Source organism: Narcine bancroftii, chromosome 3, assembly GCF_036971445.1.
Source record: "Narcine bancroftii isolate sNarBan1 chromosome 3, sNarBan1.hap1, whole genome shotgun sequence".
NCBI lineage: Eukaryota > Metazoa > Chordata > Chondrichthyes > Torpediniformes > Narcinidae > Narcine > Narcine bancroftii.
In genome coordinates, this window is record NC_091471.1 from 180390883 (window position 1) to 180535061 (window position 144179).

The following is a 144179-nucleotide window of genomic DNA, read 5'->3' on the forward strand; positions in this document are numbered from 1 at the left end:
ATGTTTGCGATGTGGCAGGAGTAGTGGGGGAAAAAGCAGCGAAAATCCACACTGCCCACTGCGTCACCCACCGCACTCCCCAGGGCTCTCCCCACTAAGCACCCATCTGTTCCCCCTTCAGCTGATGTGGCCCCTGCTGCCCTCAAAGCAGAGATTATCTTACTGGTGTGACAGGAAATCACTAACAAAGGTATATAATTGCACCAGACACCCTTTGCTGCATGGAACCATTCCATTCCTGCCCCATAGGATGGAGGCCAGGGACCCTGGTGGGTGAGCCAAGACCATTTATCCCAGTGGCCGTCCACTGCAAAAAGGGAAACACCCAACACTGGATGGTGCTGGTCGATACTGCGCAATTATCCCCGGGAATCCCAAGGGGTGGAGGGGGCCTGAAGTTAGCACAGACAGGCTGGGGGTTCCATCCTCTCTCTCAGTGTGATCACTCTCCACCTCTCCATACTACCAAACTCTCCAAGAGGGAGTGAAGAAATTGCAACCACCCACCCTGCAGGGCAAAGGCAACTCAACGTTATGAAAGAACACCCTGCAGGACAACGTCCACTTCAACACAACAGACTGCTGCAATTCCCCTCACTGATTTTTATAGTCTTCCGGTTATCACCATCAGCTCCTTTTAGCTGTAGGAGCTGTTGCATTGAATTATGCAGATAATGTTCAGTAAACAGACAAGAGCAGTTGCCATGAACAATTTATCACAGGATATTCCAGCTGAACAACAGCCACATCCTTTGTCATGCACCTCTCAATTACAGCCTTTGCAATGGACCTTTTTAATTCAACCCTGAGCTATGGTATTCACTTTTCACTAATGTCTCTCAGCACATCGTTTTTGTAATTTGTAGGAAATTGCAGTTTCATCTTTTAATTACAATGTTCCAGATCATCCACTAGTAGGAAATATTGTAACCATTGGCAATGACAGTGTTCCACCAGTCCTCCTATTAACAGAAAACTAATTCCTCATGGAGTGGGTGCTTCAGATTCCTTTATTTAAAAGCTACTAATTTGGGCAACTTTCAGTCCAGACTCCACCTGGCTATCATTACAAAGATCTAACGCAGGCATATGTGGTACCCGTTTAAAGGGAACACAAGCAGGAATGGTATCCTGGTATTAAATAACACTGCAAAAATGGGGTACTCCCACGAGAATATGGGTAGACCCTGAATGTATGCCTGCTGGCCTGTCCCCTGCCTCTCCATGGAAGAGCACAGTGCCAAAGGAGTGGCCAAATCTGAAGCCAAGGCTTTGGCACCTTATTAATGATGATGGTGGTAAAGGGGCACACATCTGCCAGCTAAGCCGGAGAAACCAGGAATGCGAATCAGTGAAAAGACAATTTTCTTTCCCTTCCCACCCCTCTCACAGCAGGGAGCAGTTATCACAGCACCCTGCTCCTTCAGCAAAACAATAGCCCTATTTAGACAGGGGTGGGGGAGATAGTTGACAAAGTGTTGTCGTTAAGTTTGATAATGTGCCACATTCATCATTCGGAAGGCACTTGTGCATCTATTGATCCACTTCATTTGCATAGTCTCCCATTGCTTTGCAGTCACTGAAATGCTTTCACACTTTAGGAACTTTGGCAGCCACTGTGCACATACTCAAATCTCAGAAATGACAGTGTGATAGCAATGAGGAATCAGGTTTCTAAATTACATTGATTAAGGAGAAAAGATTGCCCAGGACCTAGAAATAATTGTTTTCTTCTTATTTGATGTTGAGTAAATTCATATCAACTATGAGATAGCAATATGGTATATTTACTGATATCTAGAGCAAGAGTTGAACTCACAGGATTCTGAATGGGAGCAGAATTGCAACAACTTGGCTTTGTTGCAGAGACAAAAGATCAACATTTTAGACTTTGCTGATCATCCTTCAGAAAGTTTGGCCTTTTAAGTGCAAAATAGATTATTCTGTTACTGCGAGGTTCTGACAGCAATTGCCATATGCAGTTGGAAAATAGAAAATAATGGAAAATACAAATTTTCTACAATGGAAAATAATACTTCAGCAATGTAAATGAGCTTGAGTGGCGACATGGTTGAGACAACTTGTCTAACCTCCCCATAACCTACCTAAACAAGTGTAAGCTAAGCCTATAACTTGGCTTGTATTCATCCCAGTCCACAAAAAAATTATGACAACTTCTACTTTCATTCAATGCTGGAAACCCACAATAAGATCAGAACTTGCTGAGAAAATTCAGACAAAATAAAATGGTGAAATAAAAGTTTTACAGTTGTTTCTTTTTGCTAGAATAGACAATGCCTCAAATTAAGTGAGGGCCTTGGCTGCAAGGTTTCCATCATCCTTTACTCTTCTCCCAAACTCTTCCCACTTCTCATCCTCTTCACCTCCACCTCATGACCTTGCCTGACGGCTGCCCACCTGCCTCCATTCACCAATGCCCTTTTGATTACTTGTTTCAAGTGAGCTTCACAATATCAAAGCTCAAGCAAGATCCATTCATTTCAATTAACTGTGACAACTCGATGACAGTTTGCCCATTTGATCCATCAGAGCAGCAAGAAGTTAAAATTCCCTCACAATTTATCACCCTGACTGAACACACTCCATTTCTGCCTGGGTCACAGGAGGCAAGAACAACAAAATACTTACTGTACAACTATCCTTCCATCATTATGAAATGCCATTAATTTGATGTTTACCCTTAACTGAAGCTAATTAATATCACTCCAATTACCTTTTGGGTAATCTGCTTCATATTTCTCATACATAATAGGGAAGAATTGTCTTGATCACTAGTTGTAATTAAATTTTGCTAACTTGTTAACCTTTAGTTCTGTGGTCAAGGCCTTAACCATCAATTACACTGTACATATCTCTCAGCATCCTAAACTGATGCAAACAAATTTGATTCTCCAACTTTGACTCCATATCTAAAAGGTCCACATCCAACAATCATTCATGTTGCTGTCACTTTCCTGAACAAATCATTCTGCTAAAATGTGTCAAAAATGCCAAATTCATATTTAAGTATTTAGATTTATTCATTTCTTTTAAATCTCCTCGCAGAATTTCCGTATCCACTGCAATCTATTACAAGCCCCTTAACATAATAGCAAAATCTATATGAATAACAAAGTACAAAAATGAATCTGTGAGAACAGAAAGATTAAAATTGCTTTTTGGATTATATAAATATGTGCATCAGATTGGAATCAGGCAGCAATAAATCAAGTCATATGTTATACACTCAGTGGCTAATTGTAAAAGCAAGGAAATATACAGTGTGGAATAACTCAGATCAGTTCCATAAGGTATTGTAATGGAAGGGTTTCTTTGTTCATCAGTTCACTGACACACAGTCATTGATCTACAGTGCCAATTATATTCATAATAAACAATACTAAGAGCCATTGCCAATTTGTATTTAAAAATGTTTAAATCTTCATATGGAAGGACCAGGCCATAAATCAATACAGCTACTTACAGATAATGAAAGATGCTATAAAACCCGATGAGAAAAAAAGGGCCCATTATAATGTGAAAATTCAAATAGTTCAAACACAAATTATGTTTGATATTCTTTGTAGTCTTTTCTAAAAGTAATGCAGTACAAACATTCTCGTAGTTCTCTGCTAATTTTGCTTTCTTTTATCATTTAGAAAGAAATATAAGTATGCGTCTAATAAATTAATCTCATCAGCATATTTTGATGTCTTTGGCATTGGTGTTCCATGGACAAACAATTATAATTAAACTAAAAGTAATTTGGGAGCTCTGATTCAATGGCAATAATCAGACTAATTTTGATTTTAAAATACATAGCATCTATTTCAGAAAATAGACTATTAAAGTCACTGCAAATTTGAATTCAGCAATCATTTTAAACACTTAAGCAATATTTTTCAAGAATATTATGAACAAAATAAATTACTTATCTTTGATCTGTACTTCAGAGGTATAAATTTTCTGTAAATTTCTTTTAAGAGCGCAATCAAAGAAAATTGGCCGTAAAAGCAACCAAAAAAAAATCTTTCAACTTTTGAACCATTTATTTGAAAGAAATTTGAATTATGGGTGATGAGATCATATGTTCAAATTAGTTATTGCGTATACTTCGAAAGAACAAAATGTGGAAACTGCAATAGTTAGCACATATTTTTCATACTCAAATTGGGCTTAAAACTTGCTTTACTAATGTTATATCAAACTATGCTTATTAAGACCTCACCATTTGAGTAATAGGCCTGAGCACTTTAGTTGTGAAATTCTTGTCTTCAGATGTTGAGATTTTAGTAAAAACACAAGGATGCTGGAGGAAGGAATTCATCTGGTCTCACAGCGTCCACAGGAGATAAAGATGTAAAGTCAATATTTCAAGCCTGAGCCCTTATTCAAGGTACATGTCAGTTGTGGACCCAGATTTTACATGATTTCCCTCAACATAAATTGGTACATTTCAATGCAATACTCACAAAACAAATTAGGAGCACATTACATTGAGGTTAGCAAAGGGAATTGATAAAAGACATTGATGTCTTCTCTACCATGATGTCTATGGCCTCAATTCTAAATACCGAGGTCACTGGAAGCACAGTTGCTGGTTTCGCTATCAGTGATTGCAATGTTTTTTAGACAGTCCCATGGCATTGTCTTTCCTAATGCCCAGCAGGGAAAAGGCATGGCATTTGGGTGTATTCCACACATCTCAAAATGGAAATGTACAGGTGCTGTTTGACCAGCTACTTCTGGGTGCTAACCACCAAAACAATTTAGCTCTTTTGTTTTCCAGATTGGGCTTTATTGTTACATGTAACAGACATTGAGCACACCATAAAAAAGGGTGAAATCTTGTTTCTAAGTAAAAGTAGGTTGTAATTGAATCATTTGAATGCACTTGATCCAAATGGGTTATGCCAGTGGTACTCAACCTCTTTTCTTTCCACTCATTTACTACTTTAAGTAATCCCTATGCCATTGGTGCTCTGTGATTAGTAAGGGATTGTTTAAAGTGGTATGTGAGTTGGAAGGGAAGGTTGAGAATCACTGCTCTAGACCAAATTGTTACTGAAATATTTTGCTTGAGAAAAATTGTCATTGGCCCATTTCCTTAGGAGTTATGAAACTGTGCACATAATGAGTCAATTCAGTATGATTAAAACAGTGGTTTTCAAACTTCTTCTTTCCACCCACATAACCACCTTAAGCAATCCCTTACTAATCACAGAGCACCTATGGCATAGGGAATACTTAAAGTGATGTGTGAATGGTAAGAAAAAGGTTGAGAACCACTAGGCTATCCAAATACAAATAATATTACCGCAGACATTTATTTTTGGATATTCAAGTTGTCTGGCAGAAATGGACATTGGGTTTCATAAATATGAAAATTGGAATCTATGATTTACAGTATGACACAAATGCAAAATTCAATGTACAATTACAATATAGTTTATGAAAATAACAGTGCAAAATACCTACTGTTTATATGTCAAATTATTTAACCTCAGCATTATTTTCAACTTCCAGGAATAATTCTTTGAAGGAACACTATACTGACATGAATTGATTATAATAATCTGTCCCAAGAATATGTGATAAGTTACCTGCTTCTCCACAAATGTCATTACCCCATAAACCTAGTGCCACTGTAAAGGAAATATCACTGAACTGGTTTGGCACAGATCAGAGGGACCGAAGTGGCCTGTTTCTGTCCTGTAATTGTTCTATGGTTCTATGGTTCTTTTTGGATGGTGTGAAATTTATGGTGCAATCTGTTTCCAAAGAAAATCAGACTGCCTTTAGTTTTATTCTGAAGTTAGGAACAGTTTGTGACAATAAATTTTCTGATAGTCTGAGAGTTAAGCATGATTTAGAGATCATCTGAGGTGACATTTTTCAAAATTGGCAAAATATGTTCACAAATTCCAACTGACAGCTTTTAGCAGACATTTAGTAATTACACTGATTTCCTCACATTTCCTTTACATTTGTATGGTCTAATTTAGACAGTGATGCACTATAAGTAACTGAAAAGTCTGGAGTTACAGAACTATAGGCTTATGGCGTGTTTCAAGGTGTTAACTCGGGAAATAAGACGCACTCAACAAGGCGTGCAGTTGACACTAATTTAATGAACTGGCTGCTCTCTTTTATATCATCAGGTTGACACTGGCTGCCATGTCACTGATGGGCATGACCAGTGTTCCTTCGGGCTCTGATTGGTGAATTCAAGACCTGTCATCGGAGATTGGTTGGTTCAGCCCATTTTGTTAGAGCGTTGTCGATGTGTGCGGTTTGTGCTGCCCTGGCTGCTGATTGGCCCTTTCATGATCCATCGCCAGCAATTGGCTGGCTGAGCCCATTTTGCAGTGCCCTATGGGAACAGGCCTCTGACACCTCATGCTGCCCGCTCGATTGCCATATTTGAACAACATCTCTGTGTTGGCCTGTAGAAACAGTTGCAGGCCACAACATGAGCCCCCACCAGAACTTGCGATCGGAAAGGTATTAGTACCTTTGGAAGGCCTGCACCTGCGGCGAGGGATTGAGAGTGTAATTGGTTGACTGCTGTCCAAATGTGCCAGTTTGAGCCAGTCAATTGTGAAAGTCTCCTCCCTGCCGCCGATATCTAGAATGCAGGTGGACCCATTGGACCCAGAGGACATGATATGGCCCCTCGTATGGTCTTTGGAGTGGTGGCTGGAGAGCGTCGCGCCTCACAAAAACATATTTACAGTTCGTGGTCTTTGGGGCCATGTGCTTTGGGAAGTGTTGGGGCACACGTTCCCAAGCATTAGTGCAGTCTGGCTAGGGCAGCGTCTGGTGGATCTTCCAGGGTACTAGCCAAGAATTCACCCTGGCAGTGGCCTGGCCCTATCTTTATTAATCCAGTGCCCCAAGAAGTCGATAGTCTCTTGCATTTTGCTGGGTTAATGGTCAACCCATACACACTCAGGCAAGTGCACAAAAGTCTTAGGTGAATAGTGAGCTCAGCGTGATCATGCCTAGCTATCAGAATATCATCAAGATGGATGAAAACAAATTTGAGATCCTGGCCCATTGCATGAATTAACCTCTGGAAGGTGTGAGCTATACTTTTTAATCTAAAAGACTTCTGGAGGAACTCAAAAAGTCCAAAAGGGGTGATATTGGCTGTCTTGAGAATATCATCTGAGTGGACTGAGATTTGATGATATCCCCAGATTTTGTCAACTTTTTAGCGTATACGGGTCCCCTGAAGGTTAGCAGTGATATCTTGTATGTGGGGGACTGGATACCTGTCAGATTGGTGACATCATTGAGGTGTCGGTAGTCTCCACGTGGCTTCCACCCTCCTGATGCTTTGGGTACGATGTGGAGTGGTGAAGCCCACAGACCGTCAGACTGTTGTACAGTGCCAAGCTCTTCCATTTTATGGAATTCCTCCCTTGCCAGGTTTTCTCTGGTGGCTGGCAACACACTCTGGCGAGGAAGAGAGGTCCATGAGTGAGGATCTGGTGCCTCACCACCTGTTTGGGTGTTGTAGAGGTGAAGTGCAGCATTGTAATGGAAGGAAACTCAGCAATAATTCATGCAAACACATGGTCAGCAGCAGTCACAGATTGTAGGTGCAGGGCTGTGAGTCTAGTGGCACTGAGTGAAAGGGACTGGAATGTCTTCGAGTGTACCACCCTTCACCCATAAATGTCCACCAGTAGAGAGTTGGCTCAGAGGAAGTCAGCCACCAGGAGTGGCTGTCGAACAGATGCCAAAGTGAACCTCCAGGTAAAATGGCAGCTGCCAAAATGAAGGAGAATGGTGCGGGTGCTGAAGGTGTGTATGTTTGAGTTACTGGCAGCCCTTAGTTCTTGACCCTTCCTTCAGTGGTGGGGGTCGGAGGCGCTGGGGGGGCAGGGAAGGACATTGACCTCAGCTCCAGTGTCAACCAGAAACTGGTGGCCCGATAAGGAGTCTCGTACATGAAGCAGGCTTTAAACTAGGCCGGCCATGGCAGCCATCAATGATGGCCAGCTCTGGCATTTCCAGGGAATGTGCAGGGGGAGCGGCATCAATGGGCCTCTGAACACCAGCATTGGTGATAAAAACAGTACGGCTCACTGGTGGGGTCCGTCGCTTGAGTGGTTGGTCGGTCAGTCGGCTGTCAGTAGGCTTCCTGACTGGTCGCTGTTGTTGAGGCATTATCACCTGTTCCAGCATAGCGGAGTTCTCTCTCTTCACCGTCCATAGTAAGATCGCTCAAGCAGTTAACTTTCTGGGATCAGCAAAATCTTTTTTCTGCAATGAGCAGTCAGATGTCTTCAGGCAGCCACTCCAGAATGATCTGCTGAAACAGCAGGCAAGTGATGTGGCCATTGTTGAGAGCGAGCATGTCACTCATGAGGGTGGAAGGGGCTCTGTCCTCCAAACCATCCATATACAACAGTGAGGCCACGTACTTGTGCTTCGAGAGCCTGTAATTGTGGGTTAGTAGCTCCTTGATGGCCACATACTTCCCTTGTTCTGGGGGCCGTTGAAGGAAGTCAATGATCCGGGCTGTGGTGACCTGGTCGAGGGCGCTTACTTCGTAGTAGTAGTAGTGCATGTCGTCGGCGGAGATCTGGTGAATAGCAACTGTGCCTCGGCTTGCTGGAACCACACCAGTGTCTGCAATGTCCAGAAGCTCGGCAGCTTCAGGGAAACCGCGTTGATTGAAGGTTGGTCTTCCATTTCGATATCCAGTATTGGGTCCAAAAACACCGCTTGGACCTGTCGGGATCACCACTGTGGCATGTCTCGAGGTTCTATCTCGGAAATAAGACACACACAACAAGGAGTGCAGTTGACACTGATTTAATGAACTGGCTGCTCTCTTTTATATGGTCAGGCTGACCCTGGCTGCCACATTGCCCATGATCATGGCCAGTGTTCCTTCAGGGTCAGATTGGGGTCTTCATGACCCACTGTCGGTGATTGGCTGAAATGGTCCATTTTGTTGCAGAGTTGTCGATGGGTGTGATTTGTGCTATGCTGGGCGCTGATTGGCCCTTTCATGATCCGTCGCTGGCAATTGGCTGGCTAAGCCTGTTTTGCAGCAACCTATGGGAACAGGCCACTGATGCCCGCTCAATTGCCGTGTTTGAACAATGTCTTCTGGGTTGGCCTGCCGTGATGGCTGCAGGCTGCTACAGGCTTTTATTTACAATATATTTGAAGGTGATCCTGTTCTGTGACCCAGGCTTTCTGGGAGGGATTATGGTGTTGGAGCATTTATACAGGGTGAGGAGGGAGGAGTCATGGGTACAGTCACAGAGCAGGGCGGAGCCAGATTAATGAGTGTACAACAGTTCACCACAGATCATTATTGCAAAACATTTGTTTTTTCTGTTCTTTCTATAAAGGTTATACAACAGAATCCCAAATGAGAAATTATTGGTTGAAAGAATATTACTCAAAGAAATATTGAATAATTTACAAACAGTGTAAATAATTGCAATCTTTTACAGGTCAACAAGAAAAGTGAACAATAGTGGTGCATCTGGTAGAGCCTGCTGCCTCACAGTGCCAGAGAACCAGGTTCAATCCTGACCTTGGGTGTTGTCCGTATGGAGATTGCAGGTCTTTCCAATGGTCATGTTAATATCCTCCAGGTGCTTCAATTTGCTTCCACATCATAAACATTGCTGGTTGGGAGGTTATTTGGCCACTGTAAAAATTCCCTGAAGGGTAGAATCGAGAGAGAGTTGGAGAGAATGTAATGAGAGAAAAAAAAGATGAACAGATGGGTGATAGTCCATGCAGACTTGATGTGTCAAAATGTGTGTTTCTGCACAATGTCTTTCCATGACTTTATGACTATAAAAGAAAGAAAGAAAATGCACAAGTGAAGGAAACAAGGAGAGTACCATTATGTAACATATAAACATAACATAACATAACAATTACAGCACGGAAACAGGCCATTAGGCCCTTCTAGTCCGCACCGAACCAAACACCCCTTTCTAATCCCACCTCCCTGCACAATGCCCATAACCCTCCATCTTCCTCTCATCCATATACCTGTCCAACCTTTTCTTAAATAATACAATTGACTCCGCCGCCACTATTTCTCCCGGAAGATCATTCCACACAGCTACCACTCTCTGAGTAAAGAAGTTCCCCCTCATGTTACCTCTAAACCTCTGCCCCTTAATTCTTAACTCATGTCCTCTTGTTTTAATCTTTCCTCCTCTTAACGGAAATAGTCTATCCACATCCACTCTGTCTATCCCTTTCATAATCTTAAATACTTCTATCAAATCCCCTCTCAACCTTCTACGCTCCAAAGAATAAAGACCCAATCTGTCCAATCTCTCCCCATACTCCAGATGCTTAAACCCAGGCAACATTCTGGTAAACCTTCTCTGCACTCTCTCCACTCTGTTTATATCCTTCCTATAATTAGGCGACCAGAACTGCACACAGAAATCCAAATTAGGCCGCACCAACGTCTTATACAATCTCAACATCACCTCCCAACTCCTATATTCCATGCAATGATTGATAAAGGCCAGCATACTAAAAGCCTTCTTCACCACCCTATTCACGTGAGTTTCTACCTTCAGGGAACGATGTACCGTCACTCCTAAATCTTTCTGCTCTTCTGTATTCCTCAATGCTCTCCCATTTACCACATATGTCATATTCTGATTCTTCTTACCAAAATGAAGCACCTCACACTTATCAGCATTAAATTCCATCTGCCATTTTTCAGCCCACTTTTCTAAGCAGCCCAAATCCCTCTGCAATCCTAGAAAACCTTCTTCATTATCCACTATTCCACCTATCTTAGTATCGTCTGCATATTTACTAATCCAATTCACCACCCCATCATCTAGATCATTAATGTATATAACGAACAACAATGGGCCCAATACAGATCCTTGAGGCACACCACTGGTCACCGGCCTCCAACCTGACAGACAATTATCCACTACCACTCTCTGGCCTCTCCCTTTCAGCCAATGTTCAATCCATTTGACTATCTCAAAATTTATACCTAAAGACTGCACCTTCCTAACTAACCTTCCATGTGGTACCTTATCGAAGGCCTTACTGAAGTCCATATAGACAACATCCACTGCGCTACCCTCATCTACATTCCTAGTCACCTCTTCAAAAAATTCAATCAGATTGGTCAAACATGACCTTCCTCCCACAAATCCATGTTGAGTGCTCCTGATCAGACCCTGTCTATCCAGATGTTTATAAGTACTATCTCTAAGAATTTTCTCCATTAATTTACCTACCACAGACGTCAATCTTACAGGCTGATAGTTGCCAGGCTTCCTCCTTGAACCCTTTTTAAATAACGGAACCACATGCGCAATGCGCCAATCTTCCAGCACTATCCCCATATCTAATGACATTCGAAAAATTACCGCCAGAGCCTCTGCTATTTCCTCCTTCACTTCTCTCAATGTCCTGGGGAAGATCCCGTCTGGTCCCGGAGACTTATCCACCTTTATATTCTTCAAAAGCCTTAAAACTACACCTTTTGTAATCTCTATATTCCCCATATTTACCCAATTTGCTTTTTTTATCCCACATCTCCCAATATCCTTCTCCTTAGTGAATACCGAAGAAAAGAAACTGTTCAATATCTCCCCCATTTCTCTAGGTTCCACACACAGTTTTCCACTCTGATTTTCTAAGGGACCAATTTTGTCTCTAGCTTTCCTCTTACCATTAACATATTTGTAGAACTCTTTTGGATTAGTTTTCACCCTGCTTGCCATAGTTTTCTCGTACCTTCTTTTAGCTTTCCTAATTCCTCTCTTAAGATTCCTCTTACATTCAATGTATCTTTCAAACATCTCCTTAACTCCATGCTTCTTATACCTAATGTACGCCTCCCTTTTTCTTCGAACCAAGTTTCCAATATTCCTTGAAAACCACGGCTCTCTCAAACCTTTTGCCCCTCCTTTTAACCTAACAGGAACATAAAGCTTTTGCACTCTCAAAATCTGATCTTTAAAAGACTTCCATCTCTCTACTATATCCTGCCCATAAAACAAATTGTCCCAATGCACACCCTGCAAGTCCTTTCGCATCTCCTCAAATCTAGCCTTTCCCCAATCAAAAACCTCAATCCTTGGCCCTGATTTCTCTCTTTCCATAATGACATTGAAGCTGATGGCATTATGATCACTGGACCCGAAGTGCTCGCCAACACTAACCTCCGTCACTTGACCCATCCTATTTGCCAACAGTAGATCTAACACTGTTCCTTCTCTGGTCGGCACCTCTACATATTGTTGTAAAAAACTATCTTGCACACATTTCACAAACTCTAACCCATCCATTCCTTTCACAGAATGTGTTTCCCAATCTATATGTGGAAAATTAAAATCTCCCATAATTACAACCCTGTGCTTATCACAAATATCTACTATCTCCCTACAGATTTGCTCCTCTAGGTCTCGGTCCCCTCCGGGTGGTCTATAATACACCCCTACAAGTGTAACCTCTCCTTTCCTACTCCTCAGTTCCACCCAAATAGCCTCCGTGGATGTGCCCTCTAATCTATCCTTCCTAGGCACCACTGTAATATTTTCCCTGACAAGCAATGCAACCCCACCTCCTCTTGCCCCTCCGACTCTATCACACCTAAAACAACGAAACCCAGGGATATTCAGTTGCCAATCACATCCCTCCTGCAACCATGTCTCACTAATCGCTACCACATCATACTTCCAAGTATCAATCCACACCTTCAGCTCATCCACCTTTTTTACAATACTCCTGGCATTAAAATATATGAATTTCAGGGATTTCCCATTTTTTAATCCCTGTTTTCCCTCATCTTTAAGAACAACATTATTTACTTTTCCTGACAATTGCCCTTCATCTTCTTCCAGAGCATTTCCCTTCTCTATCACCTGCCCATCCATATTCAAATACTTACTACAAACTTTCATTGTTTTCATTCTAACCTTCTCCTTACTGCTCTGTACTATTTTGTTCCCTCCCCCCAACCATTCTAGTTTAAAGGATCCTTGATCACCTCAGTTTCTCGTACTTACCGTTGCCTAGCAACCCTGGGCAAAAAATGTCAAATGAATGTGTAATCTTGCACGTCAAATCGATGCACTAAACCGTCCTCATTTTCCAAATGTTGATACAGATATCAAGAGGTGGTCAGTTCGAGGAAGATACCTCTGCCACTTCTCATCTTGCCAAATGGAAAGCTATACAGTAAAATCCCCATTCTCCTGTGCACAATCAACCAGAAACACCAGCAAAAAAAAGAGGAAATAAATAAAAAGATTGATATTTGAATGAATAAGATTGAGCAGATGGACACTGTGGGGAATGCTGAGACTTTGTTGGACATGCTCAGGTTTGCCCCACTGAACTAGCAATACCCCTCAATGCACATGCATTCTTTTCACTGTCACCACTTGCATGGAGGTGAGTTGGGTCATCAGCACAGGAAAGGTGCACCGAAGGCCTGACCAGGACACTTGCGTGGAGCTGATTCGGGCTGCGCCAAAGGCTTGACTGGGTCATTTATGTGCAGATCAGTCAGGTTGTTGGTGCAGAGAAGGTGTGGCGAGAGCCTGACCAGAACACTTGCATGCAGATGAGTTGAGTTGCATGGAGAGCCTGACTGCGACACCTCTCACTGCTGGGGTGACTCACCCAAAGTGTCTCCCTATCCCTGCCCATAAGAGCCTTTATTAATATTATGTTTATTAGTAAGGCTTTATCTATAAACTTGGGGGAGGTGGTTAATTATATCTGCAGCATGGTTAGTGTAGTGGCTAGAGCAACATTATTACAGCGTCTACAATCAGGGTTCAAATGTAAATTTAAATTTTGTAAATTATGGAAATTACTTGATTAAAGTGAACTTTATATATTAAAAGACTACAATATTGATATTTTTTACAAATTATTTTACATCTTGCACTTTGGTTTTTTTAAACTTTTTATTTTTAATGGAGGTTTATTAGTTGGCATTGTAAGTGTGAGTCTCTGTCAACCAGAAAATTTGCATTTCCAGAATATGCAACCCCTTGTAGGTGTTACATAATGGGGATTTTACAATATCAGGGTAAAAATGAGGAGAGCTCTGACAAGGCAGAATTTCATTCATTATATATTTCTGACTTGCTATAAACAGGCTTCTCTGGCAAAAATGTTCCATCAGCTATTTACACATGTGCAGTTTTAGCACAGATCAGGAGAAATAATCATAAGTCCTTTACGGGATGAGATAAGATTCGTGAACTAGAAGCAATAAGGCCTATTATAGAATCCCAAAAATAAGGCAAACTGAAATTGTGTGGTTCAATACATCTAGTGGTCAAACTTGGAACATTCGCTTTTTCTGAAGTAGATGAGTCTATCCTTTCCCCGGACTTAATTAGTTTTAATATGTCCTTATTGAGATTTCCAGTTGAAAGTAGTGATCTTTCTTTTAGAGATGGTTGAAAACAAAAGTGCTTCAGCTGATTTTCCAGTGAAGTTGGGGACATGATAATCAGGTGCATCTTGGCGCCCTGCCTATTGGACAAAGAGATAAATGACCTCTTTCTGCAAACTCTTTGTGGGTTCGGCTCTGGAAAATTTCACAGAATGACAGCACTGTATTTCAAACAAGTTTTCTGGAATACCTAAGGGGTTAATAATTTCCTCCACCATGGCCCCATTTTTTGTTGAACTAATCTTGTCCAACAGATGGAAAATGATTAATTAAAGTCGAAGTCTTACACTGTTAAGTGGATAAGCTGTACATTTGTTCACAGTTTTCAGTTTTCTTCCACCAGCTTCCTTCTCCTTTGTTTTTTTTTTAGATTTATTTTCTCAGATTGCTTTCTTTCTTTAGAAAGCTTCCTCTTTTGTTGCTTTTGCAGAGTTGTTAAATTTCCTCCTATTGTGCTTCATAATGCCTTGGAGAACAACTTTAAAATGGTGTAAAAATCAAATCATTCAAAACAAAATCTGCTGAACGATCTCAATGGGTCCAGCGGCATCTGCAGAGGGAAAAAAAGAGACAGTCAACATTTCAATGAGACCCTGCATCAGGACGGCTGAATGCCTCACTGAGTTCCTCCAAAGACTTTGTCTTTGCTCCAGATTTCAGCATCGTTTATCTCCAATTCAAAACCAAGCTTAAATATCTCAATTCATTCTGAGACAGCAAAACACATGCCTCATTTACCAAAGAGAGAAATTCTCACTAGAAAAAGTGGTTTTTTTTCTGTCCAATTTCCTGGCATGTTTGTTTCTTCCTGACACCTTCTCCTCAACTGTCTTGCTTCCTTCCTCTTCTGACACAACAGTGAGAAAATACAAGGCAAATTATACAAGCACAGGAAATCACACCGATATGGCAGTATAATCATGTTAATGAGCTGCTAAGCACAGTGGCACTGATGAATTCACCAACTAGCCGACAACATGGCAGCTAATTAAAAACCAAAACACCACACTGCACTCTTCAGGTTCGATGTGTCAAGGGAAGGAGAAACAGCATTGATATTTCATTGAATTGATAATTGTCACATGAACTAAGATACAGTGAAAGTTGTGTTCTGTGTGCTACACAGGATTTACAAAACTAATGCATATGCAGAAAAACACAAAACACGTAATAAGATGAATCATTAATGGCAGCATTAAACTTAAACATAATGGGCAAATCAAATTTAAAATACAAATAACAATTAATAGCGTCTTCTTGTTAGGAATCATGGCAGTCACTGCAACTCAGAGTGCCAGTTAGAGCTTTATGCCGAGCTGCCATGACGGTCCTGGCTCCACCATCCTCTCTCCCTGTCATTGTCCCTCTCTGCTTGCACCAACCTCCATTGCCAAAGCTATGCCTCTAGTCTCTGCCTCAAAAACCTCCCGACTCACCATCCACAACACCCACGGGGTGGTTTCCCATCCCCACACTCAGTGTGCCCTCCAACCTAAACACTCTTGGGATGGTATCCCAGCTCCCCAACACTCTTGATGTGCCCCCAACCCAAACTAAGTTTGAAGGTGTGGACAGTGCAATTAACATTAGGAAGATGTGTGAGCTGTGAATGTCACCTGGCAGAAGGATTAATGAGGCCAGTTTTAGAGGGAATAAAAATAACAGTCTATGAAATAAGAAGTTAGAGAATGAGAACATAAAGTAATCTCACTTTTTGCAGTCACTCATCCTACTGGTGTACTGGCACAGCCTGACATACTAATATGTCCCACAGTCATGTATTTCAAAACATTTTCATTCCTTTTTATTTCATTTCTCGAGCGCAATTCATAACTTTCTCTTTCTCTTTTTGGTTTTTGGATTATCTCATCAGTCAGATGACTTCTGCAATTTAAACCCATGGCAATCATGGCCTCAACGTGGGTTTGTTCAGTGGTTCTCATTGGCTTCTATTTTAGAGACTTCGTTCCCCTTTGCACTCACTAAATTGAATAAACAAATGATGAATCCCATAATTAAACATTTAATACAAATATGGTGTCAATTTTGTTAATTTTTTTGATTGAACAAATTTATCTTGTCAAGTCCTATTCCATCCATTTTTTTTCCAACCATTTAAAATTAATCAAGATTTTCTTTTATGGAATATGAAGGTAATAGTATGTTTTCATGATTTATTTATGGATAACTGTCTCATCTTTTGAGCAGTTGTCTAATAAATATAATTTGCCTAGATCACATTTTTTCAGATACCCACAGATAACAAACGTTTTAAATGTCACTTTATCTACTTCTCCGATATCACATCAGACTGAAGTTATGGATAAAATTTTATGCTTAAACCTTTTTCAGAAGAGTTTAATAGCAACAATTTAAGAATTGATCCTGAAAATATGTCCAGTGATATCACATATAATTAAGAATGAATGGGAATGAGAACTTCAAATACCTTTACCTTATAGAGACGGGAAAAATTCTCCAATTAGTTAACACTTCTTCAGTATGTGCTCAACATTCTTTGATACAGTTTAAGGTTGTCCATTGGGGGACCATATGTCCAAGGATAAGCTAGCTTGTTTTTATTCTCATATAAACCCTATCTGCGACAGATGCCATTCTGAGGTGGCTTCACTGATGCATATGTTTTGGTCAAGCCCTTCCTTGAAAAAAGTATTGGAAAGATCTTTTTTGATATTATTTCAGCAGTTTTTTTTTTCCATCGACCTACAATCTCATCTAATTACTGCACTTTTTTGGATGACCAGTTTTGGAATTTGGCCACTTATCTGTTTCAGCTTGATTACATTTGTCACTTTAATAGCCAGGAAATCTATGTTACTTAAATGGAGGGACCCTAAACCACCTATTACGCTTCAATGGTTTTCCCAAACTATAGGATATTTAAACTTAGAAAAAAATCTGAAGTGGTAATATTAAATTTGAAGAAGCATGGAGACCATTTATTCAACATAATCGATGAAAGTCGATTCTTTCTGAATCCTCTTAAGTTTTATTTGAGTGTAGAAAAGTCGAGTTAATGACAAAATAATTGTTTAACCCACTCATGTCAAACTCTGGCCCGCGGGCCAAATTTGGCCCGCGATATAATTATATTTGGCCCGCAAGATCATATCAAAAATGTATTAGAGGTGGCCCGCTTGCCGCCGCGCCAGTATAGCGCACGCACTGTAACCGCTGTGTCCCAGGGTGAGAGAGAGAGAGAAAAATCCTGGTCCTTGAAAAGTAGTGGTGGGTGGTTTTATAAACACGCTGTCATGTCCCCCCGCCCACCCCCCCACCGCAGCGCGGCATGGCCGGTGTCAGGGGAAGCCAAGGCCGCTTCCCAGCACCCGGAACCCCAGTGGCACAGCGTTTTTTGGAGCTGCAGATGGAGTCAGGACGCCGGAGGGAAGATTGGGGCTCCCCGCCGGGCGATGGGGGTGCCGGCCGCCGGCCATCCTGCGCCTTCCCACCGGACCAGCGGCGGGTGCCTGGAGTACACGTGGAGAGCGAGGCTGGTCGGGCAGGTAGGGTGGAAGCCCCCGCCAATCTCGGGAGTGGCGTGGGCTGGATCGGGATTAGCCGCGCTCACCTGCTCCTCCACCGCTGACCGGGATCCCAGCGCGGTCCTGAGCATGGACACTGCCCTGGAAAGGTCCTGGGACACCGGCACGGAAAGAAAAGGGGGTCCGGGAGAAACTCAGCAGGTCAATGGGGGTCCGGGAGAAACTCAGCAGGTCAAGGGAGGTCCGGGAGAAACTCAGCAGGTCAAAGGGGGATCCAGGAGAAACTCAGCAGGTTAAAGGGGGATCCGGGAGAAACTCAGCAGGTCAAGGGGGAGGGGTCCAGCAGAAACTCAAGGGGAGGGGGTCCGGGAGAAACTCAGCAGGTCAAGGGGGGTCCTGAAGAAACTCAGCAGGTCAAGGGAGGTCCGGGAGAAACTCAGCAGGTCAAGGGGAGTCCAGGAGAAACTCAGCAGGTCAAAGGGGGATCCGGGAGAAACTCAGCAGGTCAAGGGAGGTCCGGGAGAAACTCAGCAAGTCAAGGGGGGTCCGGGAGAAACTCAGCAGGTCAAGGGGGTCCGGCAGAAACTCAGCAGGTCAAGGGGGGTCCGGGAGAAACTCAGCAGGTCAAGGGGGGTCCGGCAGAAACTCAGGAGGGGCCTGACCTCGCCAAGACTGTTGCCCACTCCCCCTCCCTGCCGCAGGCCGACCCGCGACTCACGGTGACGGGGCCACTAATCCGCCGAGATGCCGCCCTGCAGCGAGAGCCAATGCCCCCGCACTGTCGTTGTCCAACCCGATCGCCCGCAAACCCCGCCCTACCACACACAGGCCTGAGTAAGTATTATGAACTTTAATCTCAGGATAAAACGATCTTCCAATAGTTTCATGTCACAGTGATAAATATATTCCTGGTTAAAAATGGTCCTGCACCTGGATACAAGCTCATTAGGCATCAAACTTGAAAAGTGTGTAAATCAAAGGATATCTGTACCAATGGAAAAAGGGCATGGCAAATAACCCTGCTAAAGTTCATGCCCACAATCAGTCACCCATTTGATTGTTTAAGGAATCATGTTATTCTCCCACATTCTCAATAGCCCTCAGATTTTACTATTCGACAGCACACTAGCAACATTTGACAAATCCTCTATAGAGAAATATTATTTATTGAATATTTTATTTCTCATTTGTTAATGCTTCTGGAAAGAGTTTATCCAAAAGTATTATTAAACATTTATTTTAATAAGAAAAAGTTTAACATTACATATGTTGAAAGAAGAGAAAACATGCAGATGTTGTTGAAAATTTTCAATAAATATTTAGTTCGGCCCTCGACTTAGTCCAAGTTTTTAATTTTGGCCCTCTGTGAATTTGAGTTTGACACCCTTGGTTTAACCAGTAAAATATGGTAGCCCAACTTTTGTTTTCTCTTTTTGTTTTGTTTTTTAGTTAAAGGGATATTTTTGTAATAAAATTTGATTGTTTTCATGTTTGGCTTTTAAGATGTTGGGAGTACAGTTTACATATGTTAATCAGTGTCTGTGTTTGTATGCATTAAAAGTTATTAATGCAATTCTGATCTCTTCGTATTATTATGTTTATTCATCTGAATAAAAAGATTGAAAAGGAAGGACAATCATGGCCTCGGTCCATCTGATATATTCCCTTTAATCTATCCATCTCCCTCATGTTCTCTTTAAACATAAAAATGTAACACTGTGTGCTCTTGTAGTATTTTTTCACTAAATATTTTGTGGATGCAACTAAAGTGAAACTAACACTTGGTAAATACGAGGGAGAGTAACATATGTATAACTTGTCATATTTCTAGTGAAGTATGGAAATCTCATTAATGAGGAGGGCATGATAAGTGTGATGGTTAATTTATCACAGGGTCTATATAGTGAAGCCATCCATGAACTCCACAGATTCTTTGCTGTCACTAGTTTGCTGGTTCACAAATTAGGTCTCACATGTTGAAAAAAGGCTACTTCTCTTTCAATTGCTGCTGTGTCTAGTTGGTTTGAACCCTGTTCTATAGCTATTGCAAAGAGTATTCAGGTAATCCCACAGCTCATGCATTACTTACAATTCCTCAATGATTACTGTGATGAGAGGTACAGGCAAAGGACAGCTGTGGGATTTCCTCCAAGTCTCCTGCCTGTCAGCCACTCTTATAGCTGCAATAGTGACACATTGGGCAGGAATGGTTGATCATTTGTAATTATTGAATTCTCTGTTGAAATTCAGTTAATTAGCCATTCCAGTCACATACAAACATTTTACTTTTAGCATTCCTCTCTTATTCACCTGGTCTCTGCAACTTAGGGTTTACTGTATTTTGAACTGTTTTGTCATTAACCTGAAATGTTATTTTTTTCTCCACAGAGGCTGCCTGACCGACTAAATATTCCCAGCATTTTTTGTTTTTATTTCCAACATCTTTTCCTTTTAGCTATCCTCATGTGACATGGAATTCTAAACCCCCAAAGTGTTGTGCTGTCAACTTTCTTATGTCTTCTGAACTACGCCATGGTCCAATGTAGGACTGACCCCACTACTCACCCCAAAACCAGCTGAAAAGTAATGTTAAAGATTTTGCTAAAGGCAGCCCGGTTGGGGTAACGGTTAACACAATGCCTTCATAGCGCCAGCGATCTAGACCGAACCTGGGTTCGAATCCCATGCTGTCTGTAAGGATTTTGTGCATTCTTCCCGTGTCTATGTGGGTTTTTTTTCTGGGGGCTCAGGATTCCTCCCACCCTTCAAAAGTATTCAGGGGTGTAGGTTAATGGGGTGTAAATTGGGTGGCCCAGACTTGTAGGGTTGAATTGGCCTGTATGTATGTTTGTATGTATGGCCCCAGTCCGGGCACAGGGAGAGCAGCAGCGGCCCCGGCCCCGGTCCGGGCGAAGGGTAGACGGCGGCGGCCCCAATACGGGCAGGAGCAAGGGGGAGACGGCGGCCCCGGCCTCGGTCGAGTGAGGCAGGCGGAGGCCCCGATCCGGGCAGAGAGTTGGAGGCGGCGGCCCCAGTCCGGGCACAGGGAGAGCAGCAGCAGCCCCGGCCCCGGTCCGGGTGAAGGGTAGGCGGCGGCGGCGGCCCCGATCCGGGCAGGAGCAAGGGGGAGACGGCGGCCCCGGCCTCGGTCGAGTGGGGCAGGCGGAGGCCCCGATCCGGGCAGAGAGTGGGAGGCGGCGGCCCCAGTCCAGGCACAGGGTGAGCTGCGGCGGCCTCGGCCCCGGTCCGGGCAGTATGGACCGACCTAGGAGGGGAGGCAGACCCCTCCAGCCTGGGTAAGAAACCTGCATAGGAGAAGGCCACTCCGATATAAAACCTACGACCCAAGGACCTCGCTGCCACGTCCCAGCTTGCTTGGCCACGGCACACGAACCATGGGTGTAAAGGGTGGGGCCAGTACTCCGCGCACTGCACTCCACCTAAAAGCTCCTTTGCGCAGGCCCGAGGACAGGTCCACGTCTTCTCCCTCCACGTCCTCCCCCTCCACATCCTCCCCCTCCACGTCCTCCCCCTCCACGTCCTCCCCCTCCACGTCCTCCCCCTCCACGTCCTCCCCCTCCACGTCCTCCCCCTCCACGTCCTCCCCCTCAAAAGATGCTCACAAACTCAAGCTAGCATGCTGGAACATCAGAACCATGCTAGACAAGGCTGACAGCCACCGACCTGAATGTCGGTCTGCCCTCATTGCACATGAACTCCTCAGACTTGACATCGACATAGCCGCTCTCAGTGAAGTCCGCCTGGCAGATGTAGGCAGCCTCCAAGAACGCGGCGCGGGCTACACACTCTACTGGTCTGGCAAGCCTTCGGATGAACGACGCCTATCTGGTGTAGGCTTCATGGTCAAGAGCGTCATTGCCTCCAAACTCGAAAACCTTCCGACAGGCCTCTCGGACCGAATCATGTCCATGCGACTCCCCCTTCAAAACAAGCGTCACATCACCCTCATCAGTGTCTATGCTCCAACCCTCCAGGCGGAACCAGCAGAAAAGGACAAGTTCTACACCGACCTGCGCAACCTCATCCAACGCACCCCTACAGCCGACAAGGTTGTCATCCTGGGCGACTTCAACGCTCGTGTCGGCAAAGACTCAGAAACCTGGCCAGGAATCCTGGGCAAGCATGGCGTCGGCAAGTGCAACGACAATGGGCGCCTCCTGTTGGAGCTCTGCGCAGAACAGCGGCTTGTCATTACAAACACCCTTTTTCAGCAGAGGGACAGCCTTAAGACCACCTGGATGCATCCCCGATCCAAACACTGGCACCTCCTGGACTACATCCTGGTGCGAGAATGTGACAAACGAGATGTGCTCCACACCAGGGTCATGCCCAGCGCGGAATGCCACACTGACCACCGGCTGGTTCGCTGCAAGCTCAACCTTCACTTCAAGCCAAAGCCCAGGAACAATAAATCCCCCAGAAAGAGGTTCATTGTTGGAAACCTGCAGTCAGACGAAGCGAGAGGAAACTTCCAGGCAAACCTCAAAGCAAAGCTCGACGATGCAACCCGCCTCATGGACCCGTCCCCTGAAACCCTCTGGGATCAGTTGAAGACTACCATACTGCATTCCACTGAAGAGGTACTGGGCTTCTCCTCCAGGAAAAACAAGGACTGGTTTGACGAAAACAGCCAGGAAATCCAGGAGCTGCTGGCAAAGAAGCGAGCTGCCCACCAGGCTCACCTTACAAAGCCGTCCTGTCCAGAGAAGAAACAAGCCTTCCGTCGCGCATGCAGCCATCTTCAGCGCAAACTCCGGGAGATCCAAAATGAGTGGTGGACTAGCCTCGCCAAACGAACCCAGCTCAGCGCGGACATTGGCGACTTCAGGGGTTTCTACGAGGCTCTAAAGGCTGTGTACGGCCCCTCACCCCAAGTCCAAAGCCCGCTGCGCAGCTCAGACGGCAAAGTCCTCCTCAGCGACAAGATCTCCATCCTCAACCGATGGTCAGAACACTTCCAATCTCTTTTCAGTGCCAACCGCTCAGTCCAAGATTCCGCCCTGCTCCAGCTCCCTCAACAGCCCCTAAGGCTAGAGCTGGATGAGGTTCTCACCCTGGATGAGACATATAAGGCAATCGAACAACTGAAAAGTGGCAAAGCAGCAGGTATGGATGGAATCCCCCCAGAGGTCTGGAAGGCTGGCGGCAAAACTCTGCATGCCAAACTGCATGAGTTTTTCAAGCTTTGTTGGGACCAAGGAAAACTTCGTGATGCCACCATCATCACCCTGTACAAAAACAAAGGCGAGAAAAAGTATGTAAATGTTAATGAAGTATGTTTAATAAAATAATAATGTATTTCAATTTGGCATTTGGTCATTCAAAAAAACTTCCTCATCCTGGGTGTTGAAACATTTCTATTATCTTACTAGCCTTTCAGAGAAAAGTCAAGTCCATGGAAAGGCTGAAACAAAAACCTAATCTTTACATGGTTGTTCAACTATTGGTAAAGCATTTTATAATTCCTCAAAAGGGTAGATCCCTTTAGTGGGCTGGTATACCTCTGCTATTTAACCTTATGATAGTTGATGAGCAGAGGATTAACTGATGGGACCAGACAGCTATCAGGATCAGAATCAGAATTTATTGTCATTAGCAAGTCATGAAATTTGGTATTTTGCGGCAGCGTCGTAGTGAAAACATTCATATTATAACATTCTTACAACATTTACTATAAAAGAATAAAAATAACATTGCACAAAACGTAAGGCAGCGTCTTTGTTTCATTGATTATACAGGAATCTGATGGCAGCGGGGAAGAAGTTGTCCTTGTCCCGTTGAGTGCTCATTTTTAGGTTCCTGTACCTTTGCACCCAATGGTAGCAGAGTGAAGAGGGCATGGCTTGGGTGGTGGGGGGTCTTTGAGGATAGACGTATGTCCACGTCTGCTGCAGGCTCGTTGGTGACTGACAAGTCCGATGTGGGACAGGCAGGCACGGTTGCAGCGGTTGCAAGGGAAAATTGGTTGGTTGGGGTTGGGTGTTGGGTTTTCCCTCCTTTGTCTTTTGTCAGTGAGGTGGGCTCTGCGGTCTTCTTCAAAGGAGGTTGCTGCCTGCTGAACTGTGAGGTGCCAAGATGCACGGTTGGAGGCGATATCAGCCCACTGGCGGTGGTCAATGTGGCAAGCACCAAGAGATTTCTATAAGCAGTCCTTGTACTTCTTCTTTGGTGCACCTCTGTCTCGGTGGCCAGTGGAGAGCTCGCCGTATAACACGATCTTGGGAAGGCGATGGTCCTCCATTCTGGAGACGTGACCCACCCAGCACAGTTGGGTCTTCAGCAGCTTGGATTCGATGCTTACGGACTCTGCCAGCTCGAGTACTTCGAGGCTGGTGATGAAGTAATTCCAATGAATGTTGAGGATGGAGCGGAGACAGCGCTGATGGAAGCATTCTAGGAGCCATAGGTGATGCCGGTAGAGGACCCATGATTCGGAGCTGAACAGTACTGAGGGAATAATGGTATTGAAGTCTATATAATGGTAGTGCAGTCTATGAAGAGCAGCTGTATGAATGAGGTGATCCAGAGCTGAGTGGAGAGCCAGCAATATTGCATCTGCTGTGGAGTGATTGTGATGATGGGTGAATTGTAGTGGGTCAAGATCTTTGCCCAGGTACGTGTTAATTCTAGCCATGACCAGCCTCTCAAAGCATTTCATCACAGTAGATGTTTGTGCTCAACTGGGCAGTAGTCGTTGAGGTAGCTCACTCTACTCTTCTTGGGTATCAGGATGATGTCCTTTTGAAGCAGGTGGAAACTACAGCAATGAGAGGTTGAAAATGTTTGTAAACACTCTGGCTAGTAGGTTGGTGCAGATTTTCAGTACCCTGACAGGTACACCATCAAGGCCTGACACCTTCCGAGGGCTCACCCTTTTGAATGATGTTCTGGCGTCGCCCTCAGAGTCAGATATCACAGGGTCCTCAGCCTTTGAGGGGATTCCATTAGTCACTGTTTGGTTCTTCTTCTCAAAGCGGGCATAGAAAGTGTTCAGCTCATCGTGTAGGAAAGCATCACAGTGTTCATCCTCACTTTGTAATGGCCTGCACTCCCTGAAATAGCTGGTGTGTATCTGCCTCTAGCTTCATACCCAGGAGTTCTTCTGGTGTAGGGTCTAAATTCTTTATCTCAGATTACTCAGTCTCTGCTTTCAGAGATATTAAATGAAAAGATGGTAGCATTTGCACAAGTAGGATTTTCCACTCTACTGCTGTAATTACAGGAGGAATCCCAATGTCACAGACCATTTATTTTTCAGCTAGGTTACTGGAAATAGCAGAATATTCAATGAAATTACAGCACCATTTCTTTAGTATATCGGAGTGGTTCCCAACCTTTTTCTTCCAACTCACATACAACTTTAAGTATTCCCTATGCCATAGGTGCTCTGTGATTAGTAAGGGATTGCTTAAGATGGGAGGTGGGTGGAAAGAAATAAATTTGAAAACCACTGTTTTAATTGTGCCTAATTGACTCATTATGTGCATGGTTTCATAACTCCAAAGGAAATGGACAATGACAATTTTTCTCAAGCAAAATATTTTGGTAACAATTGGGTTTAGAGCAGTGGTTCACAACCTTCCCTTCCCACCCACCTCCCACCTTAAGCAATCCCCTACTAATCACAGAGCATCAATGACATAGAGAATACGTAAAGTGGCATGTGAGTGGGAAGAAAAAGGTTGGGAACCACTGGCCTATAGGGATATGATATACATCTCAAAAGGCAATTTCAGATGGCCAATTGCCCCGCATGTAAAGCAGCATGTGAGGCGAGCTACGTAACCGTCCTCCGAGATGGATAATCAGCTTCCCCCAGCCACCTGAATGCAGCTGGCTGAAAGTGGATGTAAAAGGGTCAGGCTGTTGATCACAGCTGACTCTGGGCAGGAGCCGGAGTGTGCTCAGAGCCGCATCCTGTGCAGCTGCGTCCTTCAGGTGGCCAGCATTGCGCTTTAATCGCTGCCACCTGAACGGCAATTTAAAGCGCCGCTTCTGCTTCTTCAGGCACATTCTTAGTGTAGAATGCACCTGAAAAAGCCTAAAGAAACATTACCATTACATTGCTCTGTTTACTGCTATTTAGTCAATCATTGGATTGAACTCCCATTAAAATAAAATGCAGTCAGAATAATTAAGGCAGTGGTGCATAATATTTTGGGGTGAAAGGCCAGTTTGGCAATCTAAAATGTTTCTGAAGGTAACAAAGATGAAACTTGTTTAATTTCAACTGCATGTAATAATGTGTTAATGTACTTTCATTCGGTTTCTCAAAGTACAAATTCTAAACTTTACAACCTCATTCTTGTTCAGTTTGCTGCTAAACAACAACGCCTATAATGCTTTCTTATTAAAACTGCTCAAAAGTAGGGCATGGATTTATGTATCGGCATGAAACCATTTTCAAGCGTCAACAGTAAAACAGTAAAGTCTGCAGACACTATGGTTGAATTAAAAGCACAATGCTGGAGAAAATCATCAGGTCAATCATGTATTTTATATGGCAAAGATAAAGATATCTTTTATCTTAATAATATGTTATCTTTATATATATCTATGACGAGCCCAAAACATTGATATCTTTATCCTTGGTATATACTCTGCTTGCCTTGCTGTGTTGCCACAGTGTTGTGTTTTTACTTCAACACTTCCATAGATTCAAGAGTAGCTTTGTATATTCCAAACATTTCCCAAACATTGATTCTAAAACATTCATTGCTATATAAATCAGGCTAAACTTTATTCATTCAAACAATTCCAATATTCTGGTGACCTCATTTCACTGACTCCTTGACTAACCGAGAACTCATCTTCACTTTATGTTTTGATAGCCACATTCTCTCTGACCCCCAAAATAGACACCATATTTTACAAATCAATCTTCCAACATTTTGAACATTTTATTGAAGCAAATGTCAAAATCTGCAGAAAATTTGAAGTGAATCAAAAGTACTGAGATATTCAGCAGGTTAGGCAGACATTTTATTGCAACTCAGTTATCATTTTCTCTGTTTGGAGATGTTGGCCCATCACCCCTGCATTTACTGTTTTTGAGAATTACTGGGGTTTGTTCTGAGATGCAGTATACATCTTTCACTCTTTCTCCTCCCAAAGACGTGCTGCCAACTTGATTATGTCTTCCAAACATAGCCTATCAATTCTACAGTGGATTGATGTATGAACTAGGGAACATTAAATGCACAAAAAGGAGATGCTGCTGGTGTTTAATTATCAAACACATTCTCTCTGGAATATGTCAATAAACTTGGAGCTCCAAGTTTAATCACTGCCAAGGAAATATAAAGGAGAAACACACCATAGGATGGAAACATGGAAGGCTATGGTCTGGTTGTTTGGTGCTTGGGTCCAAAGTTGATGGGGCTCATCTAGTTAACCTGCAGGTACTCAATTGTCATCAGGGTGGTCAGACATGAGGAGTGCAGCAATCTTGTCATTGTTCAATAAGATAATGTCAACCTTCATCCCAAAAGTGGAACGATTAAAGCAGGAACGGTAGGAGAGGGGTATGCAGCCCTAGATTAAGGCTGAGTGGTCAATGGTAAGGACGTTCAATGGAAAAATAACACGATTTCAGAGAAATGCCATGATAGTGGATCGAATGATGAAAGACAGCTCAGCAACACACTTACAGGCATGGCATGTCTCAGAGTTTTCAGCAATGTAAAAGCCACCTATGGCCCAACGTCTAATAAATAAATGAGAGCTCATAGTCACATCCAATGTCTGTCCAATGAACAGAAGCAATGAAAGTCTTAGTTATTGCAGCTTCCCAGTTACAAAAAAAAATACTAATAACAATTGAAGTATTTCAAACTACAGCCCCCTGTCTTTTATTATAGAACATATATTGTTGTATGAATCAAATTAAACTTTATTTATTAAAACTATAAAAATATTCCAATAACCCTGCCATCCCCTTGGGTATTGAGGCAACATCAAAAGCAGAGAGCTAGAAATGGGCTTGAACTCTTCAGGAAGCCAACCACAACTCTCTCCTTGACTCCACCTGCACAGTCACAAATCCAGCCTAGTCTTGCCATAATTCCCGAATGACAAGAAGGGTGCACCCCAAATGAAAATTTACAGAGAGGATACCAGCTGAAATCCAAAAACTCTTCAGAGAAGAGCTTCAATCCACAAGGCATTGCCCATGGTCAGGAAGAGGTTGACATTTCCTGGAGTTCACGGAATGCTACAAGGAGACATGTCTGTGTATGGTATTTGCAAAGGGAATCTGTCAAAGGGAAAGTCATCAGAAGTTTCTTCAACCACCTCAAAGTCCACCTGGGTTGTCAGCAGTCCATTGATATTGATATTGAATGTTCCAATTTCAGATACTGAGGCCCCTCTCTCTTTATCTCAGCAATTTCTGTTCTTTGCCCTCTTCACCTCATTTTTGTCCCCTTTACAGCACACCCCTACCCAGCACCCCCACTCATTCTCACCTTTCCCCCTCTGGTTCTTCTACCCACCTTTAACCAATGGATGTTAAACAAGAACATCTGCAGACACTGGGGTTGAGAGCAATACACAAACATGCTGGAGAAACTCAACAGGTCAAACATCATCCATAAGAAGTAAAGTGGATTGATGTGTCTGGAGGAGTTAGTGTCAGAAACATATAAGAAGGTAAGGATCTTTGTTGCCTGGTTATTGATTAATGCACTGGAGTTGAGGTCTGGATATTATCCACTCTTTTTTTTTCAGGCAACCAAATTCTGGGCTAGGGCACTGGAATCTAATGATGGCCATATTGAGAGTTGAAAACCACATAACAAAAATTGGTCTGCATTTTTTACATTCTAATTGTACCTCAGTTCTGTCCAGCAGGGCCAAGTTGGTAGAATACCTTTGTTAAGTGTAAGAACCATTCTCGTGTGATTCATTGAACAAGTCAATGAAGACTTCGAGCTCAAATTCTGAAAGTGTTCATTTACAAGTGTTGTCAGGATCTGATCAGAGGTGACAGATGTACATGAGTTTCACTCAGAAAGAGATAGGTGAGATATAGCATTGTGGCATCAATGAGATGGAAAATAAAAAACATTAGGCCAATGACAGTCTCTTTTAAAAAAATATATTTTACTCAATATTCCATACTAGAATTAACTACAATTACATAATAGTAAAGATATATAAAAATGATTACATATATAATTCAACCCACCCCAAAACCCTTCCATCCCACCCAACCTCCCCCCACTAAAAAAAATGCAAATTGAACAAAACTAAAAAAAATTATAAGTTCAAAAAGACAAGAAGATAAAAGAGAAAGTAAAAGAAGAATATTTCGATAGCAGAGAGAGAGAGAGAGAAATGTGCAGTTCAACTCATCAGTTCTAACATCAACATGCAGAGAAGAATTCTGCAGGGCTAGAGGGGTAAAAGGATATTACTACAAATTTAATCCCATTATTTGAGTGTACAAGTGCCTACTTTGTAAAAATATAGAGTACATATTTCCAAAATTATAAATGATTTTTTTTCAAAGGAATACAGCTTTGAATTTCAGTGTGCCACCTTGGTATAGTTAAAGATATATCTGATTTCCAAGTAATTGCAATACATTTTCTTGCTTAACCACTTAACCACAGTCTTCACAAAGATTGGATCCATATTTAAAGATAATGACATGGATGCCTCAGATTTTGGATGAAGATAGTTCCTGAGGGTCATCAATTGAAAGTGATGGTGTAGCATCTTCCTCAAGTTGAAAACTGGAGGATCTCCAGCATCTGGAATGGATTAGATTCAAGATGATTTTTTTTCCTTGAATGATAAAGAATAAACAAACAATTCTAGTGTTAATTCTGAACATGAATTAAACCTATAAGAATGTAAAAATGCAAGAAATCAGGTGCAGGAAGAGTTGGTTTGGCTCTTCAACCCTGCTCCATCATAGAGGTTCTGAATTTGGGATTAAATTAATTTGATTTCAGATTTGAATAAACTTTGGATTTCTTACATTCAAGAAAACTGCCTTTTCTGACCTTGAGTTAAACAAGAAAGTCTACAGATGCTGTGATTGTAGTGCAATACACAAAAGGGCTGGAGAAACTCAGCAGGTAATGTAGCATCTAAAAGGAGCAAAAATATATAACAAAAGTTATGTGCTTGTGACGTTCGTCAAGGTATGAGCAAAAAAGCAGACAGGCACCTGATTAAAAAGGTGGGGGGAAGGAGGAAGAACACAGGACTTGCATTTGTTCATTGATTAAGCATCCGCAGGTAGAGAGTTCTAAATATTCATGATCCTCTAAGGGAGGAAATGTATTCTCATCAACATTTTAAATGGCTGAATTCCTTCCAAATTAAATTTCCTCATTGAGGGAAACATCCTCTCAGTATCGACTCTGTCAATCCTCCTCCACATCTCAGTAGGATTGCCTCTCACTTCTTGAACTATTGACCCAATCTGTTTGATTTGTTTTCAAAGGGAAGGGAAGTGAGTGCAGTTACTATTTCATGGGGCAAGGTCCTCAGATAGATGAATGGTCTAAGGGTGAATAGGTCTATCAGATGGATTCTAAAAGAAGTAGCAATAGAGATTGTGGAGGCATTGGTAATGATTTAGCAGGAATCAATAGATTCTAGCATGGTCCTGTGGGACTGGAAAATTGCAAATGTCACCTCACTATTCAAGAAGGGAGGGTAGCAGAGAAAAGGAAATTATAGACCAGCTAGCCTGACTTCAGTGGTTGGGAAGATGTTGGAGTCAATTGTCATGGATGAAGTTACGGAGTACTTGGAGGCACCTGACAAGGTAGGTCAAGGCCAGTATGGTTTGCTGAAGGAAAGATCTGATCTGACAAACCTATTTGAACTCCTTGAAGAAGTGACAAGCAGACTAGATAAAGGAATTGCAGTGGATGTTGGTATTTGGATTTTCAGAAAGCGTTTGACTCCCCTCATTGTGAAAAATGCAACAATGGAGATGCTTCATTAACTCATATGTTCTGAACATGTCAGATCCCCTAACTGCTTCATTTGGTATTGTTGGAAAGATTGACATAACTTTAATGGCATCTGACCTGCATGTATTAGCTTTTGTTTCTCCTATGGCTAGGCAGGTGGTGTTGCTCAGATGGAGGGATGTTACCCTGCCTACACATGCTCAATGGCTGAGGGATTATTTCTTGGCTTAACGTGCATTTTAAGGATTTTTTTTGTACATTTGTATATACTTTCATTGAGTCTTTCTTTGAATATATATATATATATACTTCTCTTTAAAATTAAATAAAATGTAATTAAAAAATATGCTCATTGGCTACATGACATCATGTCATGTTTAAATTTAGAGAAGATTAGATGCTCAATTTCCAATTTGAATTCAAATTTTCAAACACTGTGGGGACCTTTTTTGAGTTAATTTTATAATCTTTGATTTGTTATGAAGGTAGACATGTTGACCAATGAGGTAATTTATCACTCTGCTAAGAATTCTGTCTTCCTTTCTTTTGGACAAACAGCTTCTTTATTGGTAGTGGATTCAGATTTATTTTTTAATATAATAAAATATCAATACAATGTTATCTGTTTGATTAAAATGTGGGGAACCTTGGTTGAAATGATAAAGTGTAATGTATCTTCTTGACTTTTAACATATGTACTCTGCATTTTTGGATGTGAAATTTCAATGTTAATAAAATTATTGAAAAAAAGGCCTTTGATAAAATTCCAAACATGAGGCGATTTTATAAGATAATAGCACATGGTATAACAGAAAACATACTAGCATGGGTAAAGCATTGGCTGATTGGCAGGAAGCAATTTCGGAATATAGGGATTATTTTCTGGTTGGTCGCCAGTTGCTTGTCAAGTCCACAGAGATCAGTGTTGGCACCACTTCTTTTTATTTTATGTATCAAATGATTTAGATTATGGAATGAATGGCTTTGTAACCATGTTTACAGATGATGCGAAGGTAGGTGGAGGAGTGGGTCGTGTGGAGGAAACAGAGAGGCTGCAGAAGAAATTTTACAGATTAGGAGAATGGACAGAGAAATTACAAATTAAATACAATGTCGGAAAGTGTACGATCATGCACCTTGGTAGAAAAATGAAATGGGCAGACTATTTTCTAAACGGGCAGTAATACCTTGATGCAAAGGGAACTGAAAGCCCTTGTGCAGGATAGCCAAAAGTTAAACTTGTATGTTGAGTCAGTAGTAAAGAAAGAAAATATAATACTGGCATTCATTTCAAAAGGAATATAAGAGCAGGGATGTGATGTTGAGGTTTTATAGGCACTGTTAAGACCTCACTTGGGATATTGTAAGTAGTTTTGGACTCCTAACTTAATAAAGGATGTGCTGACATTGGAAAGGGTTCCGAGGAGGTTCATAAGATGATTCCAGGAATGAAAGGATTGTCATATAAGAAGCATTTGACAGCTCCTGGGCTGTATTTATTGGAAATTAGAGGAATGCAGGGGTGGAGGGAAGGGGGTGGAAATTTCATTGCAACATTTCAAATGTTGAAAGGCAAAGACAGAGTAGATCTATAAAGGTTGGTGTCCATGATGGAAGAGTCTAGGACAAGAAGACACAACTTTAGGATTGAAGGGTGTCTGCTTAGAACAGAGGGGCTGAGGAATTTCTTAAGCCAGAGGGCAGTTATGGAGGCCTAGTCATTGGGTATTTAAGGAAGAGATTGATAGCTTCTTGATTAGCCAGGGCATAGGGAGAAGGCCGGGCAGTGTGGTTGTGAGAAAGTGGATCAGTTCATGATTAAACATTGGGACCGACTCAATGGGCTGAGTAGCCTATTTATGCTCCAATGACTTATGGTATTAAAGTGAAATCAATCAATTGGGAAAGTCAGGAGGAAGTAGGAAATGAAAATATAAAGAAACATTAAGGAAAATAGAACATGAAAATAAAAAAATAATGCAGATTCTGGAACCAGATAGACTCATGGATTGGAAATAGACCCTTCAGGTCAACTTCCACATTCTGACCAAAATGTCCCACCCACATCCATCTCACCTTATTTTGTTAGGTACCATATACCATATCTTATCCATCTAATCTGTCCAAATTTCTCTTGATCACTGCAACTATACTCTCGCAGCTTGTTCCACATATTCACAATCTCTGTGTTAAATGTTTCCCCTCAGGTTGCAATTAAATCTCTTCTCTTTCACCTAAACATATAACTCTGATGACTAATGCCCAACTCCAGTGAAAAGACCCTTGTTTTCAACCAATTATTTATTTTTTGGTTTTGTATACTTCCATGATATCCACTCACATGGTCCTGTAACCCAAAGAATAAAGCCCTCACCTGCCAACCTCTCCCTATAGCTCAGGCCCCTGAACCCTGGCAATATCCTCATAAAAATGCTTAGTTATTGGCATGAGACTATTACAGTATCAGTGGCCCAGGTTCGAAACCAGTGCTGTTTATATGGAGTTTGTATGTTCTCCCCATCTCTCAGTGGTTTCCTCTGACTGTTCTGGGTCCTCACACCCTTCAAAAATTCCGTGAGTTGTAGGTGAATTGGTGCATTTGGGGGCATCAGCTCATGGACAGTAGGGCCTGTTACTATGCTGTATATCTAAAAAGAAATTATCTGTACCTTCTCCAATTTGACAACTGAAACAAAAAAAACCCCAGAAAATGCAGTAAAAACTCATCAGGTCAGGTACCAACTATGGAAAGAGAAATAATGAACAATTCAGATCTATGAACCTTGAGCAAAATAGTGAGATATTTTATACACATGAATAAAGAAAGAAAAGAGAGGGGCAGGATGATAACTCAGGTAAAATTAAGATAAACGGAATAGTAAATTGCTATTTCAATTTGTTATTTAATTAGGAGTTAGAACAGGTGAACATAAAATTGAATAACAACATGCGTGAATGTAAAACAGGAGAAGAGGATAAATTAAATATGCTCATTGAATTCAAGTAGAAGAAATTCTTGGTCAAGATCATTTGTATCCATGCCTTTTAAAAAATAAAAGGAAGACAAAGCAGAGTAATTGATACATTTATTTAAAAATGAGCAAACAACATTTGATGCCAAAGGACAGGATGAATTAATACCTGTATTTAAGAAGAGGGATAGAAGTAATCGAGGGAATTATAGACCGGATAACTTAACGTAGATGGAAGGAAAGGTAACGGAGTTGCCACCAAAGGAGACAATAGAAGAACACCTGGAAATGAAATTTATTATAATGAATGGTTAACATGGATCTTTAAACATTTATTGAAGTTCTGGTGAAGATAACAGAGAGCTTAAAAAATGGTAAGGTGGGAGATGGAATTTATCAAGACTTTCAAATGGTATCCAATTATAGCACAGTGAACAAAGTCAGAGAACATGGAATAAATAGGCAAGTAGCATGATCTTCAAGTAGCAGACAAGCCTCGGAACAGAAAGCAGAGTTTGGGGAAAAGGATAGTATTTTGCAGTAAAAGAAGATGAATGGTAATTTAGCACAAGGAATATCACTGTCAATCATGAGTTTACACTGGGGATTCAGACTTGGGACTCAAAAACACATCTGAAATCTGTGGATGATATAAATTTTGGGGTTGGAGGAAATATCAATATTGAGGAAATAGAACATCGGACATTACGAACCATTACATGTTCTTTGGCCCATGATGTAAATGTATTCCACAACAATTTGATCCTTCCCTACCTCATATCCATAACCCTGTATTTAGCCTACATCCATGTGCCTATCTAAGAGTCTTTTAAATGTCCTTATTGTACCAGGCTCCAATATCATCCCCAGCAATACATTTCAGGCACCCATCACTCTCAGTGTAAAAAACATAACCTCTGTGATAAATTACATATTTGTCAAATTGCCCAGTGTTATAATTAAAGAATTGCCAAATAAGTGTCAAATTAAGTTCAAAATAGAAAATGTAAATGAGTACATTTTGAAGATTTATCATTTTGAAATTACAAATCAAGGTCAGGTAGAGGAAGTTGGGATACTGGAATACAAATATCAAAGGTTAAAAAGACAATAAAAAGCAAGCACAAGGACTAGGCTTTATTTCTCAAGGATAGAATTGAAATAAGAAAGTTCCTAAACTATATTGCACATTTGCAAGTACTGCAGAGTGTTAACTGGCCACATCCTGAGAACCTGTCCAAATCATTGGGTGTGAATATTCATGGACATCTTTCACCTTTCATTACTACAAGCTCAAATTTCCACCTGCTTTGAAGTCCATGAGCAAAGAAAAAGCAAGACAATGTGCCTCAATGACTATCACCCAGTCACAAAGACAGCCATCATCATGAAGTTCTTGAAATGGCTGTTCAAGAGTCGAGTCGTATCAGTTCCAGATTCTCAGGCAGGCTAGATCCATTACACTTCACCTAACATTGCAACAGGTCCACAGAAGATACCATCATTGTGCTGAGGTGGAGATTGTGGAGAGCTCTGAGAAGTAAATATTGCCAAAAACCTGCCCTGATGTGACAGAATAGTGTTATTATTAATCTTTAGGACAATTATAGATATACATATAATTAAAAAAGGTTTTTTTTTATAATTTAAGAGATAAATATCATATTTTTGTGAAATATGGAGCCCATATTTACAAACCATTGGTATTAAAGTTTAAATGAATCTTGAACATTCCCTTTCTCCTATTGGTCTCTATGAATATATATATATATATATATGTATATAGACATATACATATCTAAACATATATATATAAGTATTGAAAAGTGAAGTGTTCCTGTAGTGGTTTTCTTGTACATTTTTTCTTTTTCTTTTTTCCCTTTTTTTAATTTGTAGAGGGTTGGGGGGTGGGGGATATAGAGGAGCTTTTTCTTTTTTTGTTTTCCTTTTTTTATATATAAACACCACATGCTTTTGGATTAAGTCTGAAATATTTTGATATGTTTGTTGAGTGGTTTTATATTAAATAAAATTATATATTTTAAAAAAAGTCTTTGTGGGTGGAAAGGGACATAATTTTGAATGTGGAAATGCCTACTGGTTCATTGTTGGTTGAAGCTGTGTAAACAACCATAAAACCTGGAGTGATTGCCCATTGAAATGTTGAAGACAATTCCATTTACTCAGAGAAACACCTGTATATTCTGTTCAAACAAACAGGCTTCAATGACCTGTGCATACAGATTGGAGGCATTGGCTTGTAAATGTTTTTGGAAGAGAAGAACCTCAAACAAAATCAGCAGTGATGTGATGCAATATGGTTAAAGACACCTCAAGGAGACATCTTTCATCTATTGTACCAGTCTGATCAGAAGACAGAAATGCAGTAGCCTTCAGTGAGGGAGGTACTGTTGTTTTGTATCCTTCTTGTCATGGGAGATGCACAAAATCAGTGGCAGTGAAAAAGCTACTTCACTGTTTCTTTATCAAAGAGAGCAGTTCTCTCATTTTTTGGGGAGGGGGAACTAGTGGAAAATTGTTCATATGAAGAAATAATTCTCTGAAAACAACTTTACAAGAAGTTGCAAGTTTTGAGAACAATGCTAAAGACTCTGAGTCTAAAGATTTCTGATATTGGACTTTAAGATCATCTCCAGAATTATCCTTGAACTGTAATGGTTTTGGGATTTGCATGAGCACACACAGACACAGACACAACCAGACACAGACACACACACACACATTCATAGTGGAGTCAAATTAGAGTTAAGATTTTTTATTATTAATAGATATTAATAAAAGTTATTGTTTTGAAGATACCATTGTGTAGATGAATTTCTATTGCTGCTGGTCTAGCTCTTAACACCTGTTCCATCCACTTCTCTTCTGTAACTAAAAGTGCTCATAACAACTATTTTCTAGGAAACCCAAGGGAATTTGGCATATCACTGAATCTCTTAGCAATTATCTGGTCTGGATCTATCAAAGCCTGGTATGGGACCTTCTCTGCCTAAGCCCACATTTTTTAAAAAATAGTCGTTTTGACCCACAAATCTGTGCTTCCCCAATTTATACCCAATTAACCTACATCCTCGGTATGTTTCGAATACTGGAAGGAAACTACAGCCCTGGGGAAAACTCATGCAGACACAGAGAGAATGTACAAACTCCTTACAGACAGCACAAGATTCAAACCCCAGTCCTGATCTCTGGCGCTGTCAAGGCATCGTGCTAACTGCTATGAAACTGAAAAGAGTTGTGAATGCAGGGAATTGGGGAAGTGAATGGCACAGATTCATCTCAGGGAAGGCTGGGCAACACATGAAAATCACCTTCATTTCAGTCACACTGCAAAACAGGCCTGTTGGAAAACAATAATTTCTGTCAATTGTTTTCCATTGGTGTTTCCTCCATGATGAAACATGCAATGGTGCCTCAGTCATGCTGGGATTCCTTAATGTTCTAAAACAATGGTCACAGAAAAGAAGAGAAGCCTGATGTTGTTCTTAGTCCCCTCAAATAAAAGACTTTACTACCTTCCAAATAGTTACTTGGATTAGGAATAACTTTTTTTCAAACTATAAAGGAACATTTAACAAAGGACTTTCTATTAATTTATAGAAGTTAAAAGTTAAACGGCTTTATCTGACTGACCAACATCCATGACTCAGTTCCAAAATGTGCCATATCTACATTTGTAACAACAGTTTTTTAGCTTTTGTGCTGCTGTATGGCTTATATAACTCCCCCACTCCCTGCACCACTACTCCCCATCCCCCCTCCCCCAACCGACACAATTAATCATGTTCTCCTGAAAGCCATAAAAAGTTTCAACATGGAAACAGGCCCTTCATTCCATTGACCCCCAAGCACCCATTTTTATATTAAACTTACCCTAAGTTCTCCCCATATTCTGCTCAATTCCCCCTTTCTGATTCTATACTTCACCTTGGTGAAGGGGCAATTCACAGTAACGTCAACCTACTTTCATGCACATCTTTGGAAAGTGGGAGGAAAGTGGAGCACCTTGGGAAGACTCAAGCAGTCCCAGGCAGAGCATGCAAACTCCAAACCAACAGCACCACACATCAGAATTGAACTGAAGACGAAGCTCAAGTAGCTGCTCATAATGGTGGACCCATCTGACACAGCCCTTATCTCATTCAACGTCCTGTGGTACAAAAAATGCCTCTCATAAAGTCCCAATTATATATTTGTTCTTTCTTTTTTTGTATATTTTGGATCCTAGAATCTCAATCCACCAAATGTAAAAATCTCATTATTTTTAATCTACTTCAACTTTGACAAAGCTCACTGCAAATTCTCACTTTCTCCAGTAAACTATTCTTGATGCTGAGACTTTTTGTTCCACCAACTGCTTATACAACCTCACCACCTTCAACCACCGAGGCCTCGCAATTGTCTCCTCACGCCCACTTCCCTTTAAACCTCCCTGTGCCAGAATTAAATAATAAACAGAGCAAGGCAACATTTATGGCTAAGGAGAAATTGATTGAACAGGGTTTGATTTAAACTTGCATTCAGTTTAAAATGAGTTTAAAAGTGCAAGAGTGAAACATGAAAGTCTTCAGACACTGTGATTGCAGTAAAAACACAGAAATGGTACACATGTTGCAGCATCTATAGGAGGTTGTTGGAATCTAGGGGTTAAAACATTATGAAAGAAATTATTAATTAATAAGTTTATATTTACTGCATGGTTCAGGGAAAAAGAGGAATGTGATTAAGTGGCAATCACAGCATGGAGCAAAGTTGGCTGAGCAAAATTGTCTGCTCCCAAATACAGGGAGAGGAAATGCATAAAACGATTTAGGAGGAATGCTCAAACTGAAGGAGGTGGTGAGTAGCACAGGAGACACAGGCCAGACCAGAACAAAGAATGGCCTGCAAGAAACAAAGGGAATGGAAAACCAGTCTAGGAGGAAGATTAAGGCAGGAGGAGGTGTTAAAGAGAACAGCAGAAATTGGCCAGACAAGAACAGAATGGTGATTAGAAATATCTGGGGTTGAATTAATTTCTGATCAACACAAGAGGATAGTCTGGCCTGGAGGATTAAGATGGGAGTGCTACACCCCAGATATCTGCAAAACAGGAGATGACTGGTGATAACCCTTATGCAAAAAGATCTAGCAAAGGAAGCCAATTTTTGTTCTGTATGATGAGGTTGATCTACATAAACTGAGCCAACTGGACAATAGGGGTCAGTCTTGGGGAATAGCTCACTGTGCAGGTGACCTATGAACTAATGACTGACCCAGAGCTCTGTTAAGTTTTATTCTTGTGCTGTGTAATAAACTGACTGTTGAACCGAATACCTTCTCCTATCACTTCATTTAAAGAACACGCTGGACTCAGACCACACATAGACTAAATTAAGAGTAAGGTAAAGCCAGAGTCCGACAATGTGAAGATGTATAACTGGCATTTCAGGCTTGAGTCTTTCTTCAGAGTATGATTAAAAAGCAGGGGAGGGAAGATTGTGCGGGGGAAGGTGTACAGCTCAACAGACAATAGGATATGGATGGTACACAGGAGGAAAAATAGTTGAGAGTTTATTGGGGATGGGGGTTGTTTTGGGCATTTGTGGTAGCAGAGGTGGGAGAAAGGAAAGAGGGAAAAAGGAAGGGGGAGAGAGAGAGATAGAGCTGGAGGAAAGGAAACATCAGAAAAGGTAGGGAGGGGGCTGCTAACGGAACTGAAGAAGTCGATGTTAAAGCCATCCGGTTTGAGGTTGAAATGGACCATAGGGCGCACGGATGGTGTAGTGGTTAGCATTACACCTTGACAGCACCAGCGATTGGGACTGGACTGGGTTCGAATCCTGCACAGTCAGTAAGGTGTTTGTACATTCTCCACATGTCTGCGTGGATTTTCTCTGGGAGCTCCGGTTTTGTCCCACCCTTCAAAATGTACCAGGGTGTAGGTAAATGGGGTGTTAATTGGGTGGTACAGAGTCGTAAGGCCGAATTGGTCTGTTACAGGGCTGTATGTTTAAAAAATTTCTAATTAAAAATTACATTTTACGAGTCTTAATAATAGAGGAGGAGGATATTACGTGACATTTCAGGGAAAGTACTAAACCCACTAAAGTTAAGAAAAGCAAGAAATCAGTCTTATAATAATTGATTGACTGATAAATTCTTTGGCTGATTATTTTACAGGGAGTTAGGGAGGAAATTGTATGATTCCTGCATGATCCCCTAAATCCATCTTGATTCAAGAATTGTCTAGATTGAAAAAATGCTAATACACCTTCATAATTCAAAAAGATTAATGCACAAGAATCAGAAAAGTTATGAACATGTTGGTCTAAAATCTGTAGTGGAGAAATTATTGGAAACTGCCTAGAAGGAGAATGCCTAGAAAATCATCCCTGATCAATGGCACATATGGTGACATCAGCTTGTGGTCTTCTACCTTTCAAATTCATTTGTTCCATTTCAAACTGCATTTCATATCTCTGTCCGGAAATTAATTTCTCTACTGAAATAATTAAGCACAGAGAAACTGAGTTGATTAGAAAAGTCATGGATTTGTAAAAGTAGGTCATGTTTAAGAAAATAATTTTTTTCAAATAAATAGTTACAGCACTAGATACATGCTACCTACAGTCTAGCATACGGAAACTTCTATAAGATATTCAATACGATTGCATATGAGAGATTGTATGAAATTACAGCTCACTGAATTGAAAACAAATGATCGTGCTTGTATGAAAATTGAATATAGAATATGTACTTCAAATGGAAAGAATGACGTCATGTCCTAGAGAGACTATGCGCTTGTACTATACTAAAGCAGGTTTATTTCAATGCAGATATTTTTGAACTGAAAAGAAATAGACCTGAAAAATGTTTTTTTTAAACTTGGAATAGCTTGGAATAGCAGAAGTCTAATGAGATTTAATTGTCTTTATTTTTAATTGTACGTGGGATTAGATCTTTTTTATTTTAGCGGGGCCAGCATTTGTTGCCTGATCTAATAGTCTAGGAGAAGAGGATGAGCTACAGCTCTGGGTTTCATGGGGATATCAACTGTGGGATAATGCTCAATGTCACAAAGTTTTGTTTATTCCCATATTTCCAGCCAGTGATTTTTTAATTGAAATGTTTTTAATAAAATGTGCTAAAATGATTACTTGCTTTGTTTGGTTTCTTTGTTTGGGTTTAACTTGGTGAACTTACTGAGTGCTGAGCTTGGATTGAAAGTTTTCATTCCTTCTTAGTAGAAGCATCAGTTGAAAATAATCAATAGCCATGTCTGATCAGTGCAATTCTGTTTTCCTTAGTAATGAACAGTCACTGCATTATGAAGTTAAATTTGAGCCATTTAGATGTGTTTTCCCCAGGTGTGGTTACCAAAGTTGGTAAATAATTTAGAAAACTTTTTCTTTTAGGCATATCTGATTGTTCACAAAGAATTGAACAAGTGGGAAGGCAGCTGGATTTATTTACTGCCACCTTCAGTGGATGTTACAAAAATATATTCTGCAATGATTTAATGCTTCGGAGCTTTGGTGTATATAACAGGATGTCATCTCGCATTGAACAAATTAGGTAAATTACCAGTTGGAATTAAACTGCTGGAGGAACTCAAGGGGTCACATCGAATCTGAATCTGTGACGTAACCTGTGCGTCCTGATGCAGGGTCTTGATCTAAATAAAACCCCAACACTCTCTCTGCCTCCTCAGACGTTGGCTGACCTGCAGTTCAGTTTTTGTTCTATCTGTAGTCTTTTATGCCTCAAAATTACCAGGTAAAATTTATTCTGGCAGTTTTGATTGAGAGAAGGGAAACATTCTTAGTTGTATGGTGCAATATTCCAGTTGAACCCCTGATGTGCAGTACTTCAAATTCCTTTTTAGTTATGTAGCAATCTGAGATTTTTATCATTGCTTTGTGGATTAAATGCAAAGTCTCCTTTCATTATTCTAAGAAAGATCTAATCAGTGGGTGCTGATTACTCTATATTCAGAAATGAGCTTCCTTAATTTTGTTTTGTTTGTATTTGTTCCCTCTGGACCTGACCATTACACCATTTTTTTTCTGAGCAGCTTTCTTTGTATGATTTTCCATAAATTTAATGGCATCCAAGACTATTGCTGATTTCTAATAAACCACACATGTTCTCATTTACCCAATGAGTCAATGCTTGTTAACTAACACTGGCTCTGGGAAGTATGATTTCAGAATTTTAAACTTTCTTTTGAATCACAACAGACTCATCCCTCACAGACTCAACCGTCACAGTCTCATCCCACACAGACTCAACTCTCACAGTCTCATCCTTCACAGACTCATCCCTCACAGTCTCATCCCTCACTGACTCATCCCTCAGTCTGAACCCTCAGTCTCATCCCTCACAGTCTCATCCCTCAGTCTCAACCCTCACAGTATCATCCCTCACAGACTCATTCCTCACAGTCTCATCCCTCACAATCTCAACCCTCACAGACTCATTCCTCACAGTCTCATCCCTCACAGTCTCATCCCTCAGTCTCAACCCTCACAGTATCATCCCTCACAGACTCATTCCTCACAGTCTCATCCCTCACAATCTCAACCCTCACAGACTCATTCCTCACAGTCTCATCCCTCACAGTCTCATCCCTCAGTCTCAACCCTCACAGTCTCAACCCTCACAGTCTCAACCCTCAGTATCATCCCTCACAGACTCATTCCTCATAGTCTCATCCCTCACAATTACAACCCTCACTGACTCATTCCTCATAGTCTCATCCCTCACAGACTCAACCCTCAGTCTCATCCCTCACAGACTCATCCCTCAGTCTCAACCCTCACAGTATTATCCCTCACAGGCTCATTCCTCACAATCACATCCCTCACAATCTCAACCCTCACAGTCTCATCCTTCACAATCTCAACCCTCACAGTTTCAACCCTCACTGTCTCAACCCTCACAGTCTCATCCCTCACAATCTCAACCCTCACAGTCTCAACACCCTTGGCACTTCCTTCTCAACCTATGAGAAGGTTTTGACCTTCCTTGCATGATGATTTATTTCCAACTTTGAATATCTATTATTATCTTTCCCTCAAGTGTTGCTTTGAAGTCAATATTTTATGTGCCTATGAAGCTAAAGAAATTAAGACCTCCATTGTATTTATGTATGATTAATTAAACTTCATTCACTCAGTTGTTCATTTCTTCATTCATTCTCTTGTTCATTTCTTCATTCATTTTTTACTGATCCTTTCACTGATTTACTGAAATTTTAAATTTATCTTTTATTCAAAACAACAAATTCAGCTGCCTAATATTCCCTCCCAAGACCTTTATGAGTCCTTATATCTTTTCTTCCTTTAAAACAATCCTTGAAAATTGAAACTCAAACCAACCCTTTGTTCAATATCCCATTGTAAACCAAAACAAAATTTCCAATTCTTGACTCCGAAACAATCAGCAGATCAAGCAGGCAACCATGGGGAGAGAAAAGGGTTAACATTTTCAGATTTTCAGTCAAGGTTCCTGCATCAGAATTGGGTGAGGAAAGAAACAAAGAATTTAATTCACAGGGAGAAGAAAAGAAAGGAAAGTTATGTCCACAATAGGTATAATTTAACTTTAAATTCCACCATATTTTAGTGTCTACTTAGTTTTCAGTCCTGTGAATTGCTTTTTAGCAGCGATCTTTTGAGAGTAATTCTTGCTCTATAAATGGAAACTTTCACTTTGTGATTACAATCATCCTTTAAAATGTTTAAACCTAGGTATCGTGGGTGGGTGATATGCAAACTGTATGAGGTGGGGTTCTACATTTGTGAAGAATAGCAATCCAACGACAAGGTCCTGGAATGTGAAAAGGAAACAAAGACTTCCAGCTAAACATGAAAGTCAGATACATGTTTGTATCACTAGGTACGGAAATGTAACCTGCAAGGCTGCAGGTTGGATCTGATGTGGCATGAGCCCTGAGTAATCTGCGTTGACTCTCAGCTGAATGTATTCAGCAAGCCACAGGCACCAAACATGCATCTCTATCCAGCTCACTAGACAATTCCAGGTGAACATCAGACAGTTCTGATACTCATAGAGCCGTAGAGAGAGACAGCACAGAAACTGAATCTACATTGGTCAATGACTGGATACACTCGTCCAATGTTAATTCCATTTTTTATTCTCTCCACATTCTTGCTAAATCTCCCCCTGAATATACTCCGCACTAGAGCTAATTCATGATGGCATTTAACCCACTAACTTGTATGTCCTTGCAGTGTGGAAGGAAAAGGGAGCACTTGGAAGGAACCCATGTGGCAATAGGGAGAATATGCAAAATCCACACAGGGAGAATATGCAAAATCCACACCATAGTACTGGGGAAGTTCATTCACAAGGTAGTGACTTGGCCCTGGAGTGAGAAAGTGAAACAACTATCCATCCTACAAGTACATCAGAGGAAAGTGGGAAACAGGGGCTCAGAGACAAGCTCCAAAGTGGTTCAGGCTTGGCAGCTTTGTTTTTTTGAATATTCAAATGATCCAAACAAATGCTGAATCGATTCTAAAAGAAACTAGAATGTATTTTCCTAATGTGAAGCATGGGTTTTATTACTCATTTTATTTTATGTAAATCTTTACTTTGAACATTCAGATATCCAGCTTCTGAGAAATAAATTATTAACTACAAAATGCTAGGAAATATAACAAGATTGGCGCTGCCGGAGCTGCAGTAGAGGCAATGCCGCCACTGCTACAGACCCATGGAGAGCAGAGTGTGAAAACACAATGCTCCCCTGCAGGGTCCAGCTGTCATTGACTCTGTAAAGGTTTTAATTGGCCTGTTAAAGGGCCCAAAGGTAGTTTATTTTAAAATGCTGTGAGCACAGGTTCTGGGCCCAAAATGGCAGCACCTATGATCGGCAGTAGCCATGAGTGGTTGCATACTCCACGGAAGCAGAGGATTTGCGAAAGGCACCAGAAAGCAGGGAGACCATTCCCCCTCCCCTGTTTGAGAAGGACAAGTAGAGAAGATGACCCACAGGATAGTGGCCACCGCGGCAGACTGAAGGTGAGATTCCTATGCAGGTTGTGGGCTGCTGGGGCTGCAGTCAAAGGACTTACACCAGGCCGCAGTCTGTTGATAACTGGCTCGTGACTGGCTGAAGGGATACCAGGTATCAGAACTGAAATGCAAGAGGGTGCTGAGGTCTTCCTGATTATGTCCGAGATTTGGAACTGGAGCTCAGACTGCTGACAATTTGGGATGGATGCTGCAGGAGAATTGGAGGCGAATCCATGGACACTCAGTGATTCTGAGGGTCTGTCATTTGCTTCTCTGACCCTGATTGTAAGGGAGGGGGGGGGGTGGGTGCTGGGCAATTTGTGCTGACATCTGCCTTTCAGTATACTAAAGGAAATTACATGTAATATCACTTCTGAATCTTAAAGAAAGAATCTTAAATCTCAAAGATTTTGTTCCAACACATTAATCTGGTTGTTCAATCATAGTCATGGAGTTATAAAGTTTTACAGCATGGATACAGACCCTTTACCCACCTTGGCCATGTTGGCCAAGATGGTCCCATCTGCTTGTGTTTGGACCATTTCTATCCAAACCTTTCCTGTCCCCCATGTAGCTGTCCAAATGTATTTTAAATGTTGGAATTGCACCTGCTTCTATTATGTTCATTCCACATTCCCACCACCCTCTGTTTGAAAGAGGGGTCTTTTTCATCTCTCCCCTCTCACCTTAAATAAATGCCCTCTCATTTAAGGACTATGCTTTTTTTTTTTAGCTCATCTATGCCCCACATGATCTGATAATTTTCCATAGGATACCTCCCTCAGCATCCCACACCGCAAGGAAAAAAAGTCACACCCTATCCAGCCTCTCCTTGTAACTCAAGTCCACCATCCTGTAACATTCTTTGGATCATTTCTGCATCCTTTATAGCTTAATGATAATTGATGACCGGCAATACTTTTTCATTTATAAAGCCTCTTTCATGTAAAAAGCATTGAAGTATATGGCAGAACAAAAATCAATAATAAAAAGAAAGTTATATCCTGTTTTCACTGGGGCAAGTTGCTGCAAAAATATGACAAAATAGTAAAATAATATGTGTGGACAGATATTGTAAATCTTGTTCTCTTCATTTGTACAAAGGTTCTTTAACTTTGTCACTAATAATTATTGATGACGCAACAGAAAATTTTGAAACACGGAGGCACAAGAGATTATAGATGCTGGAATCTGGAGCAATAAACAAATGGCTGGAGGAACTCAATCAGTTGAGCAGCATTTGTGGGGAAATAAAGGAATTGCTGAGGATTTGGTTCAACATCTTTCATCAAGAAAACTTGTTTAGCCCATGTACATGAGAAGGAAAACCTCCAAGAAAGTCATACAGATACATCAAATATTATTCTTGAGTGACGATTGAATTCATGTTAACATATGAGTGGAAATATTTTTTTTAACCAAATGTTATCTTTGACTTTGGGGAACAGAGATATAGGAGAATTTTAATAAATGTATGGATGTGTTCAAATTAGCTGGCTGGGAAAGATACTTAAAGTGATGGCACAACCTATCGTGTGATTCCGATGATGTCTGGGAATCTCCTCCATCAGCTTATTAAAAATGTACTTGACATGCCATGACACACCTGGATGTGTGCTTCAATATGCATCATCTGTGTGTAGTTCATAGCACGAGGGACGGAGTGCCTTCAGATCAAGAGGAGGTGGAAGAGGAAGAGCACAGGCAGAGCAAGACATGCAGTGCAGATTTCAGCCCACACCACCCTTCATATGATGACATTCAATCAGCCTCTGTTATTCCATTCTATTAACCTAAACCATTCCAGCAAACAGCCTCATATGTCCAAGTCATCCACCAATACTTGGAGCCAATTCTTTCCGCAACACTTCTCAGCCACAAACCAAAAAATTCCAGTTGCAGAAAGTGGAGTGAAAAAATGTTTTGATGTTCCTTTAGGTTTTGGAGTTTGCAAGTTTATGGAATCCCTCAGCTGCAACATGCAAGATCACATACAAGCATTAAAAACATTCATATATGTGTGTATATAATATTGGGGACAAATTTGTCCTTTATTTCCCCCTGTGCTCTACAGTTTTAAAAAAGTAATCAAACAATTCACATATAATTAAAGTGCACATTTCAGATTTTATTCAAGGTTATTTGTATACATTTTGGTTTGACCATGTAGAAATTACAATTTGTCTGATACATAGACCTCTCATTTCAGGACACCATAATGTTTTGGACATTCAGCTTCACAGGTGTTTGTGACTACTCAGGTATGTTTAATTGCTTCATTGGTGCAGGTATAAGAGAACTAGGCTTGCTTCTAAGCTTTTGATCACCTTTAGAGTCTGTAATTGCTATTTTTCAACTTTTGGACCAGAGTTGTGCCAATGAAAGTCAAATAAGCCATTATGAGGCTGAAATACAAGAATAAAACAATCAAGATATTGCCCACATTTTCATATTGCCAAAATCAACAGTTTGGAACATCATTAAGAAGAAAGAGTGCACTGATTAACTTAATAATTGCAAAAGGACTGGTCTTCCAAGGAAGATTTCCATTGGTGATGACAGAAGAATTCCATCATAATGAAGAAAAATCCCAAAATATATGTCCAACAGATCAGAAACACTCTTCAAGAGCAGGTATGGATATGTCAATGACTCCTGTCTGCAGAAAAATTAATGAACAGAGGCTACCCTGCAAGATGAAAATCATGGCAAAGGTCAAATGATATGCCTTCACTCTTTGCTCTTGCCATCACTCTGATAAAGGTTAATCTTGGTCTCACCTGTCCACAAGATCTTTTTCCAGAAATCTGCAGGATCTTTTATATACTTCTTGGCAAACTGTAATCTAGCCTTTCTTTCTGTGGCTAACTAATATTTTTCATCTTGCAGTTTCATCAACCATGCAAGAAGACTTCTGCCATTGATTTTCCTGTTTTTAAGAAGGTGGTGGACCTGACACTGTATACGTCCAGAAAAATGAGACTGCTATGACTGAGGCTTCAGTCCATGTCTGAAGAAATCTCAGAATCAGAGCAGAATGACAGTAAAAACAATAGAGGAACAGCAAAGGAAGCATGAACAGGAGGTCCATAGGCATCTGCCACCTGGGCACAGGTCAAAGTTCAGTGACTATCAAAGTCCAGTGACTATCAAAGTCCAAGAAAGATGGTGGGACAATGGATTGTGGACTGTGTGGTGCTACCACTATGTATATACATGTATATTTGTGCTGTATGGGCTGGCTCACCCCCCTGAACCTGTGACTCCTCCCTCCCAGATATCCCCATAAAGGCAGTTACACCCAAACCCCTTCCTCAGCACCTGTCTTGGAACTGGGCTAGCAACATGGAAGCTGTGCTGACACTTTAAGATGGTTAAAGTCTACTAATCACAATTCTCTGTCTGATTGTGGTTGATTCGTAGTACAGGCTGCCTACTGGGGAGTCAGTGCATCTCAGTTACATTGGACACATTCCAGGCAGTGTCACATAGTAGCAAGGGTGGTCAATCACAATGTCCCTCTCTCAATTTGTGGTGTGAGAGAGAACAAAGGACTGCAGCATCACCACTGTCCCACCACACTCCAGGCTATTTATGCTATGACCTGTCCCCTCACTCCCCAGTCCTTGATGCAGAAAAATGACTGCAGTTACTGGTCTTCAAATGGAGACTCAAGCAACAATAATCATTAGTAGAAAATAATTCAAATAGTTTAATTAATTATGCAAATTAAGATGCATGTTCTCCTTGCTCCGTCCCAGAAATAAATATCCTTGCAAATGACCACTGTCAACATGAAGTCAATAATACTTGCCCATACTTTTGTCTGCCTTATCACAGTGCCTCTGCATTTGCTCATCCTGCAGTTTACGTAGGGTTTGGTCACCACAGTTCCAACAACTAAATTCATAAATTTCAACCTTGCCTGGAAGGAATGAGCATTGGTTGATCAGATCAGAACATGAAAAGAAAGATGGTCTTTGATGTGAATTATTCCTTCTGTTTCTTTTTTCACAGATGCTGCTGAGTGTTTCCAGGATTTTTTTTTCCCCCAGCTTTCCATCTGTTAGTTTTCTCCTTACTTAAGAGAATGAAAATTTCTACCTTTTATGTCTTGTAAAGTTCAAATTCTCCAGCACAGGTCTGAATGTCCAACATTCTATTTTGAAGCTGTCCTGACTGGCCAAAAAATGCAAAATATTTGCTTTAACCTTTGAATTTAATATTTTAGAACATCATGCAATTTCATTCCTAAATCATAAAAATATAATTTAATTTGTGACCAGATGATCAATTGGACTGCTTTTTTTAAAACCATTTGTCATGAACGGCTGAGAATCATAGATATTTTATGATGCCTTGGTAGAAAGTTTCTGTCTTCTCTGCTCCCCATTTTAATCACTGCATCTGAAGGAACACTGGGGATTTCTAACCACAGTACTTCTTTGCTCGGAAGAGGCAGCTTCCAAGCTTTGTGAATTTTCATTGATTTTCTAATAATTTTTCACCTGGATTAGACAGATTGTGAACCAATAGGATTTAAATAATGGCAAATTCAATAGTCCTTGTCTCACTTCTGGGCGAAGAAGGTGTTTTTTAATTCATCCAACTACGTTCTCAATGGGTCCAGGGGGCACATCAGGCATCAGGGATGTCCGAGAGTGGCACATATTGCTATGTGGATTTACGAGAATTTGTTACATGTTCCTGCCACGAATTGGCCTGACATGTTTCCAAGGCATTAAGAGGCCCATAATAATAATTTTGAGCTACAAATCTACAATGATTGCCTTAAGGCAGAAGCAGTCTGGGATCTCTGAAAGCAATTATTCAATTATATAAAGCTAAGCAGTCATGTGAAGCATTCGCAAGTATTCTCCCAGGTTGTCATAAAACATACAGGGAAGTCTGAATTATTTTAATTTCGCAAACTACATCTATCACCCTCTCCTCATAAAAAGAATCCAGCAGAGGTCAATAACTGCTCAAAGCTCAAACTAAATATTACATATGTTACTGTGAGGACCAATGTCTGTTTCATTTACCACTGAGATGTTACAACTCTTCCAATTGTTGAAGTGGTGCTTCCTGAATTACACTATGGATTCCAATTCTCTAGTTGCATTATACATGTGACCTTCATTGTGTCAACCTCAAGAGAAATACACCAACCATTCTACATAGCCTTTTTGACATCACAGTAACACAGAGAGAGAGAGAGAGAGAGAGAGAGAGAGAGAGAGAGAGAGAGAGAGAGAGAGAGAGAGAGAGAGAGGGTATATGGAGCAACAAAATTAGCTGGATGCAGAAATTCGTCACTATCCATTGTTTGTTATATAATGGCATGCAGGCCAACAGGTACCCAATGTGGTAGTACACCACGGGCCTACTGCAGGGGGAAACCTCGGTACCTGCAGAACAGCATGGGGACAAGACAACACCTGGCCGGCTGTCAATCAACCAACCTGGTCGTGTGTCAATCACCCTCTGGGATATAAGCCTGTGCTGGCCCTTTAAGGTCTCATTCTCAGAGCTCACAGCAAACAGCAGCACACTCTCACAGCTAACTCAGTGGAGTTCTACATTGAATAAAGCCTGTTGTACAGTCTTTTGGTTTTGTGTGTTTGCTTCTGACCGACAGCGCACAACACCCAATAAAACCAATCTAAATATTCAAGATTCCTTTATTGTCATACAATAAAGACAGTGCAATATTACACAGAATTTGCTTTTGTCTGCTGTAAGGTAGGCAGATCCACCATCAGCAGAAATTGCCTGAAGTGACACTTACAGATAGAGAAAGAGAAGTAAAAGAGAGTCCCCTCAAAGTCCAGATGGTCCATGGATTCATCTCCAGCACTGCTGCAGTTCCCGCGACAACACAGATTCCAGTAGAAACTTCAGATCTGAATCTCTGACACGATCAGGAAACCTTCTGCACCCACTTGCATCCCGGTTCCAGCATCTGGTACTCCTTCAGCCAGTTTCGAGCCAGTCTCCAGCAGTCTACCCCCTGGTGTGAATCCTTCAACTGCGGTCACCAGCAGCCTGCATGCAGCCTGTGCAGGTTTCTCAATTTGAGTCACCAACAGCTCACCGCCTGTGTGTTCTTCAGCTGTAGAGTCTCTCATCATATAACCATATAACCATATAACCACTTACAGCACAGAACAGGTCAGTTCGGCCCTACTAGTCCATGCCGTAACAAATTCCCACCCTCCTAGTCCCACTGACCAGCACCCGGTCCATACCCCTCCAGTCCTCTCCTCTCCATGTAACTATCCAGTCTATCCTTAAAGGTAACCAATGATCCCACCTCGACCACGTCTGCCGGAAGCTCATTCCACATCTCTACAACCCTTTGCATAAAGAAATTTCTCCTCATGTTCCCCTTATAATTTTCCTCCTTCAATCTTAAACCATGCCCTCTAGTTTGAATCTCCCCCACTTTTAATTGAAAAAGCCTATCCACATTTACTCTGTCTGTCCCTTTTAAAATCGGTTTGCCGCCTTGGTCACTGAGCCATGGTTTGTCCCCTCTGCTTCTCCTTAAATGGGGGTTGGTTTTCCCTTTTTCTGGTGCCCTGCACCAGTCCTCTACTTCTCCAGTGTCTGCAACCCCTCAGCGCTGTCATCTTAGGTGCAGACCCCTTGGTCGCAGAATCTTTGAATAAAACTACTGTTAGCTCCATTAACAGGTCATTTAATGCCTGTACAGAGTTAATGGCAGTCAAACTAGGCAGTTGCATCCTGTGGGAGTGCTTTGTCTGCGCTCCCTGTTCTTTGCAGGTCACACCAGTGGCAGCGCTGCCTTTATAGTGGCTCGGGTAGCACTGCCATTTATAATAGCTTAGTGCACACAAAGCTGTTTCACTGTCCCAATACTGCAATTTTATCTGTATTTTCACTGCCCTGTTTGACCTTTCCTCCAGCAAGCTTCTCACCAAAGAAGACTCCAATCTCAGTGTTACAACTACCACAGAATCAAGGCCACCCTGAACCATTTATTTGCATGTTCAGATGCTGAGCTCAAAGAAGACAAAGATGAAGAATAAAAAGACAAAGAAAAAAGTAGAAGGTTCCAAGGTTCCTTTTATTGTCACAAAATAATACATTTTCAATATAATATGTACAATATACTTAAACTTTGTTTGCCTTAAGGCAAACAAAGAGTTACCATGAGCATTGTCTAGTGCCCCTTACAAGAGAAAGGGAAGCAAAAGAGGGTTCCTTCACACTAGAGGCAAATCTGTGGATTTGCCTCTAGTGGTCCTGCAGTATCTGCAGCCTCACAACCTGAGCTGCAGATCCAAACTTTTGATATGATCGGGAAGTACTCAATGCCCAAGCCCATCAGGAGGCAATCATTACCTTTTCGAATCCTGGTTCCGATTCCGGTTTCCCATGAGCCAGTCTCTAGTAGCCTGCAGTCTATTTGTGTCATTCAATCGCAAATTGACAGCAGCCCGCAGTTTATGTGAGCCCGTCAAATACAAATTTCCAACCGCCCACAACCTGTGTGAGTCCTCAACTGCTGAACCCTTTGCTGGTCTGCTGCCATGGTCACAATCCTCTTGGGTCATTCCCATGGTTCATTTTCTTAATGGGGCAGGGTGTTCTCACTATTTATGGTACCCTGCTACTCCCCAGGAGTCTGCAACCTAGCACACCATCTTGTGCACAGTCCTCCGTGGTTGCAGAATTAAAACAAAATACTGTCAGCATCTCTAACAGGCCATTTAAAGCTTGTACAGAACCACTGGCATCACAACCAGGCAGAAGAACTCTGCAGACGAGCACTGTGTTTCCGATCCCCACTCTCCTGAGGAAAAAAAGAAAAAAAGTGAAAGAGCAGGTAAAAGGGAAGGAGAAGAAAGAGGAAGAAGAAGATTTTCTGATACAATTGATTTTTCAAGCTTTGGAATGATATGTGGGTGAACTAATCGGTTTAACCACAAACTTGAATACTATAAGGAAAATGGGGCAAAAAATAACATAAGGGAAATTCCTGATTTTCAGGTTGATTCAATGATTTCAAGTCTGTTTTCTCTAAATTCTAGTAAATAAAACAGCTTTTCGACATTATAGATATCCACATTCATATCAGTTGGATACAGTCTATGGACAGGTCTATGATACATCCCCTGCCTTGGAGCTCAGACGAGCTGATAAACATTGACAAAATCTGTATTTTTCCAGTTTCCAAAATCTTTGCATGTTGGTGTTAATTCGGAATACAGGGTAATGTGGAATGAGAGAATTCTCATCTACATTCATATTACTTCCAAGAAGCAATATTCTTGGGAAAAAGCACAACAGTTGTTACATTGCATTCCTCATGCCAAATATTATTAAAAAGCTCATAAATATGCTATTCCCTGTGCATTTTTACCAAAGGGTATTTCTTTTTAATTGCATCCAGAAATGCAATGAAAATTTTCTCATTTGTTGCATCCACTTACAGTAAAACAAAAATGTACCTCAAGTTGCTTTTTTTCTAAAATATGGAAGAGAACAATAAATTACATATGAGGTTCCACAGATCCACTATTTTAAGAGGGTGGCATTGATCCAGACAGAATGTGACCAATTTCCCTGACCTCAGATTCAGATATTCTTAATAAAGAAGTTAAACTGAGTGGAAAAGAACAGCTTGGCAAGAGAAAGCCTCAATTAAAACACACAAGGGGAAACAAACTGACGCAAATTATTTCTTCTTGCTGTGGTGCTTTCCTGTTGTTGCTTCAATGGGGGTGAACAGAAAATGGAGCAGGGAGCAAGATTTCTTCCCTGTCACCACTTACAGGATCCCACTGGAGTCACATTGCATCTTCTTTATATACTGTAACATTATAATTAATAAGTGATCAGATATGCAGATTTATCCATTAAGGACAAATGATTCCTATCCAGCTTCCATGGACACAGTTGGCTTACTTGAGCTTTGCAGGCATCCCAGCAATGTTCAATCCACTTTGGGGACGCCCTTCTTGAAGACATGGAGGGGGAGGGCTGCTGCAAAAACTATAAAAACAAATCTCACTGTAGGAAATGAGATGAGAAAGGGGATGTAAGAATTGGTTGCCAAGGCAACAAATGAGGTGAGAAAAATTATATTTGCTTTATGCTACACTATGGCCTTCAAGTTACATTGTAGAACAGTTTGCTCAGCAACATATACATCATTTAGACAAATGTCCCGAGCCTAGCATCAAAAAGATAGTGAAGAGAAACATTGTAAATTATTTAAAATAAAGAATCTTCTATATCCATCAGAGAATGTTTGATTCATAGGTGAGTGAATAATTAACTTTTGTCATCTAGATATTGTGAATGCCAATTAAGAAGTACCATATTTCAGGGGGTGGTATAACTGAACAATGTGATTGTCACCAAACATCCTTCGACAATGCCTGGGTTTCTGAGTGGTGCTAAGAGGAACAGGAATGTTGCTCATGGTCCCACAGAAATGGTTTGGGTTAATGCTAATTAGTGTAACTGACATCCCCAGTCACAAGACATTCTGCACTCAGATCTACATTGGACCAAAGCCAAAGAACTTGCTTGAGTTGCCCTATTTTGGATGGGTACCTGGCCAGCAAGATGTTAGTGAGACTTGGGCATTAAAAAGAGCTATGCCTCCTGTATTCGGAAGGGTTGTGGCTGTCATGTGACAGCACTGTCCCCTTTCTAGTCAGAGGACACACCAGTTGTCAATTAAGATTTGGTTCCACCCCACCCATTAGTTCACAACTTGCAGTTGGCACCATGTAGATTACCTGGGGTGGTACCTCCAGCACTATAAAGTTTGTTGTTCAGAGGTTCAGCTCAGTGTAATCATAAACACTACAGCACAGTACAGGCCCTTTGGCCCTCAATGTTGTGCTGACCCATATATACCCCCAAAGAATACTAAACCCACCCTACCCTCTAACCCTCCCTATCCTGTAACCCTCTATTTTTCTTTCATCAATGTGCTTGTCTAAGAGTCTCTTAAATACCCTTATGCTTCCACCATCCCAGGCAAGGCATTCAAAGCACCCATCTACATTAAAAAAAAACTTACCCCTGATGTCTCCCCTAAATTTTCCTCCTCTAACCTTGTGCATATGTGCTATGGTGTTTGCTATTTTTGCCCTGGGAAACACAAGCTAGCTGTCCACCTTATCTATGCCTCTCATAATCGTGTTGACCTCTGTTAAGTCTACTCTCATTCTTTTATTCTCCAAAGAGAAAAGTCCCAGCTCTGCTAAGCTTGTTTACCAATCCAGGTAAATTTCTTCTGCACCAGCTCCGTGATTTCCTCATCCTTTCTATAATGAGATGACCAGAACTGGACACAATACTACAAGGGTGGTCTAACCAGAAATTTGTAGAGTTGCCACATGACCTCTATACTCCTGAACTCAAAACCCTATTAAATAAGCCCAGCATCCCATAGACTTTTTTAACTATTCTATCAACCAGGGCAGTGGCCTTGAGGCTTGTATGGATTTGGACCCCAAGGTTCAACCGCATTCTTAAGTAACTGACCATTAACCCTGTTCTGCAGCCTTCTGGTTAGTCCTTCCAAAGTGCATCACCTCACTTCTTACTGGATTGAACTCCATCTGCCACTTTTCTGCCCAACTGTGCATCCTTTTTCCTCTTGGAACCTTCAACAACCTTCATGTAATCTGCAAATTTACTGACCCATTCTTCTGCTGCTTCATCCAAGTCATTTATAAAAAAATCACAAAGAGCAGGGGTCCCAGCAGCATTGTGGGCACCTCCTGACTGCATGAGTGCAAGATGGGGCTGAATTTATCAGGTGTGTTCAAGAAGGGCACTCCTTCGTGCTAAAGTACTTTCCTTCTACTATACTCTGTTTTCTTCCTGAAACCAATTTTTAATCCTCACAGCCAAGATCCCACTGATCCCATAATTCCTGACTTTCTAGATGAGTCTCTCATAGGGGATCTTGCTAAAATCCATGTAGACCACATCTACTGTCCTACCCTCATCAATTTCCTTTGTTACCTCCTCAAAAAAAACTCAATTAGACTTATAAGGGATGATATTCCCTTCACAAAAACATGCTGACTATCCTTGAGTAGATTGTACTTCTCCAAATGCTCATAGATTCTATCCTTAAGGATCATTTCCAATAGCTTGCACACCACAGACATTAGACTCACTGGTCTATAATTCCCAGGATTTTCCTTAATATATTTTTTAAACAAGGGGACTACACTTGCCATTCTCCAATCCTCCAGCACATCCCCTGCGGCCAAAGAGGATTCAAAGATCATCGCTGCTACTCCAGCAATCTCTTCTCTCACTTCACACTGCAAACTGTGGATATGGTTTCCGGCCCTTGAAGTTTCTAAGAAGATCCAACACTTCCTCTTCCTTAATCTCCACATTGTCCAGCCCACAGGCCTGTTCTATTCTGACCTCCCCCTCATTCTTATCATCCTTCTGTTCTTCACATATGTATAGAATGGCTTAGGGTTCTCTTTAATCCTACATGCCAAGGCCTTCTTATGCCCCCTTCGAGCTCTCTTAAGTCCTTAAGCTCCTTCCTGGTAACCATTGAGATTGGGTGAGACAAGAACTAAAGGGCAAAGTAGAAGGGTGAAATATTTTAGCGAAGCATTAAGAGGAACTTCTTCACTCAGAGGGTGGTGAAAGTATGGAATGAGTTGCCAGTGGAGATGGTGGATGAGAGTTTGATTTGGTGAAGATTGGACTGGTACTTGAATATAAGGGGTATGGAAGGCTATGGTCTGAGTGCAGGTTGATAGATCTAAGTGGAATAAATAGATGGCCACAGATTAGATGGGTTGAAGGTCCTATTTCTGTGCTGTAATGTTCCATGGATAGGACTGATCCACAAGTCCCAAATTGGGCCCATGTGCTGGCATTAGAGAAGAATTTGCAGAGATTGATTGGGAGGGTCTGTTCAGAGGTAAAGGGAGGTCTGGCAACTGGGAGGCTTTTAAAAGTGCAATAAAGTTAACGAGAAGCACCAAGGTTTCAAAACTTCTTATTGATGAGGTAGTACCAGGGGAGGAGTGGAGAGCATTGTTCATATCAAAGAGTTTGATTACATTTCCTCCTTATAACAAGGAAATTGTGGAATGTTCTTTTATAAATATCTAGTTAAGGCTTACATGAGATGATGTGACCATTCTGGACACCACATTCTAGGACAATAAGGCAAGGTGGCAGCCTTGCATTATCATTTCTTTTTATCATCGAGAACACATTTGCACATAGTTGTGAAATAAAGTTCAGGCAATGGAGCACAGGGTTGTAAGTAAATTAACTGATAAGGCTGATGCAATTATGATGAAGCAGGTGGTGTGGGGCAAAGGGGAATTCAGAGTATTAGGGTGGAGGGTGAGGTGAAGGGCAAAGTGTATTCAAACCAGACATAATGCACATGAAAGTTTGCAGATGCTGGGATTGCAGTTAAAAATGCTGGAGGAACTCAGCTGGTCTTTTCAGCATTCATAAAAAGTAAAGATATATAGCTGATGTTTGAGGTCTGAGCCCTTCTTCATGGAATAAGCAGCATGAGCCAGAAGCAGGAATTCAGCCAATGTGGGCTGGGGGAGGAATCCAGACCAACAAATGGTGTTAATTGGATATAATAAGGAACAAAGTAAAAACTTTTCATGCTTGTGCAAAAGGAGACAGGGAAGGGAGAGACCAACCTGGGGGAAGATTACAGGGTAGGAAGTGGGGGGGGGGGAATGTGTGTAACAAAAACCAGAGAAGTTGATATTAATGCCATCTAGTTGGAGAGTCCCCAGTCGGAAGATGAGGTGTTATTCCCCCAATTTACAGGTCGTCCAGTCTGGCAGTGTACGAGACCATGACATACATGTCAGATAAGGGAATGGGATGGAGAATTGTAATGGGTGGCTGCTGGGAGGTTAGAGTACCCACTCTTCTCCATGATCTGTCCACTGGAAGAAAACATGCTCAATATTACGGAGTTAGACAGAATCGTCTGCGGAAGCTGTGAAGCTTTGTCAGCTACCTTGAATTAATAGCTGCTTTGGTTATTTTCTACAGGAGATTATCTGGTATACTTTATTTTCCTGAGTGTGGTTATTAATTTCAAATAGATGGTAATGACAGAAAGTTATTTCTCTTCTTCCCCCCCCCCCCCCATCTATTCTGACCCCCCAATATCAGCAACTCAGCTGCATGGTTAGCAAATAACTTTTGTATCAATAGATCCAACATTGCAATGAGAGCCTGGCCCAGAATCTGAGAAATTATGACCTCAAAGACATATCCTTATCTTATACTGCCATGGATGCAGCTGAATATACATTGTTATTGTGGTTGTTCAAGCTGGGATTGTCCTCCTATCTCAAGGTGAGCCCTTTGGCACAGACAGACATCCTGCTGGGAGTTTCCAAATATCATTCAATAAACTGACCTTGGAAAATTTGCTTGTGATAAATTATAAACTGCAAGGTTATAACATTGACTTTGTTCCAGTTTCTTTGAAGTTGAAAAATACCAGATTGGATTTTTAAAAAGAAGTGACAAAGTTCGAAGTTCTTTAAATTAGACTCTAACCATTGTTCATTTCGCAAGAACCAAACCTGAAATTATTTCAGTACTCAACATCAACAAATTGGGTGTACTTCACAGAATAATATTCACTCAAAGGTGCCAAAAATTCCTTCTCAATATATACTGTAGCATGACTTGGAACTATAGAAGATTACAACACAAAAACAGACCTCTTTGGCCCTTCTAGTCGATGCTGAACAATTGCTTTGCCTGGTCCCACTGATCTGCACCCTGTCCATAGCCCTCCATTACCTCTCCCATCCACATACCTGTCCAAATTCCTCTTACATGTTAAAAATAAGCCCACATTCACCACTTCAGCTGGCAGTTTGTTTCACACTCCCACCATTCTCTGCGTGAAGAAGTTCCCCTTCATGATCCCCCTAAACTTACCACATTAACATTGACATAAATGACAAACAATGGTCCCAGCACTGATCTCTGAGGCAAACAGGCCTCCAATCTGAGCAATAATCCAACCATTGTTGAATCCATTTCACTACCTCACCCTGAATACCTAGCATCTGAACCTTCCTGACTAATTTCTTGATAAAATCTGTACCCCTGTTGAGTGAATGGACTGCTCAAGCTCTGGATCGAAATAATGCTTCCTAAATGAGTTGAGATTAGTTAGAAGGTAGTGGTATAGGGTATATTATAATTTGAATTCTATATAAATATGTTTTTTAAATAAGAGAAATTGTGGGCATTTAGTGTAAGTCACTTCACAAACACTTTTAATGAGAGAAATCTAATTTAAAATGCCAGAGCTTTGCTGAAAGACAGACTTCATGTCCACAGTGACTTTGCAGAAACTTTGAAGAATGCCTGTGGAGACTTCACAAATAGGTGTTAATTTGACTGATGCTGTGGAGTAAATGGACTATTGTCTTTAAAGCAATAGATGCCCCAGCAGAAACTGATTCCAGTGCCAGCAATCTGTCTGGTTGCAATTTGCTGTTCTAAATGCAAACAGAGAGAGAGAGAAGATCAAACTTGGGTGTGTGTGTGTGTGTGTGTGTGTGTATGATCTGCAGTGGCCCCCCTCTCAGTGAAAACCATATGACCCTCTTAGAAAAGCCAACAGCACTCAGACAGACTGTGGCTCTGGACCTAATCCTCCGAGTACGTTCATCTGTTGCTTTCCAAAACAATAGTCCATTACTCCACAGCATGTCCAATTAACAGATACTTCTGAAGTCCTTCTAGGCATTCTTCCAAGTTTGTGCAAAGGCACTCGGTGGCTGAACTGTCTGGCTTGAGCAGAGCTCTGGCATTTTAAATAAGATCTGTTTAGACCTACACAGAAAACCTGCCACAATTTATCTCCTTTAAAACATATTGTTATACAATATAAAATATATCATAATCTGTCACACCTGATACCAGTGAACTTGCAGGAGTGAGAAGTGAGATTGGATTGTGAATCAAAGAGCTTTCCTCAAAATAGATACAATATATACACGTGCGCTTAGAATTAGAAGGGGGTTAAGTTAGGTTAAGTTAATAGTAATAAGTTGAAGTTTGATCCTGAGTTTATGTTTAAAGAAAATTAATAGTAACTTTTATTTAAGTAACCATTTGTCTTGATGAATTTCTATTGTTGCTGAGTTTTGGGGTCCTCTGGGCTCGTCACAGTAGCTTCAATGTTATCTTGAAAATTTTGAAGATATCTATCCCCCGAGAGAATCACTTGTCCTGGAGAGACCAAGTTCAGGTGTCCTCACCCTTCAAAAAATGAATCTATCGCTGAAGCTCCACAAAATATATATCCACTGGAGAGGTTTTAAACAACCTGTTTTATTGACACAATTTTTAAACATAGAGCTACTTCAATGAACACTGTTGCTGGAAAAGGGTTGTGATTGGACCAGAGCATCCCAAACAAAATAATTCAAAATCAGCTTCACAGCTTTGTAAATATGTGCTGCTCAAAGAATCTAGGAAGGCTCTGACAACTACCCATGGGAAAACATCAATATCTTGCAAAACTGCTTTACACAGTTAATAATTTAGTAATCATTAGTCTGCTAAAACATGAGTCAAGATACACTGCATACAATGCAGACAGTGAATTCCTTCCACTTACCCAATAGACATGCAAACACTTTCTACAGCAATCATCCACCAACAAAATTAAATCACTGCTTCCCAATCATAAATCCTATGAAGAATGTTATGGTTTTAATTTGTGTGCTGGGCTCTTCACTCAAGGATTGTCATGCTTCCACTGTCTGCTAGAGAGCAACGTTCTAATGTTTTCCATCCCTCACAGCCTCTGTTTTACATTCTAACTGCTTCACAAAAAAGCTCACCATGGCACTAAATGTAATTTATACGTGGACTGAGTGCTGCACAGGTAAGATGGCCTAATTAAACTGGTGATTAGGTAATAGGATCTGTTTCCAAAGATGTGCTAAGGAGAATATCAGATTGCAATGAGAGTTGTGTATAAGTTATCATCAGCCCCTGATGAAATGAACACTGCATTTAAAGATATCAGAGCGTATTGAAGTACAATGTTGGCAAATGTGAGGTCGTTCAATTTGGAAAGAAAAATAGTAGATTGGATCATTAGGACACAGAATATTTTAGCACAGTATGGCTACTTTGGCCATTGATGTGGTGCTGACCTATGTAAACCTACTCCACATCAATCTGATCCTTCCCAACCTCACAGCCCATTATGATTTTTCAGATATCCATGTGCTTATCAGAGTATTTTGAAAGGACCTATTGTGCCAACCCCGGCAATCCATTCCAGGCACCCACCATTCTATGTTTAAAAAAAACTTGCCTCTGACGTCACCCTTAAAATTCCTCCACTCACCTTAAACAGGTGTCATCTGGTATTTGTTACGTCTACAGCGTGGTTAGAGTAAAAAACACTAGAATTCTGGAGGGACCTAGAACAAGGGCTCAGTTCGTTACAAATATGGATGCAATGAGACGAGCTGAGTTCCTCCAGCATTTTTGTTTTTGCTATCTGTTATTGTAATTATCACTTGGAGGGGAAAAAAATCCTAGTGGTCCACCCTTTCTATGCTTGATATAATTTTCATGCCTCCATTAAGTCACTTCTCATCCTCCATTGACCCAAAGAGAAAAGCCTTAGTTCAGTTAACCTTACTTATATTAATTTCAGATTTATTGTCAGAGTACAACCCTGAGATTCTTTTTCCTGCGGTCAAGGCAGAATTACCACTTATTGGTAGTGCAAAATAAACTACACAATCTACACCTGTAAACAAATAAAGAAATATTAACTGACTGTGAAATACAGAGAGGAAAAAAAAACAAAGTGCAAAAGTAAGAGTCCTTAAATAAGTGCCTAATTAAATTTATTGTTGAGGATGGGGGAGGGGTAGCAGCTGTTCCTGAACCTGGTGGCACAAGTCTTGTTACATCTATACCGCTTTCCTGATAGCAACAATGAATACAGAGTGTGTGCTTGGTGGTGTAGATCTTTGATTGCTGATGCTCTCCAACAGCAGCATTCCCTATAGATGTTCTCGAGAATGGAGAGGGTTTTGTCTGGGCAGTGTAATGTTGTAATCCCATATCCATACCAGACCATGATGCAGCCAGTCATCACACTTCGCACCATGCATCTGGTGAAATTTGCCAATGTTTCTGGTGTCATACCAAACCTTCACAAATTCCTGAGGATGTAGAGGTGCTGACATGCTTTCTTCACAATGACATGGAGTATGTTGGGTCCAGAAAAGATCCTCTGGGATAGTGACTTCCAAGAACTTAAATATGCTCATCTCTCCACTCTGATTCCCCCAATGATTACTGGATTGTACATCTCTGGTTTTTCCTTCCTGAAATCAACAATAAACTCCTTGGTTTTAGTGACATTGAGTGTAAGGTTGTTATTGGTATACCATTTGGTCAAGTGTTCAATCTCCTTCCTGAATGCTGACACATCTCCCCCTTTTTAAACAACTCACTACCATGGTATTGTCAACAAATTTGTAGATGGTATTATTGTCGTACTGAGTTATACAGTTGTAGGTGTAAAGTGAGTAGAACAGAGGCTAAGAACTCAGCCCTGTGGTTCTCCAATACTGATGGAGATTGTGGAGGAGGTGTTCTTGCCAATCCTCAGTGATTGTGGTCTGGAGGTGAGGAAATCCAGGATCCAATTACGTTTGTTGATTAGTTTTGAGGGGGGATGATCATGTTAAATGCTGAACTGTAGTCGATAAAGAGCATCTTGATGAATCTATCTTTGCTGTCCAGGCATTTCAGGACTTTGTGTAGAGCCAGTGAGATGCAACAGATTCATGTTGCCGCTCAGACAGGAGCTAATATGCTTCAACACCAGCTTTTCATAACACTTAATCTCTGTTGATGTGAGTGCCACTGGTTGATCATCATTTTGGCAGGTTATCATACTCTTCTTGGCCACCAGTACAATTGGGGCCTGTTTTAAACAAGTGGGTATCGTGCTCTGCCAGAGAGAGAGGTTGAGGATATCCGTGAATACATTGGTAAGTTGGTAAGTGTGGTGATATGTAATTACACCACTAGGTCACCATATACATTGTATATAAAGCAGTCCAGAGCTACAGTCTAGGTTCATCTTGCAGAGAGACAAAACCTCTTAGTTTACTAAAGCTGTCTTATACTCGCACTGCTGGTGTGATTATTATCAGTACAATTTAATAAACTAATATCATAGCAACTCTGATGGAAGCTGCTTCTGCTCCAATGCGCATTCCTGACCATCTGGAGACTCTTCCTGAGGAATGGAATCCAGGGACGACCAGCAAGCATTTGCATCTGAAGACAGAGATGGCAAGGGACCGCTGTACTGGAATCATGCAGGATTGCGTGAAAGACCACAGAAGTACGATAGGGCAGGTAAGAAATGGCCAAGAGCCCTGCCTGCCTGTGGGTACTGCCAACCCTAAATCTCGGTCCGATCAGAAAGGGGCCACTACAAGCGCGGGTGGAAGGATCTCCACAAGTTGTGTTCCCGATCGCTACGTATGTGCAGAATTCCCGACCACTCCAGAGCCAGGGAAAGCAGACATCATTACCATCACTCCCCCAGCAGCAGTTTCCCCAGTACCACAGAGAACTGACGCTACCACTGGGATCCCCCCTAAGCCGCTGCAAATGTCCCAAAGCCAGAGACTCAGCCAGCAGCTCCAAGCACCCAGGTTACTCCTCCAGCAGACACAAGCACCACAGAGGCTCTACCAGCAGCTCTCAGTACCCCAGGGTTCAACCTTGCTACACCTAGACCCAGAGACCACGTGGAGACTGGGAACGACCCCCGGGGTTCCCCCACATAACCTAAGGGACCAGAGACTGCAGCTTAACCATGTGCTGCGTCCAGACAGGCTGGAGTTCAACCCCAGAAAAGAGCCAGCACGCACTTCGGCCCCTGGCAGAGATACTTTCTGAATTACGTGGAGGGTGCTGAGGCATCAGATAAAGAGTTATTAATGCTGCTGTTAGCGCAGCTGGGAGACCACCCTTACTCCCTTATTCAGGATGCCGGTTCCTACCAAGAGGCAATGAGCACTTTACAGAGGCATTACAGTAAGGGGCATAGTGAACTCCACTCCCGGTACAGGCTCATGACCAGGTCACAACAAGTAGGGGAGTCTGCCAGAGACTCTATACTCTCTCTGAAAGACCTGGCAAGAGGCTGCATCTTTAAAGCAGTATCAGCTCAGGAGTATGCGGAGGACCTTATTAGGGACAGAATTGTTGCGGGCATACGGTCCACTGAGATGAGACATCGTTTGCTGGAGAAAGTAATGGTGGAGCTAAATGAGGCAGAGACTATTGCAGAAGCTTTAGAAAGCATCAGGAAAGAATTGGAGGAGTACTCACAGGACCCTGGGGCTGGGACAGATGTCACACTGCTGGACTCTCTAGCCCCACGAAAAGAAAAGAATACTGCCTCACAGGAATTCACAGCAGCAGCAGCGCACCTTGAGGGTCCCAAGTGCTTTTTCTGTGGACAAGAAAGTACCCCAGAGCCCTTTGCCCTGCCAGAGAAAATGTCTGTTCCAACTGTGGAAAACGTGGGCATTATGCAAAAGTCTGCAGAAGCCCCAAGGCCACAGCCAAGCCCATTCTCATGCTAATGAGAGGCCGGAAATCCCTTCTTTCTCCACAGACAAACAAAAGCCGTCCATCTTGGACAAATTCTACAGAGCAGAGGACACAGTCTTCAGGAGATGAATATGACGCCGAGTACAATCGGATGGAAGGACACGAAGGACACGCCACACTTGCTTCCCTAAGCATGAATCAGGCGAGTCCACACAATTTATCTGATGCCACTGTGTGCATCAAAATTAATGATGTAGTGGAAGCGATGAAAGTTTTATTGACCAGGGGTTAGTCAACCATCTTGCTCTCCCCACACACCCAAGTGAGCACCCGATCCTGTTAGCAGCCAGCAGCCTTGCGGCTAAGGTAAAACAGTTTTGCAGGGTTACTCTAGAAAACCAGGGCACAAAATACAAAGGGTTCAAGCTACTAGTACTCCCTCACCTCTGTGCCCCGGTACTATTCGGGTTAGATTTTCAGTGCCAGTTAGAAAGCATTACAATAGTGTACAAAGACAAATCCTGACACTTAAACTTAATCTGCTCCTTCTGGACTATTTCAGAAGCACTGGGTAAGTCTTTATCAACTGGACCTTCCTCTGCTCTCATCATTTTCTTAGACAAAGACCTTGTTACAGCACATACAGGATATATCTCACAATTCTCCTCAACCTCATCCTTCCTAGGCCAATTTGTTAATCTCAAAACTGACCCAACTTTATCCTCTGTCAAATCATTCCCTAATAAAAATGAGTCATCCCGCATGGGTAACTTTGAAATTACTTCTACTACAACAGGTCCTTTAACTAATTCTAAATTCAACACTATGTTGTGAAGAGATATTGACTCTACCTCACCTCCAACACCTTTAATCAAAGTTGTCTCCCCTGTGTCAGTCTTCAGATCAAGAGTTAAAACATTCTCCAACAACAGTGAATTTTAACTGGAACCTGTGATTCTCCCTCCTTGACTGAAACCAAGCCCTCTGACACAAAAGGTTGAAAACTTCCATAAAACCCTTACCAGGTTTGGAACATTTGTTCTCATTAACTTCAACTGTCTGAATTCACGCTTCTGGTAATATCTCTTTTTTTTCATCTCTTTTCAACAATAAGTAATTTGCAAGAACATGACCAGGGTTCTTACAAAAATGACATACAAATCCAAAAGTTCTGTCCTTTCCCACCTTATCTCACCTTCCCATCTTTTCTCTTAACATTCTCCCCAGACTTAACTTACAAGTCTTTTCCACATTAACCCTCTGAACAGGCTTACTATACTGACATGTGTTTTTTTGTGAATCAGGGCATATTCATCTGCTAACCTAGCTGTTGTTGCCATGTCTCCAAGTCTTTCTCATCCAGGTATAATTTGATCTCATTGGGAATGCACCTTTTAATTTCCTCAATTAATATAAATTCTCTTAATCTGTTGAAATCATTATTTATTCCTTTTGAGGAGTACTAATGGTCAAAACATAGAGATTTTCCTAGAGCAAAATCCATAAAATATTGGTTCCATGTTTTCACCAAACTCCTAAATTTTTGTCTATATGCTTCTGGAACCAACTCATAAGCTTTTAATATTGCTTGTTTAACAGTATCATAATTTGCTACTTGCTCTGCAGTCAAGCTACAGTATGCAATTTGTGCTTTTACTTCAATACACTTTGGTGCGTAAGAGGCCATTTTTATTTTGGTCATCTTGAGCTCTCAGTAACCTTTTCAAAAATCTGAAAATATGTATCTTTATCCTCTTTATTGAAAGGAGGAACTAGATTTACTTCTCTACTAGCCAAATACTTCTCTCTCCATCTTAATTTTTAACTTCTCTAATTTAAACTGTCGGTCTTGTTCAACTTGTTCCAAGTTATATTTTCTTTGACTTTCATCATCCTCCCTCCATTTTTAAGTTATCTCTAATTCATATTCCATCAGTTTTTCAGCTTCCTCTGTCTCATATATCCCGCTTTTTTTTATCCTTCTCCCTCCATTTTTCTCTTTCTTCTTCCACATTCTGTTTCTCCAATTCCAATTGCAATTCAAAAGATCTATCCTCTGGAAAATTTTCAAAGATTTTCTCAACAAATCTTCCCTCACCCATATAATATTTCATTATAATCCTCTGTATTTGTATTTTCCTCATCCAATGCTTGACTTCAGTCAGTTTTAATGTTTTAGAAATAACTATCAGTTCCTTTTTTTTTCTCTTGCTCTGTAAATCCTCAGGTGATCGTTGTGACAAAAAAATGTACTAACATCCATTGCTGCTGTTTTTCCACACACACAAGCTTTAAATTAGCCTGGTAAACCAATTAACTAATAAATCACAAATCTCCAAAAGTTTAAGATCCTCAGAACTCCAAATGTTTCAATCTGAACGGATGAGCCCCCACTTGTTGCGAGCCCAAAAGACTTCAAAACCCAGCAGCAATATAAATTCACCAAGACAAATGGTTACTTGAACAAAAGTTACTTTTAATTTTCTTTAAACATGAAAGCAGGAGCAAAATTTAATTTATTACTATTAACTTAACCTAACCTAACCCGCTTTTAATTCTAAGTGCATGTGTAAGTAAATGTATTTGTTCAGGAAAGTTGTTTGTTTCACAGTCCATTCATTCACTTCTCACTCCTCCAAGTTCACTGGTATTAGGCAATTCTTATACTGTGCACAGAATTGAACATTTATGAATTTCACCAGGCTTTGGTGCTTGAAAGGTAAATGGTTACCACTCAGAAAGATTCTCGTTGGTTTCAGAGAGATATTTTTTGCTCGTTGGACACATGCACAAAAACTCATTTCCTCCAATCAGTCAATTCAGTGTCTTACCGAAGAAACATGCCCCATCATGGATTTTCCAAACGATAACCTCTTCTTGCTGGTCACCATATAATTCCTCTTGTTTTCCCTTATTTCAGGAGAAACACTCTAGCCAGCCATTTCCTCTTGTAAGGACTACAAGGGTTTTGAACAGGCTGAACTCAGAGCTAAAAAAAATCTTCAAAATGGGCCTGCCTGCTTGCCATTTGCAGCCTCAACTGCTACTGAAGAACTGACTTCTGTCTCTCTCTCTCTCTGAGAGAAGAATCCTATTTGTTTTTTCCTCTCTCTGCTTGTAAAAATCAAATACCTCTCCCAAGGCTCCACACTCAATCTTTGAAAGATCTTAACAGCACTTCATTGCCCATTCACAATAGATCAGCATTCTTCATTGCTTCTGCAAAACTAACCAAAGCATCAACGTCCAACTTCAGCAAAGCTCTTGCATTTTAAATATGTCTTTTGTGAAATGATATTCTGTTTGAGAAGTGACCTAAACTAAACCCCCACAATCTCTCATTTAAAGAAATATTTATTCATAACCATACAAATATAATTCGTAACAATACTGTGACATATGTTTTTGGGAGATAAATTGGGGCAGAGTTTTTGTATAGGTCACATATAAGCACTTTAAAACAAACAATATTTAAAATACTGGAGCTCTGCTCATGCTAGACATGTCAGGGCCAACAGCCTTTGCAAAAGCTTTGGGAAGTGCCCAACAGACTTCACTAATGGATCGTTGTTTACAAAAAGGCAGCAGATGAAATAACTTGTCAGAGCCACAGACTGTCTCTAGGGGAATTTGCCATTCTAAGAGAGTCATATGGTTTTGCAAGCAGAGAGAGTCAAACAGGCTGTGTGTGTGTGTGTGTGTGTGTGTGTATGTGTGTGTGTGTGTGTGTGTGTGTGTGTGTGTGTGTGTGTGTGTGTGTGTGTGTGTGTGTGTGTGTGTGTGTGTGAGAGAGAGAGAGAGAGAGAGAGAGAGAGATCAGTTTTGCAATGCTACAGTCAGCAGCAGTGGCTGGGACTGGAGCAGGACAAGATGGCAAGCTTGTAGAAAACCCCATTTTGAAGATGGGTTGAGTGCTTAGTTCAGCCTGGTCAAAGCCCTTGTGGTCCATGCAAGAAGAGAGGACTGGCTGTCTAATGTTTTACTTGAAATAGGAGAAACAAAAAGGCACTCTGTGGTGACCTGAAAGAAAGAGGTTATCATCTGGAGAACCCTGAGGGGGAAACTTTCGTCAGCTAGACATTGAAGTGGCTGATTAAAAAGGTATCAGTTATGGGTGTCCTGGAACAATCTCTCTTTGAAAACTGACAAGAATCTTCCTGAGCAGTAACCATTTACCTTTCAAGCACCAAAGCCTGGTGAACATTATCAATGTTATATTCTATGCACAGTGAATTTGGAGGAATGAAAAATGAGATTAGACTGTGAACCAAAGAACTTTTCTGAACTTACACACACATTACATATACGTATGCTTAGAATCAGAAGGGGGTTAAGTTAGATTAGTTAAGTCAATAGTGATAAGTTAAAGTATGATCTGAGGCGCCTGCAAGCTCACACCAAGACACAAGAGAAACTTGTCCGTGAACTACTCTTTGCAGATGATGCCGCTTTAGTTGCCCATTCAGAGCCAGCTCTTCAGCGCTTGACGTCCTGCTTTGCGGAAACTGCCAAAATGTTTGGCCTGGAAGTCAGCCTGAAGAAAACTGAGGTCCTCCATCAGCCAGCTCCCCACCATGACTACCAGCCCCCCCACATCTCCATCGGGCACACAAAACTCAAAACGGTCAACCAGTTTACCTATCTCGGCTGCACCATTTCATCAGATGCAAGGATCGACAATGAGATAGACAACAGACTCGCCAAGGCAAATAGCGCCTTTGGAAGACTACACAAAAGAGTCTGGAAAAACAACCAACTGAAAAACCTCACAAAGATAAGCGTATACAGAGCCGTTGTCATACCCACACTCCTGTTCGGCTCCGAATCATGGGTCCTCTACCGGCACCACCTACGGCTCCTAGAACGCTTCCACCAGCGTTGTCTCCGCTCCATCCTCAACATCCATTGGAGCGCTCACACCCCTAACGTCGAGGTACTCGAGATGGCAGAGGTCGACAGCATCGAGTCCACGCTGCTGAAGATCCAGCTGCGCTGGATGGGTCACGTCTCCAGAATGGAGGACCATCGCCTTCCCAAGATCGTGTTATATGGCGAGCTCTCCACTGGCCACCGTGACAGAGGTGCACCAAAGAAAAGGTACAAGGACTGCCTAAAGAAATCTCTTGGTGCCTGCCACATTGACCACCGCCAGTGGGCTGATAACGCCTCAAACCGTGCATCTTGGCGCCTCACAGTTTGGCGGGCAGCAGCCTCCTTTGAAGAAGACCGCAGAGCCCACCTCACTGACAAAAGGCAAAGGAGGAAAAACCCAACACCCAACCCCAACCAACCAATTTTCCCTTGCAACCGCTGCAATCGTGTCTGCCTGTCCCGCATCGGACTGGTCAGCCACAAACGAGCCTGCAGCTGACGTGGACTTTTTACCCCCTCCATAAATCTTCGTCCGCGAAGCCAAGCCAAAGAAAGAAAGATTCTGTTTTCATGTTTAAAGATAATTAAAAGCAACTTTTTTTTAAGTAATCATTTGTCTTGGCAATATCTATTGCTGTTGGGTTTTGGGGTCCTCTGGACTCATAACAATACTAATTGACAAATATCAAAATAAATTTTACAATCTGGGCATTAAAATAAGGTTGCCAAATTTTGATAGACATAAGATATCTAATCCTAAGGCTATAAGTAATCTTCTCAAGGGGAATGCATCTTCGCATTTCCATGTTCTAATGATAAATGTGAAATAGGGAATCGGATTTTCATGTTACATTTATATATTTCCTGGCCATTGACAGTGCAATTTTAATAAATTTAGATTTACTTTTAGAAAAGTTAATTTTTATAACTGCCAGATTCCCCAGAAGAAATAATTCTGGGTCTAGATGGAAGTTCATCCCACAATTTTTGTTAACACTTCTCTCACCCCTCCCCCCACCCCACAATTCTATCGAATAGGGTAGAAGGTTCTATATTTAATCGAAATTTGCTCTAAGGTTTTCCTCGAATTCAGTATTTTTTTTTCAGTCTACTCCTTGTAAGATTCCTCAGAAAATTTTTAAGGATTTAAATGCTTTGGTGAGGAAATTTTTAAGGAAGGATAAAATGGTAAGGGTATCATTACAGAAATTAATTTGGAAATATGAATTAGGAGGTTTGCAACTTCCTAATTTTCAAAATTATTATGAAGCAGCACAATTAAAATTTATTAATAGGATGTCTGAACTAGATAAACCTTTGATATGGGCTAATATTGAACCATCTCAAATTGGTGAGAAGATGGATCAGTTTATTTATAGATGGAATCCTCAATTATTGAGTAATTATAATTTACCTGTTTTGAAAGACTTATATGAAGCCACAGGTACTCAAGCTAAGATTTCAGGTAAAACTCCTTTGTATCAAAATAAGCTTTTCCACTTTACACTTAATAATCAACTTTTGAAGTTATGGGATCAAAAGCATATTAAATTGGTTCAAGATTGTTAAGAAGCAGGATATTTTATTTCTTTTCAACGAATGAAAGAGAAATATGATACATCTTCAAAAAATACTTTTTTCTTATTATCAAATTAAAGCCTCACTGTTGGATAATTTTGGACATTACAATTATCTAGACAGTCTAAGTTTGAAATTTTACTTACTGAGGGTGGTAAGAAGGGAATTATATCTGAGATGTATGCTTTATTACAGGATAAAGTGCTTAAGCCGGATATTCATAAATCTAGATTGAAATGGGAGAAAGATTTAGGTATATGTATTTCTCAGGATAATTGGATGAATTTATGTTGAGATGTTATGAATAAAATTGTAAATGTAAGGTATCAATTGGTTCATTATAATTTTATTCATCAATTATATTTAACTCAGGAAAAATTAAGGAAATAAATCCAAAGAAATAAAATTATATGTTTTAGATGTCATAAGGAGGTAGGTTTCTTTCTACATTCTACTTGGTCATGTGAGACAGTGAAACCCTTTTGGAATAAACTTAAGGAATTTCTAGAAGTTATTTTAAAAGTGAAATTTCTATTAGATCCTGTGGTGTCTTTGTTGGGTAATATTAAGAGGATTAGCTTAGAATTGAAATTAAATAGATTTCAAATCGCCTTTTTGAAATTGGATTTAGCTGTGTCCAGAAAATGTTTGGCAATTACTTAGAAAAATGAGACTGACTTGAGTATTCAGAGGTGGCATATGAAGTTGAGGTCTTGTATTCCATTGGAAAAGATGACATATATTTAACATGATAATTATCTTTTTATCATAAAACTTGGGGCCCGTATTTGGATTATATGGAGTAGAGTTATTAAATCTGCTTCTCGCACGTTAGTGGTGTTGCTCCAAACCATGGTAATTAACTGATGAATTTTATGTTATGTGATCTCCTCTTTCTTTTTTTGGGATAGGTTAGAGATTGGTGGGATAGGGAAGGTGGTGGAGGTGGGGGGGGGGTTATAGGGGATTTGTTTTCAAAATATCATGTATATATTTTGTGTCTTTTCTAAGTTTATTCATTAATTGTATGCTTAACATATGATTCAATAAATAAAATTTTCCTAAAAAAAAGAAATTTGCTTTAAGCCAGTAGAGCAGGAGGTTGACATAACCCCAAATTCTGTGCACCACCCGTATTAACAAAAAAGCACACACCATTCCCTCTCCCTTTTCAAGAATCCATCTGTGAACCGTGAAATCCTCTGGTTGGCAGCAGTGTCTCGTATTTTCTCTGATAGCCAGGTCTTGGCGCAGGAAGCAACTGAGATAAGTCTCACTTGTATCTAATAAGGTAACCTTGTCCTTAAGTTTTTAATTTTATTCTCTAATGACTAGATATTCACCAGTAATATGAACTGTAGGGGATGTCTCAGTCCCCTGCGCAACAGACTTGTTTGTATCCTGGCCCTCTAGTTACATTTCCTGCTTCTATCTTGGTGGTGGTCTGTACCTTTAAGGCCTCTGCCTTCCAGCCGGCCTGTTCCTGACAGCCATTACTGGGGAGATTTGTAAATCATAACTCTGTTCAGCAGCTCGTTGTTGAGGAGAAGTCTGCATGGTGCTGATTTCACTGAAAGAAGATTAGAAAATGAGCATCTAACAGTAAAGGAAGTAAGGTGCTCTGCAGCATGCAGAAAGTCACCATGGGACACTAGTGCCATTTTTCTTCCAAAGACATGCTTTTCATCCAGGCAACATCCTGGTAAATCTCTTCTGAATCCTCTCTAAAACTTGTGCATCCTTCCTATAATGAAGCGACTAGAATTGAACACCAGTATGGTCTAACCAGAATTTTATAAAGTTGCAGCATTAAAAAAGTTCAAATTTCAAATTTATTATCAGAGTACATGTATCATATCACATGCAACCCTGTGATTCTTTATCCTGCAGAAGTTATCTGTAACTGTAAACTATTCAGGAAGAAAGAAATGTACACAAACAAAATTAACTCAAGAAAGAAATGTAAATAAATTGTGCAAATGCAAAATAATAAATATTCATTAATAAATAATGAGCAAAGTAAGAGTCTGTCCCAGTAGCTGAACAGAGTTGGGAAGAACGAGACCAGTAACCAGTGGGCTGGGTTGCACTTGGTTATTTATTGAAACTTCCTGCGCTGCGCCTTATAAGGCCATGGGTAGGTCCTGCCCTCACACCGGAAACGACATCATGACATTACCCCGCGCACATGTGGACCTGACCCGGCCGGCGGAAAAGACTACCCCAGTGACGCCATCTTGATGCGGCTGCTCCACTGCCGCAACCATAACACGCAGAGCTGTTCGCCTGCCGTCGGTGATGTGCACCACCACAAGTCCTTAAATGAGTCTCTGAGTTCGTTGTTGAGGAGTCTGATAGTGGAGGGTTAGCAACTGTTCCTGATCCTGGAGGTACAAATCCTGTTGCATCTGTATATTTTATCCTGATGACAGTTAGAACTGAGCATGCCCTGGGTGTTGTGGATCCTTGCTGTTGCTCTCCAACGGCAGTGTTTCATGTAGGTTGAGTTTTGCCTATGATGTACTGGGCTATGTCCACAATTATTTGCAGAGGTTTCTGCTCAGAATTATTGCTGCCACCATACCAGGCCCTGATGCAGACGATCAACAAATTTTCCACCACATATTTGGAGAAGTTAGCCAAAATTTCCAAAGAGATTCCAAGCCTCTACAAACTTCTGAGCAAGTAAAGTCACTGACATGTTTTCTTCATGATAGCATTAGCATGATGGGTGCAGGGAAAGCCTTCCGAGATAGTGACTCACAGGAATTTAAATTTGTTCATCTTCTCCATCTCTGATTCCCCCAATGATCACTGGATTATACACATCTGGTTTTCCTTTCCTCAAATCTATAATCAGCTCCTTGATCTTGGTGATATTGAGTGAGAGGTTGCTGCTGGTATACCATACAATCAAATTTCAATCTTCCTCGTGTATACTGACTCATTGCCCCTTTTGTATATTTCTGTGGTATCATCATCAAATTTGTAAATGGTGTTGTACTCATGTAGAGTAGGGGGGCTACGTATGCAACCCTATGGTTCTCCAGTACTGATGGAGATTGGGAAGTGATGTTATTATCAATCTGTATTGATTGGGGTCTGGAGGTGGTGAAATCCAGGTTCCATTTGCAGAGTGGGGTATTGAGCATGTTTGGAGTTTGCTAATCAATTTTATGGGGATAACGGTAATAAATCCTGCACTGCTGTCAATAAAGAGCATCTTGATCCTGTCCAGGTATTACAGGGTTTTGTGTAGAGCCAATGAGATGGCACCCACTGTAGACCTGTTGCTGCGATAGGCAAATTGGAATGGATCCATGTTACCGCTTGGACAGGAGCTGATATGCTTCAACACCAACCTCTCAAAACATTTAATCACAGTCAGTTTCATGAGTTGAAAGTCATTTAGCCAGATTTTCACATTCTTCTTGGGCACCAGTGTGATTACAGCTTGTTTGAAACAGACAGGTAAGAGCTCAGGTTTTCAGTACTCAGACAGGTACTCTGTCCAGACCAAGTGCTTTCCTTGGATTCACTCTCCTGAAGGCAGTCTGCACATCATCATCTGATACTGACAGTAAAGAATCATTAAGGGAAGTCAGGATGTGCAGTGGTTCTTCCTAGTTCAGCTAGACAACTTTGGCATACAAGGCTTCTCGGAACAAAGCTTCAGTGTCTCCTATTACACTGCATTTAGTTTTGTAGCAGTTTACGACATTTAGATCCTGCAACAGCTGTCAGGTACCCTTTATTTCCATTCTTGTCCGGAATCTCCACTGCCCGGGAAGTAGTTTTCCATTGGTCATACATTCATGTTATATACAGAGGAAACTTGGGACTATTTTATGCTGGAACATGAACACTGCAAGAGTATAAGAACCGCATCACACTTGAGTGGTGAGCATGCTCAGTGAGACAGTGTATGACCAGTAACCTAATGTGTGTAAAGATTTGTGCTTCTAAAATTACAAGCTTTTCATAGTGTTCATTAAGACCTCTGACGGTACAACCGAGGACATTACACATGCACCTTATGTAGTGTTCTGGATCTCCAGACAAATGCCTTTGATCTGGCACTAAGCAGATTCTGGATTTAATTGTTCAACCAGGGCTTCATTTTGGGGAAATCCCTGAACAATTTGATGAGGACACATTTGCCCACAACTATTTTAATAAAGTCCATAAAGACCTTCAGCTGAGTCTTGAACACTGCTCAGTCTGCTGACTTGAGGCAATCCGGTAACCTTTATTCATCCTCCCGCAGCCAACTTATGGTTATCCTGATCTATGGATCTTTTAGGATCTGCCAATATGCAAGTTGAAGGAGCTCCACCAAGTGATCCGACTTGTCAAAATGCAGTCTCAGTAAAAAACGATAGGCTTTCCTTATCTTAATGTAGCAGTGATCAAGTGTGCTTGTACCTCCTGGCTCTTGAACTTGTATGTTAACTAATGAAGGCCAGACATCTTCTTAAACACCCTACTAACTTGCATCACAATGTTGAGAGATCTATGGACTTGGACCCCAAGACCTCTCTGTTCCTCCACACTGTTAAGAATCCTGCCATTACCCACATACTCTGCCTTTAAGTTCGACCTTTCAAAGTGCATCACTTCAAACTTTTCAGGATTGAACTTCAGCTCTCAGTTCTTTGCCCACATCTGCATCCTTTCTATATCCCGTGGTGACATATGAAAACTTTCTACACTATCTTCATCACCTCGAATATTTTTTATCATTTGTAAGGTTATTGATTCACCCCTCCACCTTTTCATCCAAGTCTTTGATAAAGCCCCAAAGAACAGGGGCCCAGAACAAATCTTAATAGAATACCACTAGTCACTGACCTTCAGTCAGAATATGTAGCATCTATTACCATCCTACACTTTCAGTCAGTTCTGAATCCATGCAGCCAAGATCCATGGATCCCATGCTCATGACATTTTGAATGAGTCACCAGAGACCTTGTGAGAAGCCTCACTAGACTCTAAATACACCTCTTCCACTCCCCTACCTTCATTAATTTATGTGGAGAAGTTCAGCAGGTTAGTGTCCTTTACGTAGCAAAGATAAGAATACATAACTAATGTTTCGGGCTTGAGTCCTTCATCAAAGTATGAGAAAATGCCAGAGAATGTCAAAATAAAAGAGTGGGGGAGGGGGAGAAGAGGGGGGTGGCAAAGGCAGGAGATGATAGATGGAGAAAGGAGGGAGGGGACAGCCGCAATGAATATACCATAAGCTCACTACACCCACTTGGTGTCCATCAGAAGAGTAAGCTTGCTCTTTTATGTTTTTAGTTCAACCACAGTGTCTACAGATTTTTGTGATTTACTTCTGACTACTACAACAACTCTGAAAGCTCTCCAAGGGACACCTGCCCTGAAGAAGTTTGCCTTTCCTCTTGGTAGGGAGTTCCCTCGGATTCTCTCGCACTGCTCCCCATCTGTAACCCCTGCTGCTTTCAAGCTCTAGAACCATGTACTTACCCAGACTGGATTTCACAGCCACATCACCTTCCTCTCTACTTGCCTTTGCCACCTTCTTGTGCCTTGTGGCTTTCAGCTCTGGTTCCTGGCCTCGCAGTTTGGACCCCGCAAGGACCGTATGTACCTACACAGCATGGACTACTGCTCCCTCCGCTTCACCCGATGACTTCTATGCACCACTCTTGCCTTGATGTAGAGATATCTACAGAAACTTTCCATCTCACTGCCATAGCTCGGAACCTCACTGTCCATGGTCCATAATGGACCCCTCCAGTACTACATCCATTGCCGGATCCATGCATTCAACTACTGGCTCTAAACCCACCTTGCGTCCATCAATAACCCTAAGCTTACCCCTCTCATTGCTTTTTGACCCTTCCCTCATTTCTCCACCTATCATCTCCTGCCTTTGTCAACCCCTCCTTCCCACCCCCCCACCAGCCTTTTGTTTGGATACTTGCTGGCATTTTCCCATACATTAATGAAGGACTCAAGCTTGAAACATGGGTTATGTATTTTTACCTTTGCTACATAAAGGACACTGGTTGACCTGCTGAGCTTCTCCAGTATTTTGTGTTTTTGTTTCCACCATGGTGTCCACAGATTTTTGTGATTTACTTCATTAATTTCTTTGATCGCCTCCTTGAAAAACTCATTAAGCTTGCGAGGTACAACCTAGCTCTCACAAAGCCTTGCTGACTATTCCAGAGAAGACTATGCTTCTCTAAATGTTCAGAAATCCTGTCCCTTAGTTTTCCCAGCACTGATGTAAGCCTTTTCTTTCTTTCTTTCTTTGGCTTGGCTTCGCGGACGAAGATTTATGGAGGGGGTAAAAAGTCCACGTCAGCTGCAGGCCCGTTTGTGGCTGACAAGTCCGATGCGGGACAGGCAGACACGGTTGCAGCGGTTGCAGGGGAAAATTGGTTGGTTGGGGTTGGGTGTTGGGTTTTTCCTCCTTTGCCTTTTGTCAGTGAGGTGGGCTCTGCGGTCTTCTTCAAAGGAGGTTGCTGCCCGCCAAACTGTGAGGCGCCAAGATGCACGGTTTGAGGCGTTATCAGCCCACTGGCGGTGGTCAATGTGGCAGGCACCAAGAGATTTCTTTAGGCAGTCCTTGTACCTTTTCTTTGGTGCACCTCTGTCACGGTGGCCAGTGGAGAGCTCGCCATATAACACGATCTTGGGAAGGCGATGGTCCTCCATTCTGGAGACGTGACCCATCCAGCGCAGCTGGATCTTCAGCAGCGTGGACTCGATGCTGTCGACCTCTGCCATCTCGAGTACTTCGACGTTAGGGATGAAAGCGCTCCAATGGATGTTGAGGATGGAGCGGAGACAACGCTGGTGGAAGCGTTCTAGGAGCCGTAGGTGGTGCCGGTAGAGGACCCATGATTCGGAGCCGAACAGGAGTGTGGGTATGACAACGGCTCTGTATACGCTTATCTTTGTGAGGTTTTTCAGTTGGTTGTTTTTCCAGACTCTTTTGTGTAGTCTTCCAAAGGCGCTATTTGCCTTGGCGAGTCTGTTGTCTATCTCATTGTCGATCCTTGCATCTGATGAAATGGTGCAGCCGAGATAGGTAAACTGGTTGACCGTTTTAAGTTTTGTGTGCCCGATGGAGATGTGGGGGGGCTGGTAGTCATGGTGGGGAGCTGGCTGATGGAGGACCTCAGTTTTCTTCAGGCTGACTTCCAGGCCAAACATTTTGGCAGTTTCCGCAAAGCAGGACGTCAAGCGCTGAAGAGCTGGCTCTGAATGGGCCCATTCAGATGTAAGCCTTACTAGTCTTTAATATCCCCATTATCTGCCATGAACAAGGAGACTAAATTTGCCATCCTCTAATATTCTGATACCACTCCTCTGGCCAGGGAAGATGCAAAGATCTTCTCCAATTACCTAAAACAAATCAAAAATGTATATCATTATAATTCAAATGGTTAAAGATTACAGCAAGCTGTAATTCAGAGGTTTTTGGACTGCTGGCATGCGAGTTGCAAAAGATTGTTTTGCAGGTGCAACAGATTATCAAGGAAAATGAAATGTTGGTTGAATTTAAGAACGGGGAGGATCTTCTACAACTGTACGGGGTACTGGTGAGGCCGCATCTGGAGTACAGTGTTCAATTCTGGTGTCCTTACTTGAGAAAACATACATTGGCTTTAAAGGCAGTGCAGAGGACATTCACCAGGTTGATACCCAGAGATGTGGGGGTTAGAGCCATGAGGAGAGTTTATGGGACAGTCTATTCTTGCAGAAATTCAGAAGAAAGAAAGGGAATCCTATAGAAACATATAAAATGATGAAAGGGGTAGATAAGATAGTGGCAGGAAAGTTCTAGGAATTACTAATGCAAGTGGGTTCTGGAGAAACTTGATCTAAACTCCATCATAGTGCCCTGAAATGAATGCTCCATTGGACAAGATGAAAGACTGACAGTAAATTACATTGGGAATCTAGGGCAATTCAAGCTTGGAGGTTCGGGAGAAAAGGAAGAAATTGCACAAAATGGTTATGTTTTCTCAGTCTGGTATAAATAAACTTGCAATGCATAACTCTCAGAAAAAAGAGTATTATGCAACTAAATTTCTAGGTCACTATTTCTGCTCTCCTACGAACTTGTCATTAATTTGCTGTCTTTTCTTGATACCATGCCACTTTTAAGAGTGGGAACAAATGTTATTTCATTTTACTTTGTTGGCTGAAAACGAGATGTAAACTTATGTACAAAGAGTCTCCAATCTGTCATAAGGAAAATGACTGAATCTACTTCTATAAACCATTGAGCTGGCCACTTAGTAAAAAGACCAGGATAATCTGACAAAATCAATATCATTTTAGGAAAGGGAAATCATATTTGATTCATTTAATGGAGTTCATCGAAAAAGTCTGCTCAGCCACAGTTGTCACATCTGAGGTGCTGCATTGGATATACCAATCTTAGATGTCCAGAAGGTATTCGATGAGGTGCCAAATCAAAACCTGGTGGTGCGGTTTGTAACAGATTGGTTTTGCTGAAAAATTGGCTCATTAGCAAGAAACAGTTTAGATATAAATAAATTATTTTCTGCTTGGCAAGACAGTTGCCACAGAGATTGGTGCTGGTATTTCAATTTTTACAACTTGAGTAACGAATAAATAAAATGTATTGATATATATACAATAAAATGTAGGGATGTAATTAAATTCTTATTTGCTGCAGCTTTCCAGGTACATAAAACACATGATGCATCACAACACATTGAACATAGAACATTACAGTACACTGCAGGCTTTAGCCCTTGATATTGTGTCGACCTATATATTCCTACAAAAAAAAAGTTCTAAACACTTCCTACCACATAACCCTTTATTTTTCTTCTACCCATGTCTAAAAGTCTCTTAAATGCCCCTAATGTTTCAACCTCTACCATAATCCCTGGCAAGGGATTCCAGGTACCCACAACTCTTCATGATAAAAAAAAAACGCCCCTGATCCCTCCCCTAATCTTTCCTTCCTTCACTTTGTAGAGATGTCCCCTGGTGTTTACTCTTCCTCTATTAAGTCTCCCCTCATCCTCCTACACTCCTAAGAGAAAATGTCTCAGCTCTGCTAACTTTGCCTTATAAGACTTATTTTCAAATCCAGTCAACATCCTGGTAAATCTCCTCTGCACCCTCTCCATGGCTTCCACATCCTCCCTGGAATGATATGACCAGAACTGAACACAATATTCTAAGAGTGGGCTTACCTGAGATTTATAGAGTTGCACCGTGACCTCTCGACTCTTGATCACAATCTCTTTATTAATGAATCCCAGCATCCCATCCCATCAGAAGAAAAGGAAAAAAATAATAAATATCCAAAGTTGAAAATAAATAATAGTGCATCATGCTTAGTCTGTTATGCAGGTTCGGTTGGACGTGTCAATGAAATGGTTGCAATCTAATGATTAATAGAAAATTAAGTTGTGAAGATGCCATAAAAGGACAAAAATAATTTAAACCTGAGGGGAAGAATCTAGCAAAACATGTGCAGATAAATGTGAAATTGCCCATTTTTCCAGGAAACTTTTTTTAAAAATAATAAGAGCACATAAGTGGTTTTCAAACTGCCCCCCTAAATTCACATTCCACTTTAAGTCATCCCTAAGCCATAAGTGCTCTGTGATTGGTAAGGGATTTCTTAAGGTGGTATGCGAGTGAGAAGGGAAGGTTGAGAACCACTGTTTTAATCGTAGCTAATTGACTCGTTATGTGCGCGGTTTCATAACTCCAAAAGAAATGGGCCAACGACAATTTTTCTCAAGCAAAATATTTCAGTAACAGTTGGGTCTAGAGCAGTGATTCTCAACCTTTCCTTTCCATTCACATACCACTTTAAGCAATTCTTTACTAATCACAGAGCACTTATGGCATGGGGATTGCTTAAGGCAGAATGTGAGCTTAGGGGGACAGTTTGAAAACCACTGACCTAAATTACAAAATTTTGAAGAAATTAACCTTCTCCTGTCTTTCATCAGTAATCATCCATTCTTACCTCCTCGAGTATCGACAACTGAGCACACACCTCGTTGCACAGCCATCCTGCACCCCCCTGCCCTATCCAGCTAATGCCTTACTTGACCGAAGAGACTGCATATCTTGAAACCCGGAGCAAAAGACAAACTATTGGATGAACTCAGTTGGTTGAACAGTATTAGCATATGTGTTTTTGGAGGGGGGAGGGTATGGCAGGTTATGGGGGTGGGGGTGGGGAAGGAATTATTGATGTTTAAGGTTGAGTCCTGAGAAGACTATAAGGTATGATGTTGGATCTCAACCCTAAACGCTGATAATCCCTCCCGCCCCCCCCACCCCCACAGATGCTGCTCAATCTGCTGAGCTTCTCCACCAATTTGTTTATTCACTTCCCTTCACCTCTCTTATTTGGAAAGTTACAATCCAACATCAAATACTGAAAAAAAGGAAACTTCCTACAATTAGACTTTGGTCAGGAAAAAGAAGGAGGCAGTTAGGAGGTGCAGGCAGTTAGGATCAAGTGAATCTCTTTAGGAGTATAGCGGATGTAGGAACATACTCAGAAGAAAGTTATGATGGAAAAAAGGAACATGAGATTGCTTTAGCAGATAAGGAAGAATTTATACAGGTATATTAAGGGCAAAAGACTAATGAGGGATAGAATAGGACTATTTAAGGATCAACGTGGGCACATATGTGTGGTTCCAAGTGAGCTGGTGTATATTTACTGTGGCAAAAACAATGGATGCTAGTTCATGAAAGTAAAGAGTGATGTCTTGAACAGCATCCATGATACAGAAGAAGAGGTGATAGAGGTCTTAAAATATATAAATTTGGATAAATTCCTGGGGCCTGACCTAGAATATTATGGGAAGCTAGAGAAACAATTGTAGGTGCTCTGGTGGGGATATTTGTATCATTTGTCAAGACTGCGGTGCTGGAAGATGGAGGGTCCCAGGAATTCTCTGCCCAAGGGAACAGTAGAGGCTGCCTCATTAAATATATTTAAAATACAGTTGGATATATTTTTTTTTACATTGTAGGGTTATAGGGAAAAGGCAGATTAGTACAGCTAACTCCACACCCAGATTAGCCATGATCTGATTGAATGGCCGAGCAAGCTGAACAGGCGATATGGTCTACTCCTGCTCCTATTTCTTATGCATTTATGTTCTAAACTTTTGCGTTCATTGAAAAAAGGTTATAAGGAAAAGCCTGGTGTTGGCCAGAAGGGAATTCATATCCACAAACTGGAATGAGCTAAGGAGAGTGGAAGTAGAGAAACAAAATGTCTTTGTTCTTTGCCAAGTGAATGAAGGAATGGAGGCTGATATACTGCAGGACTTTTCTTATAAGCACCATTTAGTCACATGGAGTAACATGTGGTCAGGCTGCCACAAGGGCAGTAAACCTTGCAACTTTGGACCAGAGTTAATAAATAGGAAACAGAATGACCCTCACCCAATGACATCAAACTGCAGCAGTTGATCTGATGAGGAAAAGTATAAGAATGGAGAATTTGGGAGAGAGAATAGCAAAAACTCTAGAGACCAACAATCATGAAAGAGACTTACCTCATGTTGGAAATGTGGAGATTTCAATGGAATCAAGAGAAATGCCCACCCATTGAAGACTCCTCTTCCCTTTGCTATCGTTTGATTGTTTTGTGCAAAGTCAGAGAAACATTAGTGGGTATGCAAACAGATATTTAGTCTTGTGTGACTCCCCCTGGCTGGCTGTCAATCTGCCAATCTGAATATATACCTGAGCAGGCCCCTCCTGAGCCAGTCACATGAGGAGCCACCAAGGCATGAACTAGTGTTCAGATGTTTACTGGAATAAACAATGTGGTTTAGGACACAGCCTGAAAAAATTAACTTGAATGCAAGACTGTTTCTTTTTAGAAAAATCAGATTCTCATGGGACTTCTGGCTGTAATTTCACAACCTTAATATTTGGCTATTAGGAAAGTATCAAGGCTATATCTTTGCTAAAAAGACTCTCATCCATAGACTTATTCAGCCCTACTCAGTGCAGTCTTTTCTGATTTTTGTGCTTGCTTGCTCCTACCTCAGTGCATCAGAGTTATTTCCACAGAACAGAAGTTGCTTTCTTCTGTGGTAAAACCATAACTCTCCAATTATACCTTGTAAAAATATTTAAGTTCTTCATTAACTTCACTTTTCTTGTTATATAAGCTTTATTTCTACTGCTAACTCCAGAAAATTCTGCAGTTTTGTTACTTAGCAATTATTCAAAAAAATCTTTGGATTTTAATATTGTCCGTTTTTGCCATTTCTCTTGATATGTGTTAAGGTAACAATCACACTGGCATGAAAAATGCATTCTTATCTATGGTGCCCACTAAGTAGGTCCTTTAACAGTTGCAACTGTACTGAAGGAATGAAATGATCTGCAGAAACAATGGAAAACAGGCTTATTTTACATTGTTGACTAAGAATGAAGAACAAGAGATATTATAGAGCATTAACAAAATGCATCATAAAATAGCAAAAGGATTAAAATACAATTGTAAAGCTAAAGACAGACTATTTATGGATATAGTGGCAAAAAGATCTTGTGCACCAGAACTGAAAAAAAAATCAATTGGTTTCAGATGATGCTATGATTAAATGTACATAACATTACAAGCATTTTCCAAAATCCAAATTAGTTATTTCTACCAGGACCCCAGCTGCACATTGGAAGATACGTTTTTTCTGAGAATTGAGGCAAAAGGACAAAACTCCTGACAACCATGGATAATTCCGTTAAGTAAATTCTTGGACTTCCCTGTTCCAAAGGGAACATTCACAAATGATCCAGTCTATCGATACATGTGAATGCCTTTATTCCTGGTACTGTTCTACCTTGACCAAAGCCATTAAATTATCAGCCGGACAATGTTCTGACATGCAATGAATAGAGTCAAAAATTAGAGGGTATAGATTTAAGGTGAGAAGGGAAAGATTTAAAAGTGATCCAAAGGGCACTTTTTTTCCCCACAGGGTGGTGCATATTTGGAAAGAACAGCCAGATTTGGCTGAAGAAATGATACAATTATGAAATTAAAAGGTATTTGGACAGAAGGTTTAAAAGGATATGGAACAAATGCAGATAAAGAGGACAAACTCAACTTGGCAATGATGAACTTGGATGAGTAGGGCTGAATAAGTCTATGGATGAGAGTCTTTTTAGCAAAGATATAGCCTTGATACTTTCCTAATAGCCAAATATTAAGGTTGTGAAATTACAGCCAGGAGTCCCATGAGAATCTGATTTTTCTAAAAAGAAACAGTCTTGCATTCAAGTTAATTCTTTCAGGCTGTGTCCTAAACCACATTGTCTCAAAGGTAGCTGTTCAGTTAAAGAAAAGTCATGATTATTCATAAGAACCAGGATCCAGCAAATGTAATGTAAACATTATGAACTCTCTTATAAACAGACGGCCTGAAATGAGTTGGCTGTTTTTATAATGTCAAAGTGGTGATGATCTTTTGGCAGATTATACTCGTTACAAAAAATATTGTTTTGAGTTATTGACTGTCAGAGCACTGTCTGGCTGGTGACTCAATGTAGAATAGGCCCAGGAATGAGGGAGTTTACACATGTCAATACACTGGAGAACTTGGAATCTTCCCTTTGGAACACTGATGGCTGTGAGGCAATTTCATGGAATTATTCGCAGCTGTCTGAAGTTTTGGCTTTCACTGCAACTCTGAAGAAAAGTATATGCCAATGTACAGGTGTGATCCTAGTTGTATCATGGTTCAGGTTGAGCTATCTAACTTGATGTTGCTTTTGGAAACTACTAGTAATGTGATGTCTGTTTAATCAAGCATCATTTGAAAAGCAAAATGTATTCAGTGCCCTATGAAAGCCAAGAGGTATTTTCTCTGTGTTGCATGTCGGGAGCAGTGCTTTGTTTCAGGGTCATTTAAATAGAAGCAAAGTGAGAAACCTCACTTGGAAGGTTAGTTAGGAAGGTGCAGTCTTTAGGTATAAATTTTAAGATAGTCAAATGGATTGAACATTGGCTGAAAGGGAGAGGCCAGAGAGTGGTAGTGGATAATTGTCTGTCAGGTTGGAAGCTGGTGACCAGTGGTGTGCCTCAAGGATCTGTATTGGGCCCATTGTTGTTCGTTATATACATTAATGATCTAGATGATGGGGTGGTGAATTGGATTAGTAAATATGCAGATGATACTAAGATAGGTGGAATAGTGGATAATGAAGAAGATTTTCAAGGATTGCAGAGGGATTTGGGCTGCTTAGAAAAGTGGGCTGAAAAATGGCAGATGGAATTTAATGCTGATAAGTGTGAGGTGCTTCATTTTGGTAAGAATAATCAGAATAGGACATACGTTGTAAATGGGAGAGCATTGAGGAATACAGAAGAGCAGAAAGATTTAGGAGTAACGGTACATCGTTCCCTGAAGGTAGAAACTCACGTGAATAGGGTGGTGAAGAAGGCTTTTAGTATGCTGGCCTTTATCAATCATTGCATGGAATATAGGAGTTGGGAGGTGATGTTGAGATTGTATAAGACGTTGGTGCGGCCTAATTTGGAGTTCTGTGTGCAGTTCTGGTCGCCTAATTATAGGAAGGATATAAACAGAGTGGAGAGAGTGCAGAGAAGGTTTACCAGAATGTTACCTGGGTTTAAGCATCTAGAGTATAGCGAGAGATTGGACAGATTAGGTCTTTATTCTTTGGAGCATAGAAGGTTGAGAGGGGATTTGATAGAAGTATTTAAGATTATGAAAGGGATAGACAGAGTGGATGTGGATAGACTATTTCCGTTAAGAGGAGGAAAGATTAAAACAAGAGGACATGAGTTAAGAATTAAGGGGCAGAGGTTTAGAGGTAACATGAGGGGGAACTTCTTTACTCAGAGAGTGGTAGCCGTGTGGAATGAGCTTCTGGGAGAAATAGTGGCGGCGGAGTCAATTGTATTATTTAAGAAAAGGTTGGACAGGTATATGGATGAGAAGAAGATGGAGGGTTATGGGCATTGTGCAGGGAGGTGGGACTAGAAAGGGGTGTTTGGTTCGGTGCGGACTAGAAGGGCCTAATGGCCTGTTTCCGTGCTGTAATTGTTATGTTATGTTATATGTTATGTTATGATAGGTTGGAGTCTGTGATTCAAAGAGAGGCAGCAGAATTTTTTTTTAAAAAGGGGGAAGCTCAAGTGGAGCAACTGATTTTAAGTGGCTAAAGTGTGAGTAGCCTAGTGTAGGAGTGGAAAGTTAAAGGTTTTGGTTCAAGAGACTTTGTGGAGCTGAGGATGTGCAACAGATACAGGTAAGTTAAGATCTTTTCATAGTAACCCAGTGTAGGTAGTGGAGATGACAGCTAGGGCAGTGGTGTACTTCAATTGTCGGATGTGCGAAATCTAGGACAGCTCTGATTACCACATCTGCAAGGGGTGCATCCAGTGGCCCCACCTTATAGATTGTATTAGGGAACTGGAACTTGATGAACTCGGGATCATTGAGGAGTCAGAAGGGGAGGCAGAATCACAGACGACAATGAGGAACCATGCAGGAGTGAGATAGATCAGCTAGCTGAGTGGTGTCTCAACAACAACCTTGCACTCAACGTTAGCAAAACCAAAGAGCTGATTGTGGACTTCAGGAGGAAGAGAGGAGAATACGAACCAATCGTTATTGAAGGGTCTGCAATGGAAAGGGTTAAGGATTTAGTTCCTGGGTGTCAACATCTCTGAGGATCTGTCCTGGGTCCTCCATGTTGTTACAATCATGAAGAAGACTTACCAGCAGCTATACTTCAAGAGGAGTTGGAGGAGATTTGTTACATCATCAAAGACTCTTTGCAAATTTTTACAGGTGTACCATGGAGGAGCATTCAGACTCATTGCATCACTGTCTGGTATGTAGGTGCTAATGCACAAGATTGTAAAAAACTACAGTGTTGTGAACTCGGCAAGTGCCATTATGGGCTCCAGACTTCACTTCACTGAAGACATCTAGAACAGGTGGTATCTTGGGAAAGCAGCCTCTATCTTCAAGGACACTCGTTACTCAGGGTATGCCCGCTTCACACTGATTCCATCGGGGTGGAGGTAGAGAGTTTGAAGATGAACACCCAGTGATACAAGGACAGGTTCTTCCCCTCTGCCATCAGATTTTTGAATGGACTATGAACCACAGACACTAACTCACTTTCTCTTATTCTTGCACTCATTTATTTATTTTTTTATGTGTAATGATATCAGTATTTTTACTGTGATGCTGGCGCAAAAAAAAACATTGTCATGAACATGTCATGAATTAAATTCTGATTGTGATTCTGAAGTTATAAGGAGACATAAATGCCCAAGAGGCATGTAGCTGGATGACTGCTGGGAGAGAGAAGGGTTATAGGCAGTCAGCACAGAGCTCCCCTGTGGCCGTTTCCCTCAAGAATAAGCATACTGTTTTGGGCACTGTTGGGGTGGGGCATGATCTACCAGGGATAAGTCATATGGGTCAGGATGAACTGTACCTAAAAGATGGGTTGCACCTGAACCGGAGGAGGACCAACATGATGACAGACTGGTTTTCTAGAGATGTTGTGGGGGATTTAAACTAGTTTGGCAGGGGGATGGGAACTAGAATGAGAGGGCAGAAAATAGAGGAGATGGTGAAAAGGTTGAAGCAATGTGCATCAAGTTTATGAGGAAGGTCAGTTTGAGGGATTGAAATGTGTTTATTTCAGTTAGGTACAAGGGAGATGAACTTAGAGAATGGATCAGAATGAGGAATTACGATGTTGTGGCTGTTACAAGACTTGGCTGACTCAAGGAAAGGATTGGCTGATGGAGGCATTGAGGATTGAAGTAAAAGAAAGTGGAGAATCATCACTGGTCAAGGATAGTATCACAGCTGCAGATAGGGAAGTCGTTTTGGGGAGGATTGTCTATTGAGTCACTGTGGGTGGACGTCAGAAACTAGAAGGGAGGGATCACTGTATTGAGAATAATTTATATGCTTCCAAATAGCCCTCGGAACACCGAGGAGCCGATAAGTAAGCACATTTTGGAAAAGTGCAGACGTAACAGGTTGTTGTTATGGGAGATTTCACCTTCCCAAATATTTCTTGGCACCTCTTTACTTCAAGAGGCATAGATGGTGTAGAATTTGTCAAGTGTGTCCAAGAAGGATTCCTGACACAGTATGTGGACCAGCTGCATGAAGGAAAGGCTATACTAGATCGAGTATACTCACTTTCTCTTATTATTGTACTAGCACCTCTTATCCAAAATGCATGGGACCAGAAGTGTTTCAGATTTTGGAATAACGTGTTTCAGGTAACTAAACAGCACAGTAGCATCAGCAGAATACCTGTATCAGCTGTTAAACAACAAACAACACCAGGCTTTCAACTCCACAGACAAGGTTGTGTTTTGATCAAAGGGTTGCAGAATACTGTTTTATTTTTCAATGTAATAATGTTGTTGGTCACGTAACCTGGCATTTTAGGTGGAGATGAATTTCAGATTTCACATGAAAATAATGTTTTGCACTTACCAAAGAAGATAAATGCAGGACCAAATACTAGCAATTCTGCTGGATAGATTTTTAAAATGTTTTCTTCAGAGTCATTGAGGTTATGCATGAAGGTCTGGCGGTAACGATAGTTGGTAACAATCTGGTGCCAACAGAGCATCAGAGCCCCATAGTGGCAAGTGAGGTCAGGTGTGGAAGTATCCACTTGCGGCGTCCTGTCGATGCTCAAAATGTTTTGGATTTTGGAGTATTTCAGAATTTGGTTTTTCGGGTATAGGGTAATGAAGCTGATCAAGTGACCTCTCAGTGGGGGAGTATTTTGGTGATAGTAGCCGCAACTCCCTGAAATTTACCATGGCAATGGACAAGGATAAGATGTAAAATATAAAGTGTTTAATAAGGGAAGGGATAATTATGATGGAAATGGGGAGAGTAAATTGGGGATAGATGTTCTCAGGGAAAAGCACAGAAACAATGTGGAGGATACTTAGGGACCACCTGTGTGAGGTTCTGAAGGAAGCATGGTTGAAAAAAGAGTAAGAATGAAACATAAGGTTTAAGAAGTAAATACTGGAAAGATTAATGAGAATGATATGGTAGCCAGGAAGAAACTTATTAAAAGAGTTAGGAAAGCTCAAAGGGGACAAAAGATATCCTTGAGAAGTAGGATTATGGAAAACCCAAAGTCCTCACCAATGTCTTATAATTTTACCATAGCATCCCAAATTCGATAATCAATACTTTGATTTATGAAGGCCAATATGCCTAAAGATCTCTTTACAACCTTATCTATCGTACCTGTGATGCCACTTCCAGGGAATTATATATCTGTATTCCTTGATCCTCTGTTCTACTGCACTCCCTAGTGTCCTACCATTTACCGAATAGGTCTTTTCTTGGCTTTTCCTTTCTAAAGCAACATCTTGTGCACGTCTGCATTGAATTCCATCTACCATTTATCAGTCCATTTTGCCAGCTGTTCCAGATCCCTCTGTAAGCTTTGAAAACCTTCCTCATGGTCCACCACACCTCCAAACTTTGTGTCATCTGAAAACTTGCTGATCCAATTTACTGCATTATCATCCAGGTTATTGATATAGACAACAAACAACAATGGTCCCAACACTGATCCCTGAGGCACATCACTAGTCACAAGCCTCCAGTCTGAAAAGCAATCATCCACCACCATAGATCTGTCAAAGTTGCTGCTCAGGTTGATAGGCTGTTTAAGATGGCTTATGGTATGCTGGTTTTCATTAGTCAGGGGATTGAGTTCAAGAGTTATGAGGTAATGTTGCAGCTCTATAAGACTCTGGTTTGGTCACACTTGGAATATGACATTCAGTTATTGTGTCCACATTACAGGAAGGATGTGTAAGCATGGGAGAACATGTTTTATAAGGCAAGGTTAACAGAGCTAGGGCTTTTCTTGTTAGAGCAGAGGTGATTTAATGGAGGTCTACAAAATTATAAGAGGAATACATAGGGTGGACAGCCAATACCTTTTTCTTGGGGCAAGATTAGCAGACAACCAGAGAACATAGGTACAAGGTGTGGGGATAAAATTTTAGGGGAGATGTCAGGGGTACAGTTTTTTACAGAGAGACAGTGGGGAAGAGAACCTGAAATACATTCCCGGTGGTGGAGGCTGGTAGTATCACCACATTTAAAAGACTAATTCATACACATGGATGCATGAAAAATTGAGGTTTATGGGTGTGAGGTAGGGAAGTTTTAGTTTGTTGATTAAAATGTTTATATTGGTTGGCACAACATTGTCGGCAGAAGGGCCGATACTGTGATGTGAAGTTCCATTTCTATGTAAGATCCCTGATCACAATAACTATAAATATTTCTGTGTTTATAATATATTTATTCCCTGTAACCTCATTTTATTCTGATATACTTTGTCTCTATGTAGTCTGTCACATTTTGTTCACTATTCCTGGTCCATCATGAAAAGTAAGTGAATTTTCCATTGTTTTTGCAGAACATTTAATTCTTTATTCATCTGACTATATGCCTCCAATTGATTCAGCTACTGGATAATATAAAAATGTGGAATTCTAAACTGTGTGGAGAACTAAATAGCTTATGTATACAGATAAAATGTCTGTAAGAGTGAACAGATTGAGAAATAGATTAAAAATCTTCAGTATACTGTGCTTTATCGCAGCAAGGATCAGGCCATTCAGCTCAACTCATGCCTGTTGACAAGGATAGTCTTCTGGGTTCATTCTATTTGCCTGCATTTGATTCCTATCCTTCTCAACCTTTCCTATTCATATATTTGTAAAAATATCTTCTGAATGTTGTAATCGTATCTGCTTCTATAGCTTCCTCTTGGACTTTACATACTGATAACACTCGCAGTAAAAAAAAATTGCCCTCAGATCCATTTCTTACCTTGTCCTTCTGCCTTCTCATTTTAAAATCACCTCCTCTTGGGAAATGAGTGTGAACAGTCACTTTATCCATCGTCTCTCATGAATTTATAAACCTCTATATGGTTACTCTTCAGCCTTCTATGCTCTTGGAAATAAAGACCCAGCCTATCCAACCTCTCCCTGAAACACAAGCCATGAAAACACTGACATTTCAGGCCTGAGCCCTTGAAGGGCTCACACCCAAAATGTTGATGATATATCTTTGCCTCCTATGCATGCTGTAAAACTTGCTGAATTCCTCCAACATTTCAGTGTTTTCACTACAATCACAGCATCTGCAGATTTTGGTGCTTCACACTATAACACAAAGCCACTAGCACTGGCAACATCTTGATAAATCTCCTTTGCACCCCGTTCAACAATAATATCCTTTTAAAAGCTGGGCAACCAGAACTGCACAGAACTGGTCTCATGTTTACCTTCCACAGCTGTACCATGAATCCCCAACTTTTGCACTCAATGCCCCATCCAATGAAGGCCACCTATCACCATTTTAATAGAACTCGGTTCATGTGCCTTGGGTTCCCTCTGTTCTACAACACTCTTCAGTGCCCATCTCTTTACTGTGTAAATCCAAAACTAGCTTGACTTATCAAATTGCAATACCTCGTCCTTAGCAGAGTTAAATTCCATTTATCTCTCTTTGATTGATTTAGATCCTACTGTAAGCTTATTTATCCTTCCTTACCAGCCACAATAACACAAATTTCGGTGTTATTGGAAACTTACTAATCACATTAACTACATTGATATCCAATCGTTAAAAAGGGATATTGAACAATAGTAGAAACAGAACCAAACCCTATGGCACATCTGGTTCAGGTAATTACTACATGTGCCTCCAGTCCTCCAAATGCTACATGTTTGCTACTCATTTGGTAAGGGCCGAGATGATAACCCATTCTTAAATCCTTTCCTATAGCTCTGTCAAGTTTTCTCTTGGGATTTCAAGCATGCTTTATTTTCTTTAATTCACACATTAAAAATGTCATTTTGAAGGATTTCTTTTCTTTTTAAAATATTTTTTTGAGTTCAATACAATAATCTCATATACAAGTTGCATTGACATAACAGAAGGAAATATCACAATGTATACAAAATATATAACTGGCAAAGATGCTCCCATTTTTGTTATTAATTGTTAATTAATATTAGATTAAAAATGAAAATCACATGAATTACTTTAAGAAATCATCTCATAACTTGATAAAATATTAATATAGTTTAGGGCAGGGGTTCAAGCTTTTTCTTTCCACTCACATACCTCTTTAAGTAAACCCTATGCCATCGGTGTTCTGTGATTAGTAAGGGATTGCTTAAGGTGCTATGTGAGTGGGAAGGGGAAGGTTGAGAATCACTGCTCTAGACTCAATTGTTACTGAAATATTTTGCTTGAGAAAAATTGTCATTCACCCATTTTCTTTGGAGTTATGAAACCATGCACATAATGTGTCAATAAGGTTCAATTAAAACAGTGGTTTTCAAAATTTTTCTTTCCACCCACATGCCACCTTAAGCAATTCCTTACTAATCACAGAGCACCTATGGGATAAAGTGGTGTGTGAGTGAAAAGAAAACCACTGGCCTAGGACCATTATATACTAAACTCCAATTAATCAACAATTTATGAAACAAAGAAAAAAAAGAAAAGAAAAAAAACTAAATAAATAAATTAATGCTAATCAATGTTATTTATGTATTTTTTAAAAATCCAACAAAATTGGATCAGATCGCTACCTCCAGAAGCCAGACAGAGCATCAATGGAGCAGTCCAACAGCCCAAAACTGCCAAGCATGATAATATCCTATGAAAGGACCACATATCTTTTCAAACTGGAACTTTTTGTCTTTGATATTAATATCTAATTTTTCCATACTTAAATATACCATTATATCATGTATCCACCGCCCACGAGTCAGTGGAAGTTCATCTTTCCACTTCATTAAAACCCTTCATCTGGCTATCAGCATACTAAAAGGTGAAACCTTTTGATACTGACAAAGATATAGTCAAATCGCGAATAAACCCAAACAAGGCAATTAAAGGGCATGGATCCATTTTAGTCTTAAAATTGTTGATAAAGATTGAGAAATGTTTCCCCAAAATCTTCCTAATTTGGGACATTCCCAAAACGTGGTAAGGGCCAACACAATTTCAACAGACATTTAGATTATTAATGTAGAGATATTCGTTTTAATCCCACCGCTAGCTGGTTCAATTAATTAAATAAATATTGAACTTGAAAGCGAGCATCAGTCATGGATTGTTACATTATAATTAAAATAAAATTCTGATTAAGTAATGTAATTAGGGAAGGGAATCCAGCTTCCTCATTCAATCTGGCATAAACGTGATTCCAAAGCCTCAGCCAGAAGGTTGAGTCTTCTGTCTAAAATGGCCCAGAAGGCCAGTTGAATTATGGTTTATTATCAGTTAGCAATGAATGCTCCACTTGCCAATGACGTCCACATCCTATAAGTGAATAAATATCAAACGTATATGGAATTAATCAGCGACATTTTCTGAGGTTGTTGATCATTATTTTTATAGGTTGGAAGACAGTGATATAAATCTTGATTTCCTGAATACTTTCACCATTCAGTGCTATATTGTTCCAACTCACTGCGTCAGATCATACGTGGCCACATAATTAAAGATGTGTCAACTGAACATTAGACATCTTTGGCATCATTCTTTTCAGAAAATGTTTGTAATGCATGAAAGAGAAGAAATAATCCTTCTGAGGCAAAGAGCATACAATAAAATAAATTAAATTTGCCCCCTTGTGATTTTGTTGAAAGAAAACACATGGATAACTTTATTTTGAGTAAATTATTGAATTCTGTCATTCTTTGAATGTTATTCTTTTGATAAAATCAGGGTGAACTATAGAGTTCTTTTTTTAGTCTGTGATTCATTTTAAAATCTTTTTTGTCTTATCAAGGAAAATCATTTAAGAGAAAAAGAGATCACAGCAAACCTAATTAATTGTATTTACATGAAGGAAATTGTTATTCTGGGGGCATCTTTCATGGTATATTGATGTTGCATGATATACTTAATGCACAATGTGACATCAATAAATACAACTATTAAGTCAATAATGTTTCAGTGGAATTCAAAGTGAAAAGCACTTTGAGTTGGAAAATAGACTTGCTTTATCAAGTAGGGCAAGACCAAAGAAGTTGATCAAGATGTAGGCTGATAAACATCATCTGTATAGCCATAGTGAGGCACCAGATTCCACAAAACCTCAGCGTTAGTTATCCCAAAAAAAACCATGAAGGGCGTAAAAACCTTGAATCTTTGCAGCTGGTGCTCATTGCCTTTCTTTGGGTTTGATAAGACGCTACTGGCCCAGTATGAGTCATTTAATCTAACCAAGGATTTCCTGACAAAGATTGAAAAGGTTTCAGGGGAACTCATGCCAGCTCTCAGTTGGTAAGTACTTTGCCAGGTTATATTAAGGACTCTCAAATAAAATTCTCAAAACATATTTCCATGAGCAAAAAAAAATGAGGGAGACTTGCCCATAGGTCATTAGCATTGAAATAAGTTGTAATATTGATTACACAGTAACCAGTTTGGATACAAGGTCCCATCAATATAACTGCGCAATATAACTGTTTTCCTGGTAAATGAGAAGGTGGTTAAGACTCCCCAGAATGTACCCTGATCCTTCTTCACAGCAGTGTCAAGGAATCAGCAGATCAAGCCTGAACCAAATGCCTTGTATGAAATTCTGAATTACCTGATAATGCAGAGAATTATCACCCTAGATTTTATTCAATCATTTGTAGAGTAAGGTTTAACCTTTCTGATACAGGGTTAAAAATGCTCCTTTACCTTTCCCAAAGAGTGACAGTATGTTGGGTACTTAACAACCCAGAACAGTTTTTTGTTGCATTATGTTGCATTATATTTGGTGGTATGGTTGGCATAGCAGTTAGCACAATGCCTTTACAGCATCAGTGATTGGGACTGGGGTTTGAATCTGTCTGTAAAGAGTTTGTACATTCTCCTGTGTCTGGGGGTGTTTTTCCCAGGGGCTCCGGTTTCCTCCCACCATTTTAACTGGTGGTGTAGGGTAATTGGGTGTCAATCGGGTGGCATGGATTTGTGGGTCAAAATGGCCTGTATGTTTAAATTTAATTTAAAATATTGAATTAATTTTGATTCAAAGTAATTCGATATTTCATTGGATTTGTTTCCTTCTATTGGTAATTGCCTGAAGAATAATCTTAAGATTGTAACTTTATCTTCCTTAAACACAAACTGATTAAAGCTTGTGCTAATTTGTAACCCAAACTAAAATATTTTCAACATCTTACTCGACAGAAAATGTCATCTCTGAAAATTAAGTAGAAATAAGTTTTAAACCTGCATTTACTTATTTTGTTAAATGTTAATGTTGGTGGCAAGAAAAACATTGGTTTCTCTTTCCTGGAACTGAATAGCTTTCTAAGTCATTGCATTGGACACTTAAGACTTCATTACATTGTTGAGTCTGGGGCCATATATAGACCAGAGCAGATAAGAACTTTTGTCAAATGTTTTTGAAAACCATATGTTTTTTTTAATATGATTATCAGGGGCATGTTTATTTTTGTGGCACATCCTGTTAATAACTTTTTTTATTCCAGATCAGCAGCTAATGCAGGATTTGGAGGAAATAAAAGGGAACCATCTCATAAGGCTGTCAAGGTAGAAGCAAAAACTAGGCAGGCGCCTGAATAAAATGATGGGGGAGGGAGAGGAGGGAAGAAGGGGCAGGGGGAAGGCCATGGATGGATGCAGGTGGGAGGATAGAAGAGTAAAAGAGCTGAGAAGTGATGGCAAAGGGGAGGAGGTGGGGAACTTGAGCAAAGGAAAAAGAGGGATAGGGAGAGAGAGATTCAGAGGAGGAGTTTAATGGATACTGGTGGTGGAGTCTGGATCTGTGTCCAGCAATGTAACCACAATGCTACGTGTAATTGCACGATATATCACAAATGTCAGAGAAATAGTCATTTATCACCTTTAGCTAAAATGTTTTTTCCACTTTAACCAATATCCAGGAAGAGCCAGAAATAGTAATGATTCTCATATTAATTACCCATACTTTTCCCAATAGTACACTGAAATATTCTGGAGTTTCAAAGTGATCACTGTGGTATGATCAATAATTTTGAATATGATGCATTTGGATGACTGATTACAAACTATCTATGCACCATTTTATGAACTGATGTTTTTGTTCTTTATCCATGCTACTCTGAGGTGAGAAATGTTGTGTATTAATTGGAAGCTGTTGACAAAAGATCAAAGTCAAAAACAGTGATAAATCCTCTGGAAAGCATTTAAACGGTTGGAAGTTTAAATCAGTATGATAGCATTTGCATCAATTACACTGAAATGCTTTGATTTAATATCAACTCAAGACTAACCCATCTAAATGATGAAATGTTTAGTACAGGAGTGCAGAATGCAATGCTGTGAAGGACTTCACTCCACTGATCACTCCATCTGGCACTCAGTGGGTTTTAAATTATTTAAAAAAACTGCCTTAGGATGCTCATCTAATCTTCCAGAAACAAATCAAACTCTGGTTACAAAAGTAATCAAATTTAGGACTAACCAATCTTTTATAAGTTTTGTACAGTTTTAAATAAGAAAATAAAACTTTTTTTTAATTATAGTGTAACTTGGAAACTCTTGGAAGCAACTTTGGTAGAAAGAAAAATTAAATATTTCAGGCCCAGAACCTTCGGTCGGAACTGGGAAAGGCTGAAACGTTTGTTTTCTGCAGCAGAGAAAATGAGGGAGGGATGGAATAGAAAAGGGTAAGGCCAGATTGTCAGAGGAATTCATCATAAGGCATGTAGCTGTCAAATGAACTTCCTTCCTGAACCTGCTACCATAGAGGATAGAGTCCTTAGCACATCTCATTTATTTCCTGCTCCTCTGTTCTCAACTCATCTCCTCCTGACAGTGCAACAAGGGTTCCTGACCTTCTACTCTACCAGCCTTTGCTTTTGACAGATCATCTTTAGCACTTTCCAACATATCTAACCTGATTCCACCACCAGGCACACAGTCCTTGCTCCTTTCAGCATTTCAAAAGGATCACTCCCTCTGCGATCCCTTCACCACACTTCCCTGCCCACCTACCAATGCCTGTCTGATTACATTTTTCATAGGAGATGTCCTTTCATCGCTTCTCTTCCCAAAGTCCCTGCATCCAGGCAGTCTTTCCATATGAAGCAACAATTCACTTGCAGTTCCTCAAATTGTGTACACTGCATTCAATGCTCTACAATGGAGAAACCAAATGCACACCAGGTAGTTTGTAGAGTACCTTCATTTAGTCCACAGGATAGACCTGAACTTTTGGTTGCTTGCCACCATAATTCTCCATCCCACTCTCACTCTGTCATTTCGCTCTGCAGCCTCCCACACTGATACAACAAAGTCAATTGAGAGCTAGAAGTACGTCAAAAGTAAATCACAAAATTCTGTAGACACCGTGGTTGAAGTAAAAACAAAAAATGCTGGAGAAGCTCAGCAGGTCAAACCGTGTCCTTTATGTAGCAAAGGTACATAACCGACATTATGTATTATACAACCCCCAAAATGTCGGCTATGTACCTTAAAAGACACGGTTTGACCTGCTGAGCTTCTTCACCTGGACATGTTGCAGCTTGCAAGGCTCAACATCAATTTCTCAAACTTAAGGCAACTTGGCTTTGTTTCTGCAAACAGTAAGAAGCCCGATGAAATCACTCAGTCAGGCAACATCCATGGGGAGAAATGATCAGTCAACATTTTGGGCTGGGATCTGTATAATGTGGGAAGTCCCACAATATCTCCATGAGAAATAGACAATGAAAAGTAATCCGATTTAATCCTTAACTATCACATAAACTCAAGTGATCTCGTCTGCTGACATTCCCTTTGTTCTCTCCATCCTTCCCCATTTCCCTTCTCCTTATTTGCTTTTTTTTATGTTTCCCAATTCTAATGAAGGATTTCAGACTTGAAACATTAATAGTTTCCCTTCACACTTGTGCTGCATCACCTGATGCATGTTTCCAACATGTTCTGAACTGAACTGTTTCAAATTTTCAGCATCATTTTTGATGCTTTTTGATTTTCATTTAGTTTTCTTATCTCATTAAATGCTTGTGGAAACATTAATTAAAATTAAAATTTTATTTTGTTTGATGATTGTCCACATGTTTGTTTTCAAAAACAAATCAATAGCCCTTTTTACACAGAGGTCCCATAATACTGCTGTAAAGAAGACCCATCATTAAGCTGGCTTTGCCTTTTTACACTGAACCAAACAATGCTGGCATCATGCAATTCAATGCTGGGACTACCTCCGCTGCCAGCCTCATTGTCTCCCATCCCCGCACTGCCCTTTTCTACCTTCTACCCAAGATGCACAAACCAAACCATTTGGGTAGACCCATTGTTTCTGACTGCTTTTGCCCCACTAAATTATTTTCATCTTACCTTGACACTATCTTTTCTCCCATGGTCCAATCCCTGCCCACCTATATCAATGATACCTCACATGCCTTTCATCCCTTCAATTGCATCAGATTCCTGAAACTGGACTGCAAGGATTCCATCCCTTTCTCTCATTTTCTCTGTCTCTACTGCATCTGTTCCCAAGATGAGGTCATCCAGTCCAAATCTTCCAAAATGTCTGCCTTCTTCTACAAATGTGGCTTCCCCTCCAACTCTATCAACTCAGTCCTCTCTCAAATCTCCTCTGTTTCCCGCTCATCTGTCCTGGCACCCTCTGCTCCAAGATGTAACAAACTTAGAATTCCCCTTAGCCTTACCTACTACCCCACCAGCCTTTGCATCCAACACATTATCCTCCAGAATTTCTGACATTTACAATAGGATCCCACTACCAGGCACATCTTCCCCTTTCCTCCCCTCTCTGCCTTCCATAGGGACCACTCCCACTTAACTTCCTCATGCACTCATCTCTCCCTTCCAATCTCCTCCCCAACCCCCGAGCCTTCCCTGTGGCTGCAAGAGGTGCTATATTTGCACTCACCACAGTTTGGGGTCCCAAATAGGCCTTTCAAGTGAAACAACATTTAACTTGTGTATCAACAGGACTGATTTACTGCAGGTCGTGTTGGGAAGAGTATCAGGTTCGGTGGGTTCACAGAGAGACTAGACTGGTCAGAATTGTTACAATCACAGGTAACTTTTAGTAACACATGGGAAAAAAACAGGGGAAAATGTGAAATGGTATTTGATCACTATTTCACTTAAGTGATGATATAAACATTTTCCTCAGACTTTGATTAGACTCTGACAACAGTAAACCTATACTCGACCTGCTCACACACTACACACATTCACACACACACACTACACACGCACTCACACACTCACACTACACACACACACTCACAAACACACACCGCACACACATTCACACACACTCACACACACACACTCACACACACACACTCACACACACACTCACACACACTACACTCACACACACTCACACACACACCACACACACACTCACACACACCACACACACTAAACTCATGCACACTCACATTACACACACTCACACACTGCACACACACTCACACACATACTCATGCACATTCACACACACACACACTACACACGCACTCACACACTCACACTACACACACACACTCACAAACACACACCGCACACACTACACACACACACACCACACACTCACCACACACTCACACACACTATACACACACACACTCATACATACTACACACACACTCACACTACACACACACACACACACACACACACACACACACACTCACACACACACACATTCACACACACTACACACACACACACTTCCACTTCCCTGACCAACTAGGGTTGCGGTTCTCTATAGTACAGACCTATTGCAGTACTAAGGGCTCAGGTTCAGCCTAGTGCGCATCTTAGCCGTGACCCTTCCAGAGAATGTCCACAGTAGTGACTTGGCATGGAGTGATATTTGGGGCATGGACCACAAGGCAGAGTGAAAGAATGTGCTGTGCATTGATGTTATATCAAGTATCAGTTGTGCTTTATTGTCACTTTAATGAATTAAAGCAAGATAAAATTCATGAGTCCATAGTGATTGTACAAATGCAGCTTGACAAAAACACAACGACATAAAAAATATTTTTCAGAGATTAGACAATGGCGCAAGTAAAGATTGGTTGTAAACAAGATGTTAAAAATGTCTTCCAGTTCAAGTGGAAAAGAACGTTCCTCAATCCTGAGGGGCCACTGTGGGCCACTAGTCGCACAGCCATCACAGGTCAGGTAATCGACCTTTCCAGGACAAGATGCTGAAAAGTCTGCTGGCATTTAGGGAAAGTCCATGTACAGTGCTAATCTGTGCTTCCAGCCAATTAAGACCCAAGTGATTTAAATTAGTTAACAGCAAGGTATGGGTAGCAGTGTCCAACCTTGATTGACAGGTGATGTGACTTCTGAATAGGTTTCAGATGGGAAGGACATGTGACCACCCACAATACACAATTTCTTCCACACACAACAGTCCATTCCTTGAAAGTTACATTACTCTGCAATTACCATGAAGAAAATGTATATGTTAGAGCTCTAAAAAAAATATTTTAAAAATGTGTTAAAATAAAAAGCTAATGATCGAGAAGATCAATACATACACTATGCTGAACAAAGCACATAATCAATGCCTCACCAGCTCCGCACTCCTCCACCTGAGCAAACAGGGTCACTGTTTCCGATGGAGCAGGGTGCTGTGGGAGCTGCCCAGTGTCAGAAGGCAGGGTAGGAAATGAAATTTGTCTGGCTTCTCCGGCTTGGCTGGCAGATGTGAGCACCCTTAACACCAACATCTGCAAGCAGGCAGGGCAAGGTCATCCATCAGGTGCCAGACCCCCCACTCTTGGCTTGCGCACCCAAATGTTCCATCATAGGAAAACAATTATGTCAGGAAGCTTGGCGAGGAACACACTTGGAGTTTTGTATTCACTTTTCGTTGCCTCATTCCAGGAAGGATATAGATGCTTTGGAGATGGTACAGAAGAGATTTACCAGGATGTTACCTGAATTGGAGAGCGTGTCATATGACAGAGCTAAATATTTTCTCTTTGGAGCAACAAAGGATGAGAGGTGACTTAATAGAAGTATGTAAAATTATGAGGGGCTTAGATAGGGTGGACAGTTCAGCATCTTTTTCCTGGAGTGACAATAGTGAAAACCAGAGGACATCTGTTTAAGATGAATAGAGGAAAGTTTAGGAGAGATGTCAGAGATAAGTGTTTTTAATAAGAGAGTGGTTGGTACCTGAAATGCATTGCTGGGGGTGATGGTGGTGGCTGGTACAATAGGGATATTGAAAAAGCTCTTTGGTAGGCTCATAGATGTAAGAAAAATAGAGGGTTCATAAATCAAATCTATCAGGAAGGGGAGAGAGATCCAAGCAGCTTTAATGGTCCTATGGATTGATCTCTGATCTGATGCTTTCCACCAAACATACCACACCAATGTAGCCAAGCAGGATGCACACTTTAGAGCTCCTGTAGTGCTAGGATTGTGCTGGTAGCCTTGATGCATCAGCTTTCTAAGAAAGTACAGTTGCTGTTCCATCTTCCTGACAAGTGAGAAGATTTTATATGTTGATAGATAATATAATACCATAGGTGGGCAAGACTTGGAAGTGTATGGGCAATCAGGCTAAAGTAAATAGTGAAACATGAAACATGAAAGTCTGAAGATGCTATGATTGCAATAAAACAAAGAAATCCTGGAGGAACTCAGTGGGTCTTGCAGCATCCATAGGAAATAAGGATATATTATCGATGTTTGGGGACTAAAGCAAGTTTTTTCAGCTTGGACAAGTTAGCGCTGCAGTCTGTTTCTCTACTGAGTGACTTGATGACTCTATAATCGCTAAACATTTTACCTCTAAACATAAATCTATGCCTACTACTTTTAGACACCTCTGCGATGGAAGTGCAGGTGCTCCCCATTCAGTATATTGGAACTTGGAAGACTAAATTGCTCATGGAAAATAAGGACAATGAGGCCCAATTTCTGATCGTGATAGTGGTCGCTTGTCAGTATCAAAGCATTTTGATTTGTAGCTCACTGTGTATACAAACAATCAACAGGTACATATTTGAGCGCATCTCTTAATGATGCGCTGTTTAAAAAAAATGGACCTGTAATTGAATACAAAATCAATGAGAAAAGAACATTTTTACTGTGTCAATTTTCCTTGTAGTTTTCTCATTAAAAAAAATGTAATTTGTGCAGCTTGGTGAGATTCCTGCACAAGAGAAAATACAGTCAATGAAGAATAAGGGTTTATTCATGTGGAATAATTTCCATTTTGCACTGCACGAACCTGCGGGGAATTTACGGAGATACTTCACGCGCATTATTATGTTGTAATGACTTAAACTAGAACTTTGACATGTCAATCATCCAGTGACATGAAAAAGAACCCCCTGCTGTCTTATATAAAATCATTGAACAACACAAAACTGCAGAATAATAGCTCTGCATAAATAAATGGTTATGTAGCAGGAGGCTGTACAGGCCTGCAAATGTTATTTTTAATATTGCTCTACAGAAGCCTTCCAGGCTTTGAAAGTATACACATGGAATTTTTAACGAAGGAAGCAATGTCTGGACTTATGAACTAGATAGTCGCACTCTTGCTGAGGATAGACCTATTTAACAGTATGGACATTTTATTTTTAATGATACATAAAAGTCAAAAGCTTGTTGGACTTTTCTGATTCATTGTAGTGATGGCAGGAGTTGAAAACTTTGGGGTTTCCTGCATTCTTTTTTTCACAGCTGCAGTGGAAGCATGGACTTGAGTTTGGGATCCAAGCAGTGTGCATGGTTCAGGAATTAATGCGAGAAATTATCCTAACCTTGGAAAGGGCCAAGCTTCATTCTGACCTTTAATGCACTATGCTTTGGAAAAGATGGATTGGGAAGTGGCCACCCCCATCATATTAGGAGTTCCTGCTTTAATTGTACCCCATTATTGGCAAATTGTAAAATATACAGATAGATACATAAACATATCGCAGACAATTCTGAAAATGGAAGATTATGGTGGATTCTAAGGTTAGATGTAACCCAATATGCACCCTTATAGATTCAGGCATCCTCTGTCTGCATCATGGAAATTCGCTAACCATATTGAAAATCGTGAAAGCTTCCATATATTGGTGTTGGTGATGGCAGGAGATTTTGTCAGGAAATGCTACTGGGCTTCTTCTGATAGGAATGTGGAACTGTTTGGACACAGCTCCAGTGACTGGGATCAAAGGCTTCCAGTGTCTTAGGCCTTTCCTTCAAAATCTCTTTCAAGATTAGAAAGGAAACATTTCCCACTGATTTTCTTTCTTCCTTGAGGAAGCACTTATGATCATAGCTCAATTTAGGAAGTGTCTCAGAAATACCTTTAAACTTTATAGTCAGTGCACAGGCTTTATCATTAGCCCTATCCACCAAAGATGTCGTTATTAATGGCTGTTCCACGCACAACAGGATCAGTTGACATACTGGTCCATCACCCTCATACTATCCGTTGATGCAAGAACTCGTGCATCTCATCTTATTTTCTATTTCTATAGTTATATAATGTCAGAAATATAATGCACTTAATTCCAAATATTATTAATTAGTTGTTATTTGTGTTGCTACTTCTGTTTAGTAAATACCGATATTCACTAGTTGGCTATAACAACTTGTCGATCATTTTAATCTAGTGTAACTGACACGTAATTCAGCACACCAATAAGGTAATACGAACTGGTTGAAGTATTCAAGTTCCCATAAGAGCACATTAATTCTTCTCTTCATGAAAAATGTGGGAGAGTGATGACGAATGTTTTTTAATTGAAAACATTAGGCAGAAGTGCAATTTTGGTCTCTTTGAAAGCACTCAGAGATTTTCTCTGTGGTTGGTTTCCGAGGCTCGGATTGATTTTGATAATTTTAAACATTTCTCAGCAGTTTAGTGATTTGCATTTATTATCCCTGACAGTCTAATGGGGACTCGTGTCCATTCTCTTATGATCTGTATGCATTCAAAGCACTGTCATTATAATAGGGTAGGGCTGCATGTCAAGTCTGTGATGTTATAATAATTGTTGACTGCATGGAGATAGATCTAGCTTCAAAGGCCTGGAGTCCTTTGTCATGCATGGAAGCAGAATCATGTACTTGGCATATCATTCCTAATAGTCCAAAGAATGCAAGAGTAAATTTCACCACAAAAATCTGAGAATGAAATTTACATAGAAATAACAGCGAGCAGTAAATTGACAAACTGGGGAAAAAAAAAGTCAAATCAATTAATTTGCATACTTTATATAAAGAAGCAGGCTACTTTTAATTACCCCAATTTTGCAAGATGTCCAGTCCCTGCCAGTGTGTTAACTTTCAATTGCAATTCAAAAATCACTCAGAATTTCAAATTAACCATTTCAAGTGAATAATTAGTCACCACCTTCTCAGGCAATTGTGGTGGACAAGACATGCCAGCATCATCAGTATCCTATTGTTTTGTTGAGAAATAGTCAGGATCGGTGGGTTCAAAGAGAGATGAGTCTGGACACAAGGTTTGCAATCAAATGTAACTTTATTAACACAACAAATTAATAAGAGAGACCATTTAAAAGGGAAATCATAATGGGAAATATACAGGGGAGAACATTAATCAGTACACAACTATTAATTCACACAGGTGATGAAGACATTTGCACACCATATGTAGGGGTTATACACACCCTACTGAAACCCTGAATAAGAGGAGGTGGATCTGGTACCACTGTAGCCTCATGCTCTCAGACCCCTGATCAGTTGAGAGTGGCGGCTTTACTGCCACTATTGATCTATAGCAATTTGAGCTGGAGTAATTCCACAGCTGAACTTCAGTAGCGTATGCACCTTACCCGCGACCCATCCAAGCGATGTCTGCAGTAGTGACCTGGCATAGAGCGGTGTCCGGGGCTATCACCACAAGGCAGAGAGAGCAAGTGTCCTTTGCTCTGGTGTTAAATACAGGGTTCTAGACAACAAGGACGTGAGGTGATTTGAACCAGTCAATGGCAAGATGTGCACTGACCAGTGGTCTGAGCCCAGTCTTAATGGTCTCTCCATGTGCAATTTGTAACTTTGTCTATAACGTTGTCACTTTGAGTTGGACAAAAAGTACATGACAGGTGATGTGACTTCGAATGGGTTTAAGGTGGGGAGGCTACGTGACCACCAGCAATAGGCTGAGAGCCACGCTTCCTCCACACACAACACCTTTGAATTAAATAAAATTGCCAGTCCATTGAATATCTGGCAAGCCAATGTCAAGAAGAATTTGCATCAATTCCCCAGTGGTGTACAGCTAATGAACTGATTCCATGTGCCCTGACTCACAATTGACCAATTACTTTGGACCCCCAAGCTTAAAATCAAAATATCACATTGATCTTTTTAACATGCATTTTAGCATTAATTGAAAGTTAATATAGACAGTATAAGAGATTCTGGAGCAACAGATGAAACTTCTGAGTTATATTTCACTCTCATTTTCAAAGAGTTTAGATGTAATATTTGTTTGTGTTTTTATGCCACATGATGTAGGTTGTCATTCACCTAAACTTCAGTATAAGAAACTTTTATCCATTTTATCACTTGAACTTGAAGAAATGTAACCTGTGTCTGCACAGCAGAATGATCCCAATCTATTAATTGATGAAGCTGAAGGCTCAGTCCCAGGTGATATATGTTTGTGTGTGTCAAAATAAAGGTTTACTGACATAGAAGCCAATTACTCATTGCATTTGAGCTGCCTGTGGAAATCTTTGTAACCAAACATTGTGCAACACTTTGCCCTTTGAGTTGGCATGGTACATGACAATGAAACCATATTGCTTTAATGAAGATACTTGTGCAAGTCTGAATGAAAGTTGTTAGATAATCTGATTAAAACCATCAACAATTTTGACACATGAAACTTTTTAAAAGTTATTAATCAGAAAAATAATTGTTAACCAAAATGAGTATTTCTTCACATTATATTTCTAAATATCAAATCAAAATATAATTGTACTCAAATCTCTGTTCTTGAAATTTTATTTTAATATGTTGATGAAGTGTCAAGAAAATTCAATGTCCCCATCACAGCAATTTAACCCAGCAAAATCTAGGTCAATATTTAAAAAATGTCAATGTTTGGAAAACTATAGACCCATTCTAATTTATTTCCTAAATATCATAACTATTTGATGACTAGATAGATGTATTCTAAACAAAGTAGAATGACCCCTCAAGCAGATGGAGAATACATCTTTAAGAAACAAGGTTTGAAGAGGTATTCAGAAGGTCTGCCTATTGAGCTCAAATATAAATGATTTAAAAAAACAGCACAAGCTAAGGCTTGTGACCTTCAATTAATTGTTTTCCTGCCAATATATAGGTGCCCAACCTTTAATTCAGGATTGTCGGGACCGACACCTGCAGTTGTTCAGAATCTTCTGTATTTCAGAATCATTTTGATTTCTGTCCCTTTAAGATCATCCCAATTGCACTGCCATTTCCACCCACAACCCCCCCCTCCCAAGTCATGCTGCCATCTCCCTCCCCCTCACCTGACCAAGTTGCATGTCTGAGTCATGCTGCCGTCTCTCCCTCTTGCCTGACCGCGTCCCGCTGCCATCTCTCTTTCTTCCTCCCCCCCTCATGCTGTACCAGCACCAGGAGAATGGCCCCCTTCTCATTTCCCCTCTGCTGATGCTGTTTGGGGAATTAATGGGTAGCAATGATGGCCATTCAGCTGCCACCACCAGGCTGACTGAAAGAGCCATGACGCTGAATGGGCATCAGTATAGGCAATTTGGAGATGTTTATAAAGTAATGGAATGAGAGTTGAGCTAGGGATGCGTCAGGTTATGTTTGGTGCCAAAATCTATCTTTGACAAGCAGATGTCATCTGTCAAAAAAAGTGCTGGTTTTTGGAGGTTGCTGGTTTTTGGAATTCCGGATAAAAGGTTAGGCACCTGTACAAACTATAATGTCAACATGTACTGAGACAGAGTATTTAGAGGTGATTTGGGAGGAATTGTTGGAGCAGGTTGCACACAAACATTTTAAAACACCGAATCTTTGCAGGACTTTTGCAGAATGCTTTTTGTAGAATGCAACAAAGTTACAGGCAGAGGGGGAAAACAGATTTGCTCTCAGAGAGGGAGGGTGTGAAACAGAGAGGAGAGAGACAGAAATCATTTCCAGAGGGACAAGCTGGGAAACTTTGGAAGGCTGCCTGGTCAAAAGAGAAGACTGGCGGTCTAAAAGGTGACCTGAAAGAAAGAGGATCATCTGGAGGATCCTGAAGGGGGAAAGTTTTGTCAGCAAGACTGATTGAGAAGGAATCTCTCTCTGAAAACCAGCAAGAACTCTCCTGAGTGGTAACCATTTGCCTGTTAAGCCCCAAAGACTGGTGAACTTTGTTAATGCTAACTTCTGTGCATAGCACAAGAATTGCCTGCAACCAGTGAGATTGGACTGTGATCCAAAGAACTTTTCTAATCTTAAATATACATTACGCAAGCCTGCACTTAGTATTAGAGGGGGAATTAAGTAGTTAGGTAGGTTAAGTAAGTAGGTTAAGTAATAAGTTAAAGTTCAGTTTTGTTTTCTTGTTCAAATATAATTAAAAATGACTTTTGTTTAAGTACCCCTTTGTGTTGTGGTGCAAATCTATTGCTGCTGGTTTATGGGGTCCTCTGGACTCCGTAACATTTTAGCTAGAAAGCAAACCATGTCCATCCCTCTCATGGTTTCTAACTTATTCCACCCTATTCTATATTCAAGATTCAATTTATTATCATGTAATAAAACAGTGTCATATTACATGGAATTGCTTTTACCTGGTGTAAGGCAGACAGATTCGTTATCAGCAAAAATTATCTGAAGCGCTTCTTACAGTCAGAGAAAGAGAATCAAATGAGAGTCCTCTCAGAGTCACTGAGTGTCTGTGGATTCACCTCCAGTACTTCCGCAGCCTCCACAACCACATTGGCAACCCGAGCTCCAGACCTGAACACCTGACACAATCAGGAACCGTTCAGCACCTTTGACATCCCCTCGCATCTCAGTTCCAATTCCTAAGACCCCTTCAGCCAGTTTTGAGTCAGTCTCCAGCAGTCTGCAGCCTGGTATTAATCCCTTGACAGCAGTCTCCGGTAGCTACAGCCTCCTTGAGTCACCAGCCTCAGAGCCCACTCACTGGTCCGCTGCCATGGTCACCATCCCGTGGGTGGTCTTCTCTGCTTCTCCTTCTCAAACAGAGTTTTGGCTTTTCATTTTATGATTCCCTGCACTGGCCCTCCGCTTCTCTGGGTCTGCAACGCTTTGTGGCTGCTAGCAACCAGAGGCGCTGCCATCCTGGATGCTGACTAGGCAGTAGTGGGATTTCATATAAAACTACTGTCACTTCCTTTAACAGGCCATCCAAAGCCTGTGTGGAGCTGATGGTGGTAGATAGTGTGGTTGGACTCTGTGGGAGCACTGTATCACTGCTCCTCGCTCTCCATGGGTCCGCACCAGCGTTGCCAATACAGCGGCTCCGACAGCGCCGCCATTTTCACTCATCCCTGGTAAAATTCATCCTGGTGATACTTCTTTATTATGAAGCATTGCCTAATATATTTCTAGCTCTATTATTGCTCAGGTGGGAGTACTGTTAAAGTGATCTCTCTTTGATATCTAACCTACAGGTCTATTTACCATTTAGTCAACTCAAAGAAGAAAAGAGCAAAATTGTTATTCATTATCCTTTTGGAAACTTGCAGCTTAATAATAATTAAAACTGCAATCTACATATCTGTGATCTTCTAACTTCAGTTTTTTGTGACTGTCTCTCTGTGAAATCAACCACCAAGGTTCCTCTCAACCTCTCCCAGCTATAGTCTGATATGTCTGTGTTACAAAGTGTCAACACACGTGCCCTTATTTCATTGCAATAATGTCACATTTTAACTTCAGGACAAACATGAGGTGACAAAAAGCTTCACCCATAAACCAGCAAAAACACAATTGAGCTCAAGGCATTACAAGAATGCAGTGATATTGTATATTTTTCACATTTTTGTTTTATTATATTCAAAATATTTCATTCACAGAGGGAAAAGCTGGAGATGTAAAAAAGGAAATATGTTAATTTACAAACTGAAAAAGAAATTCAGCACTTAAATTATTCAGAGGGTCAATAGCCTTTCAATAAATAATTTAACAATGGGAAAAATTCATTAAAATTTGTAAGCTATGATTCCTGCCTGATGGTTAAGCTTGTCACATTTATTGTTCATGAAACAGTAACAATAGGTTATAAACAATTTATTGATTTTTCTCTGAACAAACAGGAATGCCCAAACCAACCAGATATTCCTATTCCAGGACAGGTGTTAAGAAACTAAAGTTAGCATTCCATGTGGATAATTCAAGTATTTTCAATATACCAGCCTGAGACGGTTACAGATGTTAATTAATATGAAAATTATGAGTCCAATGTATATGAGGAGTGTCTTCTATGTCCCCAGGCATCTCACTCTAATGTTGATATATTCCACAGTTGGAAAACTTCAAATGGCTGTATAATATGACTGACACAGTTGCAATATGACTGGCACACTTGCAAACATTCCCAATACATCTTTTGAAATGGGAGTGAAGTTGGTCTCCATGACAATAAAGGTGTTTAAAAATTATTTACCAGTCATTCATTTTTTTAAAAATCATCTCTACTTTCACATACTTTACTTATTCACCTTTACTTCCCCTGTGGGTGTTGTTTCTTGGATTCCTTGACTTGCATGGGGCTTTGGGAAATAGTTGAAAATGGAGAATATTAATTGTACACAAATCATGCCAGTAATTGTTATCAGCGGTTATGTATCAGGAGAAATTCAATAGACTGAATGAGCAGCAACAGTGAGATGAGTTCAAATGAGGGAACTTAAATTCACTTAAGTAAGGATGCCTAAAATTAAAAAAAAAGAATGACAGAAAGGAAACTGCCAAATTGTTATCACAACCTATGCGGTTCATTCACGTAGTTCAGCAAAGGAAGTCTGCCATGCTGATCCAGTCTGGAAATTTTCAGAACCCAAACTCCGAGAAATGTGGGTGGTGAATGAGTGAAAGTGCACAACATGGACAATTAGAAATTTGCATTAAATACTAGCTCTCTGGCTTGCATTATATCTCATGAAATATTTTTGTTTAAATCATGAATTATATTCATCTTTTCCTCATCTGTCTCCAGCTTACCCTCCTAAAGTAAAATATTGTCACTGTACCTACCTTATAACAACTGTTGCTTAGACCACTACCTCGTGGCAGGAATCTGTCAGGACATACTCAGATGTCCGTACTATCAAACCATGTAGAATAATTATAACAAGTTTCAGAATGAAACTTTAAAAACATTATTCCTTATGTATTCCAGGCAAGTAAAGGCAACAATGTTTTAGGAACTGATCACCATCAATTTAAACATTTTCAACATTGCCCTTTATGAGGAAAAGCAAAATACAATATTCAGTAATTGATTGAGCAAACAAATATTGGGATATTTATTTTGGGGATGTACAAGAAGTGTAGTCTTAAATTGTTATTGCTAACAAATAATTATAAGTGACCAGTGTTTCTACTATTTTTATAATTACAATAAACCCATTGTGTAAGCTAGAAATACAATTTTTAAAAAAGATAGACATGTATATTATCAATAACAGCTTGCTCACCTCACATTTTCTGCCTTCTTAGTGGGCATTTAAGCACATATCGCATTCTATTATAAGCACACAGTAATTTCTTCAACATATTAAATTTTAGAATTATGAGTATAACAAACTAATTATGTACTTGCAATATATGTGAACATTAACATTTTAATAATTCCCTCATAAGCTATTTTTTGAGTACATTCTGTGAGTAGAATAACCAACATCAACCTTTGTACTCAATGTCACAAAAACCAAGGAACTGATCGTTGACTTCAGGAAGGGAAAACCAAAGGAGTACGAATCAGTTATTATTGGGGGAAATCAGAGGTAGAGAGGGTGAGTGAAGTTAAGTTCTTAGGAGTCACTTTCCGAGGGTCTTTCCTGGACCAAACATACTAATGGCATCATGAAGAAAGGAGTTTGCAGAGGTTTGGTATGACATCAGCAACCCTGGCAAATTTCTTCACATGTGTGGTGGAAAGCATGCTGGTATGCAGACACCAATACCCCTGAGTGTAAGTGGACACAGACCAAGCAAAAACCCTTCCCACTATTGAGAACATCTACAGGGAACAGTGTCGTCAGAGAGCAGCAACAATCATCAAGGATCTACACCACACAGAACACACTCTGTTCTCACTGCTACCACCAGAAGAGGTAGAAGTGCCATAGGACTCACACCACCAGGTTCAGGAACAGCTTCTACCCTTCCATCATCAGACTTCTCAATCAGAGACTCATTTAAGGACTTTTACTTTTGCACTTTATTGATTTTTTAAATTCTCTGTCTTGCACAGCTTGCTTACATTTCATTGCCTGTTTACAGTTCTTTGTTTACACGTGTATATTGTGAATAATTTTTTTTTTGCACTACCAGCATGTGGTAATTGAGGTGATACCACCACGACACTGGCCGCACTCATACCATCATTCTGCAGGTACCTGCAGGTAGGCAGCCTGGGAAGCTGGCCCCACCTGCTGGCTGTCAATCAGCAGCCCGTATAAAGACTCAAGCTGGCCCCTTTGGGAGTCAGTTGGGCACATGGAGCCAGGAAGGTACAGAGACCTGGTGTGTACAAGTTTAAGCCGATTAAAGCCTGTTGTACAGTCTGTAGACGTTATGTCTGAATTCTTTGCACCCAGTAATTTAGGCTTGTATCCTAAATAATTCATAAGGAACTGTAACTAAAAGTAGTCATGTATATGAAATTCAATTATATGGGGCATTTTAATGATCATAGACCCTTATGTAATAATTGATGGCCTTTTTGAAATATGTTTATTTTGTACCTTTGACGTTACTAAATCATGGCAACATCAATTTAACTGATGCATTGAAAGGAAATTACTTTTCCTCAGTCAGCACTCATTTACTATGAAATTTGCTATGCACCCGGGATGTAATTTTCTTGGGGAAATACATTCTGGATAATACATTCAGAAAGCATGGTCTACCACATATAAACTGTGGGAAAATTTGTAGTTCAGGTTTTTAATACTGGGCATGGTTCAACCCTGTGCAGGATAACAGAGAAATAACATGACAACTTGCTGATAATACTTATGGTGAGTGTATTGTCATGTACATTGTGTAATATACATATGCACCAAATTTCTTACTTGCTCCAGCCAAAGAGGTACATTGTTAAAAAACCCAACCACAATAATATGCATTAAATTAGATTAGAAAGCGATAATAAATGCAAAGGTCCGTATATAATAGTATAGTGTGGTGGTCCGTTGCTGTGGCGAGCGCAACCAAAGGCCAGCAGCCCCGTGCAGTGGTTCTGGCCCCAACAAGCGAACCGGCAGGTGAACGGCAAGGGCAGCTTAAAGGCCAGTGACCTCAAAATGGCACTGGCCTTGCTGCGCAGTCAACAGACAGGGACAGAGCGCGGGGAAGAAGGGCATTGCTATGCAGGAAAGTATCCACGGGCAGGAAACCTGCTTTTGTATTGCATGTTGTGATATCAACCAAGGGGGGGGCCACAGCAGAAACAGTGCAAGTATGAAAGTTGGGCCTGAGCCCTAATAAAACTCAGAGCTTAACATGACTACACTACATGTGTGTGTGACTTCTTTTGAGTAGCGTGCGGCTACAATTGGTGATGCTGACAGTTTAAACAGCATCTAAACCTAGCGATGAGCAAACAGGTGGCAGTCAACGCGGTCGCTCTCAAGCTGCTGACCTTCTGGATGAATCCACCATGTGTGTGGATGAATCCACCATGTGTGTGGATGAATCCACCATGTGTGTGGATGAATCCACCATGTGTGTGGATGAATCCACCATGTGTGTGGATGAATCCACCATGTGTGTGGTTGGACCAGGCTGAGGCACAGTTCCAGCTCTGGCAGATCACAGCAGAATTCTCCCTGTACTACCATATGGTGAGCGCCCTAGACCAGGACACAGCAGGCTGGGTAGCCAACTTCATCCAGGAGACCCCATCAGAAGGCGCGTACACCGCCATCAAGGACTTGCTGATTGAGATCTTCAGGCTCTCAGAGTGAGAGAGGAGTATTCTGCTCTACCTGGATGGGCTAGGGGACAGGCTCCCATCAGCCCTAATGAATAAGATGCTAGCCCTCCTGCGCAAACAGAAGCCCTGCATCATGTTTGAGCAGGCATTTCTGGAGCAACTGCCCAAGGACATCCAACTGCTCCTGGCTGATGTGGATTTCAGTGACCCTGGAAAATAGTAGCATGAGTGGAAACAGAAGAGAGAGTGCTGAGTGTCTGAGGGGCTCATCACTACACCCCGCAGCCAGTCCCGTGCAAAGCCGTCAAGAGAACAGCAGCCCCACAGAAGAGGTGATCCAGACAACCAATGGTGTTTCTACCTCCAGAGATGAGGCACTGGAGCCCTCCAGTGCAGGCCACCATGCACGTTTCAGGGAAACACTGGAGCCACCCATTGTTAATGGTCACGATGGCTGACCAAGACAGCTCCTGTATGTTTGGGACTGCCACTCCAGACAATGCTTCCTCATGGACACAGAAGCAGAGGTGAGCATCCTGCCCCTATCGGGACAGGACACCAGGAACAGGCAGTCAGCCCCCATACTGAGGGCTGCCAAGAACAGCATGATTTGGACATATGGTATCCACAAGGTTCAACAGCAGTTGGGAAGCAGCCTCTTCTTGCGGGTGTTCACATTGGCCGCAGTGGAACAGCCTCTCCTCGGGGCAGACTTCTTGCGTGCCAACATCCTGCTGGTGGACCTCAATGGAAGGAGATTGGCCCACACCAAGACTTTACAAACCTTTACCCTCAAAGACGTAAGGCTCCCAGCACTCCACGTAAACTCGGTACAGAGATCGGACAATGAGCAAGCCAATGTACTGGCTGAGTTCCCTGCAGTGCTCACCCCCCAATTCACCATGGTAATGCTCTGACAGGAAATACAGCACCAAATCCTGACCCAGGGCCTGATGCTCCACACAAGGGCAAGACGCCTTCCTCCGCAGAAGTTCCATCTGGCGAAGGAAGAATTCAGGAAGCTGGAGGAGGTCAGCATCATATGGTGGTAGGACAGCCTGTGGGCATCTCTCCTGCACATGGTACCTAAAGCAACTGGGGGCTGGAGACCATGTGGCAACTACCACAGAAGAGGTGATCCAGACAACCAATGGTGTTTCTACCTCCAGAGATGAGGCACAAAGAGCCCACACACCAAATCCATACCCCATGCCACACATCCAGGACTTCACGGCTAAGCTGCATGGGGCAAGGATCTTCTCCAAGGTGGACCTCATGCAGGGATATCATCAGGTCCTGGTACATCCTGATAATATCCCCAAGTCTGCCATCATCACCCCGTTTGGTCTTTTCAAATTCCTCCGAATGCCATTCAGGCTAAAGAACGCCACACAGACCTTCCAGCGACCCATGGACGCAGTGGGCTGAGACCTGGAAGGCACCTTCGTCTACCTGGACAACATCCTGATGGTGAGCAGGAACCAACAAGAACACATGACACACCTCCACACCAACTGAGCAAGTTCGGCCTGACAATCAACCCAGTCAAATGCCAGTTCAGATTGGAGGCCATCGACTTCCTGAGGTACAGGATACCCAGTAAAGTGAAGGTCATCCAAAAGTTCCCCAGACCCAACATGACCAAGGAACTACAGGAGTTTATGGGGATGATCAATTTCTATCACAGGTTCATCCCTCAGCTGCCCGGATCTTGCGGCCCTTGTTCAACCAGATGGCAGACAAAGTGATGGACATCACCTGGGTCGAGAAGTCAGCGGAAGCCTTCATGAAGGCCAAGGAAGCCTTGGTGGATGCTGGTCTCCTGGCATATCCCAGGTCAAATGCTCCCACGGCCCTAATGGTGAATGCCTCAGAAATGGCAATCAGCAGAGTTCTGGAATTGCAGATCGAAGGAAGTTGGCGGTGACTGGCTTTCTTCAGAAAACATCTGCGGCCTCCAGAACTGGAGTACAGCAGTTTTGACAGAGAGCTACTGGAGCTGTACTTAGCCATCCACCACTTCAGGTATTTCCTAGAGGCCACGTCCTTCATGGCTTTCACAGATCACAAGCCCCTGACATTCACTTTGGCTAAGATCTCAGACCCCTGGTTGGCCCACCAGCAAAGACACCTCTCTCACATCTTGGAGTACACCACAGATGCAAGGCACATCTCGGGCAAGAACAACATGGTGGCTGAAGCACTGTCCAAGCAAAGTATCCATGCGCTATCAAGGGGAGTGGACTTCGTGGCACTGGCGGAGGCACAACAGGAGGACAAGGGGATGCCCCAGTACAGGACTGCCACATTGGGACTGCAGCTCCAGGACATCCCAGTCAGCATAGGTAACACCATCCTCCTGTGCAATGTGGCCACTGACCAGGTCTGACCCATCATCCCGGTGGCTCAGAGATGACAGGATTTCGATTCCATCCACGGACTGCTCACCCATCCATTAGGGCCACAGTCCGGCTGGTGGCCTGCAAATACATGTGGCATGGAGGGCGGAAACAGGCTAGTGGGTAGGTGAAGGCGTGCACACAGTGCCAAACAACCAAGGTATAGCAGCGTACCAAGACCTCACCTCAGCTCTTCGAGCTGGCAGAACAAAGGTTCGACACAGCATGTGGACATAGTAAGACCCATATAGGTATCCCAGGGTTTCCACCATCTATTCACGATGGTCGACTGCTTCACCAGGTGGCCAGAAGCAGTCCCACTGGCAGACACATCCACAATCTTGTGCGCCAGGGCCCTCATCTCATCCTGGGGGGCATGGTTCAGGGTACTGTCCCACATCACATCCAACAGAGAGGCCCTGTTCACCTCCAGACTGTGATCTGACCTCGCAGCCTGTGGGATGCCCAGCTGCATCACACAACAGCTTACCATCCACAGTCCAATGGGTTGGTGGAGCGCTTTCACAGGCACCTCAAAACCATGCTCATGATCTGACTCCAAGGACCCAACTGGGTAGACGAGCTACCATGGGTGCTCAGCACCCAAGGATGACCTCAACACCTCTTCGGATAAACTCGTCTACGGAGCTCCACTGGTGGTCCCGGGAGAATTTGTACCATCCCAGGCAGACAGCAGGATGATTCTTCAGCATTCCTCAGCAGGGTAAGGGAAAGAGTCAGCAAGCTGGCCCCGATTCCACTTTCCAGGCACGGACACACAAGGACTAACATATGCAAAGATCTGCAGGACTGCGAGTATGTTTTCATTTGCAGGGGTCTACATAATTCACCGCCTCAGGGGCCATACGAGGGCTGGCCCTGGGTCACCCGCAACAATGGGGCCATGTTCGAGCTGGAGGTCGGAATCAAGACAGAGGTCTTCCCCACAGATAGGCTGAAGCCGGCACACCTGGACCTGGCGTGCCCAGTGGAGACACCAGCACCATGCTAAAGAGACAGGCCACCAAAGACAGCAGAGACTTTGCCTCCAGGAACCAAGGACAATGCTGCCAGTTCTGGGAAGGGGAGGTCATGTAAAGGCATGCTGCTGTGGTGATCAAGCCAGCACTCTGGGCAGCGAGTGCAACCAAAGGCCAGCAGCCCGCACAGCAGCACCTGCCCCAAAAAGTGAACTGGCAGGTGAACGGTAAGGGCAGCCTAAAGGCCAGCGACTCCAAAATGGTGCTGGCCTTGCTGTGCAGCCAACGGACAGGGAGAGCGCACAGGGAAGATGGGCATTGTTATGCAGGAAAGTACCTGAGCATGGGAAACCTGCTTTTGTATTGCGTGTTGTGACGTCAGCCAAGGGGGGCCATGGCAGGAACGGTGCACGTTGAAAGATCGGGCCTGAGCCCTAATAAAACTGAGAGTTCAACCTGACTATTTTACATGTGTGTGTTCTTTCGAATAGTGGGCGGCTACAATAGATAATGTCACAGTGCAAGAAAAAAAATAATGGCATTACAATAGTGCAAAGAGTCCTTTCTATGGTGTTGGACAGGGAAGGTTCAGGAGCTTATAACCATTGTAAAGAAACTGTTCTTGAACCTAGAGTTGCTGGACTTCATGTGTCTGTATCTTCTGGCAGAAGTTAACAGTGACCAGGGTGAAGGGGATGCTCTATGTTATTAACTGCCTTCTTGAAGCAGTGCCTGATGTAGATGTCTTCCATAAAATGGAGGTGAAATTAATATTTACAGATTTTTTAAAATTTATTTGAATAATTTTTATTCAAATAATTATTATCATATGCCTGCATTCTACATATCTGGCTAACTTACAAGCTATCAAAATACCTCCATCTGTTTTGAGAACTTACACATGCAGCTGCGATGTCTACCACAGTGAGAATATTTACAGAAATAGCTCTTTGCACTTCCAGCCTGTGAACCATAACTGCATGATAAAATGTAAGAAAAAGCCATTGGGAACAAAGGCTTGAAATAAAATATGTAATGATTTCAGGATAAAGATATAAATAGCATACAAATAGCACATAGAATGTGCAATGAATCGTATAAAAGTTTGGAAACCCTAAACATCTGCAGGGCCAGATAATTTGTTCTTCATCAGTTGCTGATGTCACCTAATAAGACCTAAAAGCTTTTATTTTCTGGTATTTTACACATCTTAAGACTCCTATAGCTCTATGGTCCTGTAAAACGACTCTACTTATGGTTGGCCTACCTCTTCTGTTAGGGATAATTCGATTATTCCTATAGTCTTTGAATAAATCTTTGCAGGCTCTAATATCTATGGGAAAAGATTCAGTTCCTTCCTTAAAACGATTGGAATTATTGGAAGGAACACATATAACATTGTTCTTATTTCAATGTTTCCATGGTATTTAATAATTTTACTGCAAATGTGTTTGCATTGCAAGATCCGGTAATGTGTCAATTTTCAATAACTGCAATGAATGCCCATGAGAGGTAATGAAATCTGAGTGAGAAGGAAAATAAGAAATGAAAGCAAAAGAATGCACAAGCTATGAGCTTCATTAGAGACGAGAAATTCAATTACATACCCTATGTTTTTCATGTGCAGGATGAATAAATTGTCAACAAAAAAAAACGACCATTGAAATACAGTTGGGAATCCATGGCCCACCAGTGCAAGCTCAAACTCAGGTGTATGTGTTTCCATTCTTGTGAAGTGCCATTGAAAAATGCTTTCAGCGAACAAGGCAGCAATAATTTAATACTGTACAACTTCGATTATCCGAAATGATCTGGACCAGGCCTGTGTTAGATAACCTTTTTCTTTGGAGAACTAGTCATTTTTTAAAAACAGCCCAGTAGCAACAGCAAATCACTTTTATCAACATTTAAGCAACAACACACAAGTGAAGACTTCTTAAGTATTAAAATAATGTTTGATTCTCAGCAAAAAATGCTGGTCGCTACCAATCTCCAACACAGACCAACTGCTGTTACCTATCCCCGGGAGGCTGGAACACTCAATGGCAGGTCAGCAGGCTCCTGCCTCCACGATCATCGGAAGTCCTGACTCCCGAGTCCCAACTCTGAATCCTCCCCTAAGCTTATTGCACACGCACTCAGGGGAGTTGGGTGTGCATGTGTGGTAGTAGACTGAGGGGAGGGTTCACCGTCGGGAGCTCCATTGTGCAGAGGAGGGAGTGAGGGAAGGGAAGAGAGGGAAGGAAAGGGAAGAGGATGGGAGATAATTGGATGAGGAAAGGAAGAAGAGGGAGGGAGCGAATGCCACTGAGCCAGAGGTCCCGCTCCTGCCTGGGAGGCTGCTCTCCTTGATGATGCCGGGACAAGGGATTCTTCCGACCGCTTGTGGCTGAGAGACAGTGACAGACAGTTTGAGAGGGAGAGTTGGAAAGAAAAGTCAATAGGAGAAGGTTAAAAAAAGAAATGGAAAGAGAGAGGGGAGGGAGCTCCTTGAAACGAGGACAATCATCGTTCTAATTTCATGTCAAGTGAATGTTTCATCAACCTCTGAGGTCAGCTCGGCTCAGAAAAAAATTCAGATAAATGAGGATTTCTAATTTGTTTTGGATATCCTCATTTAACCAAAAAATTAAGAAAATTGTGGATAAATGAGGATTTCAGAGAATCCAATTTCGCATCATTGGAGATGTACTGGGTTTAATATCATTGCTGCCAATACTGGACCATTAAGCTAAAGAAACATAGAACACTTGCACAAAAACAGGCTCTACCGCCTGATTATGCTGAACTGTTCATTCCCCCAGCCCCATTGACCTGCATCTGGACCTTAGCCCTTCATGTACTGCCCATTCATGTACCAATTTATCCTTCTCTTAAATGTCGAAATCAAACCTATGTGGCGGCCCACAATTGCAGAGATCAGGCTGGCACATCGCGCGGCAGCAGCCGTGGACAGAGATCACTAAAGTGACTCCCAGAACAATGAACCAGCTTCGTTAGAAGCTGGGGCAGCATCAGACCAACAGCCCTAAAATGGCATTGGTCAAGCTGCCCAGCTAACTCAGCAGAAACAGGCTGGGGAAGGAAGGCATTCATATGCATGGATATTCCCGCCCACTATTGTTATTGACTCAGTCAATCAGCAAAAATGGCGGGAACTTGAACAGAATAAAAGCAAAGCAGCGTTTCCAGCCCTTATAAAGGAGTGAGCTTAACCTGCCACACTGTGTGTGTGTGTGTTTCTTTGTAGTGGTCGGCTACACCTACATACACACCAACAGTTTGTTCCACACTCTCACACCTTCTGACTGAAGAAGTTCCCCCCAAATATTACCCTTAACAACTTCACCTTTCATCCTTAACTCTTGTCCTCTAGTTCTTGTCTCATCCAACCATAGCAGAAAAAGCCTGTTTGTATTAAGACTCTTGTTGTGAGTGAGGAAACAGGTTTGGTAGATCTCACAGGCAAGGACTCTGAACACAGTTTAGATGGGGAAGGATTTTATTTACAGAAGGCAAGTGTGAGAAATTGTAACCGATGCAACACACACACATATAGTTTACAGCAGCTGTGGGAAAGAAATAATGGACAATTAATAATAAATGTGGGGAAATTAGTGTGTGAACATACACACACACACCAATCAAGTAAAAAGTCATTATGATGCCCCACCACCCTTTGACTCAGTGCAGGCACAGCTCTATGCTGCAAGGGACACTAATTAAATGTTCCCAACCCTTTTAACAGTACACATCTTACCAACAGTTTCTCCAGCACCCTTCCACATTTTTAGGCCTGGAGGGAAGCATGGTGGTCCCAAGCTGACAAAGAGCACATGGCACCTTTATAGTGCTAGAGGGTTCAGTCCAGATCATTCACAGGAATCCAATTACCAGAGCCAATAGCCCAAGGCCAAGTACAGGCAGGCTGGAGAGTGCAGTACAGGCAATTTGCATGGTCCAATGGCGAGGTGTCCATTAATGGGTGGGGAGGAACCAAACCTGGTGTGTCATCCGGCTAGGTAGGGAACTGTGCTGTCACATGACAGTCACAACCCTTCCCAATATAACTATCTATGCTACTCAAAATTTTAAGTATCTCCATCAAATGACCCTCATTTTCTGATGCCCCAGGTAATAAAGTCTTAATCTTTTCCCATGTGCTAGTAAGATTAGAAATAGGAGAATAATGCTGCTTAATGTGTGGCTAAAGATAAGATGCAGGAGGGAGGGCTTCATGTTTCTGGACTCTTCCAGGGAAGTTCTGACCTGTTCCAATGGGATGTTTTGCACCTGAACTGGAGGGGGACTATATCCTTGTGGGTGTCATGGCTCATCTGTTGTAGTTATGTTTTTGTTTTTCACTCTTTGTTCATCATTTCCTGTTAAGTTTCACTCCTGTGTGCTTACCTACCCTGCCCTAATGCGGTTCACCTGTGTCTGATTACCCACCTGTGTCTTGATATTTCCACCCACCCCAACTGTGTGGTCTCTTCCCTCTTTGCCAGTTTGTATTAGCCCTTTGTTGCAAGTGTTCCAGCATTCTTTCCTAGCGTTGGCCTACTTGAGAGTATTTTTGATCTTTGGCCTATTTTTTGTGTTGACCCTGATTCTGCCTTTTCTGATTGACCATCTGTCTACTGAACCTATGATTCCTCATGACTATTCTGATAAACTGACAGAATGTATATTTGTGTCTATTCTCTGTGAGCCTAATTTCTTATTAGTGGGAAGATTTGTTAATGCTGCTCTGGTGGGTTCAAAATCATTTTGTAGGGGGTTGGCATCCAGAGAGCCAGAGAAGATAAGAGAGTGGAGGAGGGAAAAGATAATGTGAAAATTGAATGCATGGTTAGAAGTCAACAGGTTGAATGAGAATGAAACGTTCTCAGGTGCATCTATTTCAATGCAAGGAATATTGTAGGAAAGGCGCATGAGCTTAGAAAATGGATGGGCATGTGAATTAATGATATTGTGGCTATTAGTGAAACTTGGTTGCAGGAGGGGAAGGACTGGCAGTTTAATGTTCCATTGCTTTAGATGCAATAGAACAGTGGGGTAGGGGAAGGGAGGAGGAATGGCATAGTTCATCAGGGAAAATATCATAGCTGTGCTCACCAGGACAGACCAGTGGGCTCAGCTACTGAAGCTACATGGGTAGAGCTGCAGACCAGGAAAAGTATGATCACACTCATGGGGTTGTATTATAAACCAAGAATTAGAGGAGCAAATCTGTACAGAGAGCTGCAGGAAATATAAGGTTGTGATAGTAGAGGATTTTAATTTTCCACGTATTGACTGGGACTTCCATAGTGTAAAAGGGCTGGATGGCTTGGAGATTATCAAATGTGTTCAGGAAAGTTTTGTGAATTAATATTCAAAGGTACCAACTCAAGAGAGTGTAATTCAGGATCTCCTATGAGGTAGAGGAGGTGATAGAGGTATGTGGAGGGGAATATTTTGGATCTAGTGATCATTAGTTTCATGTTAATTATTGACATTGGGTTGAAATTCTAGGCTGGTGAAAGGCCAAGTGAGTAAGGATCTAGAATGTTGGAGTGGGATCAGTTTTTTGGCAAGGATGTTCTAGGTAAGTGGAAGAACATTAAGCGTGAAATTTTAAGAGTACAGAGTTTGTATGTTCCTGTCGGGATGAAAGGCAAGGTTAGCAGGCATAGAGAACCTTCGTTTTTGAGGGATATTGGGTATGTGGTTGAGAAGGTAAGAGGGGTGTATAGCAGGTATAGGCAACATGGAGCAAATGAGGTATATGAGGAGTATATTTTTAAAAAAAAAACAAGAAAAGCTTCAAGAATGAAATCCGAAAGGTTAATAGAAGACATGAGGTTGCTTTGGCAGATAATGTAAAGGAAAATCCTAATGGTTTCTCAGGTATATTAAGAGCAAAAAGATAGTAAGGGACAAAGGGGGGGTCACAGGGGTTGGCTTTGTATGGAGGTGATGGGGGAGATCTTAATTTTTTTTCATCAGTATTTACTCAGGAAACAGACAGAGTTGTGAGAAGTAAGGAAAACAAGCAGTGAGGTCATGGAACCTACACAGATTAAAGAGGAGGAAGTGCTTTTTGTTTTGAAGCAAATAAGGGTGGATAAATCCCCAGGCCTGACAAGATATTCTCTTGGACCTTGAGGGAGGCTAGTGTACAAATTGCATGGACTCTGCCAAAAATATTTAAAATGCCCTTAGCCACAGGTCTTGTGCCAGAGGATTGGAGAGATGCTCGTGTTGTTCCATTTAAAATAAAAAGCAAAAAAAAAACACCAACAGTAACTCTGGAAATTATTGACCGGTGAGCCTAAGAGATAAAAATATATAAGTATTTGGATAGCCAGGGACTTATTAGGGATAGTCAACATTGACTTCATGCATGGTAGGTTGTGTTTAACCAATCTTGTAAAGTTTCACAAGGAAGTTATCAGGAAAGATGAAGGAAAGGCTGTGGATGTTGTCTACATGGACTTTAAAGCCTTTGACAAGGTCCCACATGGGAGATTAGTTAGGAAGGTTCTGACTCTTGGTATTCATGGTGAGGTAGTAAACTGGATTCAATATTGCCTATACAGTAGAAGCCAGAGACTGGTAGTGGATGATTGCTTCCTCTATTAGAGGCCTGTGACTAGTGGTTTGCCTCAGAGATTGATGCTGGGACCCTTGTTGTTTGTCAGCTATATCAATTATCTGGATTAGATCAGCAAGTTTGCAGATGACACTAAGACTGGAGGCATAGTAGACAGTGGAGAAGGCTTTCAAAGCTTGCAGGGATATCTGTACTATCTGGAACAATGGCAAATGGAAATATAATGCAGACGAATGTGAGGTGTTGCAATTTGGAAGGACAAACATGCATGGTAAATGGAAGGACAGTGCGGTAGAGCAGAGGGATCTAGGAGTACAGATACATAATTCCTTGAAAATGGTGTCACAAATTGATGGGGTTGTCAAGAAATCTTTTGCATATTGGCCTTCATAAATCAAAGTGTTGACTATAGGATTTGGAATATTCTGGTAAAGTTGTATATTACTTTAGTGAGGCCAAATTGGAGTATTATGTGCAGTTTTGGTCCCCCAACTAGAAGTCCTGATTAAAGATCAAAACACAATCTGCTGGAGGAATTCAAAAGATCAATCCGCATGAGTCCAAGAAAAAGGATTCTTTCGTCAAGACGTGTCTCCTGATTGTTATTTAGCATTGCTCCTACACTACTAATGGACAGATCTTTCCTTCCAGGTCATTTATGGATTGATTGAAGATACAATAATTGATCTAAGTTTGAATCATTAATCTGATGGTTAATCAAAAATTTTAAGTGGTTGTGAGCTATGGCACCAAGCCCTCTGACCTTATCACCTAAACCTCTAATACCAGGCCAGACCAATGATTAGATAACTCTCTTATGCCTTACCCAGCAGTCATGGCAACAGCATATTCTTAGTGACTTCAGCTTTAGTGGGGGTGAAATTACTTTTTTATGAGCTCCAGTCTTAGCAAGGCATGGTGCGAGTTAGTTTGCAACTTCTGTGCTTTTCTAAAATTCCATATGATTGCGGAAGCACATTAACACTCCTGAGGCTATAAATTTACATGCACAACTCTGAAACTCAACTGCATGCCTGAAAATAACACCATGAGCCTCACCTATCAAATTAGCAAAGGTGTTTCATTCCATATTATTTTAGTACATGGTTTTGAGCGAAGGTGAACTTGAAACCATACCATATGATTCTCCTTTCCCCTATTATTGGAAGAAGAAAGTTAGAGAAGTACATCACATGATTGCTCAAAGCAACTAATCTCACCTTGCGATTATCTGTGAACATGTGGGATATATCTACTGGAAAACACTCAGCAGGTCCTGCAGCATCCTTAGAAAATAAAAGGCAATCACAGTTTTGGGCCTGGAAAAAAAGTTAAACACCTGAATAAAAATGTGGTGGAGGGAGTAGGGGAAAGGGATACGAGCACGAGCTAAGACGTCATAGCTGGATACTGATGAGAATTGAAGAGGAAGATGCTGAGAAGTGACTGGGGGAGAGGGCAGATGGCTAAGAAAGTAGCTTTCTGACAGCAGAAGGAAGAGAAGAGGGTGGGGAGCTGGAGGATATGGAGAAAGAAAGAAAGAGTGGGGCAGGGCGTTTAATGAAAATTGGAGATTGAGGCCAGCAGATTGGAGTCTGCTAAGACAAAATTAAGTGTTTTTCCTCCAATTGTGAGTGGCTTTGATTTGGCAAGACATGAGGCCATGGACAGACATATCAGTATGGCAATGGTGTGTAGAATGAAAATGGTTGCCCAGTGGGAAGTCTTTGCTGTCACAATAGATAGAGCAAAGGTGCTGAATGAAACAATCACCCAGTTTGTGTCCCGTCTCCCTGATATAGAAGAAACACACCCAGAACACCAGATGCAGTAAATAATAGCTTCAGATTAAGTGTTGCTTTACTTAGAACAAAGAGTTTCAAACTCTTTCTTTCCACTCACATAGCATTTTAAAAAAATACTTTATTTATAATTTTTTAAACAACAATAATAGTTACATTGCATTCAGTTCTAAATAATTTCAAAATAAATTCTCCCACCCTGAAAGGAAAAGAAAATCCAGAGAATGCCAAGAAAATAAAACATTTAAGTCTATTGGAGGATACCAAGAAATGAGATCTTCAGAGCCAATCATACATGTAAAACAGAATTTTGTAAATATGGGTTCCATATTTTCCAAAAAATATATTTATCTTGCAGATTATAAGTAATCTTTTCTCATGTTATTCAAAGATGTGAGGATTTCCAGAAAGTGCAGTCCCTCAAGAAAGCAGAGAGGGGTAGGCAAGATGTGTCTAGTGATGGGACCTGTATGATGGGACATCACCTGTAGTGATGGGTGTTGTAAATGCAAATAGTTTGCATGTCAGGAAGGCTAAAAGAAGACATGCAGTTGATTTGGCAGACAATGTGAAGAAAAGTTCAAAGGATTTCTACAGATATTTTAAGACCAAAAGGATAGTAATGGACAAAATTGATCCTCTTGAAGATCAGGGTGGTAGGTTATGGTATGGAGCCAGAAAAGATTAAGGAAATTTTGAATGCTTTTTGCATCAGTATTTACTCAGGAAACTGGCACAGAGTCATGGGAAGTAAGGAAAACAGCAGAGAGGTGATGTAACTTGTACAGATTAAAGAAGAGGTGCTTGCTGTCTTAAAGCAAATAAGGCTGGATAAATCACCAAGGTCTGACAAGATATTCCCTCATACTGAGGGAGGCACATGTAGAAATTGCAGGGGCTCTGGCAGAAATATTTAAAATGTCCTTAGCCATGGGTCTTGTGCCAGAGGATTGGAGGGTAACTCATGTTGTACCATTTTTTTAAGAAAAGCACCAAGAGTAACTCTGGAAATTATTGCTGGTAAACTTGACATCAGTGGTAGGTAAATTACTGGAAAGTGTTCTAAGAGATCAAATATATAAGAATTAAGATAACCAGGGACTGATTAGGGATAGTCAACATGAACTTGTGTATGGTTGGTCATGTTTAACCAATGTTATAGAGCTTTTTGAGGTTGTTTATCTGGACTTTAGTAAGGCTTTGACAAGGTCCCACATGGGAGGTTATTCAGGACGGTTCAGGTGTTCAGTATTCATGGTGAGGTAGTAAACTGGATTTGACATTGCCTATACAGCAGAAGCCAGAGAGTAGTGGTGAATGATTGCTTCCTCTACTAGAGGCCTGTGACTAGTGGTGTGCCTCAGAGATCGATGCTGGGACCATTGTTGTTTATCATCCAGGTCATTAATATTAATGACAATGTGGTAAATTGGATCAGCAAGTCTGCAGCTGGCGCAAAGTTTGGAAGTATTATGGACAGTGAGGAAGGCTTTCAGGGAGATCGGGAGCAGATGGAATGTGAGGTGTTACATTTTGGAAGGACTAACCAGGAAAGGACATCCATGGTAAATGTTAGGGCACTAAGGATAGAATGGAACAGATAGATCTAGGAATACTGTTACATAATTCCCTGAAAGTGGCATCACATGTTGATAGGTTTGTAAAGAGAGCTTTGCATCTTGGCCTTCATAAATCGAAGTACTGAGTACTGGAGTTGGGATGTTATGGTAAATTTATATAAGACATTGGGTAGGCTAAATTTGGAATATTGTGTACAGTTTTGGTCACCTAACTGCAGGAAAGATATCATTAAGATATAACAAGTGCAAAGATTTCATCAGAGTCTTGCCCCGATTTATGGAATGGAGTTCAGGGAAAGGTTAAGCAGGTTGGGACTTTGTTCACTTGAACGTCAAAGAATGGGGGGAGATTTGATAGAGGTATTTGAAATTGAGTGGGATATACAGAGTAAATGTAGGTAGTTTTTTCTCCACTGAGGGTAGATGAGATACAAACTAGAGGACTTAGGTTAAGGGTGGAAGGAGAAAAGTTTAGGGTGAATATTGTGGGGGCTTCTTCACACAGAGTGGTGGCTTTGTCGAAAGAGTTTCCAGTTGAGATGGTTAATGTGAGTTCATTAACATTTAAGAAGAATTTGAACAGTTCTGTGGATTAGAGGGATGTGCAGGGCTATGGACTGGGTGCAGGTAAATAGGACGAGGCAGAATAATAATTTGGCAGAGACTATAAGGGCCGAATGTTGCTATAATGTCTTATGTGAGTAGGGGCTGAGTTGTTGGTAGATGAAGAGAAGCCACAGTTTCTGAAGAAGGAGGACATCTCAGATATCCTGGAATGGAAGACCTCATCATGGATGAATATGTGGCAGAGACAGAACAATTGAGAGAAAGAAATAGAAACCTTTACAGTAGATAGAATGGAAAGAAGTACAACTGAAGTAACTATGGGAGTTGGTGGACTTACAGGAGATATCTGTAGATAGTTCATTGACAGGGATGAAGACGGAGAGATTAGGAAAGGGGTGAGTTTTGCCAGAGATGGATCATGTGAATTTGAAGTCAAGATGAAAGTGTATATCTCTAGGGGTAATTTAATAAAACTAGTGTTCCCAATGCGGGTCTGCTCTATATCGAGGAGACTGGATGCAGATTGGGAGATCATTTCATGTAGCACCTTCACTCTGTCCACTGTAAAAGCAAGCATTTTCCAGTGCCCAATCATTTTAATACTGCACACTATTGTTGGACTGGCATGTGTGTCCATGGTCTAATTTACTGCCAAATCGAGGACACCCACGAATTGGAGACGTAACGCCTTGAATTCCATCTCAGCAATTTCCAGCTAGGCAGCATCAAGATCTTTTCCAATTTTTGTTATTCCCCCTCCCACAGTCTTTCCCTTTCCCTAACCCTCTGCCTCCTTTCCTCCAGCTCCCCACCCCTTTCCTTCTTGCAGAGAGCTGCCTTAGTCCTCTGCCTTCTCCCCATCACATCTCAGCTCTCTTCTCTTCCAGCCTCCCGTCTGTATCTGCCTATGTCCCCTTAGCTGCCATTTCTCCTTCCTCCCTCCACTTCTCTCTTCCTCCCCAAACCTTTTTGTTTTTGGAGGACGACCTGTTTTTTCTTCCAGAATTTCGACAAGATGCTCAGACCCGAAACTTTGGTTGCCTTTTACTTCTCAAAGATGCTGCATGGCCTGGTGAGTTTCTCAAGCACATTTGTGTTGACCCCAGCATCTTCAGATTTTCTTGATTAATTATATTTTACTTTGGGTGATTTTAACTTTGGCATTAAAAGTAAAAGGAAATTGAATATTCCTGCATTGCTCCAAGGCAGACTGCAGATGCCAGAAAACAGGAACTATATTCAAAGTGCGAGAACTCAGCAGGTTGACTAGCATCCAGAGAATAAAATAGACAGTGCTTCAGGCTAGGATCATTCACTGGGAATTGGGAATGTCTATCTCTTTCTATGGATGCTGTTTGATGCTGAGTTCCTCCAATACTTTAAGAATTGTACCTGTTTACTTCCTATATTGCTCCAACCTACTCAACTTCTTAATTGTTATAACCCTAAATGTGCTCTTCATTCAGCTGAACGACCTACCTGCTCTAGTTAGGCTCAATGATAAAAACAAAAGTTGCATGTTCCATTTTAGCATGCTTCATTTTTAACACCTGCAGGCTGAGCATCCTGGCAGGTGAAGGAGATGAAATGCATTTCCAATATCCCTTCTTCCCCTTTAACCTTAAATCTGCTGCCTTCCAACCCAATAGGTGCCTAATCTGTGAACTTTGGGAGGATGATGAAATAAGGATACCCAATAAAATATAATTTAACAAAAATGCTAAAATATATAGAAGTATGAGAATATTACCTCTTCATTCCATCTCTGAGAATTATGAATTGGTGCATTAAGAATCCCAAACTACCCTTTTATTTTCTCCCAGCTTTTGTTCATGTTGAATTGAAGTATTTGACATTGATCACTGGCTTTTTGCTTTACGGTGTCTGAAAAGCACCGATTAAAGTTTTGGGTCTGGACCATGTATAAGATCTCAGTGAAGTGTCCAGACTTGAAAGGTCGACTGACCATTTCTTCGAATGGATGATGGCTGATACGTTGAGTTCCTCCAGCAGTTTGCTCAGGGTTCCAGCATCTGCAGATTTTGTTTCTGTCTAATTTAGCATGAGAGGCACTGCAAGTAGAGAAATTGCTTAACAGCTCCTGCAACCAGGATGTGATTCTGTCCTCTGATTCTAGCTCTGTAGATCATGCACATTTTCCCTCTGACCATCTTGGTGCTCTAGTTTCCTCCCACATATCAAAAATATGTGTGCCAATAGGGAGGGCTGGCACTACCATTAAGCCAATCAGGCAGCCATCTAGGACACAGACCTCAGAGGGATGCTATTGAAGAGAGATTCCAACAGCTCCAGCACTTCTGCATGAGGAGTGACGTGGTTCTGACTAACACGCACGCTCTAGGCACACGCGTTAGTCTAGTAAGGTGGAGGGAGGAAGTGGTATGGCTTATGTCGAACGTCACATCAGGTATAGTGCCCACCTGTAGCACCCCCACCCGCTCAGCCCGGCCTAAGGCACAATATAGTCTGGCACCGATTCTGCCGATATGTTCATTGCCCACTGTAAATTGCCCCATTGTGTAGTAAGATTTTAGGTAAGGTGCTGGTGGAAGGAATTTGAATGAAAATTTGAGAAGAATAAAATTATATAGTGTAGGATTGTTGTAAAAATTAGCTGATAATGCTCATGAAGAACTTAATGGAAGAAGAGCCTGTTTTCTTGCTTCATCTCTCTATGTCCCAGTGTAGAAATGGTAAACTTACTTTTTTTAAATTTATCGAGATACAGCAGAGTAACAGGGCCTACAGGCCCAACAACCCAGCATGACCTTTGGAACCTATATGACCAAATAAACCACTAGCCCAATGAGTCTTTGGAACGTGGGAGGAAATCAAAACACCCAGGAAAACCCATGTAGTCATGGGAAAGATGTACAAATTGTTTACACATAGTGCCATACTCCAACTGGGGTCGTTGGGGCAGTAGTGGCATTGCACTAGTTGCACTAATCATGACTCTTGAGAAACTATCGAATATTGCTGCCACCTTTTTCTAGGTGGGTTGTCAGAAAAGACACCGGTGGTGCTTTTGGCAGCCCTCCTCTCAGGTTCTGTGGATTTCGCTTCACAACATTATTCTTCCCTGTCGTAGTAGTAGCAGTACCCATGTATTCTCCCATTGCCACCACAGTAAAGCTTTTCTGAAAAGGTTAATTAATTTCAAGTTGTATTTTTTTTGTATGTAGCAATGGAGGATATATTAGAGCTGCTGGTAATTCTACTGCTTGGTTGATGGAAATTTATATCCTAAACAGTAAGAATATTTTTGATATTATCCTCACTCCACTGCACATTCCATTGTGAGATCATCACAAAAGAAAAAGCCTGCTGCTAATTAACTAGATATTAGTTTGAGTCATTATTAGAGCAGAAACTAATTCACTTCAATAGGTCAGGCCAACATTGAACTTTAAATGTCTTATCTCACAAGATGCATTCAGATATCCTTTGTGACTCATTTTCACCCTAAACTCAGACTTTTTAGTTTCTCTTTTTCCAGAAAGAGTGCAGTTACCATGATTTGTGTTATCCACAAGAGCCACTGGATGAAGAGACATCACAAAACAAATAAAACATTTTTGCTAATCAGAAACCATGGATGAACAAATGAGGTTTGACGTCTCCTCAGGGATTTAGCCTTCAGATCTGGGAGACTTGTGGCTCACCCAGGGCCAACCGAAGGAGGGGAATTTCTCAGGCTAAACATACATACAAACAAAAGATCAGAGCATTTCAACTCCTTGGAACCCCGATGCATGTGGCATGGCGTACAGATCATTACAGACTATAAACGACTTAGTACTGTAACCTTCCAACTGTGCCTCCCTCTCTGAGGAGCTTAATTATTTCTATGCTTGCTTTGATCGAGAGAACAAGGAGGTCACCTTCAAAATGGATCTTCCTCCTGTTGAACTGCCTCACTTTCCATCTCTGTTGTTTGGGCCACCCTGAGTAGGGTGAATGTCCAGATGGTATACTTGGCCATGTGCTGAGATTCTTTGCAGAACAGTTGAGCAAATGTCTTCACAGATATTTTCAATCTGTCTCTGACCCAGGCAGTTGTTCCCATGAGTTTTAAGATTGCCATCATCGTACCAGTGCAAAAGTATTTGACTGCCACGAGTCTGAAGACTTCCTTCCAGTTGCATTCACCCCCATCTTTGCAAAGTGCTTTGAGAAAGTGGTTTTATCACATTTGAAGCTCTCTTTGCCCATCACCCTGGACTCTCATCAATTTGCCTATCATACCAGCAGGTAGACTGAACATGCCATTTCCACAGCACCTTGCTCTGCTTTGACCCACTTGGACAGCCCCAACTCTTGTGTCGGAATGCTATTCATTGAGTTTAGTTCGTCATTCAATACTGTGATTCCGTCCACACGTATCGCCAAACTTCGTCAGCTTGGCATCAGCTCATCCCTCTGTAATTGGATCTTGGACTTTCTGACAAACAGACCCCAATCTCTTCCATTCTCACCTTGAAACCAGCATGCTCCAGGGCTGTGTTCTGAGACCTCTCCTGTATTCCCTTTTTCACCTATAACTGTGTTCCTGTACTCGGTTCTAATTCCGTAATCAAGTTTGCTGATGACATCACAGTGGTTGGCCCGATCAGAGGGGATGATGAGATGGCCTATAGGGATGACTTCTAGCACCTGGCTGCATGGTGTGCTGACAATAACTTGGCACGTAACACTCAGAAGACCAAGGAGATTATTGTGGACTTTAGGCATGCTGGGAGCCACACTCATGTCCCTATTTACATCAATGGAGTTGTGGTGGATGTGTATCAAGCTTTCAATTCCTTGGTGTCCATATTTCTGATGATTTCACTTGGTCCCTGAATTCCTCCATCCTGATCAAAAAGGCACAATAGTGACTTTATTTTCTGCAGAATATGAAGAAAGTGCACCTCTATCCAAGGATATTGATGGATTTTTACTGCTGTACCATTGAGAGCATCTCAGTGTGATATGGCAATTGACTTGTATTGGACCAAAAAGCACTTCAGCATGTGGTGAAACTGCCTAATGGATTATTAGCATTCAGTTGCCCACTATTGACAACATCTATCAGGAAAATGGTCTGGGCAGGGTGAAGAGCATCATCAAGGATGCATGACACCCTAATTATGGACTTTTTACTCTTCTCCCATCTAGTAGGCACTACTGGAGCCTTCGCTCTCAAACCAGCAGGCTCAAGAAGAGCTTTTTACCCCGAGGCTGTGATTCTGCTGAACTTTAAATCACAGCACTGAGGGTACTGCACTCACACTGCACTGTCAGTACTTTTATAATTGTTTGCTTGCTGAATGTGTTTTTTTTATTTGCACGTAGTATATAGTGTATATGGCACTTTTTAAAAAAATTCCTGGCTGGATGCTAGTTTGTGTTTCATTGGCTTTGTATTTAATTTGGCTCAATGACAAAAAAGTTTAATCTAATCAAGATTGGTTTTTATAGTTATCATCACTACCAATTATCAAAGGGGTCGTGTACAAATCTGAGCTTTTTCTTTCAGTTCAATAAAAAGTCATTCTGCACTTGCCCTTTTAAAAGTCCTACTGAGTTTGGCTGTTTGCTTTTGCACCAAATGAGCAGACAACGCAAGTGGTAACCTTGGTGTTTGAGTTTAACAGTAAAGCATTGACTATCTACAATGGGAGCTTCTAGTAATGGTGTTTGGTATCTGCCAAGCTCCATTTTCAACGGCCGCACCTCATGGGGACTCGCGCATGCGCAGTAGTGCTGTGGCAAGAACGGTGGCTGCAAGGCAATTTCAGCCATTGCAGAGCAGCTGATGGGAGCGGTTGTCTACAACAGCCAAAACTGGAGATTCAATCTGTTTCAATCAGCTAATTTCAGTTTGTTAAAGTGTGAGTTATCTCAATAGAGAGAATAAAGATACAACTTCCAACAAATAGACCAGGCACTGTGATAATTCCTGTATTTGAATGAAATTGGAACATAGATTCTTTTGATTTCCACTATGTAGAGGCTCCATTAACTCAGTGGTTAGAGCATGGCCTTGTAAACCAGGGGTCACAAGTTCATTCCTCGTTTGGGCCTCATTTCTGTGAGGGGCACTTGACAAAGTGGCGACTCTGTCTTTCTTACGGTAGACAATTAAAGAACTTCATGTATGTTACATGACAATAATGGAACCCCTTTACCTTTATACCATTAACATCCTCATGTTTGCATAAGCAGAGAGGATCAGTAACTTCTGTTGGGTTACCAGGGTTGTTACATGAAATCTCATGCTGAAATTTTAATGGTTCTTACCAGGAGATTGCAAAGCTTTTGTATGACATAAGGAACCTTGGCATATTTCAAAGATGTGTACTCAAAATTTTGATGACCAGTTACATCAAGGCCTGGAGTGGGGCACCAATACCTCTGAACAGAAAGCCTTGCCAAAGGTAATGGGCAGAGCCCAGAACATCACAGGCAAAACTCTCCCCACATTGAGAAATTCTTCGTGGAATGCTGCATCAAAGAGCAGCAGCAATTATCAGGGAACCACATCACAGGACATGCACAAAAGAGGTAATGGTCCCATAAGACTCAAACAACCAGGTTCGGGAACAGTTGCTACCCCTCCACCATTACACAACTACACAGACTCGATCAGAGACTCATTTAAAGACTCTTACTTTGAACATTATTTATTACTGATTTATTTTTATATTGCTGTTAGTTTGTTTATATGTTTTCATTTCTTTTTTGTATACATTCCCTTTCTCTTGAGAACAATTTACAGTTACCTATAAGTAGAAATTCTGCCTGTCCTGCAGGAAAAAAGAATTTCAGGATTGAATATGATGTGACATATGTATGTACTGTGACAATAAATTTGAACTTTGAACCTTGAAATTTTGAAGGAAAGTTTATCAGGAAGACCTTAACCTCTTCCTTGTAATTCATCATGAAAGAGATCTGTGGTCATTATGCCTTCCCAAATGCAATGTTCAAAATTGTTCCATGGCATTTATTGAAAATGAATGCACGTACCTGTTCTTGTATGAGCGGCAAATATCAGGAGCCTATTTAACATGAGAGGCAACTACAGATGAACATAATCTTGTCCTCTTTTAATCTTTGTTCATGCATATGAAATTGAAGCCATGGGACTGCTATGACTGCCTCTGCTTTGTTTTTCTTACCTCTAGCCTCAGGGCACTGAGGTCAATTAATCCACTCCTAATTTTGTTTTTGATGATGTTAGCAAATTCCAAATAGATCGGGGATTGAATTATTTTTTTGCTCTGAATTGTTCAATACCACAGTAGAAAGGGATTACAGTTGCATTGTTTTATCTTTAAATTAATAGTAGACTTCATCTATAAAGATAAATGTCACATACTATTTCAGTATGAAAATCTAGAAACTGAGATTAGAATTATTTTTTCAAGAAGGATGTATTTTTTTTTGTCATGAGAGAATAGCAATTCTGATCTACTTTGGTTTTTGCTTCTTCTAATGGAATTATTGAAGCTTCTATTTGGAATGGGATTGTAATTTTGATTGGACATGTTAAAAGAAAGGTAATTGTAAACTTATTTACAGTATTCTGGCAAATAGCCACAAGAGGAAGTTCTACCCCAGTAGTGTTTAGTCCCATATGAACAGTGACCTATCTCCACTATGTTCAGGAACTGCAAATAAATAAGAGAAAATAAGCAATTATATTAGCTGGTTTTAAATAATTGTTGTACTTGTGCGGACCTGGAAGTACAGAAAATGGAGACCTTGCTGGTCTGAATATCTCAAATACCTGGTCCTAATGGTGGCAAATGCATACAAGCTTTAAACAGTTGGAAAAAGGAGCCAACAGTATTTCTAAGTAAAATCCTGCAACTGTGAGGACTGGGCCCAAGTTGATGGTGCCTGTACTCAGCAGCAACTATGAGGGGTTGCAGGCTATGGGGGAGCAGCAAACCAGAGCAGAGCACCAGAAACAGGGAGAACATTTTTCTTTCCCCCCCCCCCCCACCCCATTGAGAAGAAGCAGCATGCGAGGCCACCTTACAGAGAGGATCCTTATGGGCTGCTGGCCACTGGCTCATGGGAACCAGATATTAGAGAGGGTGCTGAGGGCATGAAGGGCTCCCAAAGGCCTCAGACACTGAAGGCTTCCTGATAGCATTGGAAGTTTGGATCTGGAGCTTGGGCTACTGATAAATCGAATAGGGGTCTGTGTGGCTGCAAATTCTGCATTGGTGCTGGAAGCAAATCCACAGACACTCAGCGACTCTGAAGGGGCTCTCATTTGCTTCTCTTTCTCTCATACTGTAAGGGGCGCCAGGCAATATTAATAGTTTCTCTTTGTCTGCATTATTCCAGGCAAAAGTTAAAGTACATCCCGTATGTTACATTCTTAATGTATTGTTATTTGGCAATAAAACAAACCTTGAACCACTGTGAAATTTCAAAAACATTACCATTCAGAAACAAAATAAATAAGGCTCAAAGGAGCAATGAGAAGGATGTATATTTCAGCAAATTTTATAAATTGTGAATGCTGTATTAAAAACAGTAATTTAACAAAATAAGTAAGATTTTTTATTTTAGAATTTTAGGGAGAAAATAAATAGTGTGGAATTAGACACTGGATAAAGGAATAGTTAAAATTAAAAATAGTTTTGGAAATATTCAAAAATTAAATTGTCTAATTAATAAGTAGAACAAATCAAATATATTTCTAACATTGGTTAAAATACAATGAAAATGCCCATTTATAATTGGATCTAAACAAGTCTTAGTCACTGGGGAAGAGAAAAAACACTGCTTCAACAAATTGAGGTCAAAAGCTCTCATCCATTCTCTAACCACTGTACCAGACAATTATAATGCTCTCTTCCCATTTCCATATTCCACCTGCTGAAGCTTATCCAAGTGCCCGTATTCTCGCAAACCAAATCCTGTTTACCAATCATCAATTTGCTTCCTGACCTATGTCCACCAATAAATTAAAATTCATACCCGCAGGTTTAATCAGCCATGTTACCTTCCTCCTTATCTGCACTTCATTTACCTGTCAATCCATTCTGTTTCCTTTGTGTCAAGATTCTTATGTCAGTCCTAATTTGCTTGACATATTTCAGGGTTATGGAAGTTTTTTCATGGATCTCCGTTTACTTTGAACCTCTATGAACCTACTTGAACCAAACTGGAGTATCTTTCTTACTATTTGCTTCTTTAACTCTGTCAATTTGTATCATTGTGCTCCAATGGAATATTTTGTATTATTTTATTCTGGTGTTATAAAAATGAAATGTTGTTGTAGAGCTGTGTGAGCAATGGATTAATGGCAGGCATTGTCACCAATAAATCACTTTAATTTCTCATGGCCTCAGTTTTCCCAAATAGACTGTCTATTTTTTCTGCCACTACTGCATAGTAGCAGAGATTCAGATTTCATCCTGACTTTGAGTGCATGTTCTTGTGATTGTGAGTTTCTTCTGGGTGCTCTGGTTTCTTCCCACATTTCAAAGGTATGAGAGTTGGTGGGAAAATGCCCCAAGTATGTAGGTGTATGGAAGAATCTGGGAAAAGGTGATCAGAATGAGGGGAGAATTTAGAAATAAAGGGATTTATGTAGGATTAGTGTAAATGGGTGCTTGACACTTATTGCTCAATCAATCGGTTAAAGAGTCTGTTTCTGTGCTGATTTGTTTAATGACTCCATGACACTTAACTCATTTGTTTTAAGTTGGGTTGTTATGACCCATGTTGTCTTATCTCTTTTACTCACTGCCATCTCTGAATGCAAGAATGCCTTCTTAAGCCACTGTGACTACTTATGTCACAATTTTCAGGAAACTATGTACTCGTACTCCATGTCTCTCTGTTCTAAACACTCCCCAGTGCCCTGTCATTCAGTCTCTGCCCTGGTTTAACTTCCCAAAATGCACCACTATTTTCTCTAAGTTAAATTAAGTCTCTGATTCTTTTGCCCATTTTCTTAGTTGAGCTATTAAAGTGGTTTTCAAACAGTTTTATCCCTCTCACATACCACCTCAAGTAATCCTTATGCCATAGGTGCTCTGTGATTAGTAAAGGATTGCTTAAGGTGGTATGTGAGTGGAAAGAAAATGTTTGAAAACCACTGTTTTAATCATGCCTAACTGACTTGCTAGGTGCACGGTTTCATAAGTCCAAAGGAAATGGGCCAATGACAATTTCTCGCAAGCAAAATATTTCAGTAACCATTGGGCCTAGAGCAGTGATTCTCAACCTTCCCTTCCCATTCAGAGGGATTACTTAAAGTGGAATGTGAATGGAAAGAAAAAGTTTGAAAAGCACTGATCTAGATTTTCCAGCATCCACCAATGTCCACACATACCAATTTCCTAATCATGTTCATCCAAATTGTTAAAAGGTATGACAAACAAAAGCAATCCCTAGAGCATAGGCTTCCAATCTGAGAAGCAACCATCCACTCCAACCTCAGACTCCTTCCACGCAGCTAATTTTGCAGCCAAATGGTTCACTCATCCTGTTTCCCATTGTGAATTCAGATTCTGGACCAGTCTACTATTCAGGATCTTGTCAAAGACTATGCTGAAGCCTATGTGTATAATGTTATCTGCCCTACTGTTCAGTCCTCTTGGTCACCTCTTCAAAAAAGGAAATTCAAATCTGTGGGATGGGATGCAAGTTTACAAACACAAAGCCACGCAAATTATTCATAATCAATAGCAAAACACAGAATTCTGTGGACACTGTGGTTGAAGCAAAAACATTCAGTGCTGCAGAGACCCAGCAGGTCAAACAATATCCTTTATGTAGCAAAGGCAGAGATACATTACTGACATTTCAGGCTTGAACCCTTCATCAAAGTATGAGAAAATGCCGGTGAGTGTTAGAATCAAAGAGTTGGGGGGGGGGGTGGGGAAGGGGGTGGCAGGGCCAGAGTTGATAGGTGGAGAAGGGAGGCGGGGGGGGGGGGGGGTAGTAGGGCTGTGTAGGTGAAAGAATTGGAAAGCCAGGAAATGGGGAGTGGGGAGGGGGGTGGGGGGAAAGAAAATGAAAGCAGAGTTTAATGGAAAGCAGTGTAGTCAATGTTCGTGCCATCTGGCTGGAGGGTGCCCAGATGGAAAATAAGGTGTTTTCTCCAATCTGCAGGTGGTCAGGGTGGGACAATCAATCCTTCCCTTTCCAAATGCAAGTTGATCCTGTCTCTCAGAGACCATTCTGGTTATTTTCCCACCATAGATATTAGGCTCACTGGTCTGTAATTCCCTTGCATATCTTGGTCGCCCTTCTTTAATACTGGAACAACATTAGACACCTGACACAAATCTTCTGGTTTTTTCTCCCTTCCCTCAGGAAAATATAAAGTGAAAACTAATTTAAAACTTCTAAGTAGCTTTAGCAAATTCCTCTGACAAGATATTGGTCTCCCAACAGTTCAGGTGCAACCTATCCCTCTCACGCAGGCATGTTGACCCCAGCAAAGATGCTAATGAAATCTCCTTACACATTTCTTTTCTCCAATTATTCACAAGCTTTAAAACTCAAATTGAACCTTTATATGCAATGTATACTGTAAGCCTGACCCTCTCTAATGATCCTTTATATCACACATGTCAAACTCTGGCCCGCGGGCCAAATTTGGCCTGCGATATAATTATATTTGGCCCGCACGATCATTTAAAAAATGTATTAGAGGTGGCCCGCCCTGCAGCGAGAGCCGATGCTGTTTTTTGGTAATGTCTCCCCCACCATCCTCCCCCTTCATTGCACATTGTAACACGAGAAATTGTAACACGAGAAGTCTGTCGATGTCATCAGCTGGCAAGCTGGTTGGAAGGCTCCCCGCACAGCCAGTCACTTCTCCCATCTGTCGAGCGGTGCGGCGGATGGGCAAGCGCCTGTGATTTCCTGTCGGCGCGACGGGCATGGCAGGCTGTGCACGGGCCCCGGGCAGCGCGAGCCCCGCGCGACTGGCACCGGACGGCCCTTCCACAGCGCGAGCGCACTTCTCCCAGTCGCCACGGCCTTCAGCGCTTGCACCCGCGCGGATCCCAGGGACGGCTGGTTCGGCCCTGCACGTGCAGAGAGAGATGGTGGCTGTCCGCAAAGGCTGATCGGCAGCGCGCTGGGCTTGAGTGGGTGGGTAAGCAGAGGTGGACAGAGGGTGTAGGTGAGGAGTATTGGGCAGGGGAAGTTATGGTGGTGCGAGGGGCAGTTAGAGGGAGGGATGAGTAGAAGGAGGGGTGGATAGGGAAGAGATAAAAGGGGAGGGGCAGGGCAAGTAGGGGAGGGTTGATTAGAGGGTGAGAGACGGGTAGAGGGAGGAACAGGTTGAGGGGAGAGGCAGTAGAGGAGCGTGTATAGGATGAGGTGGGTAGAGGCAGAGTGAGTGGAGTGAGGGGTGAGTAGAGGTTGGGTAAAGGACTGGTCAGGTAGAGGGATGGTGGGTCGAGGGTGAATAGAGGCCTAGAGCCTGAGGAGTGAGCAGGAAATGCTGAGTCCTGATGCAGGCCAAAATGGACACAGCCTGTGAATGCTGACTACATTTCCACAGGGACCAAATATGTTTCCCTCAGGTCAAGCAAAGGGTGAACTTGAGCTACCTACTCCTGACCTGTAACATTATCCTCCTAAAGTTATATCCTAAAGTTTAACATTACATATGTTGAAAGAAGAGAAAACATGGAGATGTTGTTGAAAATTTTCAATAAATATTTAGTTCGGCCCTCGACTTAGTCCAAGTTTTTAATTTTGGCCCTCCGTGAATTTGAGTTTGACACCCCTGCTTTATATGCAATGTATACTGTAAGACTGACCCTCTCTAACTGTATTACAAGAGAAGAAAAATGTAATTATAAATTGATAGGAACATAGCTTGTGTCAGTCCAAGACTTGAACAAAGAGATTCACAGGACATTTCAATACAGCAAAACAAAATAAAATTTTAACATTTCTGGTCAATAAGCTTTATTAGACAAAGTTAAATGTTAATGCTGGTTCTCTCTCCACTGATACTGCCTGGTGAGAGACTAATTTTGAAAACTGTTGTGGGTATGGTTATTATCTTGTCCTGGCCTGACAGCATCTGAAGGAATTTGCATTGACAATATGTTCCCAGTAGAATTTAACTTCAAGATACTATCTTTAAAAGATCACTAGCAGTGAGACCCACATTCAGCCAGGATAGCTATAAACTAAGCCTAGGTTTGTCTCAAAATCTCTGGCCAGCTCTACAAGGCAGCACTGTAAGGGATAGGGTCATGACAGAGACTGCTAAGATTGGAATTCCTTTTCCTTGGCTCGCAATTGAGAACTAAATCAGTGTACTTAGTGAAAGGGAATGGGAATGGGGTGGGGGGGGGGTGGGGGCAGGCTGGAGAGTGGGATGGCTTAGAACATGTAGAATTAGGGGAGTTCCTGAGCTGACTCACTGGAGGACTCAGCTTCTCTCCAGCCTTTCCCTTGAAGAGCCATTTCTAACCTCTGATTTGAAAACCCATACAAGGTCCAGTAGGATTTGAAGGATGGAGTTGATAGAGGTTGAAGCTAAATACATATGGGACCAGCAAAACTTTAAATCCATGCATTTTACATAGCACCATTAAAGTGGATATATGTCCCAAGCTGCTTTAGGAGATGTAATGACACAAAAAAAAATGTTGAAAAAAGACAATATCCAGAGATTTATCCAAAATAGTGAAATTAAAGAGGTAAAGGATCTATCTGGAGTCTTCCTCAACACATTACTTTAAATCAGATCACATCATACAAGGTACTTGACATGGTTCAGTTCCATCAATTCTGATTCATTATCAAATCTGTTACTTTAATGCCTGATGCAAATGCCTCACTTAGGATTTGTGGACTCTATATAGCCTGAAGAAATGAGAATTAGATACAGTACTCCTTTTATTGATTGATCGTTCTTTGAAGGCAGTAAGCTATCTAAATTGATAATCATACCTCATATCCAAGTAGTTGAAGAACAGACTCAGACCTCTGGTGGTTTACATTGGAACTAATTCTTGCTACATTGATTCTTTAACATAGTCAAGTTACTGAGAGGAAGGGTGAGGGACTCGGGTTGGAGATGAGGAACAGTGAGTAATATGATTACTTGATTTCTTCCATTTATTAACTCTCTCTGACAGTTATTGATGCACTTTCTGTAGACATGACTGTTTAACCCATAGTATTTTTTGTGACTGTTCTAATTCCATTTCAACTCTCAGACACGAGGAAGTTGTTTTTCCATTTTTTATGTCAACGCTGAAAATGCCCACAGTGAGCAGAGGCTAGATGGTGGGTTTAAGTAAGTGCTGTCAGATTTAATATCCTTTTTATAATGTTAAATGCAAATGTCGCCACAAGGAAAAGATGATTTCCCAGGGACAAAGAATGCAATAAAAAGTGGTTTTCTTCCAGAGCTGTATCTCATGCTGTCTGGGTCTAATATCTCTAGAAGAGGAAGTTAGCTGCTTGTTTGAAAGGCTGCCAGAAGGTTTTGTAGCAAATCATTAATTTTGTACCTCCTGGTTTCCTTGCCTATCCTGAACATTCTGTTAAACTCTAAACAACATAGGAAAGGTCCGTCTCTGTCCGTCTCTGTCCGTCTCTGTCCGTCTCTGTCCGTCTCTGTCCGTCTCTGTCCGTCTCTGTCCGTCTCTCCCTGTATGGGTTTATTTCTCCTGAAAATTTCATTCCAGATTATTTATTTTGGTTTTCAAAGCTACATTTTCACAAATATTTTTAATTGGTAAATTATCCTTATAGAATGAAAGGAGTAGAAGAATAATATATGTACATATTATGTAAGTGCACCAGATCTTGTGTAAGTACTCCAGTTACAATCCTGAAAAGCTATATTAAACAGTTTCTCATCTGACTTGGTGAGGTTGAACTTACCTGGTAGCTATGACGTTGGATGAAACTATTGGCTTCAGTTTATTTCCTTGTAATTCTGGCTATGCAAGACCATGCAGGCATTAACCAATCTGTCTTCTTATCCACTCTCCGATTATCAACCTTCTGTAAAATCCAAAAAAGTGCATTAATGTAGCACTTTTTACATCCCTTCACTACCCATAAAGCTATTTGAAAGTGCAAGCAATACTGTATTTGAGAAATGCTGGAACAGATTGTACCCAGCTAACACCCATACATAATTGTGAAGAGAAACAGATAGTTGATATTTAGGTTTAATCCTATTCTGGATTGATTCAGATGAAGGTCCTCAAGCCAAATTGTCAACTGTCCACTTTCCTCCACAGGTGTTGACTGACCCATTAAGTTCCATCATAAGTTTGTTCTTTAGCTCTAGATTTCAGCATCTGCAGTGTCATATGTCTTCTTTCAATGAAGAACAGATGAGCTTTTATTTTAAATCTGCATTAAAACATAACTAAAGGCCAATGTACAGAGATAAATTAAACAGACTTAGAAATGCTGGAAACACTCAGCAGGTCAAACAGTATCCATGAAATGAGGAACAGTTAATAGTTCAGGTTGAAGATCATTCATCACAACTGAGAAAAAAAGAAAACATGTCAAGTTCAGAGAAGGTTGCAGGATGATGGAGAGAATAAAAGGAATATCTGCGAAAGGCTGATGATGGGGCAATGAGAAAGCAAAAAGAGTGAGTGTCCAAAATGTTCTGATCTTGTTTCAGATTTCTAGCATCTGCAACACTTTTTACTTTCATTTAGTGTGTGTATATATATAGTTCAAACTTTTATGTACAGTGTGATATTCTTTTAGGTCAACAAAACTGTTCAAATTATTCTTAAAGTTTTGTAAAAGTATTGTATCAATCAATGTTATCATTATGATCTGATATCTGTCTATTTTTGCTTTAATTCCCTTCAGTTTTCAGACTAATAATTCCAAACTAATATTAGTGTCTGCAATGTCTTCTGCACAATTTAACAACCTCATGATGATTTTCCTCAATACCACTTAACCACACAAATCTAGATGGAGCCCAAACAATCTTAATCCCAACAACAGTCTGTACCTCAATATAGGAAAATCCAATAACCACCAATTTATGAAAAAAAGTATATTAAGCTCAGATCATGATTGGTGGTTGCCTTTAAAACCATTGCTGCATCAGGAGCTGTTTTGTTTCAGGAAATTCCCTGTGCATTTTTGTTGTTGTTTAGTTTCCAATTTTCCAACATTAACTGAACCACAAGAGAAAACTTGTTGTTGAGCAATGGTTTTCAAACTGCCCACCCTAATCTCATATTCCACCTTAAGTATTCCCTATGGTACAAGTACTCTGTGATTAGTAAAGGGTTGTTTAAGGTGTATGTGAGTGGGAAGGGAAGGTTGAGAACCACTGCCCTTGACCCAATTATTACTAAAATATTTTGGTTGAGAAAAATTGTCATTGGCCCATTTCCTTTGGAGTGATGAAACCGTGCACATGATGAGTTGATTAGTTACATTTAAAATAGTGGTTTTCAAACCTTTTTCTTTCCACTCATATACCACCTTAAGCAATCCCTTACTAATCACAGAGCACTTATGGCATTGGGATTGCTTAAGGTGGAAAGTGAGTTTAGGGGGACAGTTGGAAAACCACTGGTCTAGAGTAATAGAGTCATACACAAAAATGGCCAATAAGCTCTTCATGTGTGCTGATCATTTTACCCATCTACATAAATCTCTTTTTCCTTCATTGGGAATGCATTGTTCTATGACTTGCCCATTCAAGTATTTCCCTAAATACCTCATCAATGTACCATACAATTCCTTTTCTAAATAATCGAGGTAAACTGATGAAAGACTGTTTTGTATCAATTACTTAGACAAATGTTCCATTTGTTTCTTGGTAGTTCTTTCTCCTGACAGATTTTTACATATATAACATAAACAGAAATTGTTGGCAGCTCTCATTTGGTGAGGAAGTATCTGTGGAAAGAGAAACCAGTTGACCTTTCAAATCAAGGAGCCTTTTAGAATTTCCAGTTTGTGACTTTTT